The sequence below is a fragment of the Kogia breviceps genome, chromosome 2 (genome assembly GCF_026419965.1).
Source record: "Kogia breviceps isolate mKogBre1 chromosome 2, mKogBre1 haplotype 1, whole genome shotgun sequence".
Taxonomy (NCBI): Eukaryota; Metazoa; Chordata; class Mammalia; order Artiodactyla; family Physeteridae; genus Kogia; species Kogia breviceps.
Window position 1 is genome coordinate 75,850,637 of NC_081311.1, and position 119,453 is coordinate 75,970,089.

General features: G+C 39.4%; 2 protein-coding genes across 6 annotated transcripts; one reads left to right on the plus strand and one right to left on the minus strand.

Moving 5' to 3' along the window:
* Positions 1–24,117: 24,117 nt before the first annotated feature.
* Positions 24,118–61,430, plus strand: LOC131751355 (zinc finger protein 33B-like). Its single transcript, XM_067025640.1, has 6 exons — positions 24,118–24,269; positions 25,082–25,185; positions 26,534–26,592; positions 38,588–38,714; positions 38,975–39,070; positions 58,495–61,430. The coding sequence occupies exons 3-6, from the start codon at positions 26,578–26,580 to the stop codon at positions 60,648–60,650; spliced, it is 2,394 nt and encodes a 797-aa protein (XP_066881741.1). The 5' UTR covers positions 24,118–24,269; positions 25,082–25,185; positions 26,534–26,577; the 3' UTR covers positions 60,651–61,430.
* An 11,944-nt stretch (positions 61,431–73,374) lies between these two features.
* ZNF25 (zinc finger protein 25) lies at positions 73,375–98,106 on the minus strand. Of its 5 annotated transcripts, none has more exons than XM_059055079.2 (7): positions 97,881–98,026; positions 95,472–95,585; positions 90,194–90,277; positions 79,846–79,972; positions 79,451–79,546; positions 77,123–77,186; positions 73,375–76,631 (listed from the first exon to the last, which is right to left on the minus strand). In XM_059055079.2, exons 4-7 carry the CDS (start codon positions 79,877–79,879, stop codon positions 75,548–75,550), a joined length of 1,278 nt encoding a protein of 425 aa, XP_058911062.1. In that variant the 5' UTR covers positions 79,880–79,972; positions 90,194–90,277; positions 95,472–95,585; positions 97,881–98,026; the 3' UTR covers positions 73,375–75,547. The 5 variants fall into 5 exon arrangements, with proteins under 5 accessions (XP_058911062.1, XP_066881749.1, XP_066881748.1 ...); XM_067025648.1 differs by lacking the exon at positions 90,194–90,277 and adding an exon at positions 95,693–95,767; XM_067025647.1 differs by lacking the exon at positions 90,194–90,277 and adding an exon at positions 95,693–95,793.
* Positions 98,107–119,453: the final 21,347 nt, after the last annotated feature.

Consider the following 119,453-nt stretch of genomic DNA (forward strand, 5'->3'; position numbering starts at 1 on the left):
AGGAACTGGGGGCAGAGACCAAAATATATTTTCCATTATCTCACAGGCCCAAATAAACAAGTCTCATGCAGCCCAAGAGATCTTGATAAATTAGGCTAATTGACTCTCCTCTTCCTGCCCTCAACTAGAACTTTAATTTAGTTACCTCCAGATTTATGAGCATTTCTTCTGTGTGGAGGGGTTGTTACGGAAAAATTTTGTATGTATATATATATTTTTTAATAAATTTATTCAACAGTGAGAGGACCGCATACTGCAAAAAAAAAATATTTATTTATTTATTTTTGGCTGCATTGGGTCTTTGTTGCTGTGCGTGGGCTTTCTCTAGTTGCAGCGAGCGGGGGCTACTCTTCGTTGTGGTTCACAGGCTTCTCATTTTGGTGGCTTCTCTTGTTGCAGAGCACGGGCCCTAGGCATGCGGGCTTCAGTAGTTGTGTCACGTGGGCTCAGTAGTTGTGGCTCGTGGGCTCTAGAGCACAGGCTCAGTAGTTGTGGTGCACAGGCTTAGTTGCTCTGCAGCACGTGGGATCTTTCTGGACCAGGGCTCTAACACATGTCCCCTGCACTGGCAGGCAGATTCTTAACCACTGCGCCACCAGGGAAGTCCCTGTATGTATATAGTTTTGAATTTTTCAAATATATTGAGCCTAGAATAGGGATAATGAGAGAAAGGATAAGGTCCTGGATTGTTCTTGAAACCCAGGTTGCTGTCTTGTGCTCAAGTAAATCAACTTGGTGACCTCCAGGATGAACCCTTAGGGCCATAGTAACCTGCTATCCTAAGAGAGAGGCTCATAACATTGTGTGAGTGACCATCACAACTATATTCAACATGAGCCAAGACATAATTAAGAACACTATTGTTGAGAATATTTGTAAATATATGCATGTGAATCAAGAATGGCACCACCAGGCTTCCCTGGTGGCGCAGTGGTTGAGAGTCTCCCTGCCAATGCAGGGGACACGGGTTCGTGCCCTGGTCCGGGAAGGTCCCACATGCCGCAGAGCGGCTGGGCCTGTGAGCCATGGCCGCTGAGCCTGTGTGTCCGGAGGCTGTGCTCCTCAACGGGAGAGACCACAACAGTGAGAGGCCCGTGTACCACACAAACACACAAAAAATAGAATGGCACCACCTTGGCCCTACTGGTCCTACTACATTTGCTTTAAGGGGGAAAACTTGTATGGGCCCTGACGCCTGGAATCTCCTCAGGCTTGAGGATTCTCTGAGTTTCTAAGACCCCTGAGGCCCCCAAATCTTGTGGATTAGGCATGTGAGGGTATATTAAAAACTCTCTCATTGATTTGGTAGTACCAAGAATGCTCCATGGATGCTGGGAGCCTAGCAACCATGGGGAAAAGGGCAGTGGCTTATGCTTACTTAAAAGCATATACTACATTCCTGAAGACACTATCTATCCTCTCAGGATATTGTCTTCCAATTGGATACATAATTGAGTCTTTAGTAAGCCATTCCACCTTTCAAGTTAGGCCAGCTCCTTCTGGGTAATAGAGTATGTTGTAAGACCAGTTAATTCCATGGGCATGAGCCTTTGCTGTGAAATGAGTTTCTTGATCAGATGCAATGCTACAAGTAATACTATGAGGTTGATAAGACATTCTCTGAGACCACAAGGGGTGGTGCTGACAGAAGCATTACAGGTAGGGAAGGCAAATCCATATCCAGAATGTATATCTATTCCAGTAAGAATGAATCTCTGCCCCCTTCATAATGGAAGAGTCAAATATAATCAACCTGCCAGGAGGTAGCTTGCTGGTCCTCCCAGATAATGGTGCTATATCAGGAGTTAGTGTTGATGTCTGTTGTTGATGACTGATTAGACACTTAGCAGTAGCATTAGCCAAGCCAGCCTTGGTAAGGAGAAGTCCATGTTGTTGAGCCCATGTATAGTGTCTCTCCCTGCTGTGATGGCCACTTTATTCATGGGCTTACTGAGGCCACAATCACTGTTGTAGATGAGGAAGGAGGCTTGCAGACCTCCACAGAGCATACTATTTTGTCCACCTGATTGAGTGCCTTTTATAGCAGGTGACCTTTGACAAACATTAACTATTAATCCACAAACTGTGAAGGATCTGAGATTTCCATCTTACTTGCAAGCTAACAAGTTAGCCTGCCATATATATAAAACTGTGACAGGCTAACATATTAGCTGCAAGAAGGGTAAAATTGCAGATATACACTTACACACACACACACACACACACACACACACACAAACACACAGAAAACTCAAGGTCTCTGGGTCAGAGATAAAGGCAGTTTACTACTCCCTGCTTTTGCTGGGAGCTAGAGTAACGTGCACTGATTCCCTGAACTCCAGTTCCCATGGGGCAACACAGTGAAGGCCAGTTGGTGCCTATATGTGCAACGTAGTGCATTACAAGGGAAAAATACTGAAATTAGAAACTGATTTTGTATAGGACAACTCGTGTCTTTCAGGGGTGCAGGGGAAGTGTCTCTGCTCTGGAATGTAAGCACATCTTCTCTGGGAGGGGAAGGAGAAGTCTTTTTCCTTATTACCGTGGATTTTCTCCTGGGAGGGAGGTGTTACTAAGCCTTACAATCCTGAAATTTCTCCTTAAACAGACATTTTAAATTGGTTGTAAATGCCTTTGCTCAGAGGATCCAGGCCATGCAGAAATGTGATATTCATGGAGAACTGCCTCCCCTAAAGTCTACCCCTTGTTTCTTCAGAGTTTTAGACCCTGGTGAATTTTGCCGCGTGAATTTCACTCTTTTTTTTTTTTTTTTTCCGGTACGCGGGCCTCTCACTGTTGTGGACTCTCCCGTTGCGGAGCACAGGCTCCGGATGCGCAGGCTCAGCAGCCATGGCTCACGGGCCCAGCCGCTCCGCGGCATGTGGGATCTTCCCGGACAGGGGCACGAACCCGTGTCCCCTGCATTGGCAGGCGGACTCTCAACCACTGCGCCACCAGAGAAGCCATGAATCTCATTCTTATTTATCTAGCCAATACTAGCTGGGACCATATCTGTTCAGTGTTGCTCATGAACACATAATTAAGATTATTGTCAATGGGACTCCAAGCAGCAAGATGAGGACAACCTGTAGTATTGACCTCAGCCATGCTCCCAAAGGTCATGATTCTAGCCACCTTCACAAATCTCATGAGCCCTCAGGGTCTACATTCAAACCAGGTTTGAAGGAAGGATTCTGTATTGAACTTTATCGTTGGCCCAAGGCATTAACCCAGGGTGTATTAGCAATCACACAGACACTACCTTGGTCTGCAAGAAGGTCTGGAATGAGTCTGTCATTCATAATAAACCTGTTCAGTAATGAGGCTAACCTGAATGCCTTCCAAGTCCAAACTGATGTCATTGATTTATTTTGTAGCGGAATTATTCCCATTGTAGGTAATACTGCCCATATTGTAGGTAATACTGCCCATATTGTATGCAAGAGTAATGAGCCAGTTAACTCTCTGAGAATCTCACCGAAATAATCAAATGTAACTGGTTCTCCACAGTCATCCGAGACCTACATGATCTACTGGAGGTATTTTCTCAAACACTTGAAGGTATCTTATAACTACCTCTAAGGCTCAAGTCACTGTGTTTTGAGGAGGGAGGCAAGCCAATGCTTATCTCCACAGAGGAAGTAAAACCCAGAGGGCTTACATGATGCCTTGGAAACAACTATTGTTTACAATTCTTGGGACCTCCCCAGGTGGGACATATATCAGTCAGACTGCACTGATTGACAGTGCCTCCAGTGTGGCCTTAGGATCAGAGTTGAGTTCAGTCCTTGTTTGTAGAAGGATCACCTGAGACCCGTCTATTTACTGCTCTCAGGTGAAGCAGACAAGTTCACTCTGTCTTGTTTATTCACACCACCAGCTGGGTGGCATTCATCCAGTCAGTGGAATCGCTAAGAACTGAGATAGGTATAGCATTCATAGGCGTTAACAAGTGTTTTACATGGAGTTTTAGGAGATGGGCTGTTAGACCTGAACGGTCTCCGAGGAATCCCAGCTCGCCCAAGAACCGCCAAGAGTCGAGAGTCGCTGCAACACGCAAGAGGTTTATTAGGAGCCGGTGCACCGGGGTTCCTTGGTCCTCACGCAAGAGGCCGAAGAGGAACCCCTCCCAAGCGGAATCACATACATTTTATAGCTTTCATTTTTCATTATGCAAAGTGTGGATATATCAAGGGGTTTTTTTCTCATTGGTTTGTTTTGTTCCGGACCGGAGTGGGGACTTGGCTCTAGTTCCTTGATTGGTTGGCTGTCGGATGCCTACTTTACATTTACCGGAGTGGGGTCTTGGCTCTAGTTCCTTGATTGGTTAGCTGTCGGATGCCTACTTTACATTTTCGTGTTTTTGTGGTGGGGTGTTGAGTCACATGAGTTATGGTTGGCTAGGGCGACCTTTAAACTCTGGCTTAATCATTCTTATCACCCGCCATACTGGTTTGCTCGAGGTCTCATCCCCCGCCATACCTGTTTGCTCGGAACGGTTTCTGCCCAGGGGGGAACATTCCAGTATCTTATTGCCAGCGGAAAAAGCTTAAAGCTCAAAAGTATCGATAGGGAAGTAGGGGTGTAAGTATAGTTAAGGCCCTACATTCCCCCCTTTTCTTTTTGCAATTAATTTCAATCATGGAATTTCAGCCTCTCTCTGCAAGCTTTGATATTGTTGTCTTAGCATTAACACTTGTACTGCGCTGACACGTTGCCTGATAAAGGCTATCAAGCGATTTAAAATGCATGGTCCAAAAGTTAAGAGCAGCAACAAAATAATGAGGGGTCCTAACAAGGTGGAAATTAAAGTAGTAAGCCAGGGTGATTTGTCAAACCATGATTGGAACCATCCTTTTTGATTTTCCCTTTCTTGTTGCCTTTTGTCCAGGCGCTCCCTAAGCCTGTCCATAGTTTCGGTGATAGCCCCAGAATGATCAATATAAAAACAGCACTCTTCTTTTAGTGCGGCACATAGTCCACCTTCCTTAAGGAACAGCAGGTCTAGTCCCCTCCTGTTCTGCATTACTACCTCTGAGAGCGAGGTGAGTGATTCTTTTAACTGAGTTATGGAACTTTCTAACGCCCGGAGATCGACATCTACAGCCTGTCTTAAGTTAGCATAGTAGTGAGGTTGTTGGATGAGGGCTGTTGCACCTGTTCCTACCCCGACTGCCGTTCCTAGTCCTAGGAGTACAGCCAGGGTGAGGGTTACGGGCTCTCTCCTAAGTCTCCTTTTGCCTTCATATTCGTCTAGAAAAGATGAATCTGAATGATAGATGAGTCTGGGGACCAGCTGGACTAACACACAAAAGTCGGCCGAAGCATTGAGGACCTCTAGAGAAATGCAAGGGGTCAATCCCGTGTTACATGCCCACCATCCATCCTGAGGAGGGAGGAGATATCCTGAGCCCTGTGGGAGGCTTGAATTGGTACAGAGATGTCGATGGGACGGGGGGGGCATTCCTACACATGTACCGTTTCCTGATACTGAAGACAAGGTCAATTTACTATTTCCTTCTTGTTTCCATCGACATTGATCTGAAGAGTTGACATTACTAAAATTAGAACTATATCCTATAGCATCATAATAAGGGGGAGGAGCAGCATAGCAAAGCCAACATGATTTGGTAGCCTCTGGATTTGTGGCATTTAGGACCCCAAAAGCCGCCTGGACCAATGAGAGCATTCGGTCTCGGGGGCTCTGGGTTTGATTGTTATTTCTTTTAGTCCAGAAGTCTGGTTTCTTATCCCCGGTAGTATTGTGGGTGGGGCCAAGGGTAGCAGAGGGTGCCCAATCTCAGGATTGGGGCCCATAGGGACGGGAGTAGGGGTCTCGATCTTTAATTTGATGGTCATTAGGAGCCCATCATCATATTCTGCTTTGTAAAACCTTATACCCCATGAATGGCCACCTATCCAATTTTTGTTTTTCTTCCCAGGTTCACTAAAAGAAATTTTAAGGGGATGGCACCACGTTGAACATTCGGGCACATTGTCGTGATGAGTGTAGTTGGCCATTACCTTGATAAAATCCCAGCTAGAGGTGGGTTTCCAGTAGGTGTCCCCAGTGGTTTCACATCCCCAGCTCTTGCAATAGAAATGTTCTCTTCCCCCGCACCGATAATTCAAAGACCGGTGACGATGGAATCCAGGGCATACATAAAAGGAGAGGGCCCTGAGCATGATTCTCTGATTCTTGGTCGAACAATCTCCCCCCCCCAGGGACTAATCCCCAGTCCCCGGGCGCTGTCCCCGGCCGCTGATTCGGGGCAGTTTGTTGATCGTGATATCCCCCTACATCCCAGTTAGGGGGGGCTCCCAGGGCCAACTTACAAACATCGGGGAAGAGGTCTGGCCACCAGGTCCAAGGGGCAGCGGTATGGCTAACAGACCATATTACATCTCCAGTTTGGGAAATTACCTGCCAGGTTAAACGCTGGGGCAGGTGAGGACTAAAGTTACTCACAGCCAGTAGGGGTAACAAAGTCAGAGTTATGAGTCTGGTGAGCGCAGGAGCTTGAGCTTGAGCGGGTTGCTGGTCTTTTGGGCCCGCCATTCCGATGATGATGCAGACGCTGGCACAGCTTTTATGTGTGAGGCGTGAATCCAAGCAGCGATGCCGTCTACCTTTATAGCCGTGGGGGTGGTGAGCAGGACGATGTATGGTCCTTTCCACCGAGGCTCTAGCGTCTGGGTTCGGTGTCGACGGACGTACACGGAATCTCCGACTTGGAAGGGATGAGCCTCTGCTGGTGTTCCGGGTCGGTAAGCCTCTGCCAGCTGGGACCACACCTCCTTTTGGACCAACTGGAGTCCCAACAGCCTAGCATATAAGTCAGTGTTATTCTGGCAGTCAGGACTTATTCCTTCCCCGAGCGTGAGAAGGGGAGGTGGGGCCCCGTATAGAATTTCAAATGGAGTGAGATGATAGCGGGAGGGGGTATTTCTAGCCCGAAACAGGGCTAAGGGAAGGAGCACCGTCCAATCTGTACCGCCAGTCTCTATGGTCAATTTAGTTAGGGTCTCTTTTAGAGTTCTATTCATTCTTTCTACCTGTCCTGAACTCTGGGGTCTATAGGCACAATGTAATTTCCAATCAGTCCCCAGGTATTTGGCCACACCCTGACTTACCTGGGCGACGAAGGCAGGACCATTATCGGATCCTATTACCTTTGGTGCCCCGAACCGGGGGAATATTTCTTCTAAGATCTTCTTGGTCACCACAGTAGCTGTCTCCTTTTTCGTTGGGAAAGCTTCTATCCATCCTGAGAAGGTATCTATGAAAACTAGGAGATACCTGTTACCATACCTTCCAGGGCGTATTTCAGTGAAGTCGACCTCCCAATAGGCTCCTGGGCGGTCTCCTCTGAGCCTTTTCCCGCTCTCAAGTTTTCCTTTATGGGAGTTTACCTGTTGGCATGGAATGCACTCCCGGGCAATCTGTTCAGCTAATTTGGTTAGTCCAGGGGTATCATAACCTGCCTTGTGTAGTAGGGATACCATTTTTTTGGTTCCCAAGTGTGTCCATCTGTGAATCTGTTGTAGCATGGATTTTGCTTGTTGAGGAGACAATGTTTCTTTGGTTATGGCTGGGGGGGGGGTTATTCCCCTGTCATTTGGTTCCCCAGGACTCTTATCCGATAGTTCTAGTATAATTTCCCCTAGCGCCACTTCTTGTGCCACCCTATCTGCCATGTTGTTGCCCCGTGTCACCGGGGTATTGTCCTTCTGGTGCCCGGGGCAGTGAATGATGCTGACTTTAGTGGGGAGCATGAGGGCAGCTAGCAGGGCCACTATTTCCTCTTTGTTTTTAATTTCTTTGCCCGCCGAGGTGAGCAAGCCTCTTTGTTGGTAGATGGCTCCGTGGACGTGGGCGGTAGCAAATGCGTACCTACTGTCCGTATAGATGTTTACCTTTTTGTTTTCTGCTAGTTCCAATGCCCTGGTCATGGCAATTAGTTCAGCCCGTTGGGCCGATGTCCCTTGCGGTAATGCGGCTGCCCAGATGACCTCTTTCCCATCTATCATAGCTGCTCCCGCCCGACGCTTACCTTCTTCTAGGAAACTGCTTCCATCGGTAAACCAGGTAAAGTTGGCATCGGGGAGAGGCTGATCCATCAAGTCTGGCCTGCTACCGTGTGCTGCAGCCAATACTTCCTGACAATCATGGATGATGGTGGTGCCTTCTAGGTCGGGGTCAGGCAGCAAGGTGGCCGGGTTAAGTCCTGTGGCTGATGTAAACTTAATACGGTCTGAATTTAACAGCAGGGTTTGGTAATGAGTCATTCTGGCATTTGTTAGCCACCTGTCGGGTGGCTGACGAATCACACTTTCTAATGCATGGGGGGCTGTTATCGTTAAGTTCTGTCCCAAAGTCAATTTGTCAGCATCTTTGACCAAAGCGGCCACGGCGGCGATTATTTTTAAGCAGGCAGGCCATCCTGTTGCCACAGGATCCAATTTCTTTGATAGGTACGCAACCGGGCGATTCCAGGGGCCCAGTTTCTGAGTTAGTACTCCCTTTGCGATACCTTTATTCTCGGCCACGTACAGATGGAAAGGCTTAGTTACATCTGGTAGCCCCAAAGCCGGGGCTGATAGCAGGGCTCGTTTAATTTGGTCAAAAGCCCGTTGTTCTTTATCACCCCAAGCGAAAGGGATGCCGTTCTTGGTCAGGGGATACAAAGGGGCTGCTAATTCAGCAAACCCCGGAATCCATAGCCTACAGAATCCGGCCGTCCCCAAAAATGCCCTAACCTGTTTAGGACTCTTGGGGGCCGGTATGTGGGCAACGGTGTTTTTCCTGCTTTCCGAGAGCCATCTCTGTCCTTCTTTTAGCAAGTACCCCAGGTAACTGACCTGTCGTTGACATATTTGTGCTTTCTTTGCTGAAGCCCGATATCCCAGTGTCTCAAGTTCCGTTAATAGCCTTTCAGTCCCCCTGACGCAGTCTTCTTGGGTCTCTGCCGCTAAAAGAAGATCATCAACATATTGAAGGAGAGTTACCTGTGGGTTGGACTCTCTATAGGATGCCAAATCCTGGTGTAGGGCCTCGTCGAAAATGGTGGGGGAGTTCTTGAATCCTTGGGGTAGGCGAGTCCAGGTCAGCTGGCCTGACATCCCCGACGCTGGATCCTTCCATTCGAATGCAAAGTAAGGCTGGCTGAGAGAGGAGAGTCTCAGGCAGAAGAAAGCATCTTTAAGATCCAAAACAGTGTACCAAGTGTGCTGAGGTGGAAGAGTACTTAAGAGATTGTAGGGGTTGGGCACCGTGGGGTGGAGGTCCACTACTTGCTTATTCACCTCACGTAGGTCTTGTACCGGCCGGTAATCATTAGTTCCTGGCTTTTTAACTGGTAAAAGAGGGGTATTCCATGCAGATTGGCACCTTACCAGGATCCCTAATTCCAGCAACCTTTGTATGTGAGGACGAATGCCATCCCGGGCTTCCTTGCTCATAGGGTACTGGCGGACTGTCACCGGGGTGGCGGTTGCTTTGAGTTCTACCACCACGGGGGGGCGATATTTTGCCATTCCCATACCGGCAGTTTCTGCCCAAGCCTGTGGAAACCTGGTCACCCAATCTTGCATATCAACTTGTGGAGGCGAGGGCACTTCATATAACCTATGTTCATCTTCCAGCTTCATAGTCAAAATTTGGAGTAATCTCCCTTTGTTGTCAGTTATGGTGGGTCCTTCTGGTTGGAAGTGGATCTGGGCCCCCACCTTAGAGAGTATGTCTCTGCCTAGCAGAGGGTATGGGCACTCAGGTATGACCAAGAATGAGTGGGTTACTTGTCCCATCCCAAGGTCTACTGTCCTTCGTGTGGTCCATGAGTACTGCTTATTTCCTGTAGCCCCCTGGACCCATGACCTTTTAGTTGAGAGGGGGCCTTTTGGGTGGAGGAGGACTGAGTGCTGAGCGCCGGTGTCTACCAAGAACTGGACGGGTTCCCCCTCCACTTTAAGAGTTACCCTGGGCTCGGGGAGAGGGTCCGAGCCCTGACTTCCCTAATCTTCCTCTTCCAGGGGTAAAATTTTGTCTCTGGTTGGTTTTCCCCCATTCTTCTTTTTAGGGCATTCTCTTACCCAGTGACCTTTTTCTTTACAGTAAGCACATTGATCCTTGTCTAATGGTCGCCTTCCTGTCCGCCCTTCCTGTCTATTCCTGTCTCTAATATTTCCTCCTCTGACTACAGTGGCCAGTATCTTACTCAAATTCCTCTCTTGCCGCTTGTCCCGCCTTAATTCACGGGCCTCTTGCTCCTTCTGCTTCCTTTCTTCCCTTTCCTCTTCTGTTTCCCTCTTATTATATACTTTATCTGCCTCTTTTACTAAGTCCTGAATTGAGAAACCTTGTAGGCCATCCAGCCTTTGTAACTTCTTTCTAATGTCAGGGGCCGCCTGGTCAATAAAGGCCATTGCTATGGTGGCCTTATGTTCTTCAGAAGTTGGATCATAAGGAGTGAACCGTCTAAAAGCCTCCATTAAGCGTTCTAGGAACACGGTTGGCGACTCCTGGGGCCCCTGAGTTACCTCTCTTACCTTGGCCAAATTCGTGGGGCGCCTGGCCGCTCCATGGAGACCCGCCACCAGAGCCTGGCGATACATCTTCAGGTGCTCCTTACCTTCTGGGGTATTGAAGTCCCAAATCGGCCTGACGAGTGGAAAACCGGCATCAATCTCGTTAGGCAACTGGGTAGGTTGCCCATTGGCGCCTAACACATTCTTTCTAGCCTCCAAGAGAACCCGTTGCCTTTCCTCAGTTGTGAGGAGAGTCTGGAGGAGCTGTTGACAATCGTCCCAGGTGGGTTGGTGGGAGAAGACAAGAGACTCTATTAGAGCAGTGAGAGCCTGTGGATTTTCAGAGAAAGTAGGGTTATGCATCTTCCAGTTATAAAGATCTGCAGAGGAAAAGGGCCAGTATTGGAGGGGCCTATTCCCGTGGTTATCGGGGGGGCCATATTCTCTAAGGGGTAGAGCGGTAGAATCCGGGGAAATAGCCCTCCGGCTTCTGGTGCCCGCCGAGGGACCCCCCCCCTCTGCCACAACAGGTGGCCCTATTGGTGCGGAGGGTTGTGGAGCTGGGGAATCGGGAGGCGGTATGGGGTCTAGGGCTGGAGGGTAAGGTGGTGGTGGGGGATCGAGGAGAAGCAGATCGGACTGCAAGTCTGGATATATCGCCTTTGGTGGGTCCGGGGCTGCAGATGACTTCTCGGCGTCCGGGGCTTTCTTCAGGGCCAGTACTTCCGACCGTGCTGGTGCGCATGCAGACATGCCTGTTGAGGGAACAAAGGGCCGGACCCACGGAGGCGGGGAGAGAACTAGATCTTCCCAGACCAGGATATATGGTGTCTGGTCTGGGTGTCCGTGGGGTCCTGTGTTAAAGACCCTAGACTTGACTAGCCTGATCTGATCTAACATAAAGGATCCCTCGGGTGGCCACCCTGTCTGAAATGTAGGCCACTCAGAGGTACACAGCGTTTGCCATCTCCCTTTCCTTACTTCTACCGAAAGGTTGTGGGCCCTAGACTTAACTTCGGTCCAGTGACTTAGAGTGAGAGAGAGAGGCGTCGTCATAGTTTGTCCCATTATCGTCCGTCAGGAGAAAGATAGAGCACAGGAGAACAATAAAATTTCAGAAGACACACCTTAATATTGCCGCCGCGAGCTCGTTTTAAAACTGCAACCAACTCAGATTCAGATGGCAGTTTGTATATCCTGCCAGGACCGGTGAAGGGGAGACAAAATTTGTCTCTCCTTACAGATGGACCACCAGGGCGTCCCCCAGGGTCCGTGGACACCAGCTATTGGCACGTCTGCCTAGCCAGGAGTCCAATACAGATTTCACAGCGAGCCGGTTCACACGGCTTCTTTCTGATGGCGGCTTACAGAGGACAGAAGACGAACAGACAGACAATTAGGCCTACCTGATACCTCCAACTCCCGAGGTTCCTGCGACCCGGGGCGAGTGGGGATCCCGGACGAGCCCCCAATCTGTTAGACCTGAACGGTCTCCGAGGAATCCCAGCTCGCCCAAGAACCGCCAAGAGTCGAGAGTCGCTGCAACACGCAAGAGGTTTATTAGGAGCCGGTGCACCGGGGTTCCTTGGTCCTCACGCAGGAGGCCGAAGAGGAACCCCTCCCAAGCGGAATCACATACATTTTATAGCTTTCATTTTTCATTATGCAAAGTGTGGATATATCAAGGGGTTTTTTTCTCATTGGTTTGTTTTGTTCCGGACCGGAGTGGGGACTTGGCTCTAGTTCCTTGATTGGTTGGCTGTCGGATGCCTACTTTACATTTACCGGAGTGGGGTCTTGGCTCTAGTTCCTTGATTGGTTAGCTGTCGGATGCCTACTTTACATTTTCGTGTTTTTGTGGTGGGGTGTTGAGTCACATGAGTTATGGTTGGCTAGGGCGACCTTTAAACTCTGGCTTAATCATTCTTATCACCCGCCATACTGGTTTGCTCGAGGTCTCATCCCCCGCCATACCTGTTTGCTCGGAACGGTTTCTGCCCGGGGGGGACATTCCAGTATCTTATTGCCAGCCGAAAAAGCTTAAAGCTCAAAAGTATCGATAGGGAAGTAGGGGTATAAGTATAGTTAAGGCCCTACAGGGCCATCACCTGCTGACTTGTACTCAGAGCTGTGGGGTGGAAGCTGGCAAGCTCAAGCGTTCAGTTCAAACATAAGGTGCTTTCAACAGTTTGGGGTAGTTGCACCAAGGAATTTTCCTTTCTTTTTTTCCTTTTTTCTAAGAAACCTCTTAGTTCAGTTCTGAAGGATTAGTGAAAGATCATTAATGGCTCTCCCAACCCTGCACCTCATAGGATCTAAGATATTCCCTCCCTAGGTGCCTGAGATTTTGCTCTTCCTCCACTGCCACGAAATCTATGTGTCTTATTCTAGTAGCTATAAACACTTTTTTCCCCAGTCATCCTGTACTTGCATCTTAACCTTTCATACAGAAAAGTTTAGATGAAAGATGGACAAAAGCATTTTCATAGAAGTTAACAGAATTAAGTTTGAACTCTCTAGGCTTCATTTTGGCCAGGCTGTCACTAAGAGGACGTGCCAACCAGGCTGGCCTGGGGTTGCTAGCAGGAGAAATAACAAGACATTGTGCCCAGAGTGGTCAGGTCAGAATCCTGAATTTTCAAAATATGTCTACATAGTCTAAGATTCCCTACTCCTTTCACCTTGATGATTATCCAACAAGTGGCCAAGAGGACCAACCTACCATACTTACTGTGTGACTCAATAAGAGATGAGGGAGATAAAGTCAGATTACCAGTCTGTGTTGAGTACCTTTTGCTATAAAAAGGTGCAGATTGTCAAACTGGAAATAGTCCAGAAAGCCAAATATGTGAAATGGATTCATGTGGCTGGAGTCAGTTGATCAATAACCTGAGAAAATGTCAACAGTGGTAAGGTTCCAGATAGCCCCCAGAAGAGGTCAAATGTTGAAGTAGGCATCTGCCAGGAGTGGGCAGGGAGGCCATGCTTCATGCGATGTGGGCTCAGCACCGAGAGACAAGTGAGTCATCTTTTGGCAGGAGTCACAAGTGTGGCATGCAGCAGTAGCTTCTGCATCAGAAACAGCCTTTTCCTTTGTGCCCAGTCTGTGGAGGTGGACACGTTGCCATGTTCAGAAAGGTGATGAATCCAGGCAACGATTGTTACAACCTGGGTGCTGCGGGCCAATATGGTCGGTTTTGTCAGAGAGCAAGCTCTTCTTGTGGGCATTTACATGAGTGATTCAAACAGTTCCATCATCACCCACAATTTATTTCCAATTTCATGGCCCCAAAGAGAGTTTTCTTTACTCTGTAATAGTAAAAAAAAAAAGAAGTCTTTGTTTGGCCCACAATATGAGCAACCGTAAGCCCTTTCAGTCTGCAGAGCTGGTTAAGCTGCTTCTGAGGCTGCCAGTGGACAGTGCTGAGCTTCAGTCTAGCTGGAGCATTAGTAAACCGGGCCCAAGCAGTCAGAGAACCATCTGTGGAATGATAGCCCTGAAGAGCTAGTGACTTCGGTTTTGTTTGAGGCAGCACAGGGGGAGATAATATTTCCTCCACTGGGATAGCTGCAACTTACATAAAGCTGAGATGCTGCTGCATTTTCCAATATACATGTCCATTTGACAAATGAGGGTATTTTTCGGTCCCTTCCCACCCTATCAGTCATGGACTTCAAGCTTACTCATTCCCACAATGGACATCTGAGGCTGGAGAATCACCAGGTCTCTAAGGATCAGGCATTCAATTTTGACACACAGCTCAGTAACAAGGTAATAGCTGTAGTAGCCATGCCAAAACCTCAAGTCCCAAACCATAAGGAATATCAATCCCTTTAGCAGAGGCCCCAATAGGCAAAGTTATCAGTGTCAGATACTTGTTCTGTCTCCAATTTCCAAAGAATGCAATAAGGTGAGGGGAACTCATGCTAAATCATGACCCAATCACTGGTGGCAACTCACAGGCGAGTCGGTCCCACTAACATTCTTCTGTAGCCACAGCCCTACACCCATGGGATAATGCCCTCTGGTATGTATGAGACAGGGAATTACAGCATGATATCCTACTATAATTCAAGTGCAAAAACAATAGTACAAATGTACATCGAATCGGTCCAACTGGCCCCATCCACAAAGTCACTTTTACATTTTTTCTTCGAACTGCCTCAGTTGAACTCAGGTGGGTTTTTTTCTACAGGAGCTTGATATCTATGTGTCAGGTTTTAGCAGCTTCCAGATCTTGCTACCTCTTGGTTGGGAGTTTGAAGAAGAGGCTTGAGGGTTGGAGAGTATTGAATGCTAGGTTGAGGAGATGGCTGAAGCACTTGAGGAAGCTTAATTTTTCTCTTTGGTGCGTATCCCAGGGCTTATCTCCTCCCCTGTGCACCTCCCAGCATCCGGGGAGTGCTGGGCGCAGGGGCTTTTTCTTTATGACCCCTCACATGAAACCACAGCTCTGCCCCATATTCCATAGCACCTTCTGCCACCTGCGTCCAGTGCCTCTTTCCCCCAAGGGACCAGGTAGGATGGTGACTAGGCTGCCTGTGTCTAATATAGCTAGCTGTAAAAGCATAAGACCCTTTCCTGCCTGAAGTCTCCCGGCATATTCAGATATATCTATAGGGCCTTTGATCCCCTTAGGGACAGGGAGACCTCGGCCCCAGTTTGAAGCAGATGGAGGATGAGGGATCAGTGAGGCATGCAGAAAGTTTCTCCACACCAGCGAGACACATTTACTTTCAGGTTTGAGCAGTGCAGCAGCTGCTTATGGCTCACTCCACCCAAATCCCTCCACCAGCTCTAGAGACTCCTTAACTCTTCTTCCTTGTCCCATGTGAAGGAGAGAATGGATAACAAAATCATAAGTCAAGATGCTTGTTTCAGTCCTAATTCCTGGTACTTGGTCAACAACCACCTTCCCTGTGTTGAGCCTTCTAATCTATTAACATGGTATGTCTTTCCATTTATTCTGATCTTCTTTGGTTTCTTTAATTAAAATTTTGTAATTTTCAGGATAAGTTGCTGGGTTTGTTATGTTTACACCTAAATATTTCATTTTCTATGGAGTAATTGTAAATGGTATTGTGTTTTTCAGTTCAGTTTCCACATGTTCCTTGTTAGTATATGGAAATATGATAGGTTTTTGTATCCCGTGATCTTTTTTTTTGTTTGTTTAATATTTATTTTTGGTTGTGTCGGGACTTAGTTGCGGCACATGGGAATCTTTCACTGCAGTGCACAGGCTCTTCCTTGCAGCACGCGGGCTTCTCTCTAGTTGTTGTGTGTGGGCTCAGTAGTTGCAGCGCACAGGCTTAGTTGCCCCATGGCATGTGGGATCTTAGTTCCCTGACCAGGGATCGAACCTGTGCCCCCTGCAGTGGAAGTGCGGAGTCTTAGCCACTAGACTGCCAAGGAAGTCCCTGTATATGCTTATTAATTCTCAAAGAGTTTTGTAGATACTTGGGATTTTCTACATAGACAATCTACAATATACAATGTCATTTGCAAACAGGGATAACTTTATTTCTTTTTTTTCCCCCCAAACTGTATGCCTTTTATTGCTTGTGTGTCTGTATGTATGCCTTATTATACCATCTAGTATTGATACTTCCAGTATTATGTTGAATAATCATGGTGAATAATATCCTTGCCTTGTTTCTGATTTTAGGGGGAAAGCATTCAGTCCTTCAACACTAACTGTAATGTTAAATGTAGGATTTTTGTAGATAATTTTAATCAAGATGAGGCAGTTCCCCTCTATTCCTAGTTTTCTGAGAGTTTTTTAAATCATGAATAGTTGTTGGATTTGATCAACTGTGTTTCCTGAATCAACAGATATGATCATATGACTTTTCTTCTTTAGCCTGTTGATATGGTAGATTACAATGATTGATTTTTTATTTGAACCAGCCTTGCATACCTAGAATAAACTCCACTTGGTTATGGTGTATAATTCTTTTTATACATCATTGGACTCAGTTTGCTAGTATTTTGTTAAGGAGTTTTGCATCTAAGTTCATGCGAAATACTTGTCTATAGTTTTATTTTTGTACTGTCTTGATTTGATATTGATATCAGGATAATACAGATCTCATAAAATGAGGTGGGAAGTGTTCTCTTCTGTTTTCTGGACAAGAATGTGTATAATTGATATAAATTTTTCTTTAAATTTTTTGTAGAATTCTCCAGTGAAATCATCTGGGTCTGGAGTTTTCTTTTTTAAGGGGATTTTTAAAGGACAAGTTCAATTGTTTTTAATGATTGTAGGACTATTTAGATGTCTGTTTCATCTTGATTGAGTTTTGGAAGTTTGTAGTTTTTGAGAAATTGATCCATTTTTTTCTAAGTTGTTGAATTTGTGCTTATAAAGTTGTTCACAGTATTCCCTTATTATCATTTTAATGGCTAAATGAGCTATAGTGATATTCCCTGTTTCTTTAATCACACTGATGATTTGTGTCTATTTTTAGATTTGTTAGTCTGGTTAGAGGTTTACCAGGTCTATGGATTTTTTTTTTTTTTTGAGGAACCAACTTTTTCTTTGATTTTCTCTATTGTTTTCCAGTTTTCAATTTCATTGATTTCTGCCCTGTCTATAGTATTTCCTTTGTCTGCTTGCTTTGGACCTATTTTGCTCTCTCTCTTTTTTTCTTTAGTTTCTTGGAGTAGAAACTTAGATAATTGATTTCAGATCTTGCCTTGTTTCTAATATAAGCATTTAATGCTATAAATTTTTCTCAATCCTGCTTTAACTGTCTCACATGTTTTGGTAGGCTGTATTTTCATTTTCATTCAGTTCTATATATTTTAAAAATTTCCTTTGAGACTACCCTTTTTATCAACTGATTATTTAGATATGTTGTTAAATTTTCAAGTGTTCAGAGATTTTCCTATTGTCTTTCTGTTACTGATTTCAAGTTTTATTACATTATGATCAGAGAAGATGTCTGTATAATTTCAGTCATTTTAAATTTGATGAGGCTTATTTTATGACTCAGTATGGTCTCTCATAGTGAATGTTTCATTGGTACTTGAAAAAATATATATATTCTGTTGATTTTGGGTGGAGTGTTCTATATATGTCACTTAGGTCCTGTTAGTTGATTGTGGCATTCAGTTCTGTATTCTTACTGATTTACTGTTTAGTAGTTCTAAGAGTAGGTCTAAGAGTTGAAGTCTTGAGCTATAATTGTGGATTTGTCTGTTTCTCCTTTCATTTCTATTATTTGTGGGGAATATCAATTCAAATTACAGTAAATTTCCCAGTATCTTTTCTCTCTGCTTTCAAGATTTTTTTCTTTGTCTTTAGTTTTTAGAAGTTTAATCATGATGTAACTTGGTATTGCTTTCTTTGGGCTTATTTTATCTAGGCTTTGCTCAGCTTCTTGTATGTGTACGGTTTAAAATTTTTCTTTGCCAAATCTGTGAAAGTTTCAGCCATTATTTCTTCAAATACTTTTTCAGTTCCTCTCTCTCCTCTCCTTCAGGGATGTTAGCTCTTTTATTGTTATCTCACAGATCCCTGAGACTGTTCTTTGCTTTTTGTTTTTTTTTTTTGAGGTATGTGGGCCTCTCGCTGTTGTGGCCTCTCCTGTTGCAGAGCACAGGCTCCGGATGCGCAGGCTCAGCGGCTATGGCTCACGGGCCCAACTGTTCCGCGGCTTGTGGGATCTTCCCGGACCGGGTCACGAACCCGTGTCCCCTGCATCGGCAGGTGGACTCTCAACCACTGTGCCACCAGGGAAGCCCTGTTCATTTTTTTAAAAGTCAATTTCCTCTCTGTTGTTTGAATTGAGTAAATTTTATAGATCTGCTCTCGAATTCACTGATTCTGTCCTTTTTCATTTCCACTCTACTATTGATCCTACCCAGACATTTGAAAAATATAGTTATTGAGTTTTTTCAGTTCTCTACTTTCCATTTTGTTCCCTCTCTCTCTCTCCCTCCTTCCCCTCTCTCTAACATATCTGTTTGCTGAGATTTTTCTATTTTTTCATTGGGTTTCAGGCATATTTGTAATTTTGATGATAGTTGCTTTAAAATCCCAGTCAGACCATTCCAACATTTAATTCATCTCAATGTTGGTTTCTGTCTTTTTTCATTCAAGTTGTTATTGTCCTGGATTTTGTTATGATGAGTATTTCATAATTGTATCCTGGAAAAATCTGGATATTATATTTCAGGACTCTGGAACCTATTTAATTTTATTTTTTAACAGGCAGTCCCCTTGATTAGTTGTAGCATGAAAGGCGGGTTGGGAGTGTCTGTTGTACTTCTTGCTGGGCTTTGCTGATACTACCCTGGAAAAAGTAGAGTTCTGATGCCCATTGCCTTGTTGTAGATGGGTGGGGTACATGATCAGCCCCTACCTCAGTCTCATTGATATCCTCCTTGTAAAAGTGGGGCACTGACTCACACAATTTCATTGTCTCCAGTTGAGCATGTAAGCTCAGCTCCCTGCTGGGCCTTGCTGATACCAGGGGAGCAAGGAAGCACAGTACCTGCCTTCCACACATAGTTCTGCTTCTCTGATGCTGAGCTGTGGAGGCTCAGCTTCTACTGTGCCACCTGACACTAAAGAGGTGGGATGTGGAGTGTTGACTAGCTCTCCCTTGCATAACCTTGCTCTGCCTCATTGTTGCCTGTGGGGGTAGAACCTTAGCTGCTCACTGAGCTCCCCTGACATTAGGTGGTTGGAGGCACCAAACTGCTGACCAGCCCTTCTTTATATTGCCTTATTTAATCTCATTGCTGCCAGGTAGCTAAGTAGGTTCAGCTACCCACTGTGCCTCACTGACACCAACGATGGAAAGAAAATGGAGTGCTGAGTTGAATTGCCTTGTTCAGTCTCATGGATGGCAGTTACAGGTGGAGGCTTAGCTCACCACTGGACTCCTCTGTCATTACCCTGGCAGGGGAATCAAAACACTACTTGCTTTCACTAGGTGAGAGATGAAAATATCAGCTCCTAGCTCAGTCCCATTGACACTACTGCCGGAAGCCGTCCAGCATTGCCAACTATTGCCTGAGCAAAGCTCGGCGAGAAGTTATGGCATGAGGAAGCAAAGCTCCTCTCCTGGTGGGCTGCGGAAAGCATCTCTTCGGATTCTAGGAAAATTCTTGCTAAAAATTGAGGGGGTTTCTGGAGGGTTTAGGCCAAGAAGATGGAAGTATTACAAACCAAATCCTCCTCGGTACGAGACCACAACAACCCCTGTAACCACAACAGTAGCTATACCCACTGTAAATAATTTACTTTGGAAAAAAGTCCCTTGGTCAGGCAACAAAGGAATGTTTCAATTAAGGAGTAGAAGTTTAAAGGAAGAATTAGATGAGCTATGGCCCAAAGAAGGAATAAAGGATAAAGAAGGGAAGCATAGTGGGGTATTATGTACAGGATGCCCCCAAATGGTGGATTATGTGGTATGCCCCCTCTCCAGTATATTGGAGGAAAAAGAGAGAAGCGGAAGGAATTTACTGTAAATATTTTACGAATAAATTATATGTAACTATGAAAGTTAAAATTGATTGCCTTACGTAGAAAATAGAATTGTATTTTTGCACAATGTGTTTTGAACAAGGTACTGAGAATACTGGGACACAGGCCAATATATGTTGCTAGCTGAAGTAGAAAAGAATAATTAGCTTTCTAGACCTAAACATCCTGTTTGCGCGAAAAGATCTTAAGACGGAACAATGCTCGCTAATGTTTCTGTGTATAGATGTAGAAATGAGATTATGAGCCCAAATACTATATAAGAAATTATATGTTGAAAATAAAGTGGTCAGAAGCTTAACAGAAGCTCCTGCACCTAGCCCCTTGCCCCGTCTATTTATTTTTCTCGCCGACGCCATTGCCTCCATCTCAGGGACCCCTGGATCTGCTGGGGCTGGACCCCGGTACACTACTGTGGTAGGTTAATCAGAGCACCTTTGCTTCTTGTTGAGGGGGGATGGAAGATCAACTCCCTGCTTGTGTTGTCAATATCACTGAGCAGGGGAATTTGAAACACTGCCTGCTTCCACCAGGAAGGGAAGGGGGGATTAGTGGGGAATCAGAACACCACCATCTGCTACCACACAGCAGGGGGTGGGTGAGTGGATTCTCTTAGACCACTCTTTTCTTGGTCCTTTGGCTAGAGGGAAAAGGCTTGGTTTTTGTTTTGTTTTGTTTATGGTCTTTTGTGGGCTTCTGCAGTACCCTGTCTGAGATATATGGGAGGTAATAAGAAAAACAATGGAAATCACCACCATTGCTCTAGCGGTACTAGATGCCTTGGTAGGCCCATAGGCAGTTTGCCTTCTTTCCACCTTTCAGAGTCTTTCTATGGTTGTTTGGTGTGTTATGTCCAGGGTACTTTCGTTGTGAGAGAGAATAATTGTAAGGATTGGGACTACTCCACTTTGGTCAGAACCAGAAGTCCCACACAATTAAATTTTGTGTTTGAATTTCAACAATGTCAGGCGTAACAGCAACAGACTAAGAGCTTCTCTTAGGGCTGCCGTGGAAGTTGTCTGGTTCTCACACCATGATTTTTGCTGAGAAATGACAGACCTGGAGTTTGTCATTTTCTCTTTGTAAGTGCTCAAGGGCACTCAGAAGAATTTATCCCACAGCACAATCGTTATAGTCATCATCACTGCTGTACTAGTCAAGTGCAGTAGCCTCTTGGGCCCACAAGGCACATGTTTCAATTAGTGCTTCATACATGATAGTTTGATTAATTGTGATGTTTCTGCATGTCATGGATTACAAACATCCCATTTACTGCTGGCAAGGAGAGCAGCATTGCACTCAAACAGAAAGGCACAGCCAAACCAATACTAAAATGCCATCTTTGCATGGGTATCTCCTGAGATCACTCCTGGTACCAATTCTGTATTGATCAGAGCCAAATCACAGTACTTAGTAATTTGAGCTGGGAAATTTTAATATAAGGAATTATTAATTATAACGGCAGATTGCAGTATGGAAGGAATCACTAGTAAGAAATAATGAGAACTGTAAAGAATAGGATTTGCCTGTAATAATTGTAAAAAATATTGGAACTATGCTTTACATATTCTTGTGAACTACAATTTTTATTAAAAAACATGCCATGTAAACCACTTCCACTTGTGAGTTAGTATATATACATTACTACTTTCATTTACTACCTGCTGTTCCTCGTTATGCATTACCACAGTTTATTTTTAAGTTGCTTTCAACTGTTTATTGTGAACTAATTTGCAAAGCACATGTGATGGCTAATTTTATGTGATAGCAACTCTTTTTGTATGTTAAACCACTCTCACATTCCTGGAATAAATCCCACTTGGTCATGGTGTATAATCTTTTTAAAAAATATGCTGTTTAATTTAGTTTGCTAGTACTTTGCTGAGGATTTTTCGATCTATAGTGATAAGGAATTTACATCTTAAGTTTTTTTGTGACGTTGTCTTTTCGCGGGTCTCTCACCGCCGTGGCCTCTCACCGCCGTGGCCTCTCCCTCTGCAGAGCACAGGCTCCGGACGCGCAGGCCCAGCGGCCATGGCCCACGGGCCCAGCCGCTCCACGGCACGCGGGATCCTCCCAGACCGGGGCATGAACCCGCATCCCCTGCATCGGCAGGCGGACTCCCAACCACTGCGCCACCAGGGGAGCCCTGTCTATTTTTTATAAACAAGGATAATGCTAGCATCATAGAATGAGTTAAGTAGTGATCTCTCCTTTACTATTTTATGAAAGTTTGGGAAATTCTTTAAATATTTGGTAGAATTCACCAATGAAGCCATCTGATTCTAGACTTTTCTTTGTTGGGGGTAGGGGTTTGATTACTAATTCAATCTCTTGTTATGGATCTGTTCAGATTTCTGTTTCTTTTTGAGTCAGTTTTGGTAATTTGTGTGATTCTTAGAATTAACATTGTTTCATGATTACTGTTGGTGTATTTGTCTTTTACATTACATGAGAAACAAAAAGAGGAGTTACTTTTTTTTCTTTTCCCTCCTCTTTTTTACTATTGCGGTACTGTTGCACCTTCTGGTTGTTGATTCATCTATAGTTTTATTTTCACTCTTTCTAACATATCTGTTAGTTTTATAGTCTAATTTTATTTTTTACTTCTTTATTGTTCTCTCTCTCTCTTTTTTTTTTTTTTTGCCACCCCATGCAGCTTGCAGGATCTTGGTTCACGAGCTGGGTCAGGCTGAAGCTCCTGCGTTGGGAGCTCCGAGTCCGAGTCCGAACCACTGGACTAACAACAGAGAACCTCAGACCCCAGGGAATATTCATCAGAGTGAGGTGTCACGGAGGTCCTCATCTCAACACCAAGACCGAGCTCTACCCAACAGCCTACAGTCTCCAGTGCTGGAAGCCTCAGGCCAAACACCCAGTGAGATGGGAACACAATCCCACTCATTAAAAAAAAAAAAAAAGGAGTTACTAACAAAGAAACACGACAGTACTTGTTTTTATATTTGCCTATGTAGTTATCTTTACTGGTATTCTTTATTTGTTAATATGGCTTTAAGTTACTGTCTAGTGTTGAGTATCCTTCCTTTTCAGGCTAACATACGTAGTTTAGAATTTCTTGTAGGGTAGGTCTACACTGACTTAGCTTGGACTAAATTTTAATCAGGCTTCTCTCGCCCTCACAAGCCCCGAACTTTGGCTGTCCCCCAGTGTGACCAAGCACAGAAATACAGAATCTATCCTCCCATCCCTTAACAGCTCAATCCAGAAAGGGCTTAACAGAGTCAGACAAATTTCCAGTCAGACTACCCCATCACGCTGTTTGTTCACCTCTTCCACTCACTCAATTTCCTCTCGAGTTCCCGCTAATCCTTCCTATTCCTCCCTAGAAAAGAAAAGCCTTTTTCTATTTAATTTTGAGACGCTTTCCGATCCTTAAGTCAGGGCATTATTTCTATTGCAATAGTCTTTTTTAGAGGCTTCTCTTTACCCGAAGCCTGGATTTATTTTTGATATCCAACGCGCCATCTTGCTTATCTTTTTCACTGCTGAGAGAAATGCTACCATTTACTGTTTACTTTTAAACAGTATCATCTTATTGCTAGTATTTCCTAGTATTTAATTCATTTAATTTCTTAGTATTTAAAGTACCTTTCTTGTTCATATTCATAATTCACATTGATTTACAACTTTGTTTCCTTGGGTAGCTTGGTGTTTAAAAGGCACACTGGCTGTGAGACTGTTTTTCTGAGGTACTAAAAGAACTCAGGGCTGCATACGGTAGAAGTGATAACCCTAGCCCACAATCTGAATTGCTAAGGAACAAATATGTTACCGAAATTCTTTCAAGGTACTGGGCGAGCAGGCTTCTGGGAAATGGAGTCTGGAAGTTCGTGAGCTCACCGCGCATGGTCACGGGAACCTGTCTCTTTTTTTTGCGGCTCCTTCTGCGCATGTGTAATAGCCTGGAGGCTCTGCCTCTAGAAAGCCTCGGGGCGATTGTGGCAGACGGTCACGGAGCGTCCGGGTGTGCACGCCGCTCAGGGAGCTGGTGCGGCCCTAGTGGGAGTGGCGGGCGAGGCAGAAGGGTTGGACGAGGGCCGAGGGGAGAGGGGGCGGCCCTGTGCGGCTCCAGGGAGTAGGCTGGGGGGCGGGGGGCGCTGCGGTGCCTGACGGTGGGGAGGGGCAGGACCCGCGGCGTAAGAACCTGAGAGGGCAGGTGGTGTCGGCCTTGGCGGAGTTTCTGGCTGGAGAAGTCGCCGGCGTCGGGCGTGGGGACTCCAGACCTCGGTGAGGCTGCAGATTACGGGACGCAGGCCGCCTGGTCTCTGCGGCCACGGGAGTGGGGCATGTGCACATGTGTGATGGGTGCGCCCTGCCCGCGAGTGGGGGGCGGGTTTGAGGGGAGCTTGGGTGCAGGGCAGAACTAGGTATAAAGGAATTATCTGGGAAAGTTACCTACGTGAGACTTCATTTTCTCGTCTGTGAAACTCAAGATATTAATAATATGTGCCTCGTGCGGTTGTTCAGAGGATTAAATACCATAGCACAGTGCCTGGCAGTAAATGTTAGCTACCGTGGTTCATAGAAATAATTCTTCTTTCTACTCGTTACTTTATGGCTCACAACCTGTCATTTAGGTCAGTATAACTCTCCCCACTGTAGCAGATTAGAACACTGAGACTGAGAGGACAGTTATATAGACAAAGCCACAAAACTATCAGATAACGAACTAGAAGACAAACTCAGATTTTCTCCGAATGTCATGGTCTTTCGCATTTACTGTCTTGGTTATAAAAGCCAGCACTGCATCCTCCCCAGAACTTAGCAAAAATAATTTGACGTGTGAAGAAATAATTTGAACGGTTTATTATTACCATGTAGCAGCTCTGTTTCTGGGATTTCGAGATGTCTTCGGAGTCCTTGGGACAGACAGCATAATTGTTTCTGAGTTAGTTCTGTAACAGTCTAGTTTTGTGTTCTGAGCAGCCTTGGTTTGAGTTTATTGAAGGTCCGACCTGAGATTCTATGGAATAATGGATACTAAGAGTTGAACTGCGGGCCTGGGTGAAGGTTCCAATTAAAATGAATTTGTTCCTTAGGTGCATTTGTCATCCACCTTGGAGTAAAGTACCTCTTGTGAAGTAAGAAGGAGGAGTCTCTAGGAACAGAATCCGACCTGGGGGAGAACCACTACACCATTTGAGTGAGTGTCTTAGCAGAGGCAGTAGTTCCTAGAACGGAGCAGATCCCAGGTTTGCACTGCCTGCTCAGAATGAGTGAGATTTGGATGATGTTGCCACATTCAGAAGTCATCACAGGCTGCCTGATGGAGGGAAGTCTGGACCAGTTTTCAGAAGGCAGGGGAACTGGGCTGAGAGGAATGAAGGAGGGTTAGGCTATTCAGCAAATAAAAGTTCATTGGAGAGCTTTTGAGGATGTGGTGTGAGGAAAGGAGCTTTACAGCTAGATTGGAATAAATTCTGTTTTAGCAATCCCAGTTTAACCCACACTCTCTATTTTTCACTCACTCATCCCAGATTCTGAGCTCTTAGCACAGTGAATCTGGCATCTAAAAATATGCTGATGATTTTCGTATACACAACAGTATAAGAAGAACTTTCTATATGTCTTGTTAAAAGTTGGGAAAAATTAGTCCTGAGGGTGTAAATGAATTTCCCTGGCTTTGTGTTTGTGGCAGAGCCAAGAGTAGATGTTGAGTCTCCTGATACCCAGGCCAGTTGCTGCTGCATCATCATTGGTAAAACGTTTCTTAAAAGGCAGTCTTTTGAGGATCTATATATACTTTTTTGTGGTTTTTTTTTTTTTTTACTTTCATCCATATTTAAAAAATTTTTTTTAATTAGTTGATTTTTTAAATTGAAGTATCATTGATTTACAGTGTTTCTGGTGTACAGCAAAGTGATTCAGTTACACATATATATATTCTTTTTCAGATTCTTTTCCATTATAGATTATTACAAGATACTGAATAGCTTTATATATATAACTATATTTTATAGTTCGCTGTGCTATACAGTAGGTCCTTGTTGTTTATCTATACACATACTTTAGAAAAACACTTAAAAAGTAACCTTGAAGTGCCTCCTTCCCTTTTTCCATAGCTTTGGGTGAATTCTCTACCTCAAGCAGTAAATAAAATATACGTGTACATTACAACATTTGCTGTATAACTTGATGAAAGCTTAGTGTTCCTTCATTTAGGGTATTGTTATTTGACCAATTTCCTTGTAATTTTTAAATTTCTTTGAAATAAAGTGGTACATATATTGTTTTAAAAAAGTAGAAAATAATTACATTCACCCAGTAAAAAATTGCATACCCAAGCTCTGCATGACCATATCACAGTCACACATAGACATGTGAGTACTTTTTTTCATATGTCCCTTCCTGCCCCTTCTCCAGGATGAAAAGGATATTCTCCCACAAAGAAGCATTTTACCCAGTCTATTTTTGTAGCCATTTAAATAGACAAATCCAGGAGTTGCAGGCAGTCTGTATCTCTAATGACTTTATTCCTCTTTCTATCCCAGCTATACCTTCAGAGATTTCAACATTTTTCCAAGACCAGCAAAATATGAAGAAATCTTATGTGAGTTGTTAAAGTCTTTCTACACTGTTTAACAATGTATTTTATGAGGTTAATGACTCCTATACTTGAAATGGAAAAGTAGAAATAGATAAAATGAACCTGAGGGAAACAGCATAGCATAATGGTTCTCTCACTTTAATGTGCATTAAAATCACCTGGAAAGTTTGCAAAACATGGAATGGGGCCTGAGATTGCAGGTGATGGTGATATTGAGGTCTACAGGCCAGTAGCATTGGAATAGCGTCACCAGAGCAGAGTTGGCAAGGAGACACATACACACAGATCCTAAGAAATTATGTGGTTATCAAATTCAAGCTGCAAATATTTATTTATTTAAAAATTAATTTTTATTGGAGTATAGTCGCTTTATGACGTTGTGTTTATTTCTACAGTACAGCAAAGTGAATCAGCTATATGTATACCTATATCCCCTCTTTTTTTTTTGGATTTCCTTCCCATTTAGGTCACCACAGAGCACTGAGTAGAGTTCCCTGAGCTATAGAGTAGGTTCTCATTAGAGCTGCAAATATTTCTGACCATTCTGGTAGTCATGGCCAAAAAAAAGACTATGTTACATGGCTTTTATTGATCATGTGAATAAAGCTGCCTGATTCCTTTTGGAGCCAAAAGATTTTCTGACATTGAAAGCTGAAAGAAGAAAAAAAAACCCAACCTTTTGTTTCTTTTCCTGTAAATGATGAACAACCTTTTGGTGGCAACCATGAAATAAATGCCTGTAATTATTTTTCAGTGGATGCAAAAGGTGGTACCAAGCAAAACACAGTTAATGTGATTTTTCAGGAGGCCATATTACTGATGCTCATGTAGACAGCTTTCTGATGGTCTTGGTTTTTTTTTTTTTTGGTCCCACCCCTGGGTAAAACTAGAACATCTACAGAATAAATTGACTGCATGTCCTTAAAATAAATTTCTAAAATTCTTTGTCTTGCTCAGTATATAGAGTGTTCAGTTAAGAGAAGATTTTCTGGCAGATGTTTCTGCACCTAATCACATTTCAACCTGCTTCATGCAGAATGGATTTTTCCCTCATCATTTGCTGGAATTTGGTCAGTGAAAGTCACCAATAATATGTATTGTTTAAGTACATGTAAACAATTAACCATTTTAAAGTGTACATTTCAGTGGCGTTTAATATATTCACAGTATTGTGCAACCATCATCACTATCTAGTTCTGGAACATTTCCATCATCCCAAAATAAAACCTAATACCCTTTAAAGTAATTCTCTATTCCCCTTTTACCCAAGTCCCTGGCAACTACTAATTTACTTTCTGACCCTAAGAACTTGCCTCTTATAGATATTTTACATAAATGTAACTATACAGTATGTGTGTTTTGTGTCTTTCACTTAGTATGTTTTCAGATTTCATCCATATTGCAGCATGTATCAGATTTCATTCTTTCCCCACCCCCCAGCTTTATTAAGGTATAATTGACAAAATTGTAAGATATTTAAAGTACATATCATGACAATTTGATATACATATATTTTATGAAAGGACTCCTCCCATCTAGTAAATTAACACATCCACCACCTCACATATTTTTCTCTTTTTTTGTGAGACATTTAAGTTCTCTGCAGATTTCAATTATAAAATCAATACAGTGTTATCAGTGTAGTCACCATGTTATACATTAGATCCTCAGACCTTTTTCATTTTATAGCTGAAAGTTTGTACCCTGTTACCAAGATTCCATTTCTTTTCATGACTCAATATTCCACTGTATGGATGTACCACATTTTGTTTATGCAGGTATCAATTGATGGACATCTTTGTTTCCACCTTACAGCTATTGTGAATAGTGTCCCCGTCAACATTTGTGCACATTTTTGTTTGAAATCCTGTTTTCTGCCTGTATCACTGCATCTTTTCCAGTCTTGAATAGTCTCATTAAATAATTGTATTTCATTAAAAAAGAAAAGAAAACCTGTTTTCAATTATGGGTGTATACCTAGAAGTGGAAATGCTGGGTCCTATGTTAATTATTTTTAACTTAATGAGGAACCACCAAACTTTTTCACAGTGGCTGCACAATTTTACATTTTCACCAGCAATATATGAGAGTTCCATTTTTCCTCATCCTCAGCAACACTTGTTAACGTCTATATTTTTTTATTATAGCCATCCTAGTGTGTGCGAAGTCGTATCTCATTGTGGTTTTGATTTGCTTTTCCCTAATGACAAATGAGCACCATTTTATGTGCTTCTTGGACATTTCTATAACTACTTTGCAGACATATCTATTCATGTCCTTTGTCCATTTTTAAATTGGGTTGTTTATTATAAGAGTATTTTGGGTACTAGGCTTCTATCAGTTATATGATTTTCAAATATTTCCTCCCATTCTTTGAGTTGTCTTTTCATTCTTTTGATAGTATATACTTTGAATCAAAAAGGGTTTTAATTTTTTAAAATAAATTAGTTTAGTGGTGCTTGATTCTTTTTTTATATAAATTTATTTATTTTATATTTGGCTGCGTTGGGTTTTTGTTGCTGCATGCGGGCTTTCTCTAGTTGCAGCGAGCAGAGGCTACTCTTCGTTGCAGTGTGTGGGCTTCTTATTGCGGTGGCTTCTCTTGTGGAGCACAGGCTCTAGGCACACAGGCTTCAGTAGTTGTGGCTCGCGGGCTCAGTAGTTGCGGCTCGTGGGATCTAGAACGCAGGCTCAGTAGTTGTGGCTCACGGGCTTAGTTGCTTCTTGGCGTGTGGGATCTTCTCAGACTAGGACTCAAACCCGTGTGCCCTGTATTGGCAGGAGGATTCTTCACCACTGCACCACCAGGGAAGCCCAAGGGTTTTAATTTTGATGAAGTTTATCTATTTTTCTTCTGTTGTATGTGCTTTTGATGTCATATCTAAGAACTCATTGCCAAACCAAGATCATGAAGATTTACTATGTTTTCTCCTAAGAGTGTTACAGTTTTAGCTCATACATTTACGTCTTTGATCTAATTTGAGTTAATTTTTGCATATATAACATGAGGAAGGGGTCCAGTTTCATATATTTGTATGTGGATATCCAGTTGTCCCAACACCGTTTGTTGAAGAGACTTTTTTTCACATTGAGTGGTCTTGGTACTCTTGATGAGAAATAGTTCACCAGAGATGTGTAGGTTTATTTCCAGACTTTCAGTTCTGTTCACTTGATCTATATATGTATCCTTATGCCAGTTCCATACTGTTTTGATTCTCTAGCTTTATGGCAAGTTTTGAAGTCAGAATACGTGAGTCCTCTGATTTGTTCTTCTTTGTCAAGGTTGTTTTGGCTATTCGAGGTTCCTTGCAATTCCACATGAATTTAAAGATCATGTCCATTTCTTTAAAAAAGGCTGTTGGATTTTTCATCGAATTTGTGGAACACTGGGGAGTATTCTTATCTTGACTATATTAAGTATTTTATTCCATGAACAAGGAGTGCCCTTCCATTATTTAGGTCTTTAATTTCTTTCAGCAAAGTTTTGTAGTTTGCAGTATATACAAATCTTGGACCTCCTTGGTTAACTCTGTTCCAAAGTAGTTTATTCTTTTTGATGGTATTGTAAGTAGAGTTGTTTTCTTAATTTACTTTTGGATTGTTCATTAAACTGATATTTTGTGTGTTAATCTTGTGTTCTACAATTTTATTGAATTTATTAGCTCTAATAGTTTTTTGATGTATATTTTAGGATTTTCTGTATGTAAGATCATGTCATCTAAAGACAGAGATAGTTTTACTTCACTGTTTCAAATTTGGATGGCTTTATTTCTTTTTATTGCCTGGTTTCTCTGGCTGGGACTTCTTTTACAGTGTTGAATAGAAGTGACCAAGGTGGGTATTCTTGTCTTGTTCCGCATTTTAGTGGGAAAGCTTTCAGTCTTTACCGTTAAATATGTTAGCTGTGGGTTTTTCATAAAAGCCTTTTTATCATTTTGGGAAGTTCACTTCTATTCCTAGTTTATTGAGTGATTTTATCCAGGAAAGGTTTTGGATGTAGTCAAGTGCTTTTTCTGCTTCACTTGAGCATCATGTGGGGATTTTTCATCTTCATTTGGTATATTAAATTGATTTTCTCATGTTGAACTTTTCTTGCATTCCTGGTGTAAATTCTACTTCGTCATGATTCATGATCTGTTTATTTGTTTGTTTGTTTATTCATTCATTCATGCTGCACCACGCAGCTTGCGGGATCTTAGTTCCCCGACCAGGGATGGAACCCTTGCCCCCAGCAGTGGAAGTGTGGAGTCCTAATCACTGGACCACCAGGGAATTACCCATGATCCTTTTAATATGTTGTTTGGACTCAATTTTGTAGTATTTTATTGAGGATGTTACATTTATATTCATAAGGCATATTGGCCTGTAATTTCATTTTATTGTGATGCCTTTATCTAACTTAGATATTAGGGTAATTAATGCTGGCCTCATTGAATTAGTTAAAAAGTACAGTTTACCCTTGAACTACACAGGTTTAAACTGCATGGGTCCTCTTATATGCAGAGTTTTTTCAATACTAGATATTACAGTACTACACGATCCATGGATGGTTGAATCTGCAGGTGCAGAACCGCAGATAAGGAGAGATAGCTCTGAAGTTATACTCGGATTTTCAACCGCACTGAGGTCATCACCCCTAACCCCTGCATTTTTCAGGGGTCTGAAATACGTTTTTCAGGGTTTTTCTTCCTCTTTTTTGGAAGAGTTTGGGAAGGATTAGTGTTAATTCTTCTTTAAATGTTTGTTAAAATTCACCAGTGAAGGCATCTGGTTCTGGACTTTTCTTTGTTGAGAAGTTTTTGATTACTGATTTGATCTCTTTGCTTGTTATTCACATTTTGTATTTCTTCCTGAGTCAGTTGGTTATTTGTGTGTTTCTAGGAATTTATTCATTTAATCTAAGTTTCTAATTTTTTGACATAAATTGTTTTTAGTATTGTCTTATAACCCTTTTTGTTTCTGTTAGGTTGGTAGTAATGTCTCCATTTCTGATTTTAATATTTTGAGTCTTTTTTACTTTGTCAGTCTAGTTAGAGGTTTGTCAGTTTTGTTGATTGTTTTTTAGAGAAGCATTTTTGGTTTTGTTCATTCTATTTTTTTTATTCCACTTATTTGTCTCTCCTCTAATCTTTATTATTTCCTTCCTCCTGCCAGAGACAAAGACCAAAATATGTATATATTCCTTACTGTATCACAGTATCAGAAGGATAGAGACAAACAGGGAGAACACCATGTGATGACAGAAGCAGAGATTGGAGTAATGCAGCTTCAATCCAGAGAATGTCAAGTATTGCTGGCCACCATCAGAAACGAGGGGGAGGCAAGGAAAGTTTCTGTCTAGAGTCCCAGAGGGAGCATGGCCTTGCTAACACCTTGCTTTTGGACGTCTAGATTCCAGAACTATGAGAGGATAAATTTCTCATTACAAACCACCAGTTTGTGGGAATTTGTCATAGCAGCCCTAGGAATCTTATCCATGTGCCATAGATTTGTAATTATTGTTTTATGCTTTTGTCTTTTAAGTCAGGTAGGGAAAAAAAGGAGTTATTAACCAAAAATATAATAATATTGGCTTTCATATATACCTTTATAGTTTTAAAAATTATTTATTTATTTATTTATTTTGGCTGTGCAAGGTCTTAGTTGCAGCATGTGGGCATGCAGGACCTTTAGTGGTGGCATGTGGACTTCTTAGTTGTGGCATGCAGGCTTCTTAGTTGCAGCATGTGGACTCTTCGTTGCAGCATGTATGTGGGATCTAGTTCCCCAACCAAGGATCAAACCTGGGGCCCCTGCATTGGGAGCGCAGAGTCTTACCCACTGGACCACCAGGGAAGTCCCTACTTTTATAGTTTAATGGTGTTCTTTATTTCTTTAACTAGCTTTTTTTTTTTTTTTTTTTTTTTGTGGTACGCAGGCCTGTCACTGTTGTGGCCTCTCCCGTTGTGGAGCACAGGCTCCGGATGCACAGGCTCAGTGGCCATGGCTCACAGGCCTAGCCACTCCGTGGCATGTGGGGGATCTTCCTGGACCGGGGCATGAACCCGTGTCCCCTGCATTGGCAGGTGGACTCTAAACCACTGCACCACCAGGGAAGCCCTCTATAACTAGGTTTGAGTTAGTGTCTTCCATTCATTTTAGCCTGAAGGACTCTAGGTTTTCTTGAAGTACAAGTCTATTAGCAACAAACTCCCTTGGCTTTTGTTTATCTGAGAATGAATAATTTCTCTTTGTTTGGAAGAACAGTATTTTTGAATATAGAATTTTTCATTGAAAGTTTTTTCTTTCAGCACTTTAATATGTCATGCCACTGCCTCTTGTCTTCCATGGTTTCTGATGAGAAATTGGATATTCCTTTTCAGGATCTCCTGTACATGATGAGTCACTTCTCTCTTATTTCTTTCAAGAGTCTGTTTATCTTTGACAATTGATTATACTGTGTTTTAGTGGGTCTCTTTATGCGCATCTTACTTGAAGTTCCTTGAGCTTTTTGGATGTGTAGGTTCATGTTTTTCATCAAATTTGGGAGGTTTTTGGCTTTTATTTTTTCAAATATTTTTTCTGTCTTTTATTTTCCTTCCTTTACTTTCCTTTTCCTGCATATTGGGTACTCCCAATATGCAAATGTTGGTGTGCTTGATGGTGTCCCACAGGTCTCTTAGGCTCTGTTTATCTTTCTTTATTCTTTTTTCTTTCTGCCTCTCAAACTGTATAATTTCAGTTTACCTATCTTCTAGTTTGCTGATTCTTTTTTCTATCTGTTCACATCTGCTGTTGAATCCTCTAGTGAATTTTTTATTTCAATTTTTGTACTTTTCAACTTCAGGATTTCTATTTGTTGATATTTTCTTTGGTGGAACATCATTCTTCTAGTTTCCTTTCATTTCCTGCCCATGGTTTCCTTTACATCTTTAACCTTATTTAAGACAATTGATTTATAATCTTTGTCTAGTAAATCCAAAGATTAGGCCTCCTCAGGGAAAGTGTCTGTGAATTTTTTTCTTGTGAAAGGGCTATACTTTCTCATTTAAATGCCTTATAATTTTTTGGTGAAACTGGACATTTTGAATATTATAATGTGTTAATTCAGAGATCAGATCTCCCTAACCCTCAGAGTTGTTACTGTTGTGTGAGGCATAGTTTTTTGTTTGTTTGGTAAATTTCTAAACTATCTTTTAAAGACTGTCTTCTTTGTTGCATGTCATTACTGAAATCTCTGTTCCATTTACATAGTGCTCAACTAGTGATTTAACAGAGTTTTCCTTAAGTGCCTGGAGTCAACAAAACCAAAAATCTCCCCAGTCCTTACTGTGGGGTTTGTGTGTATTGGAGCATATCCTCAACACCACACTAGGCAGTTTACAACTCTTCCTTCACCCTCACTTCTTATTTGTACAGAGCTTGATAGTCACCCAGAGTTGAGAGCTTAGGATCTTGTCAGGTCTTTTTTGAACATGTGCCTTATCCTAGATATGTGTGGGCCTTCTAGATTTCCAGGACTATATGGAAACTTTTCAAAGCACCAAAGCCTTTCACTCTCCAGCTTTTCTTCACAGACTTTTTTGACATATCTTTTGTTTGCTCCAGCTGACGTCCTTTGCCCCAGTGGCAGCAGCTGGTTCATTTGCCTTTAAATGTTTTCAGTAAATGCTCTTCATGTAGTCATTTCTGTGATGTGACAGGTTCTGAGCATTCTGCTGTAGTCTTTTCAGGTCTCCACCAGACAGGTCAAAACAAACAACCACAATTGTTGAGAAACAGCTCCATTCTGCTCTCTCTGGCACCAGGAATCTACACCAAGAATATTGGAGTCCGTCTTCAAGACCAAATGTTACTGGTTGAATTGTCTCCTGAAAATTTATATTTTAAAGTCCTAATCATTGATATCTCAGAATATGACCTTATTGGGAGAAAGGGTCTTTACAGAGGTAATCAAGTTAAAGTGAGGTCATTAGAGTGGGCCCTAATCCAATACTAGTGTCCTTATAAAAGGGAAATTTGGACAAAGAGCTACATATAGCAGGAAGACATTGTAGAGTTACAGGGAGAAGACAGCCATCTAAAAGCCAAGGAGAAAGGCTTTGAATAGATTCTTATCTCACAGCCCTCAGAAGGAACCAGCCCTGCTGACACCTTAATGTTGGACTTCTGGCCTCCAGATCTTTGAGGTAATAAATGTATGTTGTTTAAGCCACTCAGTCTGTATACTTTATTATGGCAACCATAGCAAGCTAATACAGCCTGAGAGGGTGAGATGGAGCAAGGGTAAGTTAAAACAACACAAGATCCCTCCTACCAGGTTTCAGTTGCATTTTTCTTGATTAATCATTCTCTTGATTGTTGTAACCTTTGTCGATTTTCCAGAGTTCTGCTAAAGTTGATTCTGATAGTTTTTGCCAGGTTTTTAGGTGTTCCTTTGGAGGAATGTGGCCCTGAGAGTTCTCTGCTCTGCTGTTTTCCCTGGTCAGAGTCTGTTACCAATGATACGTTGCAGTTTTGGAGTTACTTGACCTCTCTGCAGCATTTGACCCCACTGCCTGCTCTTCTGCAAAGCCTTTCCTAGCAGCTCCTATAACTTCATACAACCCTCTTTCTACCCCTCTAATGATGTCTCCTTCAGAACAATTAAGGACTTTGACTCCTGGCAATTAATGTATCCCTGTATATTCGTTTAAACCAACACAAAGTTAGAGGGAAGTCCAAATTAATCTTACAAGGTGATGACCAGACTTGTACCTTCTGGGCTGTGATGGGAGAATCTGTTTCCTTGCTTTTTTTCAGCTGTTGTGGCACCTTCCTCCATTTTCAAGGCATATCACATCAGTCTCAACTCTTTCTTTATATTGCCTTCTCCTCTTCTGTAGTCACATCTCTTTCTGGCTCCTTCTTATTTATTAGGACACTTGTGATTATCCTTAGGGTCCACCTGGATAATCCAGGATGCTCTCTTTTCAGGATTCTTAGCTAATCACATCTACAAAGGCCCTCTTGCCATATACAGTAATATTCACATGTTCCAGGGATTAGGACATGAATATCCTTAGGCCATTATTCAGCCTACTATAGCTGGGTTTTCATCCTTGACTCACTGTTCATATACATGTTTATATATTTGTATATATACATTAATTTCTCATTCTATTTGTGTAAGCAGAAATGTATGTATCATGGAAGAATATATATTTTGTTTTATATGCTTCTCATTTGATATGTAGGTTACTGTACCTCCATTAAAAAAATTTTAATATTGTACTTAAGGTTGGTCCAAATTGATTAATACTTTATCCTTTTTAATGTCATATAATATTTTATTATGAGACCATACCACATTTTAGTTTTCCATTTCTTTACTGAAAGACACTTGCCATTTCCATTTTTCATTGTCATGTATAATACAGGCATACCTTGTTTTATTGTGCTTTGCTTTACTGCACTTCACAGATACTGTATTTTTTTTTTTTTACAAATTGAAGGTTTGTGGTAACTCTGCATTGAGTCTTTTGGCACATTGTTTCAAAAGCATTTGCTCACTTCATGTCAGTTGTCATATTTTGGTAATTTTCACAATATTTCAAACTTTTTCATTATTATTATATTTGTTATGGTGATCTGTGATCAGTGATCTTTGATGTTACTATTGTAATTGTTTGGGGGCACCACAAACCACACCCATATACGTCAGTGAACTTAAATGTTGTATGTGTTCTGACTGCTCCACCAACCAGCTGTTCCCCAGTCTCTTTCCCTCTCTTTGGGCCTCTGTATTCCCTGAGACACAACAGTATTGAAATTAGGCAAACTAATAACTGTACAATGGCCTTTAAGTGTTCAAGTGAAAGGAAGAATCGCACATCTCTCACTTTAAATCAAAAGCTAGATTAAACTTAGGAAAGCATGCTGAAAGCCTAGATAGACCAAAAGCTAGGCCTCTTGCACCAAACTGTTAGTCAGATTGTGAATGCAAAGGAAAAGTTCTTGAAGGAAATTAAAAGTGCTACTCCAGTAAACACACGAATGATAAGAAGGTGAAACACCCTTGTTGCTGATATGGAGAAAGTTTTAGTGGTCTGGATAGAAGATGAAAGCAGCTACAACATTCCCTTAACCAAAGCCTAATCCAGAGCAAGGACCTAATTCTCTTTTCTTCAATTCCATGTAAGGCTGAGAGAGGTTAGGAAAGCTGCAGAAGAAACATCTGAGCCTAGCAGAGGCTGGTTCTTGAGGTTTAAGGAAAGAAGACGTCTCCATAATATCAAAGTGCAAGGTGAAGCAACAAGTGCTGATGTAGAAACTATAGCAAGTTATCTAGAAGATCTAGCTAAGATAATTAGTGAAGGTGGCTACACTAAACAACAGATTTTCAATGTAGACAAAACAGCCTTAAATTGGAAGAAGATGCCATCTAGGACTTGCATGGCTAGAGAGGAGAAATCTGTGCCTGGCTTTGAAGGACAGGCTGTTTCTCTTGTTAGGGGCTAATGCAGCTGTTGACTTTTAAGTTGAAGCCAATGCTCATTTACCATTTGGAAAGTCCTAGGACCCTTAAGAATTATGCTAAATCTACTCTGCCTGTGCTCTATAAATGTAACAACAGAGCCTGGATGGCAGCACATCAGTTTATAACATGGTTTGATGAATATTCTAAGCCTACTATTGAGACATACTGCTCAGAAAAAAAGATTCCTTTCAAAATACTACTGTTCATTGACAATGCACCTGCTCACCCAAGAGCTCTGATGGAGATGTACAATGAGATTAATATTGTTTTCATGCCTGCTAACACAGCATCTGCAGCCCATGGGTCAAGGAGTGATTTTGATGTTCAAGTCTTGTTATTTAAAAAATACATTTCATAACACTATAGCTGTCATAGACAGTGATTTCTCTGATGGATCTGGCAAAGTAAAAACCTTCTGGAAAGGATTCACCATTCTAGAAGCCATTAGGAATGTTTGTGATTCATTGGAAGAGGTCTACATATCAACATTAACAGGCATTTGGAAGAAGCTGATTTCAGCCCTCATGGATGATTTGGAGGAGTTTGAGACTTCAGTGGTGGAAGTAATTGCAGGTATGGTAGAAATAGCAAGAGAACTAGAACTAGAAGTGGAGCCTGAAGATATTACTGAATTAGTCCAATCTCTTGATAAAACTTTAACGGTTGAGGAGTTACTCCTTCTAGATGAGCAAAGAAAGTGGTTTCTTGAGATAGAATCTACTCTTGGTGAAGATTGTATGAGACTGTTCAGTTATGGGAAGAAAATACGCAGTGCCTACCTACATTTTTTTAATCTAAAAAATAAGAATGAAATTTTATATATAGATTGACAATATAAGTTACAATTTATAAATTAATAAAAAAGTTTCCCAGAAGGAAGAGTAAGCAGATATTTTGGACACCCCTATTCTACAGGAGTTATACCCAAAATTATTCAATAACTCACTCCCTGAATAACTCCGTAGCTCTTTATCTTATCATAGTCCCAAATGGTACTCTCTTATGTGCTAATTGCTTTGTTTTTTTAGAGGTATCTATGGTTATGCTGTTGCCCCAGGCTCATGAATGTTACTCTAATGTTGTTTAACCACTCAGAATTTTACCTCCTCAGTGAAACCCACCCTAATAGCAAGAATAGAACTTTTGTCCCCTTTGAAACCACAATCAACTTTGCTCATCTTTTCACAATTGTAACATCTTATTGTAGTTATATGCTTGTATGTTTGTCTGTTTTTCAGATTATATGCTTCTTGATAACAGTAACATTGCTTTGTCTTCAGATTCCCCCAAAGTAGGATAGTTTTTATGACATGCAGGCATCAATAACTTATACCAGTAGTAGAGAATATCTGTTATGATTTCTCCCTCTCCAACCAAGTAGACATCCCAAAACATATTTTGATTGACTCTGAAGAGTGAACAGTATAACCATTCTCATGTAGCTTCTCCATGTCTTTCAATTCTGATTACTTAAATTTGAGCACAAATGTGCTATTTCAGGAATCCTTATCATTTGAGGATGTGACTTTGGACTTCACCCAGGAGGAGTGGCAGCAGCTGGACCTTGTTCAGAGGACACTGTACAGGGATGTGATGCTGGAGAACTATAGTCACCTCGTCTCAGTGGGTAGGGATTGTTTTCCATGTAGATTCCTAGTATGCATGTCCTTTCTTGGTTGCTGACACCTGTGGAAATTTTTTGAGTTTGAAGATACTTACGCTTGAGATCCAGGGTGATAAGAAGAAGGACTATTGAAACACCATAGAGAATTTTTCTTTTCCCAATAATAGATTGAAATTGGTCCCTGAAGCTTCATTTTCTGTTTCCTTCAGGAGCCCTAAAGCCCATGAGCCTAGTGCAATTCCCATGTCATTTCCCATTCACAGGGTATTGCATCCCTAAACCAGAACTGATCTTCAGGTTGGAACAAGGAGAGCAACCATGGGTATTAGAGGAAGAGTCCCCAAGCCAGAGCTACCCAGGTGAGTTAGGATGTATTAAACAGAAGGACACCTGGTGATAGGTACGAATTCTTTTTAATCTTAAGTATTGCTCATGTGTTAATTTTTTCTTTTAACATCTTTATTGGAGTATAATTGCTTTACAGTGTTGTGTTAGTTTCTGCTGTGTGACAAAGTGAATCAGCTATATGCATACATATATCCCCATATTCCCTCCCTCTTGCATCTCCCTCCCACCTTCCTTATCCCACTTCTCTAGGTGGTTGCAGAGCACCGAGCTGATCTCCCTGTGCCATGCAACTGCTTCCCACTAGCTATCTATTTTACATTTGGTAGTGTATATATGTCAGTGCCACTCTCCTGCTTCGTCCCAGCTTACCTTTCACCCTCCCTTGGTCCTCAAGTCCATTCTCTATGGCTGTGTCTTTATTCCTGTCCTGCCCCTAGGTTCATCAGAACCTTTTTTTTTTCTTTTAGATTCCATATATATGTGTTAGTACATGGTATTTATTTTTCTCTTTCTGACTTACTTCACTCTGTATGACAGACTGTAGGTCCATCCACCTCACTACAAATAACTCAATTTTGCTTCTTTTTTATGGCTGAGTAATACTCCATTGTATATATGTACCATATCTTCTTTAACCATCCATCTGTCGATGGGCATTTAGCTTGCTTCCATGTCCTGGCTATAGTAAATAGAGCTGCAATGAACATTGTGGTACATGACTCTTTTTGAATTACGTTTTTCTCAGGGTATATGCCCAGTAGTGGGATTGCTGGGTCATACGGTAGTTCTATTTTTAATTTTTTAACGAGCCTCCATACTGTTCTCCATAGTGGCTGTACCAGTTTACATTCCCAGCAACAGTGCAAGAGGGTTCCCTTTTCTCCACACCCTCTCCAGCATTTATTGTTTGTAGATTTTTTTTTTTTTTTTTTTTTTTTTTTTTTTTTTTTTTTGGTGCTAGGTGTAGGTGGGCCTCTCACTGTTGTGGCCTCTCCCATTGCGGAGCACACGCTCCGGACGAGCAGGCTCAGCGGCCATGGCTCACGGGCCCAGCCGCTCCACGGCATGCGGGATCCTCCCAGACCGGGGCACGAACCCGCGTCCCCCGCATCGGCAGGCGGACTCTCAACCACCGCGCCACCAGGGAAGCCCTGTTTGTAGATTTTTTGATGATGGCCATTCTGACTGGTGTGAGGTGATACCTCATTGTAGTTTTGATTTGCATTTCTCTAATGATTAGTGATGTTGAGCATCTTTTCATGTGTTTGTTAGCAATCTGTATATCTTCTTTGGAGAAATGTCTATTTAGGTCTTCTCCCCATTTTTGGATTGGGTTGTTTGTTTTTTTGATATGGAGCTACATGAGCTGTTTGTATATTTTGGAGATTAATCCTTTGTCAGATGCTTCATTTGCAAATATTTTCTCCCATTCTGAGGGTTGTCTTTTGGTCTTGTTTATGGTTTCCTTTGCTGTGCCAAAGCTTTTAAGTTTCATTAAGTCCCATTTGTTTATTTTTGTTTTTATTTCCATTTCTCTAGAAGGGGGGTCTAAAAGGATCTTGCTGTAATTTATGTCATATAGCGTTCTGCCTATGTTTTCCTCTATGACTTTTATAGTGTCTGGCCTTACATTTAGGTCTTTAATCCATTTTGAGTATATTTTTGTGTATAGTATTAGGAAGTGATCTTATTTCATACTTTTACATGTAGCTGTCCATTTTTCCCAGCACCACTTATTGAAGAGGCTGTCTTTTCTCCATTGTATACTCTGGCCTTTTATCAAAGATAAGGTGACCATATGTGCATGGTTTATCTCTGGGCTTTCTATCCTGTTCCATTCATCTATATTTCTGTTTTTGTGCCAGTGCCATACTGTCTTGATTACTGTAGCTTTGTAATATCGTCTGAAGTCCAGGAGCCTGATTCCTCCAGCTCCATTTTTCTTCTCAAGATTGTTTTGGCTACTTGGGGTCTTTTCTGTTTCCATACAAATTGTGAAAATTTTTGTTCTAGTTCTGTGAAAAATGCCATTGGTAGTTTGATAGGGATTGCATTGAATCTGTAGATTGCTTTGGTTAGTATAGTCATTTTCACAATATTGATTCTTCCAGTCTAAGAACATAGTATATCTTTCCATCTGTTTGTATCATCTTTAATTTCTTTCATCAGTATCTTACAGTTTTCTGCATACAGGTCTTTTGTCTCCTTAGGTAGGTTTATTCCTAGGTATTTTATTCTTTTTGTTGCAATGGTAAATGGGAGTGTTTCCTTAATTTCACTTTCAGATTTTTCATCATTAGTGTATAGGAATGCAAGAGATTTCTGTGCATTAATTTTGTATCCTGCTACTTTACCAAATTCATTGATTAGCTCTAGTAGTTTTCTGGTAGCATCTTTAGGATTCTCTGTATAGTATCATATCATCTGTAATCAGTGACAGCTTTACTTCTTTTCCAATTTGGATTCCTTTTATTTCTTTTTCTTCTCTGATTGCTGTGGCTAAACCTCTAAAAATATGTTGAATAATAGTGGTTAGAGTGGGCAACCTTGTCTTGTTCCTGATCTTAGCGGAAGTTATTTCAGTTTTTCACCATTGAGAATGATGTTTGCTGTGGGTTTGTCATATATGGCCTTTATTATGTTGAGGTAGGTTCCCTCTGTGCCTACTTTCTGGAGGGTTTTATCATAAATGAGTGTTGAATTTTGTCAAAAGCTTTTTCTGCATCTATTGATAGATCATATGGTTTTTATCCTTCAATTTGTTAATATGGTATATCACACTGATTGATTTGAGTATATTGAAAAATCCTTGCATTCCTGGGATAAACCCCACTTGATCATGGTGTATGGTCCTTTTAATATGCTGTTGGATTCTGTTTGCTAGTATTTTGTTGAGGATTTTTGCATCTGTGTTCATCAGTGATACTGGCCTGTAGTTTTCTTTTCTTGTGACATCTTTGTCTGGTTTTGGTATCAGGGTGATGGTGGCCTGGTAGAATGAGTTTGGGAGTGTTCTTCCCTCTGCTATATTTTGGAAGAGTTTGAGAAGGATAGGTATTAGCTCTTCTCTAAATATTTGATAGAATTCGCCTGTGAAGCCATCTGGTCCTGAGCTTCTGTTTATTGGAAGATTTTTAATAAAAGTTTCAATTTCAGTGCTTGTGATTGCTTTATATTTTCTATTTCTTCCTGGTTCAGTCTCAGAAGGTTGTGCTTTTCTAAGAATTTGTCCATTTCTTCCGGGTTGTCCATTTTATTAGTATATATTTGCTTGTACTAATCTCTCATGATCCTTTGTATTTCTGCAGTGTCAGTTGTTACTTCTTATTTTCATTTCTAATTCTGTTGATTTGAGTCTTTTCCTTTTTTTTCTTGGTAAGTCTGGCTAATGGTTTATCAATTTTGTCTTAAAGAACCACTTTAAATTCTATTTATCTTTGCTATCATTTCCTTCATTTCTTTTTCATTTATTTCTGGTCTGATCTTTATGATTACTTTCCTTCTGCTAAACTTGGGGTTTTTTCTTCTTTCTCTAATTGTTTAAGGTGTAAGGTTAGGTTGTTTATTTGAGATTTTTTTTTCCTTGGGGTAGGATTGTATTGCTATAAACTTCCCTCATAGAACTGCTTTTGCTGCATCCCATAGGTTTTGGTCATCGTGTCTCCATTGTCATTTGTTTGTAGGTATTTTTTGATTTCCTCTTTGATTTCTTCAGTGATCTCTTGGTTATTTAGTAACGTATTGTTTAGCCTCCATGTGTTTGTATTTTTTAATTAATTAATTTATATATTTATTTTTGACTGCATTGGGTCTTCATTGCTGCGCGGGCTTTCTCTTGTTGCGGCGAGGGGGGCTAATCTTTGTTGCGGTTCACAGGGTTCTGATTGCGGTGGTTTCTCTTGCTGCAGAGCACAGGCTCTAGGCACGTGAGCTTCAGTAGTTTTGGCTTGCAAACTCTAGAGTACCAGCTCAGTGGTTGTGGTGCACGGGCTTAGGTGTTCCGTGGTATGTAGGATCTTCCCAGATCAGGGCTCGAACCTGTGTCCCCTGCATTGGCAGGCAGATTCTTAACCACTGCACCACCAGGGAACCCCACATGTTTGTATTTTTTACAGTGTTTTTCCTGTAATTAATATTTAATCTCATAGCATTGTGGTCAGAAAAGATACTTGATATGATTTCAGTTTTTCTTAAATTTACCAAGGTTTGATTTGTGACCCAAGATATGCTCTATCCTGGAGAATATTCCATGAGCTCTTGAGAAGAAAGTGTATTCTGTTGTTCTTGGATGGAATGTCCTATAAGTATCAATTAAGTACATCTTTTAATGTGTTGTTTAAAGCTTGTGTTTCCTTATTTATTTTCATTTTAGATGATCTGTCCATTGGTGAAAGTGGGGTGTTAAAGTCCCCTAGTATTATTGTGTTATTGTCCATTTCCCCTTTTATGGCTGTTAGCATTTGCTTATGTATTGAGGTGCTCCTATGTTGGGTGCATAAATATTTACAATTGTTGTATCTTCTTCTTGGATTGATCCTTTGATCATTATGTAGTGTCCTTGTCTCTTGTAATAGTCTTTATTTTAAAGTCTATTTTGTCTGATACGAGAATTGCTACTCCAGCTTTCTTTTGATTTCCATTTGCATGGAATATCTTTTTCCATCCCCTCACTTTCAGTCTGTATGTGTCCATAGGTCTGAAATGGGTCTCTTGTAGACAGCATATATAACGGTCTTGTTTTTGTATCCATTCAGCCAGTCTGTCTTTTGGTTGGAGCATTTAATCCGTTTATATTTAAGGTAATTATCGATATGCATGTTCCTATTACCATTTTCTTAATTGTTTTGGGTTTATTATTGTAGGTCTTTTCCTTCTCTTGTGTTTCCTGCCTAGATAAGTTTCTTTAGCATTTGTTGTAAAGCTGGTTTGGTGGTGCTGAATTCTCTTAACGTTTGCTCATCTGTAAAGGTTTTAATTTCTCCATCGAATCTGAATGAGATCTTTTCTGGGTAGAGTAATCTTGGTTGTTGGTTTTTCTTTTTCATCACTTATATGTTCTGCCACTTCCTTCCGGCTTGCAGAGTTTCTGCTGAAAAATCAGTTGTTAACCTTATTGAGATTCTCTTGTATGTTATTTGTTGCTTTTCACTTGCTGCTTTAATATTTTTTCTTTGTATTTAATTTTTGATAGTTTGATTAATGTGTGTCTTGGCGTGTTTCTGTTTGGGTTTATCCTGTATTGTAGTCTCTGTGCTTCCTGGACTTGATTAACTATTTCCTTTTCCATGTTAAGGAAGTTTTCGACTATAATCTCTTCAAATATTTTCTCAGACCCTTTCTTTTACTCTTCTTCTTCTGGGACCTGTAAAGTTTGAATGTTGGTGAGTTTAGTGTTGTCCCAGAGGTCTCTGAGACTGTCCTCAATTCTTCGCATTCTTTTTTCTTTATTCTGCTCCCTGGCAGTTATTTCCACCATTTTATCTTCCAGCTCACTTATCCATTCTTTGGCCTCAGGTATTCTGTTATTGATTCCTTCTATATTATTATTATTATTATTATTATTTTGTGGTACATGGGCCTCTCACTGTTGTGGCCTCTCCCATTGCGGAGCACAGGCTCTGGATGCACAGGCTCAGCGGCCATGGTTCACGGACCCAGACGCTCCGCGGCATGTGGGATCTTCCCGCACCGGGGCACGAACCCGCGTCCCCTGCATCGGCAGGTGGATTCTCAACCACTGCTCCACCAGGGAAGCCCCCTTCTATAGTATTTTTAACTTCAGTAATAGTGTTGTTCATTACTGTTTGTTTGCTCTTTAATTCTTCTGGATCCTTGTGAAATGTTTCTTGTATTTTCTCCATTCTGTTTCTGAGATTCTGGATCATCTTTACTATCATTACTCTGAATTCTTTTTCAGGTAGGTTGCCTATTTCATTTTCATTTATTTGGTCTTGTAGGTTTTTACCTTGCTTCTTCGTCTGTAACACATTTTTTGTTGTTGTTACATTTTTCTTTTTTTTTTTGATGGGTGGTGCTGTATTCCTGTCTTACTGGTTGTTTGGCCTGAGATGCCCAGCAATGGAATTTTCAGGCAGTTGGATAGATCTGGGTCTTGGTGCTGAGATGAGGACCTCCGGGAGGCCTCACTCTGATTGATATTCCCTGGGGTCTGAGGTTTGCTGTTAGTCCAGCAGTTTGGACTCGGAGCTCCCACCACAGGAGCTCGGTCCCGACCTCCGGACTGGGAACCAAGATCCCGCAAGCTTCGTGGCGCAGTTAAAAAAAAAAAAAAAAAAAAAAGGAAGAAAGAAAGAAAAGAAGCAGTATAATAGCAAAGAATAAAAAACAAAATAAAATTAGAAAGGTAAAACTATATTAGGAAAAGTAAAACTGTAATTGAAACAACTGCAACAAGGTAAAATAAAACCACAACAGAAAAAAGGCAAAAAGAAAAAGGGGGGGGCGGGGAGCAAGCCAAAAGGAGAGATCACTAACAAAGTATAAAAAATAAAATAAAATTAGAAAAATAAGATTTATTAGGAAAAATATAAATATAAAAGAATCAACAAGGTAAAACAGAACCCCAGTCTAAAAGAGGAAAAAAGAAAGGAAAAAAAAAAGCCTTGGCTCTGGGGCCAGAGTTTAGGCAGGGGCGGGATTTTGGGTGGGTCAAGACCTAGGCAGGTGGCGGGGTGATGTTCGGGCATGGGGTGAGGCCTTGGCGGGGTGACGTTCAAGTGTGGGGCGGGGCATAGGTGGGGTGACATTTGAGTTTGGGGTGGGGCCTCTGCTTAGGACCTGCGCAGAAGGGGAGAGGCAGCACGTGGAAAGGAGGACCTCCGGAGTGTAGAGTTCCAGAGTTTGGAGGTAGGGCCCTGAGTGAGGGTGTGTGGGTGGGGTTTAGGCCCATCCCACTGGAGCGGGTCTCAGAGGGGGTCTCCGAGTGCAGAGGTGGGGCCCTGGGTTCAGGTGCAGGGGCGGGGCTTGGGCTCTGCACGGCAGGAGGGAGGCTCTGAGGGCAGAGGATTAGGCCCTGGAGCCCAAGAGGCTCCCTGGTGCCTAAGTGGACAGGGAAAGCGCTGGCCCCGTTCCCCTCTGTTCCTTCGTGCCCCTCCCCCACCTTCTCCCCCAGGATCTTCCCCATAGCCACTGGACCCCTAACATGGGTTCCACTGGGTGTAGGAACTCCTTCCCTCCCCAAGCCACCCTTCAGGGGTGCCGGTCCTGGAGGTCCAGCCTTTACTTTTGCTCCCCCTTCCCTCCCCCAACTCCCTCAGGATCTGGGCATTTGGAGGAGGCCTGGGTGGGCAGAGGATTAGGCCCGGGATCTCAGCAGGTTCCTGGGGGTCCAAGTGGGCAAGGGAAACCTGGCCATGCTCCCTTTTGATCCTCTGCCCTCCCAGTGGTTCCCCAAATTTCCCCTTCTGGCGTGGTATCACTTCCCCTCCCCCAGCCACCCCTCAGGAGCACCAGTCCCCTGCCACCTCCACTTCTCCTTCCCCTTTACTCCCCCCAAGCCCCATGTCCTACCCAGTCGCTGGGGGTTACTCCCAGCCCCTTAGGTGTCTGCACTCCCCCACTGGTGCCTGGTAGGTGCCCTAGTTGTGAGGAGATGTGAATTCCGCATCCTCCTAGTATGCCATATTGACTACCCTGCCCCGGCCCCGTTTTTTCATTCAACAGATATTGAGTACCTACGTTCATTACTCTGGTTTTAGGTGTTGGAAATATAGCAGTGAACTAAATTTTGCCCCTGACCTCATGGAGTTTGCATCTGATAGGGAGAGAAGAATAAGAAACAAACAATTACACATATATACACTTAAAATATGCCAGTAAGTAGCTAGGAAATTAGAGAAGGTTAAGAATGATGGAGTGTTTTATTTTAGAAAGGAGGTCAAGAAGGCCTTTCTAATATTATCAACTTGAATAAAATGAGGATGAGAATCATGGGGAGTCTTGGTGGCAGAGGTGACATCAAATGTCAGTCCACCAAGGCGGGGATGTACTTGGTGTTTTTGAGGACACATAAATATGACTGTGGATTGGGGGAAATGAGTGAACAAAGAGTAGAAAGAGTTGGCATTGTAGAGGTAATGGGAGCTGAAATTATGTGGCGCCATTTGGACCATGATAAGGACTTTGATTTTATTCTGAATGAGATGAGAAGACATTGGTATAATTTAACCCAGTAAGCAACATATGCTGATATGTTTTTTTAAATTGATTTCTCTGGCTGCTGAGCAAAGAAAATACTATTGAGGGCAGAGGGCTGAAAGCAGGAACATCAGTCAGAATAGTATTTTAATCTCTGTAAATGTGATGGTAGCTTACCCTTGGTTGGAAGTAGTGAGGAAGAATAAAAGTGATTGACTTCTGGATTTATTTTGAAGGTGGGACCTATAAGATTCGCTGTTGAATTGGGCAAGGAATGTGAGAGAAAGAGATGAGTCAAGAAAGACTCCAGGGATTTCATCCAGAAAAATTGGATGAATGGGCACCAATTGCCAATATTGGGAAAATTGGAGAGAAACAACTTGGGAGGAGTTATTAGGAGTTGAAATTGCACATACCAAATTTAAGGTGATTATAAAATATCCAAGTTTACTTGTGAATAAACATATGGGTATATAAGCAGAGGTAGATTAGGGGAGAGTCCAGGTTGGAGATATTTATTTGGAAATTATCGGCCATGGCAATATTTAAAGTTTTAAAATGCAGTATTTAAAGCTAAGGGATTAGATAACATCTCTCCTTAGGAGAAGGAATGCACAGATTTGAGAGGTCTGAAGGCTGTACCCTGGGACACTACCTTTCAGAAGCCATGAGAATAAGATGACTCAACAGAAAAAAGAGAATCAGCAGTTTGGAGATTAGGGGGAAACAGAGAATGTGATGTCCTGTAGCCAAGAGAAGACAGTGTTTAAAGGACAGAGTGAACTTCTTCAAAGAAGGATGTGTGAAGTCAGCATTGTCTCTATCCCTGCCTGCAAATCATCCAGAAACGTTAAAGTAAGTGAGTAATATAAACTCCATTTAATAACACTAGAGAACATCTAAAGTCCCAAATCAGTACAAATATAGAAGATGCAAAATCACTGAAAAAATCAAGCAGGAGTGTATGTATCAGTAGATGGATAAAAAACAAAAGCATTTCTGATGCTAAAAGGAATTGGCAAAGTACTTATCAGGGACAAAGTAAACGCTCTGAGGTGTGAAACCTAAATGTTTAGATTAACCACAATGTTGGGCACAGGATAGCTGGAACCTTTTTGGATACAATTTGGTTCTGCAAATCAGACATAGTAGGGCTATGTGTGGAAACAGACACATAAGCCATGTTTTTCAGTAGCACTACTGTTTCTCTGACAAGTAAGAAAAGAGAGACTTTCCATCTGTGGGAAAAAAACCCTCACAGACGCCTATATGTGGGGAAGTAAACATACATGTTATCTTAGTGGGTGATCCTAGAACACAGAATTTAAAGCAAAAATTTACTTGATAACAATTAGTTAGGATGTGCAGACCTTAACAGTTACAAATCTGAGCAACACAGAAAGGCTGTAATCTCCTGATAAGGGGAGGCTAAAAACATGGAAAGGAGTATAGTAATACAGTGAATTCTGTTAAAACAGGATGTGTGCCTTCCTAAAAGAATCATTGTTTTATGCAAAATAGTATGTTAAAAATCACATGGCAATGGGAAAATGGGGTTGGGGTATAACACTTAAAAGGTCTGACAGTGACACATTGAGAGAGCAGTATTGAAGTCTCTAGCTATAATTTTGCATTTGTTTATTTCTCCTTTTCAGTTCTATTGGTTTTTGCTTTATGAATTTTGAAGAATTATTAGATGCATACATATTAGGATCTTTATGTCCTCTTGATGGATTGATTGATCCCTTTATGATTATGTAATGTCTCTCTCCCTGAGAGAACTCTCTGTTTTAAAGTTTACTTTGATATTATTATAGCTACTCCAGCTTTCTTTTAGTTAATGTTTCCATGGTATACCTTTTCCCATTCTTTTATATTTAAAGTGGATTTCTTACAGATAGCATATGTTTGGGTCTTTTTTTATCTAATGTGAAAACCTCTACTTTTTTTTTTTTTTTTTTTTCTTGTGGTACACAGGCCTCTCATTGTTGTGGCCTCTCCCATTGCAGAGAACAGGCTCCGGACACACAGGCTCAGCGGCCATGGCTGACGGGCCCAGCCTCTCCACGGCATATGGGATCCTCCCGGACCGGGGCGCGAACCCGTGTCCCCTGCATCAGCAGGCGGATTCTCAACCACTGCACCACCAAGAAAGCCCAACCTCTACTTTTTAATTGGAATATTTTTGTGTGTGTGTGTGTGTGTGTGGTACGCGGGCCTCTCACTGTCGCGGCCTCTCCCGTTGCAGAGCACAGGCTCCGGACGCGCAGGCTCAGCGGCTATGGCCCACGGGCCCAGCCGCTCCGCGGCACGTGGGATCTTCCCGGACCGGGGCACGAACCCACGTCCCCTGCATCGGCAGGCGGATTCTTAACCACTGCGCCACCAGGGAAGCCCTTAATTGGAATATTTTGACCACTTAAATTTAACATAATTTTTGTATGTTTGGATTCAAATTTATTTCACGGTTGTTTCCTATTTGTCTCATCTGTCCTTTTCTCCCCCTTTTTTCCTTTTTAAAATCTCTTTTGGGGAATTCCTTGGCAGTCCAGTGGTTAGGATTCTGCTTTCACTGCTGAGGGTCCAGGTTTGATCCCTGGTTGGGAAGCTAAGATTCTGTGAGCCGCCTGGTGCAGCAAAAAAAAGAAATCTCTTTGGGATTGAGTTTTTTGTTTGTTTTATCTCTACTATTTACTTATTAGTAGTACTTCTGTCTTAATTTATCTTTTAAGTGTTTGCCCTGTGGTACACAGTATACATCTTCAGTTTATCACAGTCTAAGTATACTATTCTACATGTGGTCTTACAGTCTTATAACAATATACTCCTGTCACCTTGTCCCACTTTATGGGATGTGGTAGCCATACATTTTTACTTAGAAACCCCACAATGTATAATTAATATTTTTGCTTGAGACAGTCAGTCATCTTTGAAAATGATTAAAAAGTCTTTTATTTACCTTTTTAAAAACCATGTTCAGCACTCTATTTCTTTGTTTATCTTACTCTCTCCAGTACTTCCTTTAGTACTACGTGTAACACAGGTCTGTTGGCAGTTAATTTTTTTTTGTAAATTTATTTTCTTTATTTTATTTTTGGCTGTGTTGGGTCTTCATTGCTGCGTGTGGGCTTTCTCTAGTTGCGGCAAGTAGGGGCTACTCTTCACTGCGGTGCACAGGCTTCTCACTGTGGTGGCTTCTCTTGTTGCAGAGCATGGGCTCTAGGCACGCGGGCTTCAGCAGTTGTGACACATGGGCTCAGTAGTTGTGGCTCACGGGCTCTGGAGTGCAGGCTCAGTAGTTGTGGCTCACAGGCTTAGTTGCTCCGTGGCATGTGGGACCTGTGTTCGAACCTGTGTCCCCTGCATTGGCAGGCAGATTCTTAACCACTGCATCACCAGGGAATCCCTGTTGGCAGTTAATTTTCTCAGCTTTTATTTGTCTAAAAAGGTCTTTATTTAATCTTCATTTGTGAAGTATAGAATTTCTCTGAGTGAAGATTTCTGGATTAGCACTTTTTTTTCTGTCCTTACTTTAAAGAGCTGATCCACTGTCTTCTGGCTTACACTCTTACTTCCTCCTTTGTTCTTCTGTATTTAATGTTTTGTTTTTTTTCTAGCCACCTCCAAGATTTTTTTTATCTTTGGTTTTCAACTGTTTGGCTCTGATGTTTCTAGGTTTAGCTTTGTTTTGTTTTGTCTGTATTTTTCTTTTTTGTTGTTTTCTCAGCTTCTCAAATACATGGTTTGATGTCTTTCATCTTTTCTACCTTTTTTTCTGTGACTCCAGTTACTTATATATCGCTGTGTTTGATATTATTCCATGGTTCTTGGATCTTTCACGTCAGGAGAATTTTCTCAGTATTTGTGCTCCATTTTCAGCTTTTATCTGTCCTCCCAAAGCTGTATTACAGAGGTTTATCTTTCTGCTCTTGCTCTTCCTCCAGCAGTGGGCTGCTACTACTTGGGCAAGGGTGTTCTTTGTTGTTCTGATCCATCTTCAGTTTTAGGTGTGAGCCTGGACCTCAGCAGTGGGGTTTCCTCAGTGTACCTCCCTTTTCTTCAGCGGTAAGAGACTTCTACTTTTGTATCAGTTACGGATTTGGGGCCCAAGATGGGTTCTCTGCTCCTTCTCTGGGGATAGAGTATTTATCTTCTACTCCTGTCCCCCTATACTCCCATACTAGGGGATCCAGATTGTTGGCTAAATTCATCTCAGATTGGTAGCTTGCTTTAAGCAAAAGAATATGAGTTCTCTCTTAAGGAAAAGCACCCCCAATACAGGACATTAGGATTCTCACATATTAAATGTGAGCTTAAAAAAAAAACTTAAAGAAATATATTGTTCGTGAGATTAAGCAGAAATAACAAAATATATTTTCCAACACTTGTTAATTAAGATAATGGCTTTTTTAGATAGTTAAGTGTAAAGCATCCATTCAAAGAAATAAAAGATGAAATAAAATCAGTAAGGAAGAAAGAATGTCTAAGTGGCTAGGCAGATTGTTGAATAACCCATTAGAATTTTTAGAACTAAAAATAAGTGTTGAAATTCTAAAAAATGGATTAAGTACCAGATTAGATGCAGCTGAAGAGACTTTACTAGAAAATACCACTAAATAAATGACACAGTCCAAGTATAGGGTGACAGGAGAAGGAAAATAGGTCAATACATTCAAAGATGTATAATATAAGATAGGGATGAGACGACAGATATAACATGAATCACTGGATCACAAGAAGCAGAAATAAGAATGGAGAAGCAATATTTGAAGGAATAATAGCTTAGAGTTTTCCAGAAATCATTCGGTAAGACCACATATGTGGACACAAAACGCACACCAAGCAGGATAGATAAAAAGTAACATATACTTTTTTTTTTTTTTTTTTTTGCGGTACGCGGGCCTCTCACTGTTGTGACCTCTCCCGTTGAGGAGTGCAGGCTCTGGACACGCAGCCTCAACGGCCATGGCTCATGGGCCCAGCTGCTCCGCAGCATGTGGGATCTTCCCGGACCGGACACGAACTCGTGTCCCCTGCATCGGCAGGCGGACTCTCAACCACTGCGCCACCAGGGAAGCCCTGTATACTTAAGTACTGTTAGTATAACTGGAGAACACTGGATCTTAATAGCAGCCAGAGAGAAAATCAGGTTACCGCCTAAGGAATGAGACATTGCCAGAGACATCTAAATTGAAGCAAAAAAATTTGTCAATGTAGAATAATGAACTCAGGAAGCTATTTTTTAAAGGATGAGAATTGTCAAAGAGAAGTAAAGCCAGATACTAGTTAAAGGCAATATAGATTTTATTCAGTAACTATTGCAATAGAGGGATAACGTTTCAGTAAAACTGAGCTCAACTCCAAATACAGCAAAGGCAGCTGGGGATTTGTAGCCAACAAGGAGAGTGAAGGGGTAAGTTAATAGAAAATTACTAAGAGGAGACATCAAGGGTAGGGAGATTCTTGCTAAACTGGCATAACAGAATTCTTGCTAAATGCAGGCCAAGGGTTTATAAATCATGGTTGGAACCTGAGGAACTTATGGGTGAGGAGATATCAATGGTGAGGAGATTGTCACTAGACTGAAAAGGATTGTTGCTAAAACTGCTCAGCAGAGACAGATATGAAAGGCCAAGGTCAAGACCTAGTCAAGAATAAGTCTTAGAGGAGCTTAACTAAAATTTAGTCAAGGAGAGAGTCTTTGTCAGAGTGTATGATTAAATTCGGATTGGTCCTGAAATAAATTATAGGAACAATATCTTTTATTGTATAATTTTGTTAGTAAAATTAAAATAGAAATACTACAGGAAGAGAGAAAATGAAACCCAGAAGAGTGCTTGAGATGAGAGGAGTGGTAAGTCATAAGAAATTAGGGGGCTTCCCTGGTGGCGCAGTGGTTGAGAGTCCACCTGCTGATGCAGGGGACACAGGTTCGTGCCCTGGTCCGGGAAGATCCCACATGGCGCAGAGCGGCTAAGCCCGTGAGCCATGGCCGCTGAGCCTGCGCGTCCAGAGCCTGTGCTCCACAATGGGAGAGGCCACAACAGTGAGAGGCCCGCGTACTGCAAAAAAAAATAAAAGAAAAAAAAATAAATTAGGAAACTTATACCTAAATCTAAACAACATGTGGATAGAATCATTATGATATCTAATTTGTAAGGCTAAAAAAGACACTATGATAAACTAAAAAATAGTTGCATAATTGAGTTGGGAGGTGATCAAATGGCATTTGACTCTTCTCTTATTCAGAAAAAAGAGGTTCAGGTTACAGAATCACCTTAGATTTTAAGTTAAATATTAATGACAAAATTTAATGGACAGCCACCTAAAGTGGAGAAACAGGTATGTATAACCTCCAAAGTTGTAAAGAGAAAAAAGTGGAAAAGATTTTTTTGAAAAATCAGTCTAAAACAAAGGAAGAAAGGTACAGTAAAAGTAGTAGTAAAACTGTGACAAATATAAAGTAGCAAGTAAAATGGAGATGTGACATATTTTAATAATCATCATAATTGTATATAAAAGGACTAAGTTTACCAAATTGTCAAATTGGAACTTCAAATAATAAAATAACCTGTATCTAATATATCAGGTTTTAGTAACTTTGTATCTTCAGCATCTTTTGCTCATTCACCATTCTGTTTTATGTGTCTGCAGAACATCTCTAACAGGATACTCCAATTCCTCTAATGTGGCAAGAACTACTATTAACATCATCATTCAGGGCTTCCCTGGTGGCACAGTGGTTGAGAGTCCGCCTGCTGATGCAGGGGACATGGGTTCATCCCCTGGTCTGGAAGATCCCACATGCCGCGGAGCGGCCAGGCGCGTGAGCCATGGCTGCTGAGCCTGCGCATCCGGAGCCTGTGCTCCGCAACGGGAGAAGCCACAACAGTGAGAGGCCTGCATACCACACACACAAAAAAAATCATTCACAAATCACAATCTTCCCTATTTATCTTCATTTATTAGGTTCTGTGAACCTTCTACTCTTAAAACTGACATAGCAGCATTTTATTTTTCTATCATCCTTTCTTACTGATATTAGATCACTATTATTGTTTTTTTAAAAAATATTTGGCTGCATCAGGTCTTAGTTGCAGCACACAGGATTGAGGCACGTGGGATTGCAACATGTGGGGTCTTTTGTTGTGGTGCATGGGCTCTTTGTTGCCATGCATGGGATCTTTGTTGCAGCTTGGGCTTCTCTAGTTGTGGTGCATGGGCTGCAGAGCACGCGGGCTCACTAGTTGCAGCACATGGGCTTAGTTGCCCTGTGGTATGTGGGGTCGTAGTTCCCATGCACTGGAAGGTGAATTCCTAACCATTGGACCACCAGGGAAGTCCCTAGATCACTATTATTGTTATACTTTTGTAAAAGTGTTTAAAAAATATTTTTATTTTCTCATTTCCCACTGACACCACCCAAAACACTAACCATATTGTTTTAGTTTGTTCTAATTTCTAAATGAAATTATACTTCCCCCCCCAAAGCATCTAATTTATCATGTTAGTAGCCTGAGTTACATTTTTCCCAATGTGTAATATATGAAATTTAAGTCTTTCTCTTTTAATGATGTTTTTTAAAAATATTTATTTATTTAGGCTGTGCCAAGTCTTAGTTGAGACACGTGGGATCTTCTTTTTTTAGTTGCGGCATGCGAGCTCATAATTACAGCATGTGGACTTCTTAGTTGCAGCATGCAGATGCTTAGTGGTGGCATGCATGCAGGATCTAGTTCCCCAACCAGGAATCAAACCTGGGCCCCTTGCATTGGGAGCATGGAGTCTTACCCACTGGACCACCAGGGAAGTCCCTTAATAATGCTGGCAGAAAACTGGGGGTGCTAAACTCCCATTTAATCCTTCCTGAGTATCACCCATATATATGCTTTCCTTCCCTACAGCTCTATGTTTGATTCCTATGTACTCAGTGATTCTCATGAATTAATATGTGAAAAGTACAAGGAACAGAGCCTGGCTCATGGAGATGGTTGGTTATTTTTCTTGTTGTTATCATTATTAATATTTTAAAGCATTTTTCTTGTTTTTTGTTTTTTTACTCTTCTTTTTAGATTATTTCTTGATTTTGTTGAATATCTGAGCCAAAGGAGAAAAATAATATATTTCCATAAATAATTTTTTGAGCAAAAATGAGCACGCTGCTTAAAATTATATTTTCACAAAACAAGTAATATTTATAAGATGAAAAATACCCAAACTCATATTTAGAATTTGGAAATTATCCCCTCTATGTATTAATGATTAGTCATAGTTCAGTATTTGTACAGCAGATTCATATAATGCTTCATTTACCATGATAAAAATTGTTAATATTCAGAGGGAGCTATACATTTTGCCATTGATTTTCTTATTCATTTCAAAATATAGGACTAAAAAAAATCTGTTTTATAATTTTTATATCCTTTGTAAGTCCAGAACAAACAAACAAACAAAATCTCTACCCTTTCCTCTAAAAAGCCTTCACAGACCCCCTCAAAAAAAAAAAATCTCTACCTGTTCCCACTCTCATAATCTTTCATTTCTTTTTTGTGTGTTTATTACATTCTGCAATATAGTATAGCTGTATTTGTGCATCCACTTTCCACATTTCCTCTACTATGTACTCAGGTCCTGAGGTCAGGATTAAGGTTTATTCATTGATGTGCCCCTCCCAAAGAATTTGGTCTAATAGCTGGTATAAACTCAGTACTAGCATATTTGCTTTTAAATAATTAAACCTTTTTGGTTAGTGATCCAAAATGGGATGTTATTCTACTATATAGAATGCTATATTTATTAATTATTATTTTTTTTTATACTCAGTGCTTCCCTTAAGGTGACCATCCACTGATTTTTATTTAAATACTTGTGGTTTTCTATTTCCTTTGTCTTTGTGCTTCAGATCCTGGCTTTACCATTCATGAAACAGAATAGAAACTATATCCATTACAAATGAGTTTAGAATTTATTGATATAAAAGAGAAAGCTTGAAAGTCTCTGTATTTATGTGCTTTTTAACAGTGCTTTGAAATGAATTATTTGTTTTAAATATTGATGATACCCATTAATGAGATACTTGTACATTATTTTTGTAATAAAAATTATAGATTTAATCAGTTATTTTTAAGAGATATTTCCAACAAATCTTGGTATTTCCCATTAGCTTATATGTGTATACATGTTGCAACATGTATTCACTTTATTTTTATTTTTTATTTTTATCCTTTGAAGTAAAAATATTTTGATAAATTTTAAAATTTAAGCTCAATGTTCCCCAGCTTTTATGAAATGTTTCTTGGCTTGTTTTGATGTACATTATTTGCTGTAGATTCTAATTCTTGATAGTGTATAGATATTGAATGAGGCTGTTTTCTTATGTATATTATGCTTTCTCCAAAGAGCATAGCTTATTTTGTTATATAACTTATAATGGATATTAGATCACTACTTGTTACTCTTGATGAGTGAGAGGGCCTTTATATTGATTCATTCAGAAGACACTACAAGGAATTAACTTCTCAATGCACATATTGAGTTATAAACCTTTAGATTCTTGTTCAAAAATTACAGGTTTGAATAAAATTTGAGATTTGTGTTTTGAAAAGCACACTGCTTGTTAAGGACCATTAATTCCATATCCACTCAAGATATTCAAAGGAAATCAGAACTAAACACTTGTAAGACCATGGGTTATAGTTGGGAAAAGAAGGGGAAAAAAAGACAACTGAGTGTTTTAAATTTCAGCAGTTAATAGAGGATGTTTATGTTACAAAGGAGTACTATCCAGTGTTGTGATAGAATGAGATGTACAGAATGTAATGAATTTTAAATTTCAGTGTAAATAGAACTTGAAATTGTAGAGATGTTTGTAAAGACATATTTGGAAGCAGATATGAGACAGCGTCATTTCCCTGATGTTTAATGTTTAAGTTCTAAGCAAAGCCAAAACGGGAATGTAAACCAGCTTAGTGAAAGTCTTGGTTGAACTTGAACAATTTCTGTCAAATTAATAGTCTGTCATTTCTATAAAGAATACATTTATTATGGCCTTGTGGAGTGATAGTGTGGGTACCCAATATGAATATAGTTGAAAAAAGTATTCCCCCCCCCCAGAATGGTAACTACAGTCTATTTTGTCTAATGATGCTTGGAGACAGTGGGCTCTGGACAGGTTTTTGAACAGGGTCATCATTGTTATATTGCAAATACTGAAAAGGAAGATAACAAGATGAAGTCTAGCTGAGAATTCTTAGGATAAATCAATGTAAGTATCAGTGAATATTTTAGGTCAGGTCCTCTATGGTTTTAAATATAAATAAAACCCAGAAATGTAGAGATTTGGGTTTAAAGGCAAAAAAATACATTAACATATTAAATTTGTCACAGAAAATTTAAGATGAGGAAAAGTTAGCATTTGATGGTTGGATAGGTTAACTTTTGCAGAAACTCTTAGAGAATAACCTGAATATACTAAAACTAAAAACAAATGGATCTGGCCCTCTGGCAGTCTTTCTTGTCTCTTTGATTTTACATTTCCTGGTAGACATTTGTATTCTTTGTAAGTCACATGAATAGAGAATGAATAAGAAAGTAGGCTACAGGTCTCCTTAAGCAGGAATTCTTTGTAAGTCACATGAATAGAGAATGAATAAGAAAGTAGGCTACAGGTCTCCTTAAGCAGGAACAAATTGGTACTTTTCCATAAATTTAATTTGGTATTAACAGTATAATAAATTAGCAATATATAAGAGAAAATAAAAATAATTTTAAAAAGAGGATAATTGAACTAGAAACATGTAAACCATAGAGATTTAGCTGCAGTATTTTAAGTATAAGGAAATCATGTAAAGTCTAATCTGTATCCTTCAAAAGATCAAATCAGTCCTCTGATATTTCTCCAGGGTACTCTTACCTACTAATCATTGCCTCTCTGCTTCTCTTCATTTCCCACACCTGGATCACTCTTCTTTTTTTCAAAGTCTGTTTTCCTTTATTCACTGTGATTTGTATTTATTTTTAACCTCTATATTAAGTCTTGAAGTACATATTTATAAATTGTCAAATGTAGATGGGTGCATTCTAAGTTTTTATCCCCCATTCTGCTCTGTCAGGTTTTGTTTATTTCTTCTAAACCAAAAAGGATGAGGGACACGAACATCTTGGATTACCCTTATTTCAAGAAACTGATTCAATCATATAAAAGGGCATTTGTATGTAAGTGTAAGTTTATCATAATTGTAATAAAATTAATAACATAGTGTTTTTTTCTCTTTTCCAGAAGTCTGCAAAGTTGATAACCAGCTAGATCAGAGTCAGGAAATCCATGACAGACATTTCAGGCAAGCTTCGTTTATCAACAACAAAACACTGACTATAGAGAGAGGTAATGTATTAGGAAAAATGTTTAATTTCAGCACATACCCAGTTTCTTCTGTAAAACTACCTTGTAAATGTGACACAAGTGGTATGAGTTTGAACAATATTTCAGAATTAATTATTGAGAAAAACTATTTAAGAATGAAGTCTGATGATCTCAGCACATATGGAAAATTATTCCTTCATATTAATCATGAAAAAACTCATGTGGGAGAGATACCTTATGAATTCATTCAAAATGGAAAGTACCTCAGTCATAATGAAGACTTCATTCCATATGAGAAAATTAAAAATGTAGAGCAGTCTTTTGACTACAAAGAATGTGGGAAAGATTTCTGTGAGAAGACACTTTTCATCACATATAAACAAGCTCACAAGGGACAGAGTCCTTGTGAACATAGGGAATGTGATAAGACATTCTGTAATTATTCAAACCCCCCAAAAAGAGAAAGTCTTTATGAGCTTAATGAATATGGTAAAACCTCTGAGAAATTATCTCTCTTGAAACATAGAGTTCATTTGAAGGTGAAAGATTATGAACATATTGAAAAAGTGGATAATTTCAGCAGATCAAACTTTCCTGACACAGGAGAGAGAACATTTGAATGTAACCACCTGGGGGAACCTTTCTGGGAGAAGTCAGTTCTTAATGTAACTCAGAGAACAGGCATAGGAGACAATGTCTATGCATGTAATGAATGTGAAAAATCATTCTGTGAAAAAACAAAACTCACCAAACATCAGAGACTACATACAGGAGAGAAACCCTATGAATGTAACGAATGTGGGAAATGCTTTTCTAGGAAATCACTTCTCATTTTACATCAGAGAATCCACACTGGAGAGAAGCCCTATAAATGTAATGAATGTGGGAAATCCTTCTCTAGGAATTCACATCTCATAATTCATCAGAGAACTCACACAGGAGAGAAACCCTATGAATGTAAGGAATGTAGAAAAAGCTTCTACCATAAGTCATATCTCACAGTACACCAGAGAATTCACACAGGGGAGAAACCCTATGAATGTAATCAATGTGGGAAAACCTTCATAAGCAACTCAGTTCTCACCGTACATCAGAAAACACACACAGGTGAGAAACCCTATGAGTGTAGTCAATGTGGGAAATTCTTCTCCAGGAATTCATACCTTACAGTACATCAGAGAACTCACTCAGGTGAGAAACCATATGAATGTAAGGTATGTGGGAAAACCTTCTGTCATAAGTCAGATGTCACTAAACACCAGAAAACTCACATAGGGAGGAAACCCTACAAATGTAATGAGTGCGAGAAAACCTTCAGTCGCAATTCAGGCCTAAAAGTACACCAGAGAACACACACAAAGGAGAAACCCTATGAATGTAATGAGTGTGGAAAATTCTTCTCTGAGAAATCAGTCCTCACGGTACATCAGAGAATACACACAGGGGAAAAACCTTATAAGTGTAATGAATGTGGAAAAACTTTTTACAATAAGTCAGATCTCACTAAACACCAGAGAACTCACACAGGTGAGAAACCCTATGAATGTAAGGAATGTGGAAAATTCTTCTCTAGAAATTCATACCTTACAGTACACCAGAGAGCTCACACAGGGGAAAAACCCTATGTGTGTAAAAAATGTGGGAAAACTTTCTACTATAAGTCAGACTATACAGTACATAAGAGAACACACAGAGGGGAGAAGTCCTCTCACTGTGATCTGTGTGGGAAAACCTTCACTTGCAATTCAGTCCTCAGATCACATCAGAGAACTCACACAGGGGAGAAGCCCTATGAATGTAATGAGTGTGGGAAATCTTTCTCTGAGAAATCAGTGCTCACTGTACATCAGAGAATACACACAGGGGAAAAACCTTACAAGTGTAATGAATGCGGGAAGCCCTTCTATCATAAGTCGGATCTCACTAAACATCAGAGAACACACACAGGGGAAAAACCCTATGAATGCAGTCATTGTGGGAAAACCTTCAGTTGCAACTCAGGTCTCAAAGTACATCAGAGAAGACACATAAGGGAGAAACCCTATGAATGTATTGAGTGTGGGAAAACCTAAGAATCATTTCTCACAGTAAATTCAAAATTACATACAGGGGAAAAAAGTTTTAAATTTAGTAATGAGAGAAATCTTAGTATCTGGCGTTTCATACCTTGAAATACTATGGAGAATTCACACAGAACATGACCCCTATGAATGTAAAGTGGAAAAATTTTTACCCTAAGTCATATTCCAAAGTAAATGAAAGAGTAACCGTAGGGGAAATTATTATGAACGTAATGAATATTAATAAGACAACTAAAAAATGAATATTGTAGAAGAAGCCCTACTAATATATATAGGGAATGTGGGGAAATATTATAAGTTAGGGCTTGTTAAACAAATAACTTACGTAGGAGATAATCCTGTGAATCAAATGTGTGTAGGAAAATGTTCTTCCAGAACTTGGCCATTACTAACAGATAAACCACACCTGGTGCAAGCTGTCAACATCTTGTATTTTTTTGAAAACTTCATACACAAGTTGTACTTACTGTATGTCAGGGAAATAATAGAGAAGAGACCTGAAGAATACAGCAAATATAGTTGAGCCTATATCAAGAAATGCCATTTTACTGAACAAGGCGATGTTGAGATGAAGTCTTAAAGATGTTTTGAATGTGAAGGCTTTAACAGAATTCAGACTTTATTATATCTGAAGATTGTTTTGAAGGAAGTCTGTCAACTTAGGAAATATGGACAGAAATTTTCGTTTAGATATGACGCTATTCTAAAAGTTATGTTTTGCACTTATTTCAAATCTTTTAGTAGAAATAAAACTGAAAATGGAAATTTATTAAAATATTAACTGGAATATGAAGTTTTCTTAAAAGCACAAATAAATTAAATAATCTTCTCAGTCTCTGATTCTACTTTTGGAGAAACATATCAGCCCATGGCCTTCCATATCATGAGCCATCACATGATTTTGATGAGTCTGCACCCCAACTATGCTATTACCCACGCAAATACAGTTGGTCCTTCATGTTTGTGTTTTCCTATCTGCGGTTCTGTGGTTGGTTGAATCCACATATGCAGAACCCGAGAGTATGGAGGGCCTACTGTAAAGAACTTGAGCATCAGCTGATTCTGGTATTTGAAGAGGTGTCCTGGAACCAGTCCCCAGCAGATATTGAGGGATGACTGTACTGCCTAATTGTCTGGTTCATCCAGGGGCCTACCTCTAGGGGATCTCAGAATGGACTAGATCCCCAGAACAATTGCCAGGATCAGCCAGGGGCAGCATTGAGACTGCTTCTGCTTCCTCTTCTTAGGTTCAGTAACCAGAAACATTGAGTGTGAATGAAGCTAGAGTACTGGCTAGAATACTCTAGGACATAGACCTCAGTGCTCCCATTTAAATTTACAGGAAGCTTTTCATAGCCCATTCTACATCCTATATAACTGTTACTACCTTCCACAGTATTCTAAATTTGGTTAATACTGATTCCACATGTCTCATTACCTTTACTATAATACACATATATTATTGCATGTATGTGTGTGATATAACATTGTTTTACAGGTATATCACTGGGAACGTGTTCTGCAACTTTTGTCTTCAGATGCGTGGTTTTGGTATTTATACACGTTGATATATTTTGCTTTAGTTGATTCATTTTAATAAAACATAATATATGGGGTCTTCCGTGGCAGTCCAGTGGTTAAGACTTCACTTTCCTGTGCAGGGGGTGTGGGTTCAATCCCTGATCGGGGAGCTAAGATCCCACATGCCTTGTGGCCAAAAAATCAAAACATAAAGCAGAAGCAATATTGTAACAACTTCAAAAAAGACTTTAAAAATGGTCCATATCAAGAAAACTTTTTTTAAAAGCATAATATATGATTATGTAACTATAACAATATTGTCAATTTTTCTGTTTATGATTTAAAAATTTGTCAATTTCAATATAAAGTAATAAGGTTTGAGAGTTTTTTAAATCAACTTTGAAGTATAATTTAAATGTGGTACAATATACCCTATTTAAGTAGCTGATTTAATGAGTTTTGATAAGAGTATAACCACATGTAAACATTCCTGCAATTAAGAAAGACAGCATACCCATTATGCAGAAGGGTTCCTCATTCTCCTTCCCAGTCCCTCCTGGGATGTCCCTCTCCCTTCTGGCCCCTGGAAAACCAATGATCTGCTTTCTAATACTAGGTTAGATTGATTTTTTAAATTGCATTTCACATAAATGGAATTATACAAGATGTCCTCTTGTTTGTCTTCTTTCATTCAGCATGATTTTGAGATTCATACATGTTTTAGCATGTATCAGTAAATACCTTCATTTTTATTGCTGAGTGGTATTCCACTGTATGCATATATTACAGTTTTTTATCCATTCACCTGTTGTTTGCAGTTTTTGATAATGACATAGCTGTAATGAACTTAATGTGCATTTTTGTGTTGACTGGTGTTTTTATATCTCTCGGTTAAATACTTAAGAGTAAAATTTCTGGGTTGGTAGGGTTATTATGTGCAATGTCAAACTTTTTTGAAGTGGTTGTTCCATCTTACATTTCCATCAGCAGTGTGCAAGATTTGCAGTCGTTCCACATTTTTGTCAATGCTTGGTATTGTCACTTTTTGATGTAGCCATTCTAAGGAGTGTATAGGTTTTTCATTGTGGTTTTCATTTATATCCCTGATGAATAATGACGTTAGGCATCTTTCACTTACTTATTGGCCATTTGTGTATCTTGTTTTGTGAAACATCTGTTCATATCATTTGCCTCTTCTTAGTTTGGGTTATTTGTCTTCTTATTATTGAGTTATAAGAGTTCTTTGTTAATTGTGAATATTTTCCCCAGTCTGGTTTTTCACAAAAAGCTTTTCATTTTGATGAAGTTCAGCTTATCAGTTTTTTCTTTTCTAAGAAATCTTTGCAGATCCAATGGCATCAAAGATTTTTTTCCCCATGTTTTTTAAATGTGTTAACTCTATGTTTAGGTGTATGATCTATTTTGAGTACTTTTTGTATGTGGTCTATGGTAAGGGTCTGGATTTATATTACTTCATTTGACTATTCAACTGTTTCAGCTCCATTTGTTGAAAAGACTGCCCTTTCCCCACTGAATTAACTTGGCATCTTTAAAAAAAATCATTTCATTATTTGTTTGTGTTTGTGGGGGTCTATCTATGGACCCTTTATTTTGTTCCTCTGACCTTTATATTTTCTTTTACACTGTGTTCCGTTATCTTTGTAGTAAATCTTTTTGGAAATAGTGTAAGTTCTCTAACTTTGTTCTCCTGTTTCAAAATTGTTTTGCTTATTCTAAGTCCTTTGCATTTTCACATACATTTTAGAATGAACTTGTCAATTTCTTTTAAAAAAAGACTGCTTTAATATTGTTTTATGATTCAGTTACTCTACAAGTCAGTTTTGGGAAAATTGGCCTCTTAATAATATTGACTCTTCTGATCTATGATTATGATATATCTCACCATTCAATTGATGTCTCGGTGAAAAGAGAAATCTTAGCCTGTGGAGGCAAAGAGGCTTCCTTGACAAGGTGCTTGTGCTGGTTCGGTCTCTCTTGTCATTTCGGCCCACCTACCTCTGTTTCTTGGTAAGGGAGGGGAGTGCCTCCCCAGGCTGCCTGTTGTTGGATGGGATCTTCTAGATCAGTCCCCTTTGCCAATGGTTCTGGCTTGCCTGGAGCTGTCAAAAGGACTCCCTTTTAATCTGGGGAGAAGAATGAAACTACCTACTTTCTGTTGCTAGGTTGAGGGTTGGGAAACAGTGAGTCTGGATGGCCTTCTTCTGTTGAGTGGAGGGACGTGCTACAGTTGTTCCTCCAGTCCTGGGGTCATAAACCAGTTTGGCTTTTTCTTGACACTTTTCACAGTTCACTGTTGATTGGCTCATATTGTTTCATAGGAAGAGTTTTACGGAGAGGAGCAGGGAGAAATGGCTCTACACCATATTGTATAAACCAACAGTTTGCTTTTGTTTTTTATTTATCTCATCTATACTTTTGGCCTCTTTTCCTCTCACCTTTTTGAATTTGAATGTGTATTTTCCATATTCCATTTTATCAGCACTATTGGCTTATTTACTATACCTCTTTTTAAAATTATCATGTAGATGTTTCTTTTAAATTTACAGTATGCTTCTTTAATTTCTCAAGTCTAATTTTAAGTAATAGATCATTTAACATTTAAAATACATGAGTGTACTTAAATTTCTCCTATTATGCACTGTTTTAATCATATTTTCCATTTCTTTGTTCATTATCAATCTCAATATACTATTGTGCTTACTTTAAAATTTATTTTTAAATAAATTTGAGTGAAAAGTATTTTATATTTTTCTCATTTTACCATTTTTTTTTTTTTTTTTTTTTTTTTTTTTTTTGTGGTACACGGGCCTCTCACTGTTGTGGCCTCTCCCTTTGCGGAGCGCAGGCTCCGGATGCACAGGCTCAGTGGCCATGGCTCACGGGCCCAGCTGCTCCGCAGCATGTGGGATCTTCCCAGACCGGGGCACGAACCCGTGTCCCCTGCATCGGCAGGCGGATTCTCAACCACTGCGCCACCAGGGAAGCCCTCATTTTACCATTTTTGATGTTTCTTATTACTTTGTGTGTATTCACATTTTCATCTGATATCATTTTGCTTTAGCCTAATAGAACTTCATTTAACATTTCTTGTAATGCAGTACTTCTGGTAATGAATTTTCACAGGTTTTCATTTCTTTATTTGGAGGGGAGTTATTTTGCCTTTTGTGAAGGTTATTTTAGCTGGATATAGAATTCTATATTGGTAGTTTGTTTTCTTCTAAGGCTTTAAAGATGTCATTTCATTGTCTTTTGTCTTAGTTTGTGATGAGAAGTCTGAGGAAATTTTTATTTTTGTTCCTCTGTACATGTTTTATCCCCCCCTCAGGCTCATTTAAACTTTTGAAAAAAATTTTGTTCATATCTTTTTCAGGAAATTGATTATGATGTGCCTTGGTTGGGTTTTTTTGTTTGTTTGTTTCTTTTTTTTTTTGCAGTATGTGGGCCTCTCACTGTTGTGGCCCTCTCCCGTTGCGGAGAACGCACAGGCTCAGCGGCCATAGCTCACGGGCCGAGCCGCTCCGCAGCATGTGGGATCTTCCCAGACTGGGGCACGAACCCATGTTTCCTGCAACGGCAGGCGGACTCTCAACCACTGCGCCACCAGGGAAGCCCGGTTGGGGTTTTTTGTTGTTTTTGTTTGTTTGTTTGTTTGTTTTTTGCATTTATCATGCTTAGGGTTCTTTGATCTCAGGGTTGTAGTTTTTGTCAGTATTGGAACCCATTTGCCTATTTATTTAAAAAATATTTTCCTGTCTCTCTTTTCTCTTCTTCTAGTACTTTAATTACATATATTTTAGACCAGTAGATATTGTGTCATGAACACTAAACTTTTTATTTTATTATATTCCATTTTGTTTTGTTTTGTTTTTTCTGTTACTGTATACCCCACAGCTATTTTCCATTATTAATATCTTAATATGGTACATTTGTTATAATTAGTGAACCAATATTGACACCTTATTGTTAACTGAAGTTCACATCAGTACTTTAATATTTAGATATCCTTAACTTTTCCCTAATGTCCTTTTTCTTTTCCAGAATCCCATACCTATCAGCACTTAGTCCCAATTATACCCTCATCCTCATCCCTGACAACCACTAAATCCTCTTTCTGTCTCTACGGAGTTGCCTATTCTGAACTTTTTATATATACATTGAGTTGTATACTATGTGGCCTTTTTTTGTCTGGTTTCTTTCACTTAGCATGATGTTTTCAAGGGTCATCCTTGTTATAGCATGTAAGAATACTTCATTCCTTTTTATGACTGGATAATATTAAATTGTAGAGTTACCATATTTTGTTTATCCATCCCTCAGTTCATAGACATTTGGATTGTTTCTGCTTTTTGACTACTATAAATAATGCTGTGAACACATATATTAGATGTTTTTGTGTGAATTTTTTTATAACTAGGAGTTGAATTACTAGGAACTTGCCAAACTTTTGCACAGCAGCTGCACCATTTTACATTCCCACCAGCAATGTATGAGGGTTCCAGTTTCACTAATACTTACCAGCACTTGATATTTTGTATTTAAAAAATTGTAGGCATCCTAATGGGTGTGAGTGGTATCTTATTGTGGTTTTGATTTGCATTTCCCTAATAACTAATGATATTGAGCATTTTTCATGAACTTCTTGGCCACTAGCATATCTTCTTTAGTGAAATGTCTATTCAGTAGATTATTTTCCCATTTTTTAATTGGATTTTTTTGTTTGTTTTTGAGGTGTAAGTTTTCTATATATATTCTGGGTTGTATACCTTTATCGGGTATATAATATGAAAATATTTTCTCTCATACTGAAGGTTGTTTTTTACTCTTGATAATGTCCTTCTTTTGATGCAGAAATGTTTTAAATTTCAATCAACTCCAATTTATCTTGTTTGATTGTGTGGTTTCATATATAAGAAATTGTCTAATTCAAGGTTATGATTTTCACCTGTTCCCTTCTCATAGTTTCATATTTTTAGCTCTCACACTTAGGCCTTTGTCTGTTTTGAGTTAATTTTTGTAGCTATTCTGAAGTAAATGTCTGACTGCATTCTTTTGCATGTCAATAACCAGTTGTCCCAGGACCATTTGCTGAAGAGACTATTGTTTTTCTACTGAATGATTTGGTACCCCTACCCCCATTGAACATTAATTGAGCATAGATGTTTGGGTTTATTTCTGGACTCTAAATTCTATTTTATTGGTCTATATGTCCATCCTTCTGTTAGTACCACACGGTTTTGTTTTATTTTGTTTTTGTGACCGCATCACGTGGCATGTGGGATCTTAGTTCCCCAACCAGGGATAGAACCCATGCCCCCTGAATTGGAAGCACGGGGTCTTATCCACTGGACCACCAGGGAAGTCCCAGTACCACACTGTTTTGATTACTGTAGCTTTGTAATGAGTTTTGACAACAGAATACGTGAATCTTGCAACTTTCTTCTTCTTTTTCATTATTGTTTCTGCTGTTTGGGGTCCTTTGCAATTCCTTGTAAATTTGAGGATCACTTCTTCCATTTCTGCAAAAAAAAAAAGCTGTTTGGATTTTGATAGGGATTACATTAAATCTGTAGATTGCCTTGGGTAATATTGTCATCTGAACCATATTAAGTCTTCCAGTCCAGGAACATGAGATGTCACTTCATTTATTTAGGTCTTTAATCCTTTCTGTGATGTTTTGTAGTTTCAGTGATTTTTGTGGATTAATCTTGTATAGTGCCACTTGATGAATTGTTTAGGATTTAATCCCTTTTTGTGTGAATTTATTGGCATTTTCTATTTGTAGCTTCACCTCAAATGCCATCCATCACCTTAGGCAACATCAGTCTGTAAATATTTTTGACAGATGCCCCCCAGGAAGCAACTTTAGCAATGGGCCAGTTTTGAATTAGCTGAAAGAAATACAAGGCCTTTGAGCTGTGCTATCAGACAGGTCAGATAAATAAATTATAAGTGTTTGTGAGTGGGGTCTGTTGTGATTCTTCTAATATTGGAAATGTGGGCTATTATTTTGACATTTTATTCCTAAGCTGGAGAGTGAGGACTGTGATGGGGACAAGTTAGAGTGTCCCACAGTTTCATTGTTCTTACCAAAAATTAGCCATGTTCCTTGAATTTGCACTCTCTGACTTGGATGCAAGGCTTTAATTAAATTCCAGATTTCATAACGTTGATTCTGATAGTTTTTGCCCATATTTTGTTGCTTTTATGAAGTTGCATAATTTTGAGTTCCTTACTCTACCATTTTTGCTGACACCACTGTCATCTATTTTGAGTTAACTTTTTGTTAAATTTATAGGTCTGTGTCTGTGGTCATTTTTTTGGATATGGATTTCTAGTTGTTCACTTCCATTTGTTGACAAGACTATCTTTTCTCCATTGAATTCTGATAAGAATGACCTGGGTTCCTAGAGATGACTCTCTGAAGGCATTGAGAAAGAATGTAAGTTCTGGGACTTCCCTGGTGGTGCAGTGGTTAAGACTCTGCGCTCCCAATGCAGGGAGCCTGGGTTCAATCCCTGCTCAGGGAACTAGATCCCACACTCATTCCGCAACTAAGGAGCCCACAAGCTGCAACTATGTAGCTGGTGACCTGCAACTAAGGAGCCCGCGGTCCACAACTAAGTAGCCCACCTGCTTCAACTAAGACCCAGCGCAACCAAATAAATAAATACATATTTTAAAAAAGAGGGCAAACTCTTAAATTATATATCTATATCTATCTATCTATATATATATAAAAGAATACAAATTCTAGCAAGAAGGACTTTTGTTCCCTAAGTCCAGATTTTTTACAATATCTATAACACTTTTGAGATGAATAGGGAAATTTTGGGGATTGGTAGAAAGGTTAGGTGGGCTTTGAATTGCTTCTACAGCTGCATTTTTGTTCTTGCTAAGAATAAATTTGTAAGACAAGAACAGTTCTTAATTCCTTAGAGAGTTGGGTTGCAACCTGAATGACATCAAGAAGCTAACCCACTCATCAGACAGTATTATCTTTAACTTGCTCCCTTATGTTAGAGAGGAGATCCTCAACCAAGATGGAAATCAAAAGATTCCATTGGTCTTGATTTAGAGCTGTTTCCCTTTGGAATGCTTTTCTTTCCTCTGGGTACACAGTTTCATTTTAGCTTAGGGGAGAAGGCCTTTAAAAAGTTCCTATGGGGCTCTGAATATCAGCTTCCACTTTGGCCAACTTTTGATCATAGTGCCCCTTAAAAAAATTTTTTTTTTCCGTTATCTTGTTAGGTTTCAGCTGAGACAAACAGTAAATATACCTGTCAGTATTGAGTAACCTCTTAGATACAAGAGGCCTCCTAAAAAGCAGGTGCAAAAGATACTGCCCTCCCAAGATGCAGAACCAGTCCCAAAGATAGCCAAAAGAAAGTAAGACAGTCCTTCTGGAAGCTAGCAATGGTTGATAGGATCCTAGCCACAAATGGGGTGCAACCCACCTTTTCTGTCAGGCCACATTTTTTGGCCTCCAGCCTGACAGTTGAGCTCCCTGCATATGTAAGAACCAACAATTTGCATGTCCCAAGCATGCAGAAAACCAAGCCAGGTTCTCAGAACACAAGACAAACAAGAAGGCAGTAGTAGTCCTTGGGAGAGGAAGGATGACAACAAATGAGTGTCTCAAAACCAAATTCACAAGAATCTGAATTTGGAAAGAAAGGGACAATATGAAATTTTATCTTCCTCTCTCAACCAGGCACTACATGGATCTAGGACAGTTGACTCTGGTAAGAATTCTCAGCCTTTGCTGGCTCTGCCAGTTTTCCTAGGATCCCATCTACAGTCTGTGGAGCAAGTTGGGTAGAGAGAGAGTTGCCCCAGAACCTACCATACTTTGGCAGAGTTTTCCACTAATTTTTAGTTTTGTTGCAGGAGAGAGAAATGTCGTGTCCTGGGACGTGTGAGTGAATCCCTGGGATGGACCACCAAGTGAGGGTCCTTGGCTTCAAGCAGGAAAGAATTCAAGAGCGAGCCAAAGTAAAGTGAAAGCAAGTTTATTTAGAGAGATACATATTCCGTAGGCAGAATGCAGACAGGCTCAGAGAGTGGCCCTGGGGTATAGGGTTGTTAGATTTTATGAGCTGGGTAATTTAATATGCTAATGAGTGGGAGAAATGTTTTAACTATTTTGGGGAAAGGATGGAAATTTCCAGGAATTGGGCCACTGTGCACTTTTTGGCTTTTTATGGTCAGCCTCGGAACTGTCATGGTGCCTGTCGTGGCACTGGTGGGTGTGTCATTTAGCATGCTTATGTATTACAATGAGTGTACAATGAGACATAAGGCCTACTGGAAGTCAGATCTTCTGCCATCTTGGGCCTAGTTGGTTCTAATAAGTTTCTATCATATTCTGTTTTTCTTAAAGGCCATGTCCCCCTTCTCATTCTTTTAGTGGTTGTGCCCTGCCCCCCTTCATTCCTGTCTCAGTTTCTCTTAGCTGTTTAAGGGAATAATTGCTAGAAGTTTGGTGGAGTATTCCTTGGAGTCCTGTCAGCCCTGGGAGGGCCCTATATGGGGTCTACTTTGAGGGTGAAAATAGGGGCAATTCAAGTTTTTATGGAAGGATCTGACAAAGGACAATCTTTTTGATTTCTCTGTCAAATCTGAATGAGATCCTTGCTGTGTAGAGTGATCTTGGTTGTACATTTTTCTCTTTCATCACTTTAAGTTTATCCTGCCACTCCCTTCTGACCTATAGAGTTTCTGCTGATAATTCAGCTGATAACCTTATGGGGGTACCTTTTTATGTTATTTTTTGTTTTTCCCTTGCTACTTTTAATATTTTTTCTTTGAATTTAATATTTGTTAGTTTGATTAATATGTGTCTTGGTGTGTTTCTCTTAGGGTTTATCCTGTATGGGACTCTCTGCACTTCCTGGACTTGGGTGACTATTTCCTTTCCCACGTTAGGGAAGTTTTCCACTATAATCTCTTCAAATTTTTTCTCAGACCCTTTCTTTTTCTCTTCTTCTTCTGGGACCCCTATAATTCAAATGTTGGTGTGTATAGTGTTGTCCCAGAGGTCTCTGAGATTGTCTTCAATTCTTTTCATTCTTTTTTTTTATTCTGCTCCTCAGCAGTTATTTCCACCATTTTGTCTTCCAGCTCACTTGTTCATTCTTCTGCTTCAGTTACTCTGTTATTGATTCCTTCTGGTGTATTTTTCATTTCAGTTATTGTGTTGTTTATCTCTGTTTCTTGTTCTTTAGTTCTTCTAGATCTTCGTTAAACATTTTTTGTATTTTCTCAATCTGTGCCTCCATTCTATTTCCAAGATTCTGGATCATCTTTAGTATCATTACTCTGAATTATTTTTCAGGTAGATTGCCCAGTTCCTCTTCATTTATTTGGTGTTGTAGGTTTTTACCTTGCTTCTTCATTTGTGACATATTTTTCTGCCATGTCTCTCTTTTTTTTTTTGTCGTGTGTGGGATTATGTTCCTGTCTTACTGGTTGTTTGACCTGAGGCTTGTAACAGAGTTTGTAGGCTGTTGGGTAGAGCTGGGTCTTGGTGCTGAGATGAGGACCTCCAGGAGACATCACTCCAATGAATATCCCCTAGAGTCTGAGGTTCTCTATTTGTCCAGTGGTTTGGACTTGGAGCTCCCACTGCAGGTGCTTGGCCCGACCACCAGCTTGTGAACCAAGATCCCACAAGCCGCATGGGGCGGCCCCCCCCCAAAAAAAAGAGAACAGTAACAAAGAGTAAAAAATAAAATTAGACTGGGAAACTAACAGATATGTTAGAATATAAAAATAGAAATATAGATGAAACAACAACCAGAAAGTAAAACTACAATAGTAAAAAAAGAGGAGAACAATAACAACAACAACAAAAAGGTGGAAAAGGCCTTGGCTGTGGCGGGCCTGGCCTAATCAGGGGCGGGTTTTGGGTGGTGGGCGTGGTTTATGCTTAGGAGACACAGGGCTAGAAAAGGCCCTGGGGGGGGTGGATTAAGCTCAGCGGAACAGAAGGGGCCCAGGCGTGCCCCTGCTCTCAGAGGGCAGGGGACCCTGCCTGGGCATCCAGCAGGCTTCCTGGGCCCAAGTGTGCGGGGCAGACATCCTCAGCTCCTTCTCCCACTCCTCTAGTCCTGGAGGGCCTCGCCTGCCTGTGTCTCCTGTTCACGTCCTGGCTTCCTTCTTATGCCCCCAAGGCAGAGTCAAGATGGAGGTGTGGGAAGACTCAGTTAGTGTCTCCCCACACCACTGGTGCCTGCCAGATGCTGGTGGGGGACCTCAATGCCCAAGGAGATGTGAGGAACCCCAAGTGAACCAGTAGGATGTGTGGGGACTGAGGGGTGTGGAGAAGTGGAGGCCTGACAGGACTGGCACAACTGAGGGGTGGCTGAGAAGGGGGAGGGGTTCCCATGCCTGGAGGGACCCTCTGGGGCTCAGATCAGGAGGGAGCACACTGAGCATTTCCCCTGCCCAGTCAGCCAGGGAAGTCTGCCCTGCTCTCAGGCCAGGTCCTGTGCCCCCAGAGGCCCCCTCCAGGCTGTGTTGGTCCTGGGGGCATAGGAAGGAGGCTGGGGGAGAACAGGACAGGCAGGCAGGAGGGGCCCTCCAGGACCGGAGGAGCAGGAGAGGAGCAGCAGAAGGCATTTTCCCTGCGCACTCAGGCCCAGGAAGCCTGCTGGGCTCCCAGGCTGGGCCCCCTGCCCTCCAAGGCCCCCACCACAGGCTGCATTGGTCCAAGATGGCAGCATTTAGATTGGAGCAGCATTTAAGAATTCTATGAAGCGTGGGCAATAAAATAATTTCACTAGTAATGTAGCTGGTGGAGTTGGGTATTCTATTTTGCTTTTGTTTGTTATTGGGCTGCATTAATTAAGTATGACATAAAGATAATAGTTTATTATGAGATAGTGAGAAAATTTTAAAATGATACAGGGGGACTTCCCTGGTGGTCCAGTAGTTAAGACTCTGCACTCCCAATGCAGGGGGCCCGGGTTTGATCCGGGCATGTGGGGAACTAGATCCCACATGCCACAACTAAGAGTCTGCATGCTGCGACTAAGAAGTCTGTGTGCCACAACTAAGAAGTCCGCATGCCACAACTAAGACCTGGCTCAGCCAAAATAAATAAATATATTTTTAAAAATGATACAGGGAAAACTGGCCACTGACATGGAAGAAAATACAGGAATACTGTGAGTAGGGATCAATTAATTTAATTTAGACAATGTTTATTTCATAATTTACTGCTACATTCCATCAGGAAATTTGCTTCGATGTTACGACAGCCCAGCAGGTAAAACACATTTGAAAAAAAATTTTAATGCTTAGTCTTGTAACATATAATGCACATAATTAAATATATTGGAAAACCCCCCACCTACCCACAGATTGCTATATGCATCATTTCTGAAACACATACCATATATAAAAGTATACCTTTACATTGGCTGTGACGTTTTCAGCTCTAAGAAAACTTAAATTTGTAAAGCACCAGATAGTAACTATCTTAGGCTCTGTGAGGCATGTGGTCTTCTTCATAACACTCACCTCTGCTACTGTAATGTGAAGGCAGCCACAGGCAAAACAGGTACGAATGTTTTTTGCTTTGTTTTTGTATTAGTGTTGTAATAAAATTTGTATTTATAGAAACTTAAGTTTGAATATCATATAATTTTCATATGTCACAAGATATTCTTTAATTTTTCTACCATTCAGAAATGTAAAACCATTCTTAGCTTGCAGGCAGTGGGCCAGATCTAAATCACTTGTGGAAAAATGTACAACCAAACCAAACTAAGGCACTACAGCAGTAAAGTGAGGGATGAATGCTGGTAGTCAACCTTTATTTATTTTGCAACATAATTCAAGAGCTACAAATTATAATGATAATAGTATCTAACATATAGCTCTTCCTGTGTCTCAGACACTATTCTAAGTGCTTTAAAAATATTAACTCATTTACACCTCACAGCAATCATAACATATTGTTATTATCACTTCTTTTTTATAGAAAAGGAAACTGAGGCACAGAGAGGTTATAAGTGCATGCTTCATGCTGGAAACTGAGCCTGGGTAGTAGGAGTCCAGAGTCCACACTCTTAACCTCTATGTCACATTGCTTCTACCAGGAAGAAAAAGGTAGTGAAGAACGTTTAGGACTCTAATACAAAATACAAATTCAGATAGCTCTGCAATCTGCTAAAACAACATTAAGACAGACGTTTCTTTACATAGCATTATTTTTTTTATTGTGTAGGGTGTTTTCAGCTGTTTTTTAAAATGAACTTAGGTTTTTCCTATAAATAAATGTATCCCTAATGTAAAATTTGGCTGACCATGAGAGAGTTGAAAATTTTACAAACACTTTTAGCTTCTTTCTGAAGGATTAGTTCAGTAAAATCCATATCCATTCAGAAATAGGAGGAAAAGATACATTATAATTTTAAAAGAGTATTACACTTAAATACACATTCTATTAACAGGAGTAACTGCTGAGATTTAATGAGATATCTTCATATACATAAAAGTTACTGAACTAAATAAGGCTACATATTTCCCTATGTACAGTTATGGATGGGTCCACATGCACATCAAACATCCACAATCTGTGTTCTGTAGCACACTTGACATTCACATGTAAGTCCTACATACTAAAGGACTCTTCACATGTGTTTAATGATGTCACCTGGTTATTCAGTTTATTTGTGCTTTTAAAAAAATCTCCATATATCTAGATATTTGCAGGTTTCTTTAAAAGAAAAACAAACTTGTAATCAGATTTCTGCAACATGACTTCTAGTATAAGTGTTACCCTCAGTACAGATTCTCTTAGAATTTTTGTTAAAAAGCTTTCACATATTTAAAATACTTATAAAGGTTCTATACTTTATCACTGATCTGACATTCACCAAAACATCACTTCTTGATAAAGCCTTCCATATGTGTTTCAGTCTGTGTGATTATCCCCTTTTAGAGTATTCTGAGTCCAACTGATATAAAAAGATTTCTGAATGGTCAGGATACTGATAGGAATCTCTCACTCATGTGAGCTTTTGGATGTCTAAATGATGGGCTACCCTGACAGAAATTTCCTTAAATTCATTTACTTACAGGATTTTTCGTATGGTTTCTATGCTGTACAATAAAGTATGATTTCTGAGAGGTTTCCCTCATGTTTTACAATTTTTAGTGTTTCTACCATCTATGTTGTCTGATACTTAGTAAAAGTCTGACATATGGTAAAAATTTCTCCCTAAAAGATTTACAGACTTTCTCTCCATGATGAAAGACTGTGGCTGAAATTTTCCCATACTGATATTTCATAAGGTTTTTGTCTCATGTAAATTATCTGATTATTCTGAAAGATAAATTCAGACAGAAGAACTTCCCAATTTATACTCTTTATAAGCTTTTCCCTTTGTATGTGTCTTCTGATGTGCAGTGAGTTTTGATTTCTGGAAAAAAGTTTCCTTACACTCCTGACATTCATAGGGTTTCTCTCCTGTGTGTTTTCTCTGATGTATGACAAAATGTGATTTTTGAGAGAAGGATTTCCCACATTCTTTACATTCATAGGGTTTCTCTCCTGTGTGAGTCCTTTGATGTAATCTGAGGACTGAATTCACAGAGAAAGATTTACCACATTCATTACATTCATAGGGCTTCTCCCCTGTGTGTTTTCTCTGATGTTTAGTGAGGTCTGACTTATAGTAAAAGTTTTTTCCACATTTATTACATTCAAAGGGTTTCTCCCCTGTGTGAGTTCGCTGATGAACTGTTAGGGCTGACTTCTGGTAGAAGCATTTCCCACATTCCCTACATTCATAGGGTTTCTCTCCCGTGTGAGTTCTCTGATGAGTTTTGAGGTGTGAATTTCTAGAGAAGAATTTCCCACATTCCTTACATTTATAGGGTTTCTCCCCTGTATGTGTTCTCTGATGTACTGTGAGGTGTGATTTCTGGGAAAAGGATTTCCTACATTCATTACATTCATATGGTTTCTCCCCTGTGTGTGTTTTCTGGTGTACCATGAGGTATGCCTTAACATAGAAGAACTTCCCACATTCAGTACATTCATAGGGTTTCTCTCCTGTGTGTGTTTTCTGATGTTCCATGAGGTGTGGCTTCTGGTAGAAGGATTTCTCACACTGATTACATTCGTAAGGTTTCTCTCCTGCATGAGTTCTCAAATGTCTACTGAGAGATGACAGGTGGTAGAAAGTTTTCTTACATTCTTTACATTCATAGGTCTTCTCTCTGGTAGGAGTTTTCTGTTGTCTTGTGAGGTCTCCATTCCGAGAGACAGATTTCCCACATTCACTGGGTTTGTCCTTTGAATGAGTATGCTCATGTGTTATGAGGACAGACTTCTGGCAGAAGGACTTTCCACATTCATTGCATTTATAGGCTTTCTCATTGTTATGAGTTTTCTGATGTTTTGTGAGTTCTCCATTCCTAGAGAGAAATTTCCAGATTCATTAATGTATAAGGCTTTTTTTTTTTTGGTCTGCTGTGTGTATTTTCCAAGTAACTCTGAGAACCAATTTCTAGAAATTTTTCCAATACTCATTAGATTCATAGGGCTTCTCCATTGTGAATATTCTATGTTGAAATACATTATGGCTTAACATTTGGTAGAAGGAATTTCACTTGCATTATAGGTCTCTCAACTGCCTGAACTCCACTTTGTGTAATAAAGCCTCCCTTATTGTATAAGTAAGAAGAATCAAAAGACTGTTTCAAAGTTGTAATCTCCTGATCTTGAATTATAAAAAAGGTATCTATTATGAAACAAGGCTTTCCCATTTGGATTATGTTCTTTGGAATTTGCTCCAGTGTTAGTTTTTTCACATTTATTATTAACTAGTGCTCTCTCACTTCTAGTACCCCCATCAAGACCCATTCTTATGAAGCTTCTAATCTCAAAATTGAATTCTTGAACTTGCCTTGAATTTTTAGCTTGGCTTTCCTGGTATCTTGCTCCTTGGTCATGAGTATTCCATAGGTCTTCTACAAAGGAATCCAAAATTTAATACTGTATAAATCTTAACACATTATTATGGTCATAGGGTGGATTCTTAGGCTTCAGGCCAATATCCTCAAATGAAGGAACTCTCAAGTGCAAACTTCCTCTATCTCAGTGGTTTAGAAGAAACATAACACTAAAAACTGCTATAGCTGAGGGGGAGGGACCTGGTTATAAACCCAAGTATCTTTGACACTACAAATATGATCTTAAAAACCTGGAGAAGGTTAAGACAAAAAAAAAAAAAAAAAAAAAAAAAAGGGAGCAGAGAACAAAAGATATTCAAAGTGCTGCTGAACAGGAATGTGAGACACAGAGAATGCTGTGAGCCCATTAAGGACAATGAATAGTAAGTAGGATGAAAATAAAAATTAGTAGACAACTGTGTTCACTGGAAATATCAGAGGAAAGATTAAACTTGATGAAGGAGCTAAAGTTATAGGTCTCTACCCACTCGAACCTAGTTTACTGTGTTAGGATTCCTAGTAATTAGTAGACTATAAACTTCCACTTTATTCCTCTTTACCCATATACAACAATCTCGATGTCAACACTAAAGTGACTTTCTCAGAATATCCATTTCCTAATGTTTAGAGGAAAATTCCTCTCTATCTAGTTGGCTTAATTTTTGCTGGTTCAGAAGACCCAGAAACACATACATACAAAAGGAAAGATTAAAGAAAAGCAGAGTGCAAGCCATCTTTACAACAGAACGAATTACCAGTTGTAGCACCAGAGATTTTCAATGCTGACTACCAAATACTGCATCTCCAAAACAGAGTTACCTATGACTCAACACTAGTCTTATTCTGCTTTCATATCTTAGCTCCTACATCTCTGCTTCAATTTGCTACATGATCTTTAAAGAGTAATTATTCAACACTGTTCTAGAATCTTTATGGACCTTCATATTTATTCATCTTTAAATGCTTGAAAGAAAGTAAAAGATTATCGGGCTTCCCTGGTGGCGCAGTGGTTGAGAATCCGCCTGCCGATGCAGGAGACACGGGTTCGTGCCCTGGTCCGGGAAGATCCCACGTGCCGCGGAGCGGCTGAGCCCGTGAGCCATGGCCGCTGAGCCTGCGCGTCCGGAGCCTGTGCTCCGCAACGGGAGAGGCCACAACAGTGAGAGGCCCGCATACCGCAAAAAAAAAAAAAAAAAAAAAAAAAAAAAAAAAAAAAAAAGAAAGTAAAAGATTATGATCAGAGGCTTGGGGTTAGAATTTCATGGCATTTGTGGGGAAAACATTAAAAAAGTTATTTGATAAGGACATGTGCAAGGTTAACATGGATACTCATGAAATAAGATCTTATGTATGGAAGACATTTAGGAGAGCAGATGAAAAGAAAATTAGCATGTGTTTGGGGGCCACAATGAAAAATAAGAAGCAGGGCTTCCCTGGTGGCCCAGTGGTTAAGAATCCTCCTGCCAATGCAGGGAACACGGATTCGAGCCCTGGTCTGGGAAGATCCCACATGCCGCGGAGCAACAAAGCCTGTGTGCCACAACTACCAAGCCTGCAATCTAGAGCCCGCGAACCACAACTACTGAAGCCCACGCGCCTAGAAGCCCGTGCTCCGCAACAAGAGAAGCCACCGCAATGAGAAGCCCACACACTGCAACCAAGAGTAGCCCCCACTAGCCACAACTAGAGAAAGCCCGCATGCAGCAACCAAGACCCAACGCAGCCAAAAGTAAATACATAAATAAATAATAATAAGATGCAGTAGGCAGTAAAGTGCCAGACTAGTTCTTGACAGAAAATTAGGTGTATTTTGTATCAATTCCAAAATAATATAACTGATGAAAGGCATAATGATTTGTAAACTGATTTCAGAGTTTAAAGAGAGAATAGGAAATTTAAATGGGTGCTGAAAAAACTAAGGCATTTTGTTGTTAATGAAAGGAGGAAAATTGCATTTGAAAAAATTTATAAGACATTTTAAGATTATAGTTGCATACTTTAATGGCAAGGAGTAACTGGGAATTCTAGAAAAAAGACAAAATGAAAGTTTAAGTCAAAGTTAGTATATAGGGAGGAGAAGTAAATCTATTTAAAAATGTCAAGCAAAAGAGGGAATTTAGATGGAGAATGAAAATTGGAATTGTGATTTATGTTGCTTACATATGCAGATCAAGTATCCTCAACCATTTCCAAAAGTATAAGGCATTTAAAAAAGAGATTCCCCCCAAAACAATTTCAAAAGTCAAAGGCACCAACCTCACAGGTTATAATTTCTAACTTACCAGGGTAGTTCCGACGTGGAAATTCTACTTCTAATATCCATGGCTGTTTTCCTTGCTTCAACTTGAAGACTGCATTTGGCTTATTCACACAATACCCTATTAATAGAAAAATAAAGAAAATAATACAAATTGCTTGGAATACAGCAACTCTGAAGGATAAGGAAGTGCAGTTTAGGAGCAGAACAAGGAAGATCCCACATAAGCTTGGCAAATTTAGATTTTATCAGTGGAGTGCATGGGGACACAAATATTTTTCTGATACCCAAAATGGATTCATCAACTTTGCCCCCTAAAACAAAGCTAATATTCAACCCTATAGGGGACTTAACAAATTCCAGTAACTGAGAAAGGAAATGCAAACTACTGCAAGTTACAGATAGGGAAGATTTCCTCACCCACTGAGATGAGGTGACGATAGTTCTCCTGCATCACTTCCCTATACAGGGTCCTCTGAGCAGCATCCAGCAACTGCCACTCCTCCTGAGTGAATTCCACAGTAACATCCTTGAATGTTACTGGTCCCTGAAACAACATATTTCAGTTAAAACTGAAGTGATCAAAATACAGTACCATCCTTCCAATCCAAAAACATGGTATATCTCTCCATCTATTTGTATCATCTTTAATTTTTTTTATCAGTGTCTTATAATTTTCTGCATACAGGTCCTTTGTCTCCTTAGGTAGGTTTATTCCTAGATATTTTATTCTTTTTGTTGCAATGGTAAATGGGAGTGTTTTCTTAATTTCACTTTCAGATTTTTCATCATTAGTGTGTAAGAATGCCAGAGATTTCTGTGCATTAATTTTGTATCCTGCTACTTTACCATATTCATTGATTAGCTCTAGTAGTTTTCTGGTAGCATCTGTAGGATTCTCTATGTATAGTATCATGTCATCTGCAAACAGTGACAGCTTTACTTCTTCTTTTCCGATTTGGATTCCTTTTATTTCTTTTACTTCTCTGATTGCTGTGGCTAGAACTTCCAAAACTATGTTGAATATTACTGGTGAGAGTGGGCAACCTTGTCTTGCTCCTGATCTTAGTGGAAATGGTTTCAGTTTTTCACCATTGAGGACAATGTTGGCTGTGGGTTTGTCATATATGGCCTTTATTATGTTGAGGAAATTTCCCTCTATGCCTACTTTCTGCAGGTTTTTTATCATAAATGGGTGTTGAATTTTGTCGAAAGCTTTCTCTGCATCTATTGAGATGATCATATGGTTTTTCTCCTTCAGTTTGTTGATATGGTGTATCACATTGATTGACTTGCATATATTGAAGAATCTTTGCATTCCTGGAATAAACCCCACTTGAACATTGTGAAAATGACTCTACTACCTAAAGCAATCTACAGATTCGATGCAATCCCTATCAATCTACCAATGGCATTTTTTACAGAACTAGAACAAAAAATTTCACAATTTGTATGGAAACACAAAAGACCCCAAATAGCCAAAGCAATCTTGAGAACACAAAAGACCCCGAATAGCCAAAGCAATCTTGAGAATGAAAAATGGAGCTGGAGGAATCAGGCTCCCTGACTTCAGACTATACTACAAAGCTACAGTAATCAAGACAGTATGGTACTGGCACAAAAACAGAAATATAGATCAATGGAACAGGATAGAAAGCTCAGAGATAAACCCACATACATATGGTCACCTTATCTTTGATAAAGGAGGCAAGAATATACAGTGGAGAAAAGACAGTCTCTTCAATAAGTGGTGCTGGGAAAACTGGACAGCTACATGTAAAAGTATGAAATTAGAACACTCCCTAACCCCATACACAAAACTCAAAATGGATTAAAGACCTAAATGTAAGACCAGACACTATCAAACTCTTAGAGGAAAACATAGGCAGAACACTCTATGACATAAATCACAGCAAGATCGTTTTTGACCCACCTCCTAGAGAAATGGAAATAAAAACAAAAGTAAACAAATGGGACCTAATGAAACTTAAAAGCTTTTGCACAGCAAAGGAAACCATAAACAAGACCAAAAGACAACCCTCAGAATGGGAGAAAATATTTGCAAATGAAGCAACTGACAAAAGATTAATCTCCAAAATTTACAAGCAGCTCATGCAGCTCAACATCAAAAAAACAAACAACCCAATCCAAAAATGGGCAGAAGACCTAAATAGACATTTCTCCAAAGAAGATATACAGATTGCCAACAATCACATGAAAGAATGCTCAACATCATTCATCAGTAGAGAAATGCAAATCAAAACTACAATGAGATATCATCTCACACCGGTCAGAATGGCCATCATCAAAAAATCTACAAACAATAAATGCTGGAGAGGGTGTGGAGAAAAGGGAACCCTCTTGCACTGTTGGTGGGAATGTAAATTGATACAGCCACTATGGAGAACAGTATGGAGGTTCCTTAAAAAGCTACAAATAGAACTACCATACGACCCAGCAATCCCACTACTGGGCATATACCCTGAGAAAACCATAATTCAGAAAGAGTCATGTACCAAAATGTTCATTGCAGCTCTATTTACAATAGCCAGGACATGGAAGCAACCTAAGTGTCCATCAACAGATGAATGGATAAAGAAGATGTGGCACATATATACAATGGAATATTACTCAGCCATAAAAAGAAATGAAATTGAGTTATTTGTGGTGAGGTGGATGGACCTAGAGTCTGTCATACAGAGTGAAGTCAGTTAGAAGGAGAAAAATAAGTACCGTATGCTAACACATATATATGGAATCTAAGGAAAAATATATCATGAAGAGCCTAGGGATAGGACGGGAATAAAACACAGACCTACTAGAGCATGGACTTGAGGATATGGGGAGGGGGAAGGGTAAGCTGTGACGAAGTGAGAGAGTGGCATGGACATACATACACTACCAAACGTAGGGTGGAAAGCTAGTGGGAAGCAGCAACATGGCACAGGGAGATCAGCCAGGCCACCTAGAGGGGTGGGATAGGGAGGGTGTGAGGGAGGGAGACGCAACAGGGAAGAGATATGGGAACGTATGTATAACTGATTCACTTTGTTGTAAAGCAGAAACTAACACACTATTTTAAAGCAATTATACTCCAATAAAGTTGTTAAAAAATACAGTACCATCAAAAAGACATGTGAACTGTTAATGTGCTAATAACTACAGTATTTATTCTGGAGAGTTAGATATACTGCCACCCTGCTTTATACATATATAAAATATTTGTTCAGTATATATTTACTCAGATATCACTCCATGCCTGGAACTCTGCCAGAAATACAGAGATGAATGAAAGCAACTATTCTTGTCATCAAGGAGCTTACATGCTGACAGGGAGGCAAAGATTAAATTCTTAAATGCCAATATGCATAGCAGGTACTATGACAGAAGTATGTACAAGATAAAAGATGGTCACAAAGGATGGCCAAAATGGTGGAGAAGGAAGATTCTGAGCTCACTGCCTCCCACAGGCACACTGAAATTACAACTATTCACAGAGCAACGATTTCTGAAAATTATCTGAAGAGTAGCAGAAAAATTTCCCCACAACTAAAGATACAAAGAAGGAACCACAATGACATGGGTAAGAGGGGCAGAGACACAGTATAGTCAAGACCCACCAACCCGAGAAGGTGACCCACAGATGGGAGGATAATCAAAATTGTAGAGGTTCTCCCCAAGAAGTAAGGGGTCCGAGCCCCACATTGGGCTCCCCTGCCTAGGGGGTCCTGCAACAGGAAGACGAACCCCCAGAACACCTGGCTTTGAAGGCCAGTGCGGCTTGAGAGCCAGAGGGCTGTAGAAAACAGAGACTCCACTCTTAAAGGGTGCATGCAAAAATCTGACACGTTCCAAGTCACAGTGCAGAGGGAGTAATTTGAAAGGAGCCTACCTCAGACTCACTTGCTGATCTTGGAGAGCCTCCTGGAGAGGTAGGAGGCAACTGGAACTCCACCTGGAGACACAGACACTGGCAGCAGCCATTTTGGGAGCTTGTTCTACCATGAGGAGACTGGTGCTAAGAGGAACCATTCTGGAGTCCTCCCTCTAGCCTATTAGTGCTGGAGGCTTCCATGCCCACCAGTGGGCCACCACCAATCCCAGGACACTTCAGGCCATGCAGCCAGCCACGTTGGGTCCCAGTCCAGGCACCCCACAGGCCATGCAGCTAGCCAGGCAGAGACCCAGCCCCTCCCAACAGTGGGCCGGGAGCCACTGCATGAGGCAGGGCCTGGCTTCCAACAGGGCTGAGGGTCAGCCCTGCCTACCAGTGTGCCCACAATAGTCAGCCCCACAACAAGGAAGGATTCATGTAGCCCACATATAGGGAACCTGGAGAGTTTATAGCTCTGGTGATCAGAGGGGAGTATACTGCTGGGCCTCAGAGGACATTTCCTACATACGACTACTTCTCTAAGATTGGGAAATGTAACCAACTTATCAAATGCATGGAAATAAAAACAGAGGTTAGGCAAAATGAGGAGACAGAGGAATATGTTCCAAACAAAAGAACAAGACAAAACCTCAGAAAAGAATTAAATGAAGTGGAAATAAGCATTCTACCCGATAAAGAGTTAAAATATCTTTTATGAATATAAAGACGAAAACCTTTAACATATTACTAGTAAATCAAATCCAACAAAATAAAAAAATAGATTATAATCTACACCATGACCTTGTGTGATTTATCCCAGGAATGCAAGAGTGGTTCAACATACAAAAGTCAATCAATTACAGTAATAGAGCAAAGGGGGAAAAGTAGAAGATCATTTTAATTGACACACAAAAACCGTTTGACAGACTTCAGCACTCTTTCATGATAAAAATACTCAGTAAACTAGAAACAGAAGGAAATTCCTCAAAATGATAAACAAAATTTTAAATCCACCTCTACCCCCAGGTGATAGCATACTCAGTAGTGAAAGACTGAAAACTTCCTCCTTATGACCAGGAACAAGACAAGGATGCCTGCTTCTGCCACTTCTAATCCACACTGTACTGGAAGTTCTAGCCAGAGCAGTTTTACAAGAAAAGGATATAAAGGCAACCAAATTGGAAAGGAAAAAAAAATAAAACTATCTCTATTTGCAGATGACATTAATTTACATATAGAATATCCCAAAGATTCCACAAAAAAAACTAATTGAGCTCATAAACAAAGTCAGCATGTTGCAGAATTATAAGATCAACCCACAGGGCTCCCCTGGTGGCGCAGTGGTTGAGAGTCCGCCTGCCGATGCAGGGGACACGGGTTTGTGCCCCAGTCCGGGAAGATCCCACATGCCACAGAGTGGCTGGGCCCGTGAGCCATGGCTGCTGGGCCTGCACATCTGGAGCCTGTGTTCTGCAACAGGAGAGGCCACAACAGTGAGAGGACCGTGTACCGCGAAAAAAAAAAAAAAAAAAGTACAAGTAGTAAAAGAAAAATAAACTGACTTTATCAAAATTTAAAACTTTTGTGGGGACTTCCCTGGCGGTCCAGTGGTTAAGACTCCACACTTCCAATGCAAGGGGCACAGGTTTGATCCCTAGTCAGGGACCTAAGATCCCACATGCCATGTGGCGTGGCAGCCAAGGAAATAGATATATATATATAACTTGTATGCATCATAGGATATTACCAAAATAGGAAAAAGGCAACTCACAGAATGTAATATAATATTTGCAAATCACATATCTGATAAAGGTGATATTATCCAGAATATATAAAATATACTTACAATTAAATAACAGAAAAGATAACCCAGCCAGAAAATGGGCAAAGAAACTGAGCAGATATTTCTCTAAGTTATACAAATAAGCACATGAAAAGATGCTCAGCATCATTAGTCCTTAGGGGAAATTCAAATCAAAACCACAATTATACCACTTCATATTCACTATGATGGGTGTTTTTAAAAAAAAAACAGAAAATAACAGGTGATGGGGAGGTTGTGGAGAAACTGTAACCCTTATATATTGCTTGTGGGAATGTAAAACTGTACAGCTCCTGTGGAAAAGTTTGGCAGTTGCTCAGAAAGTTAAACATACAAATACCATACAACCCAGCATACTTGGACACAAAAGTTTACAGTGGCACTATTCACAACAGCCAAAAAGTGAAAACCACCTACATGTCCATCAATAGATGCACAGATAAACAACTGTGGTATAAACATACAAGGGAATATTATTTTGCTATAAAAATGAAGTATTGATACATGGTATAGGGTGAATGAACTTGGAAAACATTACGCTAAGTGAAAGAAGCCAAATAGAAAAGGTACGTATTATATGATTCCACTTATATGAAATATCCAGAATAAGTAAATGCACAGAGACGGAAAGTAGATTGGTAATTGCCAGAGGCTAAAGGGAGAAGGACTAGGTTATGACTGCTTAATGGGAATGGGGTTTTCTTTGGGGATGGCAAAAATGTTTTGGAACTATATGTTGTAGTGGTCCCACAACATTGTGGATGTGCTAAATGTGACCTAACTCTACGCTTTAAAATGGTCAATATTATGTGAATTTCACTTCATTTAAACCAACAAAACCTTCTAACAAAGAAATCTTCAGGTCTCAATGGTGAATTCCACCAAACATTTAAGGCAGAAACAATACCAATTATATGCAATCTCTTCCATAAAACAAAGAGGAAAGAACCGTTCTCAACTCATTTTATGAAGCCCACGTTACGCTGATACCCAAACCTAACAAAAGCATTATCAGAAAAGAAAACTACAGTGGTGGCTTGCACCTGTTTGTACCAGATCAAAAGTGCTGATTGTCAAATTTTGGGCAATTGATTAACATCATTTTGTAGCTTGAAATTAGCCACGGCAGGGATATTTATACCATAGAAATTGGTAAACAGTACAAACGAGATTTCTCTCCCAGTCCCCAAAATCTGATTAAACATTTACCACCATAGTGACTACCAACCAATATCTTTCATGGTTATAAGTACAAAAATCCTCAACAAAATATCAGCAAATCCACTACCTGATTTCAAGACATATTGCAAAGCTATATTAATTGTGTTACTAGCAAAAGGATAAACACACAGATCACTGGAACAAAATGTCCAGTAATAGAACCACACATATTTTGATAAAGGTTCAAAAGAAATTCAGTGGATTACGGATAATCTTTTCAAAAAAATAGTGCTGAAGCAAATGGATTATTAAGCAAACTCCAGACTTTCACCAGTCTTTTCTTTAATGTCCCTATATCTATCCCAGATCTAATTCACGATACTATGTTGCATTTAGTTGTCATGTCTCTTCTGGTTTGTGACAGTCTTACCTGTTTTTTTTGTGGGGTTTTTTTGCGGTACGCGGGCCTCTCACTGTTGTGGCCTCTGCCGTTGCGGAGCACAGGCTCCGGACGCACAGGCTCAGTGGTCATGGCTCATGGGCCTAGCCGCTCCGCAGCATGTGGGATCTTCCTGGACCAGGGCACGAACCCGTGTCCCCTGCATCAGGCGGCGGACTCTCAACCACTGCACCACCAGGGAAGCCCTTACCTGTTTCATATGACCTTGACAATTTTGATGAATACTAAACAGATACTTTTTAGAATGCCCTTTAATTTGGATTTGTCTGGTGTTTTCTTTCCCTCTTGATTAGACTGAGATTTTAGGTTTTGTGGGAGAATAACAAAGAATGCTTCTTATCACAATATATCAGGGGGTACATGATATCATGGGTGATGTTAACCTGGATCACTTTTTAGGGTAGTGTTTGCCACTTTTCTTCGCTGTAAAGTAACTATGTTTCTTTTTCATAGTCTATTATTTGAAAGCAAATTACTAAGTGTAGCTCATAATCGAGAAAAGAGGGAATAAGCCCCACCTCTAAGAGGGGGCAGAATCTAGATATATTACTTGGAATCCTTCAAAGGGCTCTCTTTTCCCCATTTATTTATTTATTCATTTACTTATATCAGTATGGTCTCAAATATTTAATGCTTTGGGTTAGAATCCAATACCATGTTATTTATTTTGTTGCTCAAACTGTTCTAGCTTTGCCATGAGAAGCTCTTTCGGGTTGGTGCCCATGTCCATTTGACGTGTCCCCATCACCCTGTTTTTGAGCACTTCCTTAATTTTTGACAGTACAAAATGCTCTGGACTTATTTTGTACTACCCTCGCCTCAGCCCCAAAATCAGTCAATTTCTCCTTGGAATTCTGGTTCCTTTTATTGTAGAATGATATTTAGAAACTAAGATCTGTGTGCTGGGTTTGCTCATGGCTACTGAGGTGTCACTGCTTATACGCCCTCTCAGAAGACAGTCAGTAAATGTATGTTTGCATATTAACTCATATCTTTAATTATTTCTGTATCTATCCTATACATGCTAAGTTAATATGTATTAAGATAACATATATACATTTGCTTTTCAGTAAATGGCACTGGAAATAATGGGTATCTATATATAAAAATGGACCCTAGCCAATAACATACTTTATACAAAATCAACTCAAAACCAATTATAGACCTAAATATGAAATGTTAAACTCCAAAATTTTTTAGAAGAAAAGTTTTTGTGACTTCGAGATAAGCAAAGACTTTTTAGACATGATACCAAAAGAAATTGAAAGGAAAAATTTGGAGTTCATCACATTTTTGTGAAAGACACTGTTAGGTAAATGAAAAGAGTAGCCACAGATACTGAGGAAAATACTTGAAAATCACAAATCTAACAAAGCATTGCACTTGTATCCAGAACATATAAAGAACTCTCAACATTCATTAAGAAAACCCAATTTAAAAATGAACAGAAGATTTGAAGAGACACTCACAAAAGAAGATATATGGATAACAAGCACATCAAAAGATTTTCAGTATCATTAGTCATTAGAAAAATGAAAATTAAAACCATAATAGGATAGCAATACACACCTATCAAAATGACTTAAAGAAAAAAACCTGAAATACCAAGTACTGACAAGAATGGGAAGCAAGGGATTTCCCTGGTGGCTCAGTGGTTAAGAATCTGCCTGCCAATGCAGGGAACACGGGTTTGAGCCCTGGTCCGGGAAGATACCACATGCCACGGAGCAACTAAGCCCGTGTACCACAACTACTGAGCACGCGTGCCACAACTACTGAAGCCCATGCGCCTAGAGCCTGTGCTCCGCAACAAGAGAAGCCACGGCAATGAGAAGCCTACGCACCACAAGGAAGAGTAGCCCCTGCTCGTTGCAACTAGGGAAAGCCCGCGTGCAGCAACAAAGACCCAATGCAGCCAAAAATAAAGAAATAAAGAAGAAAAACAAAAAGAATGGGAAACAAGTGGAACTCTGATACATTGTGGTAAGAATACAAGCCACTCAGGAAAACAGTTTGGCAGTTTCTTATAAAGTTAATTATAACAGTACCAGATGACATGATAAGTACATGCCTAGGTATTTACCCAAGAGAAATTAAAATCTGTGTACACACAGACATCTGAATGCAAATGCAAATGCTTATAACAGCTCTTTTCATAATTGCCAAAAACCCCAGAAACAACCCAAATATTTTTCAGCTGGTGTGTAGGGTATACACATACAACTGAATACTATTTAGCAGTAAAAAAAGAACTACTGATACATGCAACAGCATGATCGAATCTCAAATGCATCATGCTAAATGAAAGGAGGTAGTCTCAAAAAACTACATACTATGTGATTCAATTTACATGACATTCAGGAAAAGGCAAAAGTATACAGATGAAGAATAAATTGGTGATTTCTAGGAATTAGTGATGGGGAGACTACATAGAGGGAACCAAGGAAATTCTGAGGTGATTAAACTGTTCTGTATCTTGACTGTGGTGATGATTACATGTCTTTATGCATGTGTCAAAAGTCATTGAAATGTACATCCAAAAAAAGTGAATTTTTCTATAAGTTAGAAAGTAAATAAAAATTAAAAAGCACAAAACAAAAAGCACTTCACACCCAAGACACACCCATTATTACTCAATAAAAAGAAGACCCAAAAAACAAAGAAAATCAGAAAACAACAAATAGTGGCAAGGATGTGGAGAAACTGGAGCCCTTGTGCATTGCTGGTGGGAATGTTAAATGATCCAGCCACTATGGAATATAGTATGGCAGTTCCTCAAAAAAAATTAAACATAGAATTACCATATGATGCAGCAATTCCACTCCTAGTTATGTATCCAAAAGAATTCAAAGCAGGGACACAAACATATTTGTACACCAATTTTCATAATAACATTATTCACAATAGCTACAAGGTATAAGCAACCCAGGTGTCCATTAACAAATGTAAACAAAATTATGTACATTACGTAAGCAAAATGGAATATTATTCAGCCTCTGAAAGGAAGGACATTCTGTGACATGCTACAACATGGATGAACCTTGAAGACACTGTTCTGAATGAAATAAGCCAGGACAAATACTATGTGATTCTACTTATATAAGGCACCTAGAGTAGTCAAATTCAGAGATAGAAAGTAGAATGGTGGTTTCCAACGTATGGGGGGAGTGGGGAGTTAGTGTTTAATTTGTGCGGAGTTTCAGTGTGGGATGATGAAAAGAGTTCTGGAGATGGATGGTGGTGACGGTTGCACAACAATGTGAATGTACTTAATGCCACAGAGCTATACAGTCAACTATACTTTAATTTTTTAAAAGAAAAATAAAAAAACAAAACCCCCAAAACACACTAAAAATAGCTATATAAAAGCATCAAATATTAACTTAAGCACTAGAATTTGAGAAGTAAAGATCCAAGAAAAAAGTGAAATTAATTATGATGAGTCTTATACCTCTGGTTAGCATTTTCAGGGCATTTTCCAATTTCATAGCCAGGGCAAAAATGTAGAGCAGAAAGCAGCTCAGAGCCAGCATCTCTAAAATAAGCATAAAGAAACAAATTCTGAATAGAAACAAATTCTGAGAAGCAAAGGAGAAGTTGATCTTAACCTTAATTTTCTAAAATCAGATATCTGAGAATCCAAAGGTGAACAAAGGATAAAATTCAGAAGAGACAAATATTTCAAAAGACAACAGAAAACCACAACTTATTTCATTCTTGGGGGCAAGTAGGGAAGAGAGGAAACTGGTTCAACTTTTAACAAACTTTTAATGTTTGCTTATGGTCTTGTGTGATGTATTAGCATCCCTAAGAATCCTGGTCACAAAGCAAGTCAACACCAACTTGCCTTTTGATACTACCTGGTGACTGAGTGGGAGTTTCATATTCAAGAGGTCCCCAAACATAAGCTTAGTATCTGTAGAGCTTTTTTTACTTCCTATCAAATGTCTCAAAGTGGTCAGTTTATTTTAAGTTGGGGAAGCAGTTTCTGGAACCAAAGGAAAGCTCCATAATTTATATGGATGCTCTGAAATACAAACACTCACCATTTTCCCCCCATAGGCCTTTACTGAGTGCATGGCCACAACCCTCCAAAGGCTGGGAGCAGAGCACCAGGGCAGGAAAAGATGTCTCAGGTGCTTAAAGCTCTACAGGGCAGCAACTCCTCAGTCACCCAAAAGAAAAGCTGGTGGCTAAGCTAAAAGCACATCAGTGGAGCTTTGGTGGTGTTCACAACCCAAGCCCCGCTGAAGGGAAAGCCTTGATACTGCCCTCAATTATGTGAAGCTTGGTGGTGAACAGTACCTCACTAAAGCCCAGGGCCATCTCAGCTACATATTTGACTTAGCGAGCAGACAGAGGAAGGGACGTGACTTTTTCTGGAGGTATTATTTACTTCAATCCCTACTGTACTTTTATACATAATGCCTAGCACATAATAAAGAAATAGGAGACATGCAAAGAAGTAGAAAATTTTGATTCATACTGAAGAAAGGAGACTATTGAAACAGACCTACAGATTAACCTAGATGTTGGGATTAGCAAATAAGGATTTAAAAGTAATTACACTAAAAATAAATAAATAAAACTAAATGACCTAGTGAAAAAAATTGAGAATATAAATGAAATGATGGGGAATCTCAGCAGAGAAAGAAAAACAAAAGTAAACAGGAATTTTTAGAACTGAATGATACAATATCAGAAGTGGATTTTACAGGCTTATGAATGAAGAGAATTGACAGGGCAAAGAAAGGATGCCATGAACTTGAAAACAGTCAGCTCAATAGAAATATCCAAACTAAAGGACACACACACACACACACAAAAAAAAAAAAAACCCAAACTGAACAGAGCATCTGAACATTTAGGACAATATGTACATATTTCAACACTGTGAAATTGGGATTTTAGAAAGAAAAAGAGAATGATGCAAAGAAACTATCTGAAGAGTGAGTTACAAGAATTTTATAAAAATGATAAAAGGCAACAACCTACTGGGCATATACCCTGAGAAAACCATAATTCAAAAAGAGTCATGTACCAAAATGTTCATTGCAGCTCTATTTACAATAGCCAGGACATGGAAGCAACCTAAGTGTCCATCAACAGATGAATGGATAAAGAAGATGTGGCACATATATACAATGGAATATTACTCAGCCATAAAAAGGAACGAAACAGTTATTTGTAGTGAGGTGGATGGACCTAGAGACTGTCATACAGAGTGAAGTAAGTCAGAAACAGAAAAACAAATACTGTATGCTAATACAGGAGCAAGATGGGAATAAAGATGCAGACCAACTAGAGAATGGACTTGAGGATACGGGGAGGGGGAAGGGTAAGCTGGGACAAAGTGAGAGAGTGGCATGGACATATATACACTACCAAACATAAAATAGATAGCTAGTGGGAAGCAGCCACATAGCACAGGGAGATCAGCGTGGTGCTTTGTGACCACCTAGAGGGGTGGGATAGGGAGGGTGAGAGGGAGGGAGACGCAAGAGGGAAGAGATATGGAGATATATGTGTATGTATAGCTGATTCACTTTGTTGTACAACAGAAACTAATACACCATTGTAAAGCAATTATACTACAATAAAGATGTTAAAAAAAAAAGGCAACCCACAAATCTTTGTCATCCTTCAAAAGGGATAAATGCAAAACAAATCATGCCTGTGTGCATCATGGTCTAACTATTGAAAACTAAAGATAAAATGAAAATCTTAAGCACAGAGGAAAAGAACACATTATATTCAGGTGGATAACAATAAGATGAAGACTAGCTTCTCATCAGAAACAACAGAAGACAAAAACATCCTAATAATGCAGATACAAAGAAAACTCTCGACAAAGTTCTACATCTGGCAAAATATCCTTCAAAAACCAAGGTGAAATAAAGATATTTTCAGAAAGACCAGCCAAGTAAATTTGTCACCATCAGTGCTGAAATAATACATGAAATAATAAAATGAGTTGCTTAGGCTGAAGGGAAAAGATATCAGAGAGAACCCCAGACCTGTAGGAAGGAATAGAGCTCCCAAAGCAGATACGTACATAAACACAAAAGAGTTTTATTTACACACACACACGTTTCTTTAAAAGATGAATACTGTTTAAAGCAAAAATAGCGAGTATTTGGGGTTAAAAATATATGTATAAGTGAGATATAAGACAAGGACCAGAGGGTGAGGAGGGTGTAAAGAGAATTATACTGATAAGTTTATTACACTGTTCATGAATACAGTATTTGAAGACACGATTATTTTAGTGGTGCATGTTGTAATCTCCAGATTCAGCAATAAGCAAAATAACACACAAAAATAAAGCTTCAAAGTCAATAAAGGAGATACAATGTAATACACAAAATACTCAAATACTCAACCCAAGGGAAGTACAGTAAATCTAATTAGGATAAAAAGAAATATAGATATAAACATACTAGGATAAAAGGTATCTTAAAAAGCAACTAGCCCCAAACAGACAAATTTATTTCAAAAGTGTGACAAGTTAACAGGTTAATTTTCAATTGTACCAGTAGTAGAAGACAATGAATGCTTTTCAGTGTTTTAAAAGGGAAGAACTGTCAACCAGTATTTCTATGCACAGTGAAAAAGCTCTTCGTGGATATTTCATATAAAGAAAACTGAGAATTTTCCACCAGCAGACCCTCACTAAAACAACAAGGAAGCAGAATAAAAACAGTAACTATAAAGGATGTTTTCAAACAGCAGAAACTGATGGCAGCAGAACTTGAGAGATGCAAGAAGGAATAAAGACTTTCTAATCTGGCCAAAATGCCTTAAAAATCCAATTATCTGCACAAAATAAATTTTTCCAAGAGTAGGTAGTAATGACTGTACTTAAAACTACTTCAAAAAACAAAAAGGCTCACTAGTTATTTCTTTCGTTCCAGACTGACCATTCCGCAGTTAATTACAGAGTATAAGGTAAGGAAAACATCATGTGCCACATCTGAACAAATGCTGGATAAGGAAATTTTCATATATAAGGTATAAATGTGTTCAAGACTGACCAAAGCAGAACTGTAGAATAGGTTAAATTTTTCTAGAGTCTCTTTCTTTCCACCATCAGGCCTAAAGGCTATGATCTCTAATTAATAATAGATAATGTCCACACTGAAAATTTATATTATAGTAATAACAACACTTCAAAAGTTGGCTGTGAGGATTATGTAAGATAAACTACGTCAAGGGCTTACCAAAGGGCTGGGCATTTCATTAATTGCTAAATATGCTGTTTTGTTTTTAAAAATTAAGTTTAAAAAGCAAAGAAATGGTTACCACAGAATTCAGGATTCTTTTTCTCTGGGTAATGGTGGGATGACATTAAGGAAGGGCATACAGGGGCTTCAAAAGTACTAGTAATTTTCATTGCTTAAGCCAGATATGGGATACAGTGGTGTTACTTAATCAGTATTCCCTAAATTATACATACATATTATGTACATTACTTGCATAAAGTATGATTTTTAAAATATTTAATGAACCAATAAAATCAAAATTCATGTCTTCTACAGCCTACAAAGTCGTATATATTCTACTCCCTTCTACCTCTTATATCTTACCTCTTACTGTTCTCCCCCAAGTTCACTTCTCTCTAGTTTCAGTATCCTAAATACTGTTTCTGGAATATGCCTCAGGGTGTATGCATTTGCTATTCCTTCTATGTAGTACACTCTTCCTCCAGATTTCTACCTGGCTGTCTCTCATTTAATTCAAGATATTCCTCAAATATTACCTCTTAGAGTGGCACTCCCTAACCAACTTATTCCCTGTTCCTCACTTCTAACACTCTGTCCTCTTAAACTGCTTGAGTTTGCCTCTGAGCAGATACATCAGAAATATTACTCAAATGTTGACACATTTTATTATTTAATATTAAAGAATCACATTTGTTAATATCCTTACCAATCTCATCAGAAAAGTCTTTTTAAGTATCAGCATTTGTCAACTTCACAAGTTTTCTTTCCAACATTCTAATTTTCACTTGAAAGCTCAACTTTTAATATTAGCAACAAATACTAAGTTATTTTCCTTGAAATGACAGGCTCACATCACTCATTGTTGAGAAAATGTTTGAATACCATGTGAATACCATAGTTTGTCTGCCAGTTGTTCTTTCACATAAAAATGATATTCCATGAAAAAAAGTGGCTCGGTGAGCTCACAAATCAATCACACAAGTGCTTTTTCTCAAGACAACCAACCATCATACTTCAGTATGCCACAAAAGTACTTTAGGTGAACTTGCCATTTCATCCCACTGAATATTAAAAAGATGTGTACTCAAGGGTCAAGATTTAATAACATTAGTAACTTTTACTGTTTCATCAAGGATATCCTTAAGTAAAGGTGCCAGGTTTTTTTACTACTGCAGAGGAAGACAATACCATTGGGGTCATCATCCTGATGTATGCCAGATAGGCAGCAATCTATTGTTTTTACACCATCAGTGCTAATGTCATCAGTGTAAAAGGCAATTTGCATCTTGGTATTATGTTTTGACTTCACAAACCCTCTGAAAGGGTCTTGGGGCTCCCAGACCACACCTTGGAACTGCTGTTGTATTCAAACAGTATTTTCCCTGAAGGTGATTTTTAACGATTTCCACTTTTCTAATTTAATATATGGACTCTCTTTCATAAAATTCACTGAAAACACACACAACACAGAGTGAAATAAAGTTAAGAGGTAAATAAATGACTCACCCGGAACTTGTTCATTTTCTGCTGCTATTGGAAAGTATAGAAACTATGAAGTCAGAACAAGGAAAATTGGAAGACAGAAGTCATAAGAGACCTTATCTTGCAGTCAGGAATCACCTGTGAGAAATTTACATACAACATTTTAGTAAAAGATAAACCTCTGGGAAAATGTCTCATTGAGCCATGAGAAGGAATAGGAAGGACCATGATAAAGGAGTACCCACCTGTCCACTGGTGACTCTCATATAATCTTGATGAATCTGGGACATTTTTGAATCTAAACATTTCTTTCCTATTGGCTGTTTTGAAAATTATATGTCCATTACTAAATAACACAAAAGAATATAAAACTTAAATGTCCAATAATAGCAGATTAGTTAAGCAAGGTATATAATATATATCCAAAGTATGGAACCCTATGCTGACATTACAAATGATGTTTAAGAGAAACATCTATTGATATGGAAAATCTTTTAAGTTACATGTCATAACAATTTTTCCTATTGATACTATAAACCCCACAAGGTTAGAAAGTCTTCAGAGCTCTTGAAAATAAGATGTTTCATCTCTCTAAATTTCAGTTTCTCCAAAATCACTTCTCCAAAAACCCTATTTTGACTAAAATATGGTACAGTGACAGGGAGGCTTCAGTTCTATGCTAAGCTCTGCTATTAACAAACCTAGTGACTATCTTAGTTTCTATGTTATTATCTTTATTTTTTTAACATCTTTATTGGAGTATAATTGCTTTACAATGGTGTGTTAGTTTCTGTTGTACAACAAAGTGAATCAGCTATACATATACATATATATCCATATCCCTTCCCTCTTGTGTCTCCCTCCCACCCTCCCTATCCCACCCCTCTAGTTGGTCACAAAGCACCAAGCTGATCTCCCTGTGCTATGTGGCTGCTTCCCACTTATGCTATTATCTTTAACATGAGAAGGAATTAGGTAATTTTAAACAATCATGTACTATTCTGATTCTATAAGTCTTCATTCAGTACCAGAAATCCAACAGAACCCCAGAATTCACTATCCCCTCCAACCCTGGGCTGGGGCCTAGAGTAAAATGAAATTAGGCCTTGATGAATTCTGACATGGCCATCTAAACTGTTGACACTAACACAAATATAACTTCTAAAATAACAATTTGGCACCATAATCCCAAAATAGGCACTTCACATGGGGAGCAAAAGGTAACTAGATGCCAAAATGCCGAGGTCCTTCTCACATGCAGAAGAAACCACTTCCAGCTGCCCTGGTGCTTACACGATGCCTACTTACTAAAGCCTAGATACACCATCCAATCAGAGGCATTATGATATCACCTTCATAATATGGAACATGGATGAAATCGCAGTTTTCATCTTTAAAAAAGTCTGTCCCATTTTCCCTCTGGCCTGGATAGGATTCTCAGCTTCTCCAGTAAAACTTAAAATTCAGGGTTTCAACTATGGTTTAAATTCACATGTGTAACAGTCGTCTGGGTATAGAGACAGGTTAGAGAATGCAGGAAGGGCCTTAATTAAACCTTTTACACAGTTCTAAGGAAGCCTCAAGAATTTTTGAAAATAAAATACTACATTTTACGATTAGGTCCACTACACTCTGGTGGTGCTCAGGGACAATCACTGGATTAAATACAACCCAAGGCTGTGGATTTTAGGGTGGGAAACAGCATGAAATACAGAGTAAAACAAATCCCTAATAAGGATGGCTAAGCCAGTTATCTCTCTGAACCTTCGGTACTTGTATTTATTAAAATGGAGGTGGTAAATACGGATTCAAAGGATGGTTATGATGATGAAGATGATTAAATGCGCCAATAATGAAAAGAACAGCATACCTTTTAATGAGAAAAGCAGCTCACCTTTATTGAATCCTTATCGTACTTTATATACACTACCCTATTCAATACAAGAAACGACCCTAAAGGCTATTATAATTTTACAGATGAGTATCCGAGTCCGAGTCGTACCCAGATTAACCTGCCCATTTACCGGAGGGCGCTGGCTTTGAGCCTGGGCCCCTCAGGCTTTACAACCCAAATCTCTAGCAGCCAGCGCCGCCCACGCGCCAGCGCCGACGTGACGGGTTTGGCATCCACGTCACAAACGGCTGTTCTCGCGCTCATCCGTCCTGCTAAGCCCGGCGCCCCAGGCCTCCTCCAGACGCCCCTTTCACGCAGGTCGAGAAACACGGCTTCTGGGGAGGAACCACACTGCGGACAAACAGCCTCCTCGCCAGGCCCCCTGCCTGGCTTCCTCCCCAGTACTCCTCGGAGGCCAGTCCGGCGCTCAGAGTGGGGGGCGGGGGCGGCGGCTGCCAGGGTCTCCGACTCGGCGCGGCCGCGGAGACCGGCTTCCCCCCGCCCCCAGCCCAGCGCCCGCACCGAAGCCTCCGACACACCTGCAGGGGCTCGGCCTCAGCTCCCGGCCCGCGCAGGTTCCAGGCCCCGCCCTCCGCGGCGCCGAGCAGACTGGAGGCGCCAGAGTCCTCTCCCTGCCGGGGAGTGAGACGGAGAATGGCGGCCGCTGCGGGGAGGTGGAATTGCTCATGCGCGGAACACTCCGGAGCCCCACGCAGGCACTGAGCGTCCCGGGAGCCTCCCGGCGCCCCCACTTCGGATGACGTCACGAGGGTCGGCTTCTTCCCGCGGTCCGAGTGTTTTCTGCTGGCCCGGTCCTTTCTTTACTCGCAGTGGTAACCGATTAGAACTGGCCACCCGCTTGCAAGCCGGAAGCTACCTTGAGGTAGTGCGAAGAATATCGATAGTAATCGAAAGATAGTACTCGGAACTAAGTACAGTAGTACATTGAAAGAATAACACCCTATAACAGCTGACTTTATTTTAGGAGTATTAGCTTTCAGAATTATGGAAATGATACATGAAACGTGATGAAAACATGAGTAAGCTAAAACAGAAGACGAGTCACACACATCCCACTTTACAAAAGGAAAAAACCTCGCTTAATGTTAGGTGCACACTCTTCTGAGATTTTTACTTAGATTTTACGCTAATGGTATAATATATTTTGACTATCACTTCACTAAGGAATATATACTGAATGTATGCTGATTTTCTGATCTAACTTTATGACATCAGTTTACTCTGGGCCAACAATAGAAATCTTTCCTCTCAAAGTAATTACAAAAATACTAAATTTTTATAATAAAATTAACTTAAAAACGTAGAATCCATATAGAGAAAATATATATACATTTCTGAATAATGTGTGCACATGTGTGCCTATCTGTATACACACACACACACACACACACACACACACACACCAATATCCTGGGTGGGAGGTGTTGGGGAAATGATTTAAAATAGTCTCTTGCCAACCCAGAAAATCCTCTTCACAAATGGAGAAAAGAAATTATTAATTATTATTAATTATTTTATTAATGAACTAAGCATTAAACTAGATTGCACTGCGCATTCCAGGCAATCTGCTAATGAGTTTGCAGACAGAAATATCACACATTTATGTAGCCAGGCAGATACAACCCTTTTTATGTACTAAGATAAGAGAACTTGACAACACCATTTACTACACATTGTTCATCCTAAATTCACACTGTAATTGGGGTGGCCATTTCTATTAGTTAATTGCCTTTATCCAAATGAAAAGTAAAGCTTCTTGCATCTCTATGACAAGCAAGTAGCTACAACTTGTAGCCAAAAGCCTAGGAGTTTACCACAGACATAGGGAAATGGGGTGCTATCTTCCTTGATGTTTATTTACATTTCAAAGACATAGCTCCAAGGCCTTTAACAAAGACATTCCTGGGTTGTAAAACTAACAAGAGGTTTATTTACTTTTTAAAAAGATTTGCATGCATCTCAAAGGGACAGAAAAAAGGATTTCAGTTACAAGTTTTCTCAAGGAAATGCTCTAAGAAAAGAGGGGAGGAAAATCTTTTCCCCTTTTTGAACCAGGGAAAATTCAATTTTTTAATATTTGTATTTACTCTTACAGGAAACTATAAAAAAACAATTTAAATCAAAATGACAATTTTTTTCTGAGAGTTTGGTTTTGTTTTCCTTGACAAATAATTTTAAACTTCATCAGGAAATATATAACCTCAGAGAATAGGGAGGAAATTTTATTGGAAATGCATATTATTATAAGCATAATTTAAAAGTTTGGTGCTGGCTTTAAAGAAGAACGGAAACAGATCCAAATACATAAGAATTGAGTATATGTTAAAATAGTTATTTCAGGGCTTCCCTGGTGGAGCAGTGGTTGAGAATCTGCCTGCCAATGCAGGGGACACAGTTTCGAGCCCTGGTCCAGGAAGATCCCACGTGCCGCGGAGCAACTAAGCCTGTGAGCCACAACTACTGAGCCTGCACTCTAGAGCCTGTGAGCCACAACTACTGAAGCCTGCGTGCCTAGAGCCTGTGCTCTGCAATGAGAAGCCACCGCAATGAGAAGCCCATGCACCACAATGAAGAGTAGCCCCAGCTGGCCGCAACTAGAGAAAAGCTCGCGTGCAGCAACGAAGACCCAACGCAGCCAAAAATAAATGAATACATAAATTTTTTTAAAAAAATTGTTATTTCAAACAATGGAGATAGTTTGGAATGTTCAGTCAATAATTTGAGAAAATAAGATTAATGGTACATGAATTCAGCATGTAAATTTAAAAAGTAAACCATCAATTACCTAGAATATAAATAAAAGATTTTAAAGAACATAATTTGATATAGCATGAAGCAAAAGGCAGAAACCAGAAAGGATATAACAGAAAGTTAAAACACAAACTGAGAAAATATATTTAATAATTACGAGACACAGATTTCACACTCTTGATAAACTGCTCTTACAAATCAGTTGAAAGATGAACATCTAACATGCAATAAAAATAGAAAAAGAATATCCTGCTGCAGCTTTTCATTCAATCTACAATGCAATGGACTGCCAGATGCCTCAATATTCTATTTACTATTGCAAAAGAAAATATATGGACAATTAAACTATGACATACCATTTACTTTAAGATGCATTACAAGATCCAATTTCAGAGCTGTTAAAATACGAGAAAAAATGAATGTCTTAGAAATATTAAAATGTAATTATAAAAGAGAAATTACAGGGACTTCCCTGGAGGTCCAGTGGTTATGAATCCGCCTTTCAATGCACGGGACACAGGTTCAATCCCTGGTCGGGGAACTATGATCTCACATGCTGCAGGACAACTAAGCCCAGTTGCCATAACTACTGAGCCCGTGCATCACAACTAGAGAGCCCACGTGCCGCAACTACAGAACCCATGCACTCTGGAACCCGTGCGCCACAACTAGAGAGAAGTCCACACACCACAATGAAAGATCCCACCTACCACAACTAAGACCTGATGCAGCCCCCCAAAATTTTTAAGTAAATACTAAAAAGGAAAGTACAATTAGTCACTAAGTATATGAAAAATATGTAACATCACTAGAAATCAAAGAAATATTAAAACAAACATGAAAAACTATTTTGTCTACAGTATTTCAAATTTCATTTCCTTTCAAATGTACTGCCTTAACTAAAACCCCACATAGAATTTTCCCCAATTTTATTTTCTTCATACCACTTATCCAAGTAATTTCTATTTGACTGGTCCCAGGAAATGACAGTAGAATAAATTTGTAGAATGATGCTATTCATGTGGCCATTTTATTATCAGGAATTTTGGGTGTCTCTTCAGAGCATTTGAGTTTGACTGCATTTCTCCACCTTCTAGATCTTCTTGAACTATGTTTTCTGCCTATCCAGTGGGATTGGCCCAAATTTACTGAAAGTCTACCTTCAGTTTCTAGAAGTCAGTAAATTCCAAGAGAAGTGGCAGTTTGGGGCCATTGGTGAAGACATCAGATAAAGTGAATTTTTACTTTGGGCTCAGGTACCAGCCGTACACTTCAGGACTGAAACTACTCTTTTGAAAAAAGGAGGAGGACCACCTAAGAGACATCACCCTGATCTGACACGTTTCACCAAAGATTCAGGAAAGAAGACAGAGAAATCCTAAAGTTTTATATCTGAATGGATTCTTGTTTTGCCTTAAAAATTTTAATTGAAGAATAAAAAACTATAGGAAAGTGTACATGGTATAATTGTACAGATAAGTGAATTACCAAGAAAAAAATAAGGTGAACATAACCATATAAACACCAAGAATTCAAACAAAATATGAACACATGAAATCCCCCTTAAAGGCCCATTCTCTGTTATTACTCCCCTCCTCAAAAGTAGCCCCATCCTGACTTATTTTTATTCTTTTGTTTTAAAAATTTTATTATAGTTGATTTACAATGTTGTGTTAATTTTCTTCTGCACAGCAAAGTGACTCAGTTACCTATCCTTTTTTATATTCTTTTTCATTATGATTTGTCACAGGATATCGAATACACTTCCCTGTGCTCTACAGTAGGACCTTGTTGTTTATCCATCCTATATATAATACGTTGCCTCTGATAATCCCAAACTCCCAATCCTTCCCTCCCCTATCCACCCCAGCTTGGCAACCACAAGTCTGTTCTCTATATCTGTGAGTTTGTCTTTATTTCATAGATATGTTAATTTGTATCATATTTTATTTATTTATTTGTTTTTTAAAATTTATTTTTGGCTGCGTTGGGTCTTTCTCGCTGCACGTGGGCTTTCTCTACTTGCGGCAAGTGGGGGCTACTGTTTGTTGTGGTGCAGGGGCTTCTCATTGTGGTGGTTTCTCTTGTTGCAGAGCACAGGTTCTAGGCACACGGGCTTCACTGGTTGTGACTCACGGGCTCTAGAGCACAGGCTCAGCAGTTGTGGCGCATGGGGTTAGTTGCTCTGTGGCATGTGGGATCTTCCTGGACCAGAGCTTGAACCTGTGTGCCCTTCATTGGCAGGTAGATTCTTAACCACTGTGCCACCAGGGAAGTCCCTGTATTGTGTTTTAGATTCCACGTATAAGCAATATTTTATGATATTTGTCTTTCTCTTTCTGACTTACTTCACCTAGTATGATAATCTCTAGGTCCATCCAGGTTGCTGCAAATGGCACTATTTCATCCTTTTTGATGGCTGAGTAATATTCCATTATATATGTATATGTATAATATAAAAATATATATATACTTATCACATTTTCTTTATCTATTAATCTGTTGATGGACATTTACATTGTTTCCATGTCTTGGCTATTTTAAATAGTGCTGCTATGAACATAGAGGTGCATGTATCTTTTCAAGTTATAGTTTTGTCCAGATATATGCCCAGAAGTGGGATTGCTGGATCATATGGCAACTCTATTTTTAGTTTTTCTGAGGAAACTCCATACCGTTTTCCATAGTGGCTGTACCAATTTGCATTCCCACCAACAGTGTAAGAGGAAAGATAACTGTCCTCGAAAGATAACTGACTGCTTAAACCTAAAGAGTAACAGTGTATTATAGGATTTATAACATATGTATAAAGTAAAATGTATAATACGAGCATAAAAGCCAGGAGGGGAGAAATGAAAGCAGACCACTGGCAGGCTCTTATACTATATGTAAATGGTATAATATTACTTGAAGTTAGCCTATGATAAATTAAAGTTGTGTATTACAAATGCTAAAGCAACCAAAGTTAGAAATGTATATTTTAAATGCTAAGAAACCAAAAATAAGGAAACATTTCTAACCAATAAGCCAACAAAGGAGATTTTTTTAATTATAAAAAAGTACTCAATACAAATGAAGGAAGAAAAATATAATTTTAAAAAGGAGAAACCAAGAACAAATGAGACAGAGAACAGAAATAGCAAGATGAAGATGATAGAAGTAATCTTAGTCATATCAATTATCACATTAAGTGTAAGTAGACCAAACACTCTGCTTTAAAGGTATAGATTGTAAGATTGAATTTTAAAAATAACCAACTATATGTCACTGATAAGAAATGCATTTTAAATATAAGGACAAAAGTAGGTTAAAAGAGCAAGGATGAAAAAATATACCATGCTTAAATAAATCAAAAGAAAGCTGGAATAGATATGTTAATATGGGATAAAATGGATTTCAGAAAAAAGAATATTATAAGGTAAAAAAGATTTCATAACAGATAAAGGAGTCATTTCACCAAGAGGACATAAAATCCTAAGTATTTATGCATCAAGTAAGAGAGCTGCAAAATACACAGGAGAAATAAGCAAATCCACAATTATAGTTTGAGATCTTATACCCTCTCTCAACAGTGATAGAATAAATAGAAAATGAGCAAGGATATGAAACACTTAAACAACAGTTATCAACCAACTTGACCTAATGTTTATAAAACACTCTACCCATATAATAGCAAAATACACATTCTTTCAAGTGCATATGAAACATTTATCAAAATAGGCCGTGTTTGGGGCAATAAAAGAAGTCTTATGAATTTAAAAACATTCAAGTCATTAAAAATATGCTCTCCCACCATATTGGAGTTAAATGATAGATTAATAACTGAATATATCTGGAAAATACACATTTCTGAATAATCCATGGGTCAAATATTTAGAAATCAAACCGGGAAATTAGAAGGTAATTTGAACTGAAAGAAAATAGCAACACAACACATCAACACTTGTGGTATGCCAGTACAACTGCACTTAAATGGAAATTTATACATTATTTTTTTTAGAAAAGAAGAAAGTTCCCTAATGATGACCTCAGCTTCCACTTTAAGAAACTGGAAACATAAGAGCAAATGTAACCAAAAGTAAGTACAGGAAAGGAAATAATACAGATCAGAATGTAAATCAATAAAGTAGAAAATGGGAAAATAGAGAAAAATCAGTGGACTCAAAAGCTGGTTCTTTGATAAGATAAATAAAATTGATAAACCTGTAGCCAGAGTGGTTAGGAAAAAAGAACAAACAAATGACCAATATCAGAAATGAAAGAGCTTACATCACTATAGAGTCTATAGGTATTAAAAGAAAAATAAAGGAATATTATGAACATGTTTTGGGCAGTAAGAGTGGACCAAAAGAGAGACATTTTTTGACACACAAGATTGTGGGAGCTGGCAAGTCTGAAATTTGCAGGGCAGGCCAACAGGCTGGAAATTACAGTCTTGAGTCTGAAAGCAGTCTGGAGACAGAATTCCTTCCTCTTTAAAGGACCTCAGTCTTTTCTCATAAGGCCTTCAACTAATTGCAAGAGGCCCACACACATTATGAAGAATAATCTGTTTTACTCAAAGTCTACTGACTTTGTTAATCATATTATATATATACTAATAATAATCATATATGCACTATATACATGTGATTTATTATAAAGATTGACTCACATGATTATAGAGGCTGAGAAGTCCCAAGTCAGCAAGCTGAAGACCCAGGAGATCTGAAATGTAGTTCCCATCCTAGTCTGAAAGCCTGAAAACCAGGAGAGCCAATGGTGTGAGTTCCAGTCTGAGAGCAGAAGAAGACTGATGCCATAGCTCAACCAGTCAAGCAGAAGTTCTCTCTTCCTCAGCCTTTTTGTTCTATTCAAGTCCTCAGTCGATTCGATGAGGCCCATTCACATTAGAGAGGGCAATCTGCTTTATTCAATCTACTGATTCAAAGGTTAATCTCATCCAAAAATATCTCACAGACACACTCAGAATAATGTTTGACAGGAACTTCCCTGGTGGTCCAGTGGTTAAGACTTCTCACTCCCAATGCAGGGGGCCTGTGTTCAATCCCTGATCAGGGAACTAGAGCCCGCATGATGCAACAAAGATCCCACAGGTGTTAACGAAGATCCCACGTGCTGCAACTAAGACCCAGTGCCACCAAATAAATAAATATTTTTTAACAAACTGTTTGACAACATTTCTGGGCAACCTGTGGCCCAGTCAAGTTGACACAGAAAATTAACCATCACGCACATCTAAAAAAATATCTTCACAGCAACTTCTAGACTGGTATTTGACTAAGCAATTGTACTCCATAGCCTAGCCAAGTTGACACGTAATACTAAGCATCATAGTCCTCTCCTTGTCAATGTGGCACCTATATGTATCTCCTTAAGCCATACTTAATCTCCAAGTAAAGTCACTAATAAGGTCATATTTCCTGCTAACATGATACAACTATCCTATGTACAATAAAAAAACATACTAACTTTTTCCTCAGAAGAGAATTCAAAGTCCTTGGATGATGTTGACTCTTCTTGATATCTTGTAATTTAAATGCTGTGATGTTGAGTTAATATTTTTTGCATTATATGATAATGGGATAAAAAGGGAAGAAAACAATATACTGTACATGTGATATATATGATATGTGTTTATATATATATACACACCCCCCCACACACACAAAAGTACATTTGACCCTTGAACAATGCGGGGTCTAGGGGCACTGATCCCCCGCATGCAGTTGTAAGTCCGAGTATAACTTTTTTAAAAATTGTATTTATTTTATTTTTATTTTTGGCTGCATTGGGTCTTCATTGCTGTGCATGGGCTTTCACTAGTTTTGGAGAGCGGGGGCTACTCTTCGTTGTGGTGCACGGGTTACTCATTGCAGTGGCTTCTCTTGTTGCAAAGCACGGGCTCTAGGCATGCGGGCTTCAGTAGTTGTGGCTCATGGGCTCAGTAGTTGTGGCTCATGGGCACTAGAGAGCAGGCTCAGTAGTTGTGGTGCACAGGCTTAGTTGCTCTGCAGCATGTGGGCTCTTCCTGGACCAGGGCTGGAACCCGTGTCCCCTGCATTGGCAGGTGTATTCTTAACCACTGCGCCACCAGGCAAGTCCCTATCCCTAACTTTAGAAGGGATATCTCAACATGCCCATACCACTGGACCCCTAGAAATTTCACTGAGGTAGAAGTCCCCTGAATTTGTGTCAGATTTATGTATCTCCCTCTGACAGGCAAATGAGACACCAATGAGTCTAGAATGGTTCTACCATTTTGCTCTCAGCAGAAACCAAATTAGCTTGCACCTTTATCTTGGGCTTGACAGCCTCCAGAACTGTGAGAAATGCATTTCTGTTGTTTAAACCATTCATTGTATGGTATTTTGCTATGGCAGTTTAAGCTAAGACAAGTGGTAAACTGAGTCAAACTAAAGTTGCAATAAAGCACAACCAATTCAAATGCAGATCAAATTTACTCACCTTCATGACTACCCTGGCAGTCCAGTGGCTAAGACTCCAAGCTCCCAGTGCAGGGGGCCTGGGTTTGATCCCTGGTCAGGGAACTAGATACCACATGCTGCAACTAAGAGTTCACATGCCGCAAGGAAGGTCCTGCATGCTGTAACTAAGACCCAGTGCCACCAAATAAATAAATTAATTAATTTTTTTAAAAAGCTAACAAATTTACTCAGCCTCCCACTCTAGCAGCCTGACACAAGGGGCATAAACTTTCCTGGGGGGTAAATATTATTTGTCCCATCTCCACTCTTCTTTTTATTCAAATATCTATGATACAATTTTGAAATGACAACATGTAAACAAGCAATAAAATGTTACCCATTGTTGAGGGGAAGCAGTCAATACAAGCCCACCCAGAGATGCCCCAGATATTGGTATCATCAGGAACCTTAAAATACCTATGAAAAAAATCTAAAGAAACTTGGCAAGTTTTTCAAGATGATTGTACCCTCCTAACAGCTCTGCTAGGAGCTCTAGTTGCTCCACATCTTCATCAACATTTAATGTTGTCAATCCTTTCAATATTAGCCATTCTTTTGAATATTAAGTGTTATCTCATTGTAGCTTTTTAAAAAAATATTCATTTATTTATTTATGGCTGCGCTGGGTTTTTGTTGCTGTGCCCAGGCTTTCTCTAGTTGCGGCGAGCGGGGGCTACTCTTCCTTGAGGTGCATGGGCTTCTCATTGCCGTGGCTTCTCTTTGTTGCAGAGCATGGGCTCTAGGCATGCGGGCTCGCAGGCTCTAGAGCGCAAGCTCAGTAGTTGTGGCGCACGTGCTTAGTTGCTCCAAGGTATGTGGGATCTTGCCGGACCAGGGCACGAATCCATGTCCCCTGCATTGGCAGGCGGATTCTTAACCACTGCACCACCAGGGAAGTCCCCTCGTGGTTTTAATTTGAACTCATTCTCATGTACTTATTATGTATTCATTCTAAGTTTGCGTATCTTCAGTGAAATGTCTGAGTATTTCACCCATTGTTTACCAAGTTGTCTTCTTATTATTGATTTGAAGGCATTCTTTACATATTTTGTATATGTTCTTTTTCAGATGCATGCAGTGTGAATATTTTCTCTCACTCTGTGGCATGCTACTTTTTAAAGTTATTTATTTGTCAGGAAAGTTTCAAGCATACCATAAAACTCCTGTATTCCTTTGACTCAGATTCCCCAAGTGGCAACAGTCCAAGGAATCCCTTTTACCACATCCATCTATATGCAAATGCATTAACATTAGTCTTTTTCTGAACTATTTGAAAGCAAGCTGTTGACTTGATACCCGAAACTTTTCAGTGTTTATCTCCCCCAAACAAAGGCATACACCTATATAAGCATTACAGAGACTTCCAACTCAGGAAGTCAATATTGATTCAATCCACAGACACAATTCAAATCTCATTCACCATCACAAAAATGTTGCTTTTTTCTTGCTGGGTTAAGTTTCTTTCCAGGAACACTTTTTCAGTCATGTTTAATGAGTCTTTAGTATTCCTCAGTCCAGAATAATAATAGTCCTTCCCTGTCCCTCATCTCGATAAGCACTGACCAATAAAAATATAATGCAAGCTGCATGTATAATTTAAAGTATTCTAGTAGCCACATTAAAGAAAGAAGAAACAGAGGAAAAAAGGATAATTTCAATGATACCTTATCCTGGTACAAGTACCTACCCCCCTGCTTTTCAAAAGTTCACTTTATGCCACTTTGCTTTTGTGAAAGACCTACATTAGTACCCATTTTTGCTAGCCAAAAGAAATCCAAAGAGAATTTTTCCTTTACAAAGAAAGGCAAAAAGCAAAAATTTCATTCAGTGTTTGTTTTGCATGGAGCCATTATAGATCCAGCTCATACCCCAAGCAGTGAGAGTGGCACCACCAAGCTCCTTCTCTGGGAACTACACTCAGCATCAAGCTGCCATAGCTTTGAACTGTGTCTGTGGGCATCTGTGTTTTATCTTGATTTATTTTGTGCATCCATTAGCAAAATGTATCCTCAGGTAAATTACTTCTTCGCTTTATGCCATTTCAGCTTACCAAAGGTTTCAGAGGAACACTTCTTTGGAGAGCGGGGGGTACCTGTATATCAAAATATTATCATTTCAATATGTAACTAATATAAAAAATTGTTGAAATATTTCACAAGCTTTTTTTCATACAAAGGCTTTGAAATATGATGTACATTTAAACTTAAAGCACATCTCAGTTCATACTATCCACATTTCAATTGATCAGTAATTACATGTCTACCGCCCATATTGAGCAGTGCAGTCTTAGACAGTTTTTTCTTTGTTTCATTTTGTTTCTGTTTTGTTTTAGAGTACAGGCTTCTCACTCTGTAGACTGACTCTCTACCTGTATCTGGCTGATATTTCCTCATGACCAGTATCAGGTTATGGATTCCTGGGCAGGAACACCACAAAAATGATGCATTGCCCTGCTGAGTTAGATGTTGACCTGTTTCACCACTCATGACATTAACTCTGATAACCTGTTTTCTGAAAGAGATTGTGGAGAATTGGTATCATTTCTTCCATAAATGTTTGGTAGAATTCACTAGTGAACCCACAAGGCCTGGTGTTTTCTGTTTTGGAAGGTTATTACTTATTGATTCAATTTCTTTAATATACATAGTCCTATTCAGATGATCTCTTTCTGGTAGATTGTGTCTGCCAGCAAATTGGTCCGTTTATTTAGGTTATCAAGTTTGTGGGCAAAGAGTTGTTCTCATTATTCCTTTATACCCTTTTAATGTCCATGGGGTTATTAATGATTGCCCCTCTTTCATTTCTGATATAAGTAATTTGTGTTTTCTCTTTTTTTCTTATTTAGCCTAGATAGAGACATCAATTTTATTGATCTTTCAAAGAGTCAACTTTTGGTTTCATTGATTTTTCTCTCCTGATTTCTGCTCTAATTGTTATTATTTCTTTTCTTCTACTTACTGAGGATTTAATTTGCTGTTCTTTTTCTAGTTTCCTATCATGGAGGCTTAGATAATTGATTTAATATTATTCTTCTTTTCTAATATATACATTCAATACTATAAGTTCCCCCCTAAGTATCATTTTTTGGCATCCCACAGATTTTAATAAATTGTATTTTCATTTTAATTTAGTTCAAAATATTTTAAAATTTCTCTTGATATTTCTTCTTTGACCCATGTATTGGTTAGAAGTATGTTGTTTAATCTCCAAGTGTTTGGCAATTCTCCAGCTTTCTTTCTGTTATTGATTTCTAGTTTAATTCCATGGTGTTCTGTAAGCATACACTGTGTGATTTCTGTTCTTTTAAATGTGCTAAGGTGTGTTTTATGGCCCAGAATGTGGTTTATTTTGGTGAATGTTCCATGTGAACTTGAGAAGAATGTGTACTCTTTTGATTTTGGATGAAGTAGTCTCTAGACGATGCAGTTAAGATCAGCTCTATTTTTATTGATTTTCTGCTTGCTGATCTGGTCATTTCTGATAGGGGAATGTTGAAGTCTCCAACTATAATAGTCAATTTGTCCATTTCTCCTGGCAGTTCTATCAGTTTTAGCCTCATGTAGTTTGATGTTCCATTGCTAGGTGCATATAATGTTATGTCTTCTTAGAGAATTAATTCCTTTATTATTATATAATGCCCTTCTTTTTAAAATATTTATTTATTTATTTGGCTGTGCCAGGTCTTAGTTGCAGCACATGGGCTCTTGGTTGTGGCATGTGGGATCTTTAGTTGTGGCACAGAAGCTCTTAGTTGCAGCACAGGGGCTCTTAGTTGCAGCATGAGGGATCTAGTTCCCTGACTAGGGATCGAACCCAGGCCCCCTGAATTGGGAGTGTGGAGTCTTAGCCACTGGACGACCAGGGAAGTCCCGGTATAATGCCCCTCTTTATCCCTGAAAATCTTCCTTGCTCTTCCTTGAAGTCTGGTCTGTCTGAAATTAATATAGCTACTCCTGCTTTTTAAAAATCAGTGTTGGCATGGTATATATTTCTCCTTCCATTTACTTTTAATCTGTATGTGTCTTTATACTTAAAATGAGTTTCTTGTAAACAATATATAGTTGGGTCTTGTTTTTTGATCCACTCTGAAAGTCTCCGTCTTTTAATTGGTGTAATTAGACCATTGACAAAGTGATTGCTGACATAGATAGATTAATATATAACAGTTACTGTTTTATGTTTGTTCTACTTATTCTATGTTCCTTTTTTTTGTCTTCCACTCTTTTCCTAAACTTTTGTGGTTTCAACTGAGCATTTTATATGGTGTCCTTTTCTCACCTTTCTTAGCATATCAATTCTTCTTCTTTTTTTTTCTTTTCCTAGTGTTTGCCATAGAGTTTACAATTTACATTTACAACTGATCCAAATCTACTTTCAAGTAACACTGTATTGTTTCATGGGTAGAGCAAGTACATTATAATAATAAAGTATTTCTAATTCCTCCCTCCCTTCCACTGTATCACTGCTGTCATTAATTTCACTTACACATAAGGTATAATCATCTAGTACATTGTTGCTGTTTTTATTTTGAATGAACTATCATCTATTAGATCAATTAAGATTAAGAAAAATAAAAGTTTTTATTTTACTTTCACTTATTTCTTCTTTAACATTCTTCCATTCTTTATGTTGATCTGAGTTTCTGATCTGTATACTTTTCTTCTCTCTGAAGAACTTTTAATATTTTGTGCAAAGGCAGGTCTACTGGCAACAAATTCTCTCAATTTTTGTTTGTCTGAAAATGTCTATACCTCACCTTTACTTTGAAGTAAAGTATATTTCAAAGAATATAGACTTATTGGTGGATCTTTCCTCTCAACACTTTAAATATTTTATTCTACTTTTTTTTTTCTTGCATAGTTTTCAAGAAGTTAGATACAATATAATTTTTTGGGGGGAGTAGTCTTTTTTCTCTTTGCTTTTCAGCATTGCAAATTTCTCTTGGCATATCCTGAAGCTCAGATTCTTTCCTCAGCTCTACCCAGTCTACTAATGAGCCTGTCAAAGGGATTCTTCATTTCTATTACACTATTTTTGATTGCTATAATTTATTTAGATTTTTTTCTAAGAATTTTCAACTTTCTGCTTATGTTACCTATCTGTTCTTGCATGTTGTCTTCCTTTTCCGATAGAATCCTTAGCGTGTTTATCACAGCTATTTAAAATCTGTAGTCAGATAATTCCAACATTTATGTCATATCTGGGTCTGGTTCTGATGCCTTCAATCTCTACACACTGTGCTTTTTGACTTTTATCATGTCTCATAATGTTTTTTTGAAAGCCAGACATGATGTACTGGGTGAAAGGAACTCCAGCAAACAGGCCTTTAGTGATGTGATGATAAGGTATGTGGGGAGAGGAAGTGTTCTGTAGTCCTATGATGAGGTCTCAGTCTTTTGATGAACATAAACCCCTGGACTGTGAACTTCACCAGTGCTTCTCAGTTATTTTCTACTCTCTTAGGTGGGACAGGATATCTAGAGTGGGCTGGAGTTGGGTATTCCCCTTCCCCTCGCATCAATTAGGCTCTGGTAAAACCCCAATAGTTTAGGCTCTGGTAAAATGGTTTCTTTTGAGAGAAGGTCTTGTTCAGAAGACTGGCATGCTCTGGCATATTTCAAAATGTTTACTTTTCTCCTTCCTTTGCTAGAAGCATGAGGGAATTTTTCTCCAATATTCACTGTGAGAATCTGGTAGAGTTTCTGGAGATCTCCCAAAACCGGGCGCCCTCTGGAATTTCTAACTCCCGGACTTGTCCACATTGAGCCTCCAGCAATGTCTCAATTACAACTTAAGTTTTCCTCCTCTAGTACTGGTTCCCTTGGAGGCTTGTGCCCCAATAAGTTGTAATTCTCTATATCTACTTGTCTGTCTCTCCAATTTTTGGACAGTGGTTTGTACTGTGACCTCAATTCTGTCTTGGATCTAAGAAGAATTTTTGATTTTTCAGTTTGTTCAGCTTTTTACTTATCACTAGAACTTAGTGACAACTTCCAAGCTCCTTTAAAGGTGATTTTTCTTTCTTTCTTTTTTTTACATGCTCATATACTTTTCAAAGTATATTTAATTCTGTTTGGAGTAGACTTAGAGTTGTTTTTAAGATTTGTGTTTTGTTTGTGGGAGGAGCTTTCCTCATTTAGTTGTGTGAAAATTCATATGCTCATTTTCTGCAATATTTTATTTTCTACTTGTTCATTTTTGTGAAATTAAGGAGTTTTACATAATTCTTAGTTTAATGATGTGCTTTTCTGTCAGGCCAGCCATGTCTAGGCAGTTTCGTGGGTTTATTATTTGCTCGTTTTGCTGAGTAAAGAAGGGTCATTCTCTGATTTTATGGCTCTCTTTTGTTTTATAAGACCCTAAAATTTCCTCTTTACTTTTTCTTGTTTTTCTTTTTTTTTTTTTTTTTTTTTTTTTTTGTCAGTGCCACACGGCTTGTGGGATCTTAGTTCCCCAACCAGGGATTGAATCCAGGCCCTTCATAGTGAAGCACAGAGTCCTAACCACTGGACTGCCAGGGAATTCCCCCTCTATTCTTCTGTTCTTCTTCACCACCCAGTTACCAAACAACCCTTCTTCCTTACTTTTTGCTTTTTTATTCCTCCCCCAGAAGATGGGATTTGGAAGACTGTCCTTTTAAGTCATCCTTTTTCCTTTAAACAGAGTCTGTCCCTTTAAACCAAATGCCAGGACCTTAGTCTGTTTATTCCTTAAATGACAAACACTTTGAAATCCCTTACCTACAGTCATGCTCTGATAAACCTGTTTTTTTAATTGAAATATTTTTGGCATATAATATTATAAGTTTAAGGTATACAGTATGTTGATTTGATACGTTTATAATTACAATATGATTAGCATTCATGTTGGAATATAAACTGGTATAATCATTTTGGATAACTGTTGGGCAGTTTCTTAAAAAGTTAAACATATACCTACATGTTACCCAGTCCTTCCCTTCCTAGGTATTTACCCAAGAGTAGTGAAAGCATATGTTCATACAAAGATATATACATGAAGTTTGTAGCAGCTTTATTTTTAATAATCCAAAGCTGAAAACAATCCAAATGTCCTTCAGCAGGTGAATGGATATACAAATTATGGTAACCATAAAATGGAATACTACATAAGAGTAGAAAAGAAACAAGCTATTGATACACATAACAAATGAATGAATCTCAGACTAATTATGCTGAGTGAATGAAGCCAGTCAAAAAAGAATGCACACTGTATGACTCTACTTATGTAAGATTATAGAAATGCAAACCATAGACTGGGTGGCTTAAGCAACAGAAAATTATTTTCTCAGATTTCTGAGGACTGGAAGTCCAAGATCAAGGTGCCAGCTAGCTTGGTATCTGGTGAGAATTTCCTCCTTGGGTTGCAGATGTCTACTTTTTCCTCATATGTCCTTTTGTCTGAGTGCATGGGGAGAGAGGGGGATTGATTTATCTTTCTTCCTCTTCTTATAAGGCTACCAGTTCTATCAGATTAGGGCCCCACTCTTATGACCTCACTTAACCTTTATCACCTCCTAAAGACTCTGTCTCCAAATACAATTGCATTGGGGGTTAGGTCTTCAACAAATGAATTTTGAGGGGACACAATTCAGTCCATAGCAGGGACCTAGAAGGAAGGAGGCTTAAATCATAATATGTGTTTTCTATGCTGCCTAACACATTGCCACAAAATCAGTGCCTTAAAACAACACACAATTATTATAGTTTCCCTGTGCCAACAGTCCAGATATGGGCTGGCTAAGTCCTCTGCTCAGAGTCTCACAAGGCTGCAGTCAAGGTGTCATCCGGGGTTAGGATCTCACCTGAGGTTTGGAGTCCTCTTCCAGATTAACATGGTTGTTAGCAAGTTCATTTTCTTGCAGCTGTAGAACTCAAGGTGGCTTGCAGGTTCGATGCCAGGATGAATGTCTCTTCATTCTTGTCTCTGATCTTTAGACTCTCTTTTAAAGGGATCACCTAATTAGGAAAGGACCAGAAAGAATAAATCTCCTTTTTGATTAATTTAAATTCAATAATTAAAGACCTTAATTACACCTGCAAAATCCCTTCATTTCTACCATAATATCCTATCACCTTTGCCATACTTTAGAAGCAGATTACAGGTCTTTAAGGATCATCGTATAATTCTCCCCAAACAAATCATGTCAGATTTTGGCCTGGGGAACCATGGATGTACTTTCTCTTGGGTTGGCCAAAATGTTCGTTCAGCTTTTTCTGTAAGATGGCTCTAGTAGCACTTAGTTGTTTTTAACTTCATTCGAAACAATTTTGTTAGATTGTATTGTGACAGCTGTCTTATCAGCGTGCATTAAAAAAAAAAACCATCAAAATTGGTGACTTTTTGTGTAGCCATTTTAATATTGAAGATGGAAGGAAAAAGCAACATTTTTGGCATATTATGCTTTATTATTTATTTCAAGAAAGGTAAAAACGCAACTGGAACGCAAAAAAAGATTTGTGGGGTGTCTGGAGAAGGTGCTGTCACTGATCGAATGTGTCAAAAGTGGTTTGTGAAGTTTCGTGCTGGAGATTTCTCACTGGATGATGCTCCACAGTCGGGTAGACCAGTTGTAGTTGATAGCGATCAAGTTGAGACATTAATTGAGAACAATCAACGTTATACCACGTGAGAGATAGTCGACATACTCAAAATATCCAAATCAAGCGTTGAAAATCATTTGTACCAGCTTGGTTATGTGAATCGCTTTGATGTTCGGGTTCCACATAATTTAAGCGAAGAAAACCTTCTTGACCATATTTCTGCATGTGATTCTCTACTTAAACGTAATGAAAATGTTCCGTTTTTAAAACAAATTGTGATGGGCGATGAAAAGTGGATACTGTACAATAATGTGGAATGGAAGAGATCGTGGGGCAAGCGAAATGAACAACCACCAACCACACCAAAGGCTGGTCTTCATCCAAAGAATGTGATTTTGTGTATATGGTGGGATTGGAAGGGAGTCCTCTATTATGAGCTCCATCCAGAAAACCAAACGATTAATTCCATCAAGTACAGCTCCTAATTAGAACAACTGAAAGCAGCACCCGATGAAAAGTGTCCGGAATTCGTCAACAGAAAACGCATTATCTTCCATCAGGATAGCGCAAGACCACATGTTTCTTTGATGACGAGGCAAAAACTGTTACAGCTTGGCTGGGATGTTCTGATTCGTCCATCGTATTCACCAGACTTTGCACCTTCAGATTTCCATTTATTTCGGTCTTTACAAAATTCTCTTAATGTAAAAAAATTTCAATTCCCTGTAAGACTATAAAAGGCACCTGGAACAGTTCTTTGCTCAAAAAGATAAAAAGTTTGGGGAAGGGGCTTCCCTGGTGGCGCAGTGGTTGAGAGTCCACCTGCCGATGCAGGGGACGCGGGTTCGTGCTCCGGTCCGGGAAGATCCCACATGCCGCGCGCAGAGCGGCTGGGCCCGTGAACCATGGCCGCTGGGCCTGCGCGTCCGGAGCCTGTGCTCCGCAATGGGAGAGGCCGCGATGGTGAGAGGCCCGCGTATCGAAAAAGAAAAAAAAAAAAAAAAGTTTTGGGAAGATGGAATTATGAAGTTGCCTGAAAAGTGGCAGAAGGTAGTGGAAGAAAACGGTGAATACGTTGTTCAATACAGTTCTTGGTGAAAATGAAAAATGTGTCTTTTATTTTTACTTAAAAACCGAACTCCAATAAAGATGTTTAAAAAAAAAAAAAAACCGAAGGAACTTTTTGGCCAACCCAGTACTTACTGATGAACGATAATTCACACATATAGACTTGCAAGTATTTTTACATAATAAATGTATCACTTTTATTTATTGTTATATTTGTTTAGTACCTGCCTTATTCTCAAGATAGCTTTTGGTGGTAACTCCTACAATGGATGGATGGACAAACACAAAATATACAAGTCATATACAGAAATAACTTCTTTCACAAAAATATGCATACACACCAAGTTCACTGACACAATAAATTCTTAAAACATTTACATAACCTAACTAGAAAGGACAGGCACCACTATTTGAGTACTTTCCTTATGACAGACACTGTCATATCTCCATGAATACATACCTTACATGGACTGCTCTGTTTTGTTACTCGAGTGTGTCTTTCTAAAAAAAATTCAGAATATATTTTGAATATCCCTTGTATGATTTAGTATACTTCTTCCACTTTATCGTATTTAAAGTCTGCTGCTTATTACTGTACTTTGTACAGTAATGATGATCATAATTTACTTTACCAATAAAATCTTTTGAATGTTTGTATTGACTCAACTAAACTATGAAGGACATTCTTTATATAAGTCTTGAACAATTATTAGATCAGTATACACCCCAAGAGTGGAATTACTTGAGTAAAACACTTACTCATTTAAAACTTTGATACAGACTAGCTTCTGGAGTCTTTGATGAATGATACTGACAGTAGAAATGAATGAGAATGAGCAGTTTCTCAAACTCACGTAAATCCTGGATATCTTAAAATTCTGTTACAATTTTTTGTGCCAAATATTCTTCTTTAACATAGAATTTAATTTTCTCTTGATGACTTTTCTCTTTGTTCCTATTATTCATTTGCATTTTCTTTTTTGTTAAAAGCCTGCTTGTGTTTAGCCTATCTTTATTTCAGTGTTGATCCCTTTATTGATTTATAAAACATGCTTATTAATTAAAACAAATTACTGTCTCATATCTGTAACAAATATGTTTTCCTAGTTTATTAGGTTTTAAATCTTGTTCATCCCCTCCCCCCAAGATTGAAATGTTTAATATTTCTCTAATAAAACTTTATGATTATTAAGCTTGTGGTTTGTCTTTGGTATCATGCTTTCCTAATCCAAGGATTTAGTATTTTTTAAAAAAAGCACATATGGTCTCTAAATATTCTTGAATCCATGAGAAATTTGTTTGTTGTAATATATGAGGTATGTATAAATTTTTATTCCAGATTACTGACTAATAGCCCTAACGTGATTTATTAAATCTTCCATCTTTCCTCACTGCTTTAAATATTATTTTTATTATATAGTAATTCTTAAAAAGCTGTTCCTAAATTCACTTATTCCTGGAATTAATCCTCTATGGTGTCTAACTTTTGAAAATGATGAGACTCAAATTGCAATGGAACAGGTACTTGGTTCAAGCAGTTACGATAGAGAGAACAAAGAGAGTGTCCCCCCAAGCATGGGGATCAAGAAAGGTTTTATAGCAGAAAGAACTCTGGACAATTTTGGTAGACTTTTGTCAAGTATGTGTTGTGATCCTGCAGAAGGGAGTTGTTTTCTTTGTAATTTAGCCTGTCTCAGTCCAGTTTGTCCTGTTCTTGAAAGTGGTGACTCCACGAAGGAACTAAGAGAAAGAGGGTCAGTCTTGGTACCTAGAGAAAAGAGGTCAGTGTATGTGCAGGGCAGAAAATTTCACAGTTCTCCAACATGGAACCAAGACTGAATGATTTTATCACAGTAGTATCATATTGGCTAAAATTTGATAAGTATTATTATATTTTTTTCCAACTGTTTTCTGGCCATTATCAAATTTTTCTTCTGGATAAAATTTTATTCTTCTGTAAGGTAAATATAAATAAAAAGGTAAATAAAGTACACAAATAACAAAAAAAAATTTTTTTAATTTGCTCAGATTCTGAGTTCTGGCAAAAGTATTTACATTTTCCATCTACAGAATGCATGGCTATTTATTCAGGTCTTCTTCAACGTCAAAATGCAAGGTTTATAAGCTTCTCCATATAAGTTATATCTTAAAATTTTAGTTACTTGCTATTGTGAATGAAAGTGTCTTCTGTTTATCATCAATAATTGATGTTATATTTTCCAAGAAAAATATTCAGGATATATTATGTAGTGAAAGGATCATCATTAATTTTTACATCCACAAGATTTGATTCTGTGCACCTAGTAGTTAAGCACAGTCACCTCTGGGAGATTTTGTGATATTCACTTTTTCTTTTCTTTCTGTGCATATATTTTCTGGTTTATTTACAAATTTTTGTATTGCTTCCTTAATTTTGAAAAGTTAGTTTCTTTTTCTTCAATTTCAAGGCAAACTCTGCTTGATAGAGATGCTGTTTTCTTACTTTATTACTACATTCCATTTTTTAAAAAAATATTTATTTATTTTTGGCTGTGGTGGGTCTTCGTTTTTGTGCGAGGGTTTTCTCTAGTTGTGGCAAGTGTGGGCCACTCTTCATCGCGGTGCGCGGGCCTCTCACTATCCCGGCCTTTCTTGTTGCGGAGCACAGGCTCCAGACACACAGGCTCAGTAGCTGTGGCTCACGGGCCCAGTTGCTCCGCGGCATGTGGGATCTTCCTAGCCAGGGCTCGAACCCGCGTCCCCTGTATTGGCAGGCGGATTCTCAACCACTGTGCCACCAGGGAAGCCCTACATTCCATTTCTTTAAAGATTTTAAACTAAATTCCCTATTTACAAGAACTGATAACTGACATACGCCTTCCCTTCCATTAGTTTTGTGTCTAAAAGAGTGTTTTAAATACACCCCAGTCCTTTTACTTTTTCCTTCTTTTATTGAAGATTCTATCTTCAATAATACAGAACAGAGTAAAAGTGATCACGCATACACCACTGTCTATACTGAACACATTTAATTTTGCTGTATTTGTTTTGTCTCATATTTTGCTGAAACATTTTTAAATAAATTAAATATAGTCCATTCCTTAATATGTCGGTATGTATCTCTAAAACTAAGTACATTCATTATTAGCACAACCATAGTTAAGCTTTCACAGTTGTCCGCAAATGTCTTTTAAACAGATTGTTTTCTCCCCAAATTAAATTTAGTTGTTATTGATATTATAGG

What these genes read in the sequence shown, in the direction of transcription:
- ZNF25 (XM_059055077.2), bottom strand. An exon ending in TCGTCACCTCATCTCAGTGG is followed by an intron (nt 79,547 to 79,845) that starts GTGAGGAAATCT and finishes TTCTATTAATAG; the next exon opens with GGTATTGTGTGAATAAGCCA. An exon ending in TCCACGTCGGAACTACCCTG is followed by an intron (nt 77,187 to 79,450) that starts GTAAGTTAGAAA and finishes ATTCCTTTGTAG; the next exon opens with AAGACCTATGGAATACTCAT.
- LOC131751355 (XM_067025640.1), top strand. An exon ending in TAGTCACCTCGTCTCAGTGG is followed by an intron (nt 38,715 to 38,974) that starts GTAGGGATTGTT and finishes TCCCATTCACAG; the next exon opens with GGTATTGCATCCCTAAACCA. An exon ending in CCCAAGCCAGAGCTACCCAG is followed by an intron (nt 39,071 to 58,494) that starts GTGAGTTAGGAT and finishes TCTCTTTTCCAG; the next exon opens with AAGTCTGCAAAGTTGATAAC.